This window comes from Dermacentor andersoni, chromosome 2 (genome assembly GCF_023375885.2).
Source record: "Dermacentor andersoni chromosome 2, qqDerAnde1_hic_scaffold, whole genome shotgun sequence".
Taxonomy (NCBI): Eukaryota; Metazoa; Arthropoda; class Arachnida; order Ixodida; family Ixodidae; genus Dermacentor; species Dermacentor andersoni.
In genome coordinates this window covers 146,065,816-146,173,201 of record NC_092815.1, presented here as the reverse complement: position 1 = coordinate 146,173,201, position 107,386 = coordinate 146,065,816, and the positions used below count along the sequence as shown (strand labels likewise).

The window sequence follows — 107,386 nt, the reverse complement described above, 5'->3', positions numbered from 1 at the left end:
ACCAAGATATCCAGAATCGGTAGTCCAGTGGATGTCCAGAGGAGTTCACATGCCCATTGGGTAAGTGGGATCAAGAAACTGTCAGTCTCTCTAAATTTGTTCTATATTTGCTGGGATATCGAACTGTACTGCTTATCGCTGGTCCTGTACAGCTCTGTGGGAGTTTACAAAAGAAGCTGCCCAACAAGCAAGGCAAACACTACAAGCATCATCAAAAGTGTGTTCATTTGTGCCTTGTACTTGTACCCACCATGGCGCCCAACCTTGCGGCCACATATTTTATTGCCTATAGGCGGCCAGTGGCACTCGTGGAAGACTATGCGGTGTCACTTCACCGTGTGGAATAATGTTGGGATAACAAGAAACACTGGTCGTAGCACATTGGTGGTGTTCCATCCTACAATGGCACATTCATGCACCAAAAGTGTGCAATGTTCTGCTGTGAGCTTATTCGTGCTTAGGGAAAGAAAAAGTGTGGTGACAGAACAGTCACTGGGAATGACGGGGCCTCTGCGCTCTTGTGGTGTATGCTTCTTTTGTGTGTCCTCGCTTTTTCGCGCAGTTAAAGGAAACTTCTAGACATTTGCGTCATCATCAGTTCGTTTTGTGTCCACTCAGCACGAAGGCCTCTCCCTGCGATCTCAGATTACCCCTGTCCTGCACCAACTGATCCCAATTAGCGCCTGTGAATTTCTTAATTCCATCACCCCACCTAGTCTTCTGCCGTCCTCGACTGCGCTTCCCTTCTCTTGGCACCCATTGTGTAATGCTAATGGTCCACCAGTTATTTAACCTATGCATTACATGACCTGCCCAGCTCCATTTCGTTCCCTTCTTTTCGCACCCATTCTGTAACCCTGATTGTCCACTGGCTATCTAACCTACCTATTACGTGACCTGCACGGCTCCATTTTTTTTATATTAATGTCAATTAGAATATTGGCTACTTCTGTTTGCTCTCTGATCCACACTGCTCTCTTCCCGTCTCCTAACGCTATGCCTAACATTCTTCGTTCCATCGCTCGTTGCACGGTCCTTAAGTTGTTTTCGAGCTTCTTTGTCAGTCTCCAAGTTTCTGCCCCATATGTCAGCACCGGTAGAATGCATTGATTGTAAACCTTTCTTTTTAGTGATAATGGTAAGCTTCCAGTCAGGATATGACAATGTCTGCCGAATGTGCTCCAACCCATTTTTATTCTTCTGTAAATTTCCTTCTCATGATCAGGGTCCCTTGTGAGTAATTAACCTAGGTAAACTTGCTCCTTCACAGACTCTAGAGGCTGACTGGTGATCCTGAACTCTCGTTCCCTTGCCCGGCTATTGGTCATTATCTTTGTAAACACACATTATAAGCACACAGCAAATTAAAAAAGTCGCGTAAAGCAAAACCAAATAGAAAGTACATACTCAAAACAAAGAAGCATAGGCATTCACAACAATGTTCAAAGTTCGCTTTAACTAAGAAGAAATAATTATGTGATCCTTTGCTCTGTAAGAATAGATGCTATGCGAAGAATTTTTCAGCTATGGCTATTCAGCATCGTTTGGCATTCTGCAATACGTTACCAGAACAGACAAACACATTTACACAAGGTAAGCAATCGTGTGTCTGTGGCAAGCGATTGACTGCAGCAAGACAACTATGATGATATGAGAAAAATTGCATGATGACTGATATTTTTGTACTCTAGTGAACAACGGTTCCAACTTGCCCCATTAGGACCTCGGCCGGTTTTGAAGGTGGTACAATGTTGACCATGTCTCTGCAGTGCTAGTTGCTGCGAGGAAAGGAGTGGGGAATGTGGGCCGATCCAGAAGGGGGTGCAGTCTAAGAAAGCGACTGAAATCACTAGCTGCCATGAGGGTTTAATGCATAAACTGGCATGCCCCCACTTTTTATAAGCAACTTGTTGCTATGCGATGTGATGCGTGCAAAGGACAGTGCAAAGTTCGTGACCGAATGGAGACTGGCATGCATGGACAGGCCTCTCACTTGGACTGTGTGGTCTGATGCGTGCACCGATTGTCTCAAAATATTCAGTTGTTGACACGAAAGATGTATGTGCACGATTATGGCCTAATAATGGTCGGACTGTTGGACTGTTGTGTGCAACACTGTTGTCAAGTGTTGTGCAGGGGGCCCCCCTGTACTGAGCTTTTATTCCAACGCGCGCGAAATGCGAAAACGCTTGTATACTTAGATTTAAGTGCACGTTAAAGAACCCTAGGTGGTCGAAATGTCTGGAGTACTCCACTACAGCGTGCCTCATAATCAGAAAGTGGTTTTGGCACGTAAAACCCCGTAATTTTATTTTAATTTTATTTCACCATCAGATACTTAAATTTCTTTGTTATTGGGGAAGCCCAAAATGATGCGAGACGGGAACCTAACTACCTTTCTGCAAAGGGCCTGAGCGAAAGAATGCTTCACATGAAAAGTTTCACTAGGCTAGCAAGCTCTCAAAAGAGTCATATCCGAAGCATTGAAGATGTGGTTCGGAACATGGTATATGAGAATATCAGCCAATAGCGTATCCCGAGTTCCTTGCAGGCTTCCTTTACGCTGAAGTTCCATACTTTATACATTTAAAGATGCCTTACAGGCCCCTGGAGGCGTTGTGTAAGGGGGAGAGTATACTCAAAGATTATACAATAATTAGAACACATATGTCAATACATATACAAAAAATACAGCGTAAGAAATGCGCTAACATGCTGTAATGTGGTGTTAAAAAATTGTACAAAGGACAAACCGAATGCTTTTGAATGCGAGCGGTCAGTGAACAAGAAATTTTCACAAAGTAAAATATAACCAATAGAATTGCAAAGCTAGTGGAACAATATTTGGCTATAATAAAACAGTATTAAGGGGTAGTAGAACAATAATAACGGAAACTCAAGAAAAAAATAACAGATTAGGGTATGTAGAGGTTGAAAAATGCGTCGCTAGAAGATGCAGGAATTTTTCCTGGTCACTCTCATAAGCGATGGCGTTAGGAAGATTGTTCCAAAGGCGAATGGCTCTTGGAAGAGCGGAGTAGTGCATTGAATTAGTCTTTGAATTAGTCGGAGTAGTACATCGAAGTGCCCCATAGGTGGCCTTCAAACTGCTCCACACGTAAAGTACACTTCGTGGGAGTGCCTATCCTTGGTCGCCCAGAGGCAGCCTGCTCTCCAGGGACTGTCCTTCCGTGGTGCAGATGATGAGGTCTATAAAAAATGGTGCACATCCAACATCAAGCCCGTCTACATGAGCCTTTTAAGTTTTATAAAGAGGAACAACGTTTGTAAGTTCATTTAGCCTGGGCCCTGAGGCTGCATAAATGTTTGTTTTTTTTGTTTTTAGTAAAGACGTTCCATCACTCGCACACATTTATTCTCAAGTGCAGGATTGTCTCTTCTGTCCTCGGGGAATGCACAGACTGATTCTTTCCATCCTCGCCCAACCATGCCTGCAGCTTAGCTTTCATCGCATGCACTGATTTTTTTTTAGGCTGGCTGTTCTCACATGCAAGCTCTGCTAGCCCTGCATGTATTGCATGGTGATCGTTGTCTCTGTAGAGGTATCCACTTTATCACACTTTCTGCTGCTGCATGCATTTCCACACCTGTCAATTGGTGAACATTAAAATTTGTAAAAGTTCCGTGCACTTGGCTGTGGAAGGGGGGGTGTAAGAAAAGAGGTTCTATATATGCTGCCTGCTAGAAGGCAAAGAATACAATGGAAAGGTGTTGGGGCTATGCTTCGTGCCCATTTCATTTAGTCCCCGCATTGTCTGGTGCCCACATTTACTGGTGCCAAAAACCAGTGTGCAGGCTTGTCCTACTCTTCCCCACATTGAACCGACGGACTCGACTCCGCCACTTCGCACTGTGGATGGCGGGGACTCTTGTCGATATGGATGTGAACATTGGTGTGGGCTAAAGGGCTAAAGAAAATGAATCTACTGTACGTTGACCCAAGGGCAAGAAGTCTGCATGGTGGTTGCAGAACACAAAGCTCCTCCAGGAAGCACAAGCGTTGCTGGATGTGACAACCTTCAATGTTGTGAAGCTTTCTGGTATTTAAGTATGTCTTACCGGTAGCAATGATGAACTTTCGAAGTTCGAGGAGCACAGTCCCACTGATGCGCTCAAAACGGAGTACACGACAGCAGCCAATTATAATGATCAAGACATAAGCATGCTGGCCGAAACTTACGGCTGCATCGCTGACTTCGACAAAAAACAAAGCAACTCCACGCAAGTGCCTGAATGTCTCGCAGCTGGAAACAAAACCTCGACCAGGTTAGCAGAATTCGGACTACCACAATTGGAATTACTGATTCTTAAGGGTGACCTCTATCTGCAGAAATGATATTGGCAGCAATCTGAACAAACTGTGCACCTAAATAACACTCTGATCTTTTCCACCAAGTTATTTTCTATGAAGTTCCCTGGCTGGAAAAGTAGTGGGAGCGATGGCGGTGTCATTATCGGAGGTTTGCTATGATGATGCTGCAGTGGAAGAAAACAAGTACTACATGGGGACTGCACAAGAATTGTGCATTACCATATGATGGCACTTTGCAACCTTCCCAGCATTAAGGAAGTATAATTGACATACGAGGTGTGCGCAAGCTCTAAGACATCGCAGTTAAATAACCGCTGTCTAAGTGCCCAGAACATTTCAGTGTTAACATGCTCTGCTATGCGAACTGATATCTTGGAGCAGGCGTTACCTTAAGATATTGTGCTCGGGTACACAGGAAAAACGAAGCTATGTCTTGGGGCCACGGTCCTCTCGAAGCATGCTTCAAGAAAAGTGTATAGCAGTTCCACCAGCAGCTTTGTCGGATGCCAAACTGGATGATCTACTCCGTTTTATAAGAGTCACGGTGGAGAGTCATGAAGGATGTGCAACACCCCATCAAAGACCCACTATTGAGGGGCCCAGTGGCACACACAAACACTAACAGCAGCTATGCTTCATGCTACGACTAAGAACAAGGCTAAATGTTTCTTTGCCTCGCAGCTAAGCATGGGACATGACTCTGTGATGTAGACATCTCTATCCTAAAGAAAAAGGAATTGTTGGGAAGAGACCGCAAATGTTTTCACTGCAGGTCAAGAGGACACCGGGCTAAGGAGTGCCGCGTCAAGTTAACTTGCTCATTATGCCACAGGAAATGCACATAGAGTATGTGTGATCCTGTGTAGAAGGAATGTAACACATCAAAAGAGAAACTATCAGGAAACACCACTGTCTGCGTTACACAATCATCCATACACCAGTACACCTCGTCAAGTACACGATCATCCAGTACACGATCATCAACCGAAGAGGCCTTGTCCTAGTCAGTCATCAAAGGAAAGAAAATATGTTGTGTCTTCAAACCTTTCACTAATAAATTGCTAACAATGATTGCAGAAGATGAATCTGTAAGATTCTGAATGACGGAAACCAAAGGTATCTTATTCAAGAGGACCTCGCTTTGAAGCTTCACTTTAAAGTTGAATGAGAAACGCAACTGTAGGTGAATCAGTCTAGATTCACCTATAGTGAGCCTATGTACAGTAGCCTATGACCCAGTACAGTGACCCATGTTGCCGTTATAGAAGTTCATTGAAGAGTGGAACGCATGTACACATTGTCACATACTCAAGTGACCCAAGTTAGTCCGATGGTTGGTGTCAAACCCTGTTACCTCAGCACAGCTGCCTGATGTGCTATCAATTCTACCACTGGCTACCCAGTGACCCAGGTAGGTGGGAAAATGGTTAGATACAAACATGCGTAGATAGATAGATAGAAAGTACACCTGTACATTAAGAGTGCCAACGCATTAATTCACTAATGAATAATTATTTGCTTTATGGCACATATTGCAATTTACGAATTGTAGCCGATGAGTTTTCAAGCCATATTCAAAGTTCAAATTGAAAAACTTGAAAGGATTGCACAGATTTAGAAATATTCGCCATGAAACTCGCAGTAAAAATGAGCTTTTGTTCCACCTACTTTCTTTACGAACTACCGTTTTATGCATTGGAGCACAAAAGACCTAATGCCCATGTATTTTCTTGCACACTTTGGGAATAAAGATATTGAAACTGGTGTCCTCCTGAAAATATGTTCTGAGTGAAAACACCTGGCAAGATCATTGGCTACAAACAGTAAATTGCAATATGTGCCATAAAGCAATTAAATTAAAAAAATAATTAGTGGATTTTTGTTAGTTGACTAAGCATTCCAATTTCTCGTGCAAGTAAAATCTGCCTAGATGTCCTATTGACCTTGATCTGCATGTCTCAAGTGAGCACCTCTTAAGAGGTCACTTATGTCCAGCTGCGATATCCTTGCATTACATATCATGGGTAATCTAAATCTCATCCAGATGATGCTGCTGTATTTCTAATGTTTGGACAAATCTAGAATATCTATAGGATGTGCACAATGTTTAAAACATCGTGTTCCATGGACATTTATGGAACGTAAATGGTTATCTAGGCGTCAATAAAAAAGCTGATGTTCACAAAATTGAACGAGTTCAGAACAAATCCCTCCGATTCATTTATCGCGCCTATAGCAGGCATGTGTCCATAACAGAACTTCACAGTTGTTCTGGACTACGGACACTGTAATTTCACCCTAGGATGCACCGGCTCAAAATGCTTCACAACATAGTGAACAATAAGATAAAACTTCACTCCACTGATTACATGTCATTCGACAGTGATAGACCAATTTGTGAAAAATGCAACAGGACCATAGTAGCTCCATATTGCAGGACTGTTTCTGACCAGTCTTCTATTTTTCCACCCGAAATCCATCTTGGATTGGAATAAACTGCCACACGATGTTGCCCGTCTTCTGTAAGTCTTTCATGGCAGCTGTGTCGTCAATCTAACGCACATCAGTTGATGTGTTGCTCTTCGTTAAGTGCTTACTCTTGTGCATCCATTCTTTGCGCTACTTTCCTCCCTTACACTTGCACATCACTTATCCTTCATTTAGTTGTGCATTTTACTTGTGTATAATGACGCAGATTAATTTTCTTTTTTCTTTTCTAATTTTCTTTTTCCACGCACATTGGCAGTTGCTTTCTTTCTATTTCGAATTTTGTATCATCGTATTGCGACCCATCCATTATTTGCTTGTGCATTTTATTTAGTTGTGTATAATGAGCCAGATAATGTGTTCGTTTTCTTTTTCTTGATGTACATTTGTCAGTTGCTTCATTCTTATTCGTTCTGTTTCAACGTCTTGTGGCTCCTCCCTGCTTTGGCAGCCAAAAGGCCCCCCCCCCCCAGCTGGCAGTATTATTTAAATAAATAAATAAATAAAAATTTGGCACACCTTAAAAAAACATGTTGTATAAATGTGATACAGAAGTTTACAGTTTGAGTGAAATTGTTACAATGCTTGTGAAGGTCCTCCAGAAGTCCTACTCGCAAATCAGTGGTATATAACGGAGCAGTGTATATAATACATCAGTTTTGTCCGCTTCAGATGTCTCAATACACATTTCATTGACGACTGCGACCACAAGATATACATAGTATGCTTGTCTGTTTGCAGCGAGGGTCCTATGCATTGTGAGCATGAATGAAGAAAAACCGTTGAAGGCAGCCTGCTCCTGTGAAAGTTTCAACCAAACAGTATACACTACGTTCCAATTTTATATAGAACATCCAGCTGCTATTTGGCTACCGATTCAGCTGAACTATAGCATGAGGCCATACACTTTCTTTTAGCTGAATAGACGTCATCCTAGCGTGTCGTTTTAGCCAACTTTGGTTATTTATTTATATATTTGTTTACAAATAGGAGTATTATGTGAGGGGGACGAGACAATAGCTGAAGATTGATGGAGATGCCACTCATATCATAAAGGCTTCTTGCAGTCAAGGCAGCACTATAGTAAACTAGAATACATCCTACTGGCGAGAACGGCTCATTTTCGCATGGATGCCACATGATGGTGCCATGCAATTATACCTACTGCTATGGCACAGTGACCTATGGTTTCCGGGGCTTTTCCGCTCACGATAATTGCACATTCCGAAGTTATCAGTGCCGCTATCTAAACAGACTCGTTTTGCACGTGTGATTACTCGTGATTGGGCAATGAATGACCGATTCTGCAAAACTTGCGCCTGTGCAGGCCCAGCCATCCGCACCGCAGTGTGAAAGGGAGCGGCTTTCCAGAGTGTAACGGGACACTGCAAAGCCAGGTGCACCCTTTCGGTCATGCCACTATAATATATTGTAGTTCACCGTAGCAGCACTGAACGGTATATAGTGCTGCCATTAAATGCTGTTGTGGAATGCCGCAGGCGTTGTTTTCCATCACATTGTGTGTGCTTAAGGTGACCTTGCGCAATCGTAGACTTGAATGCGATTACAAAGGCCCAAGTTCTCCTTGTGGCACCCATTTTTCACAGCTGTTCAAGCATAGGCACGATCAAGACAGTGTCAATAGTTAATCTTGCTGTCGTTCGATGTAGCTTACAAGGTCTAAAATGTCTAAGCGGTTTGCTGTAGCAAAAGCAGCCCTTCAATTTTGCTTGCTCCGATTCACACTGAGTGTGTAGTAAGCAAATTATGCAGTTTTACCTTACATTTGTATGCTGCAAGCTCTTGTGTGCCCTTGCAGTGTGCACACCGTGTGCTGTTTTAGTGAAGAAAGACGTCTTGTCCTGCTAAGCTGCTATGCCTGAAAAAAGAAAGCGCCCTCTGGTAAAATGTAACTGTACTAATAACTATGTAAGAGACACTGGAATGGGTAGAGACTGCTGTCCAACTGTGTAATTGATCCTCGAATGTGTTACTACATTACCTTGTCAAAATTCAGGCACAAGAAACGAACTGTGCAACAATGAGCTTTTATTGAAAAGTGAGAACAGACAAAAAATACGCTCTGCAACAATTAGTTTTTATTGAAAAGTGAGAAAGAAATATGGCATTAGAAGAACAAAAACAGCTATTGGCTTGCAACAGTGGGGAAAAAAACACTGCCACACAGACGTTTACTCCCTCCAGATTAAAAAAAAAATTGAAAGAACAGAGGTGGGGAGGGACAATGGAGTGTCCTAGAGAATAATGAATGCTGTCAGAATGGATGGGAGCAGATGATGCAGCAGGAATGAAGCCGCTTGACAGCCGTGCGGGAGCCAGAGCCAAATGTCGGCCAGAGCGCTCCCTGTCGCTCAACGCCGAAGGGGCTTCCGCTGGCCGCGGGCAACGGGGTTGCTTTCTGCGGTCAGCTTCATTGGGGCGTCGGGGACCAGGAGACTCTGGCATGGCACCTGGCTCGGCTGCAGCTCGGCAGCAAAGCCAGCCTCTGATCTGTGTGCATGGTTGGTAGACAAGGCACCGGTTGCTGGCATCACAACTTCAGCATTTTTAGTAACAAAAGAAAAAGAGTTTTTTTTGTTGGGATGTAAAGCAGACTACACATGTGAGTACGCATACGTCTACAGCAGCTGCACGAATGACAGTTCAGCTAGCATAGGAATAATGCTCACTATCATAGCATTAGAATAAAACTAAGCTATCAATTTGAACTGTGGCATCGCAAATCTGCACATTTAAAGGGCAAATCCAGGGATTTTTTGATGTCCGTTGATCTTAATAAAATTTTGAATATACATTCTTTTCTACACTCAGGTTATCTGCGCCATACATTATGGCTGCAAATCATATAGTTTTCCTGAAAATGAATTTTAAAAATTGGTTGCGTTCCCAACTCGTGACTTTTTACTGGCCACCCTGTGTTTGTGACGTCAGAGACTGCACCGCTACTGCCCCTGATATCCTCATTGTCTAATTAGGAGAATCTGTAAAAGCTCCCTGTGTTATAAGGAGACATCATCAGCTTCGCTTCTTTGGCGTTAGCACCACATGTACTGCGTGTTTAGCACATGGGCTGCACGCTTACATTATGGTAGTGTAGGATCTGTCGTCATCGACTCATCGTGATATCACACAAAGCAGTCACCCGTTTTGGTTTCGGGATCTCGTTTATTAATTATTGAAAATTACTGATGAATTTCTAAGCAAATTGAACCACTCTACTGGTGACAGGACTGTCAACGCCATTTGAAAGTTACAATATCCCAATATGGCAAAAAAAAAAAAAAAAAAAAGTCGGAGTTACCCTTTAAAGTAAACTAACAGAGAGTAACATCTATCATGCAATGATAACAACAACCAGCCTCTCTAAAACATTCATTAGCTTGTGTGGATAATCGTGTGTAGACACAAGGTAATGAATATTTTAGAGAGGCTGACTGTTATGCCAATATTGATATTGCCCTGTACTATACATACTGCACAAGTTTACTGGCTTGAAACAGCTCAACCAAAATCAACGTACAAGAAGAAAAGGACAACCACAGCACTGTGACGCTTTTTTCTCCTTCCATGTCGTGCTAATGCTGGTTTACGCCACTCAACACAATGGGCTTGCGACCAGCAGAAAGAGCAATTTTGCCTGTGTTATTAAGATGCCCAGCAGCCAAGGATTGCCATTTACCAAAATACACTTCCTGCTTCAGCAACTGCAATGGAACTAAATACTTACCTGGCGGGTATGCTGCACAACCATATACACTAAACATAGTATGCACAGACAACTACAAATTTGCGTCTATTTATGCACGCTGCTGCCAACAAAGATAAAAAAGCGATACTAAAGTAACTACTAATACGGACAATGACCAATTTTTCAGACATTCCCAATAATTCAGACACCTTTGCGGTACCGCCAGGTACCCTGTAGTCAATCTATAAGAATGTATGAAATTTTGAATGCAAAAACCCTTCACCGTCCGATTTTCCAGACTTTTGCCGTGATCACAGGTCCGAAACAGCATTAATCGAAGCCACCACCGCCTCCATTTTGATTATCTTGCCACCTCAAACCGGCGCTCCTGTACGTAGATCCACTGGCAGCTGTAGCCTACACTGCGGTAATGCTAGGCCTAGCTGCTTCGACGGTTGCAACCAAGGTTCTTGCAGTTCAGTGCTGTGTTTTTCATTGAAATATTTGGTGCTGTTAGCAATGACGCCGATTCTGCCTTAGTAACCCTCGCCATTGGCTTCGAAGCTCGGAAAGCATAGTGCATTGCATAATGCCGGTTCCCAAAAGTAAACTCCGCCTCAACACAGCAATGTTACACCCTGAAACATACGTGAAGTATTGCGGTGAAGCATACCAAGAGTGGGAAGAGGCAATGGTCAAGGGACACAATCGGTACTCCTTAATTATACACGTGTGCACCCGCTCTCTCCTAACACAGTACGAGCATCAAAATGCCTAATAAGTGTACCGACAGGCCTTTAGAGCTATTTCGGGCATGCCCGTGGCGATATGAGCCCTTGGGGGCAGTAAAGGGCATGCATTCATTGTTTCGGACTGTCCAATTCTTCAGGCGTTTTCGTGGCCCTTAGGGAGTCCAAGAAATCTGATGACTGTATACTATATACACTGCTCTTTTCCTTTCTTTATTCAAGTTGGTGCGATAGAGTACAGGCACTACCAAGCAGGCTTTTAAAACTTTGGTAGGCGAGCAGAGTGGACGATGAACTGACTCTAAGCTCTCCACAATGCATGGTTGTAAGTGTGTAAATTCTGGTATTACATGTGCTAAAACTGCGATCTGATTATAAGGCACATCGTGGTAGGAAACTGATTTCGACTGGCTGAGGTTCCTTAACGTGCGTCTAAACTTAAGTACGTAAGTGTTCTTGCATTTCACTCTCACCAAAATGCAGCTGCTGGGGCCAGGATCGAACTCGAGCTCAGCAGTGCAACAGCAGGGTCACTGAGATACCTCAGCGTGTCTGTGTGTATTTGTACAACAATCTACTAAATGAGAACCAGCGGCATGTCTTTGAAAAACTCAGCACCTCCTGCAGGGTGGTGCTGATCATCCCATGAAATTTGTGTGCGTGTCTCATACTAAGCACACAGTCCTTTTGCCAGGATGCTTGCTGTATGCCGTTTGTGGGAGTGTCTATCTCCGCACCTGTGCTGCTTCTCGCTGGGCACGCTGTGCCCGAAAGTGGTGAAGACTGTGCTGCCAACAGAGAGTACGCTTCCAACGCCACTACGCAATCTGCCACGTGTGCTCCCAGAAAGATAAGTGAAGATGCTTATTGTGATAAGGTTGCTCGCTACATGTCGTACAGGCATGCCCATTGGTAGCTACGTTGTTTGCTGAAGCCGCAACCATAATTCCCATGCATTTCATATGCTTATCTTTATAGTCATCACCGCAGCCGCACAGAAGCCACAATCATTGGTGGACCGATCTCTGCACTTTCTGAAAAGGCGGAAGATCTAGCACAGTGTAGTGTCATCCACAACTGCGAGTGAAGAAAGTGCAGTTGACGTTTGTGGGACAAAAATTGATTGTGGTATGCACGAACAGGAAGGCATATGATGAGCCACCATGGTCAGGAAATACATAAGGCTCTATGGAGACTGAGTTGGAGATTCAGTGCAACTACATTTTAACTGTTGGTATGTTTTAAAGGGAAACTACAGCAATTTTTCGATGTCAACGAATGTCAATGAAATTCACTGGGTATGTTCCACTGCACATTTCCATCATGTACTCGAGAAAGCAGTTATGAGAGTTGCGCAGATTTTTTTTTTTTACAAATTTCGTTATTTCGTTTGAACCACCTGCCTTGCCTGTTTCTCCCCTACTGGCCACGTTGTGTTGTGTTACGATGTAAACGGTGGCATATACAAAGCATGCTCCGAACAAATGGCAGACGACAGCGTCGAGGAGCCGGCAATTGTGAGTTAGTGTTTGGTGTGAGAAGTTGCTGTTCTGAGAATTTACGTTCTGTGCGGACGGGCAAGTGATGGGAGGCAAGTGGGGTGGCATTGTGGGCTTAGCCACGCACACAGTTTGAGTCACAGTCACCGAATTTGTGCGTCTATACTACCGACAGAGCTGAGCAACTGACTTGAAGCTAATTAAGCCATCAGGATGAAGTGCTTTTTTCAGTTTCAAATCCACGGATTTGAAGTGAACTGTTCATTTACAGCGCACACAAAATAAAATTGCAGCAAGACCCATCTCATCATGACTGTCGTTGGTAATGAATACAAGGACACAATGTATTGTCAACATCGAAACGAGTTATGTACGATGTGTGTACTGCAATGGGACTCCTCTTTTGTGCTTCCTTAAGGACACTCAGCGCGATCTAGCCTCACCACCGCGAAGCCTGCATGTGGCCTCTGAAATGCGTGGTGTGCTGGTGTGTGCAAACTCAGAAACGCGTCCCGCAGCAACAAAGCTCCCCTCTTGCGCTTCTTTCTGGACACACTGTGCCACCTAGTGGCACTGCCGAGAAGTCCGTGCGTGGTCTGTGAGGCGAGAAGCGTGACGTGACGGTGCCTGCAAACGCTGAGAATTGCTCCCTTGCTTGCCACACACTCGGTGACACGTACTGAGTGACTCAAGTTGGCAAGAGGTTCATCGAAGAGTCGCACATACCCAGTGCATTTGTGGTGCAGCTCGCTAATGTGCCACATGGCTGTCCTCGGGGGAACCTTGTGACATGGGTTCGATTCCGCTTAGCCTCAGAGAAGTTTAAGGTATCTTTTTCATCGTTGTAACGCAGCACATTCCCAGTGACACATACCTAGTAACCGAAGTTAGTAACTGTCGAAGGCGTTCACTGAAGAGTGGCATGTATGTTCACACTGCCACATACTCAGTGACCCAAATTGTTCCAATGGTTGGTTACGATTTTGAACCGTGCTGCCTCAGCACAGCGGCTCAATGCGCTAGCCATTCGACGACGGACTACCCATTGACCCAGGTAGGCGGGAAAACGGCTAGCTACATGCATAGATACATAGCTAAAGAAGTACATACATAGCCCCCGGAAAGTGTGTAAAGCACCCTAAAGATGCTAACGCATTATTAAGTGAGCATCAACATTGGTATGTTGCCATTCTTGAAGGGTGCCAGCCATGCTGGCCAGCACTTCCCTAAATTAAACGTGACTATGCACACAAGTGTAATTTTACATATTGTTATGCTGACTCATTATTTAGCTTCCGAAGTTCACTGTTTGCCTCTTATCCCACACAGACAACAAGCGAAGGCCCCTTCAATACAGCAGCTTAAGCAACCGCCTCAGTCAGCTGTTGATGGTGTCAGGGCTGGCATCGGCATTTCCGCAAGAAGACTACATGTCCTCTAAACGAACAATCATATGCGCAAAGTCTCAATCAATGTATACTATATGGAACAGATGAATTGTGTGTGTGAAAACAGTACGGAGAATGATAAGTAGGCAGCATAACAATGCATACTACGGTCTCCCACTCACTGTTGTTGAAAGTGCCCAATCACTCATACCGTGCGACACAGAGTGATGCGACAGTGCTTATGTGCACAAAATCTGTGTGTTTTGCTACGTTCTGGCATGATTTGATGTCACTGATGCATAGCTTGCACTATATTTTAAGCGAACGACGAGCAGTCACTGTACCATGCTGATGTAAGCAAGTGCACCGGTCAGCGTTGGATGGTCAGTGACTTTCTCCCAGGGAAATTGAGTGCTCTAAAATGTCTTATAGGGAGTATGCGAAAAGCTGCCTTGAGAAGGAGTAAAATACCTAAAATAGCAAGCAGCATGTATCAAATCAGTGGCTAGGGCTACCCCTTGTTTTTATGCTCTTATGGTGGCGGGTCAAGTACAAATGGCAACCAATGGCTGCCGAATTCATCGCATCGAATTTGTCAAACAAGTTTGACAAATTTGAAGAGCTGGTGCAACTGACATTGGCACCTGAAGACGCTGTGCCAATGGTGCGGCACAGTCACGAATCAGCTGAGCATCTTCTCTACACTGCCTTCCGTGCCTTCCCTGCCGGTGTGCTCCTCGGGACGTCACATGAAGACGTTTGCTAGGCTGCTAGGTCAAGTTTTGGTTTTGTTCTTGCACTTCTATTGCTTATTCAAAAGTATTTTCGAGTTTGTGGAACAGGTCTACTATCAGACGCGTGGAAGGGGGGTCTCGGGGACCTAAATATGACATTAGCTTGCCACGGTAAAAATATTGCCCTTTAAATGGGTAAGTATTAACAAGATTTTACACTGTGTTACTTGTTGTATCACGTGGGAACCCACGTGGCAGACCAACCTTTGTTGACGGGATGCATTAGACCCAGGGCAGGCAGCTAGCTATCGCCGAGCCCCAGAGTGGAGGACTTGAGGAACACCTGGTTGTCGATGATTTGGAACAGCTCGGGAGGTGATGGAATGCGGCCAGTCTCAATCTTGGACCACACCCGCACATCTGCATGCACATATTGAAGCACACGTCAAGCGCAGTGTGTGAAGTCCAGAGCCCACTACGGAGGCTGAGAGTGGAACACCTTCGTAATACACACAGTACTACAGTTAAACCTTGATTTAAGCGAGTAAAATGGGCAATTTGATTCGCCATATCAAAATGTCATTATATTGAAATTACACCCTTTACGCAAATAAGAACAGACACCGACAAATTTTTACATGGAAGGGGCCCCAAAATTTCCTCAATTATTGGGTAATCGGGAAAGGCAAACTTGAATGAGAAAAAAAACTTTTTTTTTGTTGAATCTGAGAGTAGGCAACGAAAGATATGGTTTCATGCCGTGTCAACGATATCTTCACATCAGCAGTACGAAGCGAAGCCAGCCACGATTTCGCATTGACTCCGCACCCGTGGCCGATTGTGTCACCTGCAGTGGGACAACGCTTTCGTGAAAAACGCCTGCAGTGCTTTGTCTGCCTTCTGCTTCGATGCATCTCTGAAACTTGAAATTACGCAACCTCCAGCACTGAATGTGCAGGCAGACAGCACACGTAATGCCATGCTATCCCAGCACACGCACTCTTTGCACACGTGGCAGATTGCCTCAAATACTGGGTGTGCAGGCTGCGTATGGGCTCGGCCGCGCTAGAAAAGGAAACACACGCCAGAGACAAAGCTGCACGTGTTGGCAGCTGTGTCATGTTCTGAAACGCACAATCTGGCTTTGTTGCTGCTAGCTTAGCATGTAAAACAGAGACTCTCAAATTGGATTCAGCGAAGGGTATCCAGGATTCAGGAGCGGTCAGAATGAATTCAACCCCACCTCGATTTTCCTTGTTCACTTCCACAATTTGTTGATTTAGAGATGAAATTTTGTGTTATGGAGTAGAACTTCGTTCCTACATTTTGGAAAAAACTGCGAGAGAAACGAACTAACCGGGAAAACATACGATCTGAATTAACTAAAAAATTTAACAGACTCAGCTATTGTTGACATCTATGTAATGCGAGGCGTCGCGTGGATCGTTGCCGCATGAGACACCGACGCTCATTGAGCTGGTGGTGCTCCGGCCATCTGAGGCGCATTTTGTTGTTTTCCTATTGCGTGGTGTTTTAAGAGGGCAACAGGTAACCAAAACATGATGCCCACATCACGTCGCCTGCAGCAGGGAAAAAATGCGTATTTGGATCATCGCTTGCTAAAAGCGTGCAGTACGCTACCAATGGCACTACCCATTACGTGCAGTGAAACAGATAGGTGAAGATGCTTATTGCAATACATTTGGTGGCGATAGCTGTGAATGCGGCGTGCAACGACCTGGCAGAGATTTGCTGGTACCGGAATAAGAAACTGCGCGCCTTCGTTATCACGTAAGACGGGCAGTTATATACTGTTCTCGATGATATGTGCCTCGCGCCTTTTCTTGTTCACATGGGATCTACAGGCCGGAATATGTATATGACTAAAGTCTGCAGCAGGGAATGGCGGCGTGTTTCGGTTATTGCCTATTAAAAGCATGCACTACACTTACGATGGCACCATGCGCTGTGAAACAGATAGGCGAAGATGCTTATCGCAATAGGATTGGCAGTGATAGCTGTGAATGCCGCATGTGACGACCCCGGAGAAGATTAGCTGATATTGAAATGAGAAACTGAGTGCGTGCCGGCGTTTTCACTCGAGACAGGCGGGCGAGCATTGTGGTGAAGCTGCCGCAGCGGACAGCTATGCACTGTTCGCTTGCGCCTCGCGAATTTTCTCGTTTACGTGGGATCTAGAGGCCGGAAAATGTATCATATGATTGCAGTCTGGCGACGTACTGAACGTTGGTGCTGAAAAATAGTGTTTTCTGGGAACGAATGTTCTCAATTGTGAACGCTGGTGCCAGGAAAATGTACACAACGAGAACGTATCGACGAGGTTCTACTGCATTTTGGATTGAATGAGCCCACTGCACTGCACTTCCGTACTCTGTGAGCAACGAGAACCCGATGAAGGAGTGGCTCACAACACTCGTCACTGTGCGGCTTGCGGGCCAACAGTGGCCGGCCTGAGCTCGTGAGATCAGTTTGTAACACGTAAGTGAAAATCAACTTGGAAGTTGTACAAGAGCTACCTGTCTGCCTGGTCAACTCTGGTTGCCGACAGATGATCAAATTGGCCATTTAAATGGCACACAGAAAAACCTTGTTAATTCAAATTTCGCAAGACGAAAAAAAAAAAAAAAAGGAAGTCCGAATCAACTGAATGTTGAATTATCGAGAGTAATAAGAAAACAATGAACGAATGATTACAATGTCAACACAATTTTACTTACCGAATGAATGAGCAAATCCTGTTTGTATTTTGCACAAGAGCAGTGTGGAAGCTACAATTCTCATCATCTCGTGACTGATTGGCTTTCGGAGGTGCAAAGGTCTCGCGACTTCTTTCGCAGCGTGCATGTGGTGCGCGTGCCTTCATCTGAGACATGCTTTTCACTACTGCGTGCATATTCCGGTGATTTTTTTCCCCAGTGAGCTGGTCGGCAACAGATTGTCCATCCATCGTGATGTGGCCGGTGCTCTTCATCCTCGACAGCTTTGCATCGAGTCGAAACGAAACAGCTGTTTGCCGCAACAGATAGTGAGATCTACATATAGCTGACTTCCATTAGTTCAACCCTCACGGTACCAACGAAATTGGCCGAATTATCTAGAAGGTCAAGACGCAGAAGAAAACCAACCCCTCTGATGATTCATTTCGTAGAACTTGCCCCGATTCTAACATGTAATCACTTTTTATGGTTTCAAAGTAGCAAGATAACAAAGATGACACTAGAGCACCTAAACACAGCATAAATCAAACGTGCAAAAAAAGAATGTTTAAAAGAAAAAAAGGAAAGCACCGAATCAGTGAACTTCTTGAGAGAATGGAACTTTATTTACTTAATATCCATAGCGATCACTTCAATGCTGTCTATGAGGAGCTACATCTCGTCGTCCTTATGGTCAACAACGCATTTGATATTCCACATTTATGAAATGCCTCCGCAAGAATCGCAAACAAAGGGGGTCACCTACGCCTAGACTTAGCTACCTTGTCTTGCGACACATGCGATTCTCCGGAACGTCAAGATCGTTGCTGACTTGTTACTCCTGGCTTAACACGTAGAATACAGTTGAAACTTGATTTAGGAAAGTGATGACCTGACTCAAATTATTTTGTTAAATTGGGAATTTCTTAAAATCGAGAAAGGATTTTTTTTTGCTCCTTTGAAATCTAAAAGTGTAATGATGCCACATGCAAAAGCTACCGCGGCATTGTATTTGCCGCTAACCCAGCCATCTGTCGCATAAACTATAAAATAACGAGAGCAACCACCGCCGCTCCTACCGAAGCGTTGTTGAGTCTGCTGTTCCATGCATGGGTGCGGTGTGCAGCCTCGTCAAAATAAAGCCAGGGCCGTCACTAGGGCACCTAGATGGTTCAACGCAATAGCTTTAGAGCACACGCTTGAAGAAAAGCCCATCTGTGTCAATATTAGAAAGAGATCACCACTTTTTTTACTAATTTATTTCACGAATAACATCGTTAAATCGAGTTTGGCCAAGTTAGTTTCGTTAATTCGGGTTGATGACAACACTGAACCCTATGGGTGCCTGACGGGGAATGGAAATTTCTTTGTTATAGATTGGGAACTTCATAAAATCTGGCTTCATCTTATCATGTGAATGCGCTTTCATAATCAGACTGAAAGTGGGGTGTCATCACAGTCGCGCTATATGTGAACTTGCCCTGTTGCTACCCGTGGCTGCCACCTTGTGATGACAATGGCGATGACGTTGGCTATGCTGGCTCTGATGGTAGGCTGTTGTGAACGCAGTTGTGGTTTTGCCAGTCTCTAGTTTCGCATCATAGTGGACCGCCCAAGCAATTTTCAGATAAATTTTATTTGAAGAAAAAAAAAGGGCGTACATTAGGAGTGAATAAACGCTGTAATAATTGATTGCGAACTGCTGTTTGCACTCCCAAGATCTTCCAGAAGCAAGCAAAAAGAGGCAGCTTTGAAGGGAGGTGACACGTGTTTGACGCATCCCCCGTACCCAGAGCACCACTGCGATGGATGCTGCCCCTATTGGCGTCACCACTGTGGTCACTCACCATACCGGGCGTTAGGTGCTAGTGTGATGAGCAGAGAAGCCTGAGCTATGCGGTAAGGCTAATTTCAGGATTGACATAAAGAAAGCGTGGTCCCATAGAAAGGTATGGGCTCGGGCCAGGAGCTTCAGATGAGGTAGAATTCACCAAAAGATCGAATAAACTGGAGTCGAAATAACGGGAGTCTACCGTACACGGGCGACAGCATTCCTGGTACTGTGCGAAGATAGAAAGAGCGGTGCAATGCTAGGAAAGCTACGCTGTCTGTATATGCGGACATGTCCGGTACTGAGTCAAGCAAATTCTTGCAAAAGTGATTGCATCTCCTAAATTAATTGCTTGAGAACTTTGCCTCTGCATTAGCCACGCGTTTTAGGTGTTACGTACCATTGAAGTAAATCTCGAATGCTCCGGTAGAGACCAGCTTGCTCTCAATGGCTCCACAGACAAAGAACAACATGAGACAGGAATACAGCTGCAAAGAGAAGAAAATCAATTATATATATATATACATAACTTTATGTCCTCGTATTGACACTGAAACCTGAAGACAGATCTAGAACTCAATGAATGGAAAAACACAGCAACATACAACATATGAAGAGAGCTATTAGATTATTCACTCTTGAACAAAGCATATAATTTATATTCAGTCCAACATACCGTATTTAGTCGATTGTAAAGCGAGGGCGCCAGTTGGAGGATCCAATAAAAAATAACTTCTGTGTGCATACTATTATGAAGAGACTTTAGAGACTTGGCACGTAGACTTTATATCTAATATCGTAGACTTTAGAGACTTGGCACGCGAGCACAACTTTGGCAAAATTCCTCGAAACCCGGAAGTAGAAAGCAGAAGTAATGACGTTACTAATGACATCACACACAAGAAGGTGGCATGATGTTTAACCGACTAATTAATGGAAAACGGTTGCCTCCGAGTTCGGTCCGTGCATTGTGTTCGCCTAAAGTTAACTGAAAAAACACCAACGCTGAGGTGCGAGTGCCATTAAGAGACACCTAAGTCAAAGATTACGGTCGTCTACTATTTTTTTTTTTTGCACATCAAGAATAGCTTGAATAAAACAGCCAAAAACTAAGTGGTACTTCTAAAAAGAATGTAAGCTTTGGGCTTATTAGTACGCCATATTAGTCTACTAGTGTACAAAAAACGCAAGGACAGTACTATAGAGGCTGCAGGAACTGCGGGTGTGAGCCATCATAGAAGCGACAGATGTCGGCAGTCTGGGGGAACTCGAGCATTAATTAATGGTCTGCTCTTCAAGAAAGTCGCTTCATCTTAACCACATGTGGAGAGTGGCTCAGCGAGGATGGCAGCGTCAACACAAATTGTCATACTTTTGACACTTTCTAAGCCTGTGTTTGGCGTGCTTATTTGTCTTTCTCACACACTTTATTCTTGCTTGTTCATGGGCCTTCTTTCTCAAGTTGCACAAGCGAGTGTGCTTGTGCAAGCTGCTACTCTGTCTACTATACATATATGTGAGGTCTGTGAAAATAAACCAGTGTTGAAAGTGAGCTCTCTGTCTGCGTCTTTTGTACTGTCCTTGTGTATTTTTGTGCGCTAGTAGGCTAATACATACAGTAGTTCTAGCTAAGCGTGCGCAGAATGTACAATGCCAACGCTTATCACAGGAAGCACCACGGAGCTAGCCAGACAGGATGTAACCTCGCGAGTGCAACTCACAGAGCTGCAACAGCTGTGCCGTGGAAAGTGTGACGCGTCGAGGGGGGGACAGGTGTCAGCTGTGTGAACCGCAGCCAACACGTCGTCCAATGCTGCTGACTTTTTGCCTAGCTAAGTGGCCGAACTTTGCTTCGAGAGTTGAGACCAAGAAGTCTGCAATGTATCTGTTGACTAACAGGAAAAAGTTAACAAGGAATGGTGGTTCTAGATGTTTTTTTTCTCTTTTTTTTATGAGACTCAGAAAATTTGAAAGGTGGGAAACAATGGTAAGATATTACAATGCGATGCTGAAGATTTTTTCGAAATGTTAAACCTGGCATCATCGGCATTGTTGTGATGTTGTTGCGCACCAAAATTTCCAGACGTCATGCAGCAATAAGGCCATTATCATGTTGCTTATAGAATGTAAACAAGAGTGTCGCACATGCTCCAGCTGGATGTGCTCGTGTGCGCAGCGACCGCAAGAACGGAGTAAGCCAGTGTATAATGATGTCGTGACGCATCAACCGCCGGGGTACCAAAATCAAAACTGGTTCGTAAAAACAAGCATTGTATAGAGAATTATTTTGGACACTCTATATTTTTTCTAATGCTGAGAAAGCTTGAACATTCATCCACCACAAAAAAATAACAAGGTAAAAGAATAATGTGTTGTTACTTCTTTAAAACAGGCCACTGCGTGTGCAGTGAGCTTGACAGCTTGGCGCTTTTTCTTGAGAGCAGAAAAATAAAAAGGAACTGGATACTTTCATTTTTGACCAACATAAACGATCCTGTTCGTTAAAAGAAAATTAAGTACTGGACTTGATATAGTGTTCCCAAATGACTGTTATGTGTGCGTGTGTGCTCTATGCTCCAACATGAAAGACAATATCGAATTGGTGTTCACCTGATGGTCTCTTTCTCATACTATTTTTGTTCTACCACTATGCTTCCAATTTATGTCCTAGTGAAATGAAAATGTTGTTAAAAAAAACAAGACAATGATGCAAAAGATACGTTCTCGTTTAATTGTTGCCATATATTTTGCAATTTTTAGTTTCGTTTATTCCCAACAAGACATGTGTTCGTATTCACTGATTTCTTTACCTACTGGCATTTTTTTTACTTCTTACATTGTTGCCTTTTGCTACAGTTACAAACCTTTCTCTCGGCAATTACCACGATTTGATTACGAGGCACACCATAGCGAGGGACTTGGGTTCTTACATGTGCACCCAATGCATAGTACATGGGCGTTTTTGCATTTTGCTCCCATTGAAATGTGGCTGCGGTAGCTGGGATTTGATGCCGCGCCTTTGGGCTTAGCAGCGCAACACCAATACCACTACACCACCATGGCAGGTGCATCAAAGGTTTAAGAATATATGTATCTTAAATATGTGTTTTTCTATCTTTCATGGTATTAATTTGTAGAAGATACACGCATGAAATAGACACACAGCAGCCAAAACAGGCATAGCCATGTTTCTAAACACAAAATGAACACTGCAGAGGGCTATTAATTATGCAATCACTCTATCAACAGAGGTTAATGGTCCAATTGGAATTTGCTCTGACAATGTCTTTCCACTGCGGAAACACTCTAACTGCACAACCAAGAATCTAAAGAACGACCACTAAGAAGCAACTGCAATGTCCTCTCACAAGCAAAGCTAATCCTTCCTCCTGAACATTTCTTCTTTCCTTTCCCAGTCATCCCTGTTAAGGCTTGCCTCTGTGATGAACATGTGTGTCAAGTAACAAAAAGGGATGCTAAATGCTTCAAACTATTTCTCGCACAACAAAGACATTTTGAACGGTTAAATGCACTGAAAGCCACGCATCCCTAGTGAGCGTGAAACACAAACGAGAGTGCCCACATTTGTCGGCATCTGCACATGAACCTTCTCCCTTTCTCTCTGTGTGAGAAATCAGCCCTGCTATGATGCCTTAAATAGTATACACTACTGATTTATAACCAGGTCAGTAAGAGTGAGCTTTGTTTACTTTTGAACTCCTAAAATCTTGTCTGAAGAAATGCACAAAATATCCCACATTTTCTTTTACTTTCAAAAAGTTTTGCACATAGCGTGCTCATTGAAAGAAATACTATATGTGTGATTTATTCCTTGCACTGAATGAAAATATTCAATAGCAAACATTATTTTAAGGTTCAATGCATGACAGCTCAACAAATGTAAACTGTAAAATAACATGCACGAATGCCCAATCTCAGCAGTAGGTGGTGGGATGAGCAGTCGCAGGTGGCTCATTCATGGCAATTAAAGCAATTGAAACTGCAGTACTGACAAGCGGGGCTTGTACTTGGTGATATTGGTACGAACTGGTAGGACGAGTGCAGCTCAGGCTTACAGGGTTAAGGTGCACCTTGAAAGGTGACTGAGGGTCGCTTGTGGAGGAACCTCACCTTGTTGCTGACCATCCAGGTGAAGAAGGCGGGTGTCTGGGCACCCATAAAGGGAAAGGGGTTGATGCCAAGCAGCACCAGCATAATGAGGGCCAGCTTGAGCAGCGACAGGGCATGGGCCAGCTGCATGCGGGGCGGTGGCGGGGGGTACGCATCCCCCTCCACTAGCAGCGATGGGTACTTCTCCATCAGCAGCCCCGCATATTGCTCAAAGGCCCGCCGGTAGCCTCACGAGTAACTGCAAGTTGACAGGGCGGACAGAGAGTATTATTGAGTGCAACGTATGTTCTGGGCTCTTCCCCCAATGCTCAAAGAAAGGATGTGTCCCAACACCAGGCCTGACAATCAAGTTTGCTGTCACTTTGAACAAGTGCACTTTGCTTCAGCATCAACAATCCCACATTTCCGCCATTTGATAGGAACCAAATCCACTCTATGCCTGTAGATTTCCCTAACATTACCCCACCCCCTAATCTTCTGCCATTCTCCACTACATTCCCCTTTACTTAACAACTATTCTGTCACTCTTACGAGCCCCTAAGCAACTGTCAGCTGGAAGCTGAGCGAGCCCCTCACCAGGTTCGCACACTGCAAACAGACAAATGCAGTGAATAGGTTAAACACTAACGATCATGTCTGCAAAGTATCAAACCGCTGCATGAAGCAAGAACACTTGAAATTTCCAACAAAAATCCTGCGCTGTTTATCTCAAGGGAGCCCCGATTCCTGCCAGAGAACCAAGGTCACTCACATAAGAGCCTCCATACAAGAAGCATCACCTGAAATATCACTGGTCATGACATGTGACTTTGGTAAATCATCCAATGCAGCAAAATGCCCACAATTACCACTGGAAGTGTGCTGCACAGCAAAAACAAAAGAGAAGACAAAAGGGAGGCAGAGCTCTTGACACAGATGTGAGGCCATCTCTTGGCTCCAATATGGGAGAAGACAGGAAAGTGATGCTGCTTGCAGATGCCAGTTTATACAAAGGGAGAGTGTCTATGTTGGCAGTGAATATCTCCTCCTGGCAGCACATCGATATGACATTTCAATTTCTTTTATCTTCTCCAATAATGAACCAATTCAGCTAAAAAAAATGCTTCCTGATGGCACCTTACAACATTTAGTGTATAACCGAAATTTCAAATAGGGCGTTGTGAGGGGCCCTTTAATGTCTCTGCTGCGTAGCAGTACATTACAGTTTGCTTTTTCAATATCTGGTGACATAACTGTGACTGTCATGGTGTGCCAGGTACAATCAGCTGTCATTTGTTTCTCACTTGGGAGGTCCTTAGTTGACCGAAATTCCAGTTATGAACAGCATTAAATGTATGAAATAATATAACTAAGCTTTTTTTTCTTTTTACCTGTCATACTCTGTGCCGCTCTCATATTTAACTTTGTTTAGAAATAAGAAAATATGCATTATTCAGTTTGATACTTGAGGATCATCTTTCTTGACTATTTGTATTAGCTTCAATTAGGAAATTTCACTGTTCGGACTGCCCTACTTAATTCCAAATGGCGGACTTCAAGTTATTTCACAGCTCCAGATGCTGTTAGCATGTAGTGACTAAGATTGTTGAATCACCAGTTGCATCTAAAACACTTTTCTCCACATCAGCGACACTGCGATAACCAGTCTACTACTGCACTAACCACTTTCCAGCCACAAACAGACATAATGAGAGTGACTACAGTGCCGAGAGAGAGAAGGGACTAATAAAGGGGACAGATACAAGCATTTGGCCACACTGGCTCAGGCATTTGACAAAACAGACAAACTCACTTTGGATGTGCTTTTTCTTCGAAGACACATAAATGTGACAAGCCTTATAGGGTAATTTTGGAGGAACATTGGATAAATCCATAACCTCGGTTCTGCTAGAGAAGTTAAAGCAGTGCTTGTGTCTGCACCTATCATTTGTCTATTGTCTGTTTCTGCGCTGTAGTCGCTTCTATTATGGATTACCAACTATTCTATTCTCATGCCTTTTTACAGACAGGCAAGCAAGAAACACAAACCATGGCTTTCTGCCCATTTTTTTCTCTCTTTCCAAAACATGCCACAATGGTTGCACAGGCAGCAGGATATTCATGTGCCCCTCACTTTGTTATAATTTCAGAACGAAACATAGATGCAAAGGCACTAAGCTGTTCACAGGTGGGACCCGCAGTGACGACAGCTGTCTGTATGTGGGCTCATTAAGTGCACGCTCTGCTCCAATTATGACTTGCCAGATGTGGCCTGCTATACAAACACGGCATAAGCTGTCTGTTTTCTGCTTGCAGGTGGGAACTTTCAATTCTGAAACAAGCCAAAGCTATATACGAAATGATCCGAATGAGCCAGGGCTCTATTTAACCCTTTAATTCGATAGCCATAGCATGGCTGGATAAGTTCGTTATTTTCATACAAATGTTTCTAAAAAATTAATTTTAATTTTTGGGGTTTTACGTGCCAAAACCACAATCTGATTATAAGGCACAGAGCAGTGGAGACTCTATCCGGGGTTCTTGCAACATTCACATAAACCTAAGAACACAAGGTTCTTTTTTTTATTTCACCCCCACTGAAATGCAGCTGCTGCTAGTTCTAGCGTGCAACAAAATCTTTGCTGAGCAGCAAAATTTTCTACAACACTGACGGCTTCTAGCTCAAGGCTGAATGCCTGTGTGGTCATCGCATGCATTTGCTGTGCACTGGACTTCCCCTGCCGTGCTTAACCGAAACCTGCCAGAATGGCGCTGGTGAGATTGTGCACCAGTGGTACATGTATCTGTAGGAAGGGTCCCTTGTCTTAAAAGATACCACAATGAATCTATTTTTTTGGCTCGCAGCCATTCCATGTTGTCCACGGTGAACATAATCCTACCAAAGCAAGCCTGCTTTGGTAGGGTTGTGTGGGTCTAAGGGCTACAGGGTCAATCACCTAGGCAGGTGTCCTGTTAACAGAAAAAAAGGAATTGGTGTAAAGAGCACAAGCGCTTTGACACTGCCGACAAACTATGGCCATTTTACAAAACCCACGAGATGGCGCACTATGCAACAGTGATCTTCCCTGTCGCAAACCCATTGTGAAGTCTCCAACGGTGTTTTCCTGCACAGCTGCGAGTCCCTTTGCAACGGACATGGCACTGCAATAATTGAGACTCAAGTTTGGACCAAGAACTGCAATCAAATATTTTTTTTCAATCTAAAAATTCAGTCGTTATCAAAGCATGAAGCACCAATGGTAAAGTTGGTTGCTCAATTGCACAACCAGTGGTGGAAGGGAAGACTTCTTAACTTTAAGTAGGAAACTCAGCAATGCTATATGGCCACACCGAAACGTGTTTAAGCGCAACTGTAGTCAAAGAACATGTTAAATGCAAATAAAGTGAAACTAAAATAAAAGTAGAGGTCTTCCATGCGGTGCTAAGGAGTATACTAACGAAGTACGCATTGCCGACGGTCAGCTAGTGATGTGCGCACGTTAACAAAAAAAAAAAAAAAAAAAAAAAATCGCAAGCTAGACCAAAGCGGTTCCAACACCGTTGAACAGTTCAAAGGTGGCAGTGGTTGCTGTGGGCAGGGTGCGGGCGCAGTCGTAGTCCCGCTCAGAGAGGCCGCCTAAACTATTTCGCAGCAGAGGAAAACTATTTCGCCAAAGCATTCCTCCAGAGTTTTCCTTTTATATAACGACTGAACAGGTCCAAGGCTGCTTTGCCACGGAGATCGAACAAGCAGCAGCGCATTCAGCCTGGCATGGACGTGTCGGCGGGAGGCTTTAACATGACGAAATCCGCTTGTTCGCCGCATCTCTCTCTCTTAACCTGCACTACACGTACAGGCTTCGCAAGAGGTCACGCGCCTGCCTGTGACAGGCCTCCAACTAATGAAGCGAACAATACAGAGCCCATACCACGCGATCTAAAGCGAGCACACACGATATCAACGGATCACCCAGAACGCCAATCACAAGACCGAAACCAAACAAGGAAGGGTCGATGCACTCAAGGCATTGCGCCCACCAGATTTTAAGAAAAAAAAAAAAGCAAAAAGAAATTTACGAAAAAGAAATCACTCATATGAAGTAGCGCGTGCTAAATAAATGTCAGAACTTAAATGAAAATGTGCAGTGAGACCAACGCCTATAATCAAGGAATCTGCGCCGCGCGATCTCAGTTTAACCGGCGTCGAACGTGCCGCAAGGCCCGATATCGCCGTGGGCGATAAACCGATAGCACACGGCAGATGAGGATAACGCAGAATCAAGCAAATGGAAAGAAGGTCAAAGGCCGCTCAGGGCCAAATGTGCTCGTAGGACGTGCGCAGCACGCGGATATTTTCCGTGTGTAGATTGGTGGCGGAGGCCGGGGCCATGCACTCGCACCGGAACCTACTCACCAGTACAGGAATTTTAACTTCGGGTTCGCGAAGTCAGTCTTGAAGCTGGTCTTCGGAATTTCCTTCATCTGTGTCGCGTTCTGTTCCCCACTGAAGAAAAAATCCTGGAGGCTATACGCGAGAAACAGTAAAAACACGCCGCCGTAGAATAGCTTAGAATTATCGGCCATCTCCGACCGCTGACGAACCAACTCTGGATTGGATTAGCTTGGCGCGAATCGGTAAGGCTTCACAACAGCTTCACTCGCCCGTCGCAAAGCGTTAGTATCGTATTATCCTCCTCAAAAATTTGTAACCATTGAATATACCAAAATTTAGCTCACACAAAGATTATTCCATATCCTGTACGTTTTGCATTATTTATGCGCTTTATAATTCTTTAGTTAACAAATTTAGTTGTTTGTTTACGTGAGCGACAACACGTGTTCCCTTCGCCGATCCGTGTCCAGATTTAAGAGCCCGCAAACGCTTGTAAGCAGGTTCTGGGTTCCCTGTCAAGACTTTGTTGAATTTAATTCGGTACTAGAGACCGTTGAATGCAGGTTTCACTCTTAACCTGAGACACTTGCGTAGCGGGGCTTTTGATTGAGAATCTACTTCGCTCGCATTCGTTGATCCCGCCCCATTGACGTAGCTCCAAGGTATGCGGAGCCTTAAAACAGCTCGATATTGTTCTTGGCAGGTGCTAGTTTAGGATGGGTAAAGCACGCAAGCACCTGTTCCGCTTCACGATTACACGGCGTGATGTAGGACTGAACCGAAACGTCTTTCTATACACTCGTAGGCCGGTGCAGACGTGAGCCGGGGCATGCCTCCCAAAGGAAAAGGCGGCGACTCCAAGGGAGGATCCAAGAAAGGCAAAGGCGCAGGAGAAGCAGCGGAAGCTTCGGACTCGAAAGGCGGCAAGCAGGCTAAAGGTGGAACCGCCGTTAAGGTGGAGTGCTTCAGACCATGTGCAATGCAACCGCCGCGGCGCCGAGCAGCTGGTCTCTGCTAAATTACAGGATCGTCGGAAAACGAGGCAGAATCAAAATCGTAAAGCACGCTCGTGGTAGAAGGTGAATTTGTTACTGTTACTGGAATGGAAGAGATGCCTAGGGAACTGACGGCCTTGCGCATTATTCTGTAGCCAGTTCTGTTAATGCTGTCAGCAAGGCATGTAGTGCAATGCGTCCACGCTGCTGTCTAGGGTGTTCGACCGGTCTGCTGCAGAGCAAATCAAGTGGTGTCTCAGCCTATAGCTGCTAGGTTCAGGAGACAGTGCTTTGTGCACATGATCCAAGCAGCAGAGAAACTTTGAGCTTGGTGGTCTCTGACATAATATGCAAATTGTTTCATCTGCGGCACGTTACTGGAGCGGTGCAGACAGCAGTGTGGATGACTGCACCAGAGCGGCCAGTGCTGCCAGCAAGTACAGTAGCTAGCTCAGTTGTCTAATACGGGTGTTACACGGCGCGCATTCGATCACGATTAAACCGAATTCGGATCGAATTTCTCTGTCGCGATTGGCTCCTTTGCGGAAGCTGCGGGACGGAGCCAGTCGCGGTGTGTGAAACGCTTGCTGTCGTGCAAGTGTTTTCGAAACCTGCATGTGGTCCCTGGGGATTTTGAAAAAAGCTTGAAGGGGACTGTGGGAGCCGCACTGGTAAAAAGGCACAGGCGAGGCTTTTGCTGAAACCCGCTTGTGTGAGCTTTGATTATCTGAATTGATTTATAACGACTCAATTTGCACCCGCATAAACAGACATGGTATTTGATAAAAATGCCCGCTTTTGTACATTAAGTTCTTTATAAAGTTTTTCTGTGTGATGTATATTACTCAAAATATTAATAATCACCTCGTCATAGATGAGTGTTGCTGACTGCCACGTGTATATACAGAGGTGTGGGCAGCAAAGCTTCACCAAGGCCTTTAGTCCATAGTCCTCAACATAGTTGATGTTGAAATAAAGATAATTAATTGAAATTGACTTCACTTTCACTAAACGTTGGTAGCTTTGTTCCGTTGCAAACCACTGGCTACATGTGGACTGTGAGTGGCAGATAGATAATCACTTTGTGTCGAGCGGAATAAGGGTGGAAATAAATAATGTGGACAAAGCAGATGCTTTGTCCTGTCCATATTGTTTCTTTCTGCCCTTGTTCCTCTCAATGACGCAACATGATGCACCAACTAGCCCAGCATTCAATGCTTCTACATAATCATAGTTGGGCACATGCGAGCATATAATAAATAAGTTGTTGCATGTGTCACTTCTTGTTTGCTATGCATGGTACTGCCTAGAAAAAAAAAATATGTGCTTGAGGGCATTTCTCTATTACCTGTCTGTATTCGCATCAAGGAGTCTGCAGTGGCCTTGTGTTTGAGAACCATCAGTCTAGAGCGGACATGTAGTGTGAAGGAGAGCAGTGCCAAATCGCTGCTCTTCGTTTGATATTCATTGAGAAGCCAACAATGACACCGAGGAAGACATAGGGGAAATTACTTGTGCTTACTAATTGAATTAAAGAAATGATAAATTAATGGCAATGAAAGTGGATGAAAAAAACAATTTGTTGCGGGTGGGGAACGATCCCACATCTTTGCATTATGCGTGCAATGCTCTAACCAATTGAGCTTCCGCGGCGCGGTTTCCCCATCCACTTTTTTGGGTATTTATGTGTTCTCCTAGAACTAACCTTGGGAGTGTTAGCCAGCGCCACCACTCACAAACCTTGGCGGCGGATGTGGAACATCCATTAGAGGTTTGGTGCTTGGACCTGTGTAGCTTCTACATTCTCTGAATTGGAGACACTATGTACCTAACCAGAGATGACTCTGGAATGTCTGTTTGGTCTCCTGTTGCATCTGCATTACTCAAAAGCCTTGGAGTGGGAATTGAAACCTTGCCCTCGCTCCTGGACCTGACTTTCTCTGGGATCTTAGTAAGCCAAAATGACACAACCAGGACTAAACAGCGCTCATATTCCTAGTGGCATTGTTTCTTTTGATGGAGGTTGTATATCCACGTGGTGCACTTGTGCACAAGCATTGCCTCTAAAACGCACAGGCTTCAGCCATGTATAGATTTCTTTTGCTAACACTGATCATGTGCTCTGGACAAGTGTGCCAAGTTGTGTGTTACAATGCTTGACTGAATGTAAAATGTGTTAGGCTCATATGAAGGGCAACGTCTTTCTATGACATCACTCTTCTTTTTGGTGATGTTATGTTGTTTACAAAGCCGATGCTCCTGCAAAAGCTTGTTTGTGACTGGAATTTCCTCTTGCCAGAGAAAATTGTAACAATCTGAGGCTAGCAATCTCAGAGCATGCTTCAGGTTGTGCTGCTAGCCTCCTGCTCAGATGGCAGAGAGACTGCCATGGAAAGGCATTGTTCCCCGGTTTAGTCCCCAGACCAGAATAAATTTCCTTTTTCAGCGACGAAGCTTAACGAAAAACTGGCATTTTTTTTTTTTTGCTTTGTGCTACTTTATGTCAGTTTTTCCTTTTCATCTTGCTGTAGCTCTCTGTGATGCCATGTGTTTGCCACTATAATTTGCCACTTCTCACCGAATATAGCTTTTCAAACAGTGATGTGCTGTCTGGGATTATTTAAAGGATTACCAACACATCATTTTTTAACTTGTCTGTCTTTCATTACCTGAATGTTGAAACTCTGTAAACCCTGGACAAAATACTGGCATGCGTGGGGGCACCATAAATAATTCAGTTTTTTTTTTTTTCCAAAGCAGTTTTGGTTCTGGTACCCAGTAGGTGGATGAGTCATGACATCTGGAATCCTCAACAAATCACACCGGTGTGCGCTGGGACACCCTAGTATGGTATGGTATGATGAACCTAGTGCTCCATTTTATTTATTCGTCATCGCCCCAGTGCACACCGATGTGATTTGTCGAGGATGCCAATCGCGCTACACTGGATCGCTTTGCTCATGCAATCACTGTGGTTGCCACACATAAGCGCAGCCAGAGGAAACACGAGCAGCACTGCCGTTTGCTCTTTCATGAGCAGTGATCATGCCTAGCCTTGTCGCTACGTGATTTCAGCAAATTTTACCTCTACGTCATAATGTCATGACAATGATGCCATGTATTCCATTTCGAGACTAACGTAAGTTTTAGTGTTAGGTTAAAATACAAGTGTTTCTCAACCCTCGTACCTGCCGAGTGTCGTCCTTTCATGCGTGTGAAGCTTATGCTGGAGCTCCTAGAGCTTTGTAACTGTGTGTCAGTACTCCTTCAATGTTTCTGTCGAGTGAAAACATATTACTGTGCCCATGGCCGGACAGAATACATATATAATGAAGCAAGCCATCAGGGCACCCTCAGAATTTTCAATTAACACAGGCCTAGATTCGAGACTGTGAGTATACCCTTTGGACATAAACGTATGTGTTCCAATCACATTCTACTGTACCTATCCTCATCACCCCTCTTTTTCTCCCCTTCCCCTCCCTTCTGAGAAGTGTAGCAGGCTAGAGGCTATAACCTCGGGCCAACTTCTCTGCATTTCCTCGATACTCCTTTCTCTCTTTCCCTCTGCAGTGTGCTTTCAAGCTAGCAGCAGTCTTGAATAGGATGTAAGCTTGAGCTAGTTGGTTTGACATTGGGAATGGTATAAAGCAGCACAAAGATGAGGACCAAAGGAAGACGTGAGGTGCATAAAGGCACTGTCTCGTGTGTGTTTCTTTACAGGTAAACCCTTACAGGATGCACAGCACCCGTGTGTCTTCTGTCTTCAGTTTGTCCACGTCCTTTGTGCTGCTCTGCCATTCCTAAGGCAGTCTTGAGTCCTCGACAGTGTGTAACAATTCTGTTGTGTGTGCGCATTGTGTAGGTTCGGCACATCCTGTGTGAGAAGCAATCTAAAGCCCTGGAAGCACTCGAGAAGATCAAGGGAGGCATGAAATTCAATGAGGTGGCCGCCACCTACAGTGAGGACAAAGCTCGCCAGGGGGTAAGCATCCTTGCTACATCGGCAGTAGTGTCTTTTATCCTAGCATTCTCAATGCCATATGGCATGAAATTGTGGATTAGTTGCCATATTCTTTATTGCAATAGCAATTATATTGACACTCCAGGTGCATTTGTGCCGTTGACGTCGCTGTGAGGTTCCGTATAAAGCCCAAGGGCGATAAAATCGCCGCCGCACACCGTATGCTGTATGTGCAAGTGAAAATGTGCGAGGGTGAGCCTCTGATTGCGGCTCAATCTCACACATGCAGCGGACGAAAGCAGGGAGGAAGTGTGTCGCCTTCCATACCGCGCAAGGCTTCGAGGAGAGGGTAGGAACTGGGGGTGTGTTCTACTCTGGGCGACCCGACTGGGCTGCTGTGTCTTGAAAGATATCTGCAGAAGTACAGAGTCAGCGCTGCATTGTGTTTTTGCGACTTAGTTCGCATTGATGCGAGCGGCTGCAGGAAGGTCACTTCGCTCGCTGCTGCTGCTGCATTTCCTTGCTGCAGCATTTCGACAATGAGTTTCCATGGTCATCGAGTGAGATGTGTTCATGTTTGCTTGTGCGCGTGTGACACCGTGCTTGTTAATTTAGTTAGTATGCCTATGTTTACAAGTTTATATGGCTGATAAAACTACTATCCTTACTTCATATAGCTGTCCGCTAATTTGCTATCACAATCGATGCGTCGCCTTTTGGGTGCAACTGCGTCTCTTTTTTTACATCTCCTCAGGGGAACCGCTATCCCTCAAAATGATAAACTTTCTGTGGAAGTTTGTGCGTGAGGGTGGGTTTACTGGCTCAGTCTATGAGTGTGTTCTTTATTTATGGCTTGAACATGGCTTTAACAGATGTGTGAAATCCTTTCCTCATGTTGCGATTAGCACATTAAAACTAACACGCATATGCCCATATTTTAAAATCTGGAAGACGCTTCGGTAATCTCCTGAATGTGTTCTGTACTTTCTAGATAAAGCTTTCAGTTAAATGTAGTGCACGTGTCACAACCTGGTTTCTCCATCTTTTTGCACTAAATATAAAGCCAGTGATGTTCTTGTGTCAAAAACCTTTGACTCTCCCTGCCACCTGGGTCAGTAACCCAGATTATGGCTACTTGCTCCCTTTGCAGCAATGGTGGCTCGGTGTGGTGAGCCTTGCGAATGAAATCGGTCTGTTCATTGCGGTAGGGTGCCCCACATCAAGTCAAAAAGCAGCACACTGCAGCCTGCCAAGTCATATCCAAATTCCACTGCTGTGGCTCAGTGCACTGAGTACAAGGTCACAGGTTTGATTCCCAGTCAAGCTGGCTGTGTTTCATAGGGGACAGAATGCACAAATGTTCTTGGACCGCGCACTGAGTGTGTGTCAAGGAAACCGAGGTGGTCAAAATGAGCCCAGAGCCCTACGGTACAGCAACCTGTGTTGCTTCAGCACACTCTCAATCATGCCACATTCAGACCTGAGACGCCTTTTCTTAAAACTGACCAACATGTTGGGATGTTTTTGAAGCAGTACTATATGCCCGAGGAAGTTTTCGAAAAAAAAAAGACCGAATTTGAACGGAGACACAGTAGGTGCTGTGTTTACTTTCCCTATCCCTCCTCAATTTGTCAGCTCCTGTCAACTGGGGCAGCACTGGTACCAGTGTCTTGCCTATCGCTCCATTCAGCGTTTGTCATTCCGTGTTGTGCTTATGGTAACTCATCAATGGTGGTGTCTCACAAAGGCACCCAAGGAGGCGGCAAAGGACCAGTGATAAGATGAGTGGGATCCATTAAGAAATGCTGCTTCCTCGTTTCCTGGAAAACCGCATGCATGTGCCCAAAGGCTGACATCTATGGGCCATCACACTTCACGGAATTTCATCACTGATGTTGCTTAAGGAAAAAAAAAAAGACGATGACTGCCAATGTTAGCGATTAGCCTAACGCTTCTAGAAAGCTGTATTCACTTTTCTAAAGAAATGGTGTGTTTGAAGGCACATGTTTGTTGCAGTGAGGATATTTTAGTTGTTTATTATACCTTAAAGGGGCCCTGAACCACCTCTCGGATTTGGAGAAAAGACATAGTCCGCAGATGGCATACGCTGCTGTGAATATCTCAGCCAAGTTTTGCAGTTGTGCGCGGTACTTGGAGCTTGCAAGTGGAGCACGAAGTCACCTTTCTCTCGAACGCTCTCATTTCCACACAAGCCTGCTTTTCGCTCTCTTCTGGACGCTTTATTTCGTCGTATAGCGGATTACCATACGCGGTTGCTATTTTGACGAAGTTCAATAAACAAGCTGAAGTAGGCAAAAATGTGCTTTCAAATTTCAATAATAATGATGTACTTCTGGAAGAAGCTGACTACTGTCTGCTCATGCTCAGCCACAGCAGCCTGCGTAGCAAATTAACTTTAGCCACCCTGCTTATTGGTGTTGTAACCATCGGGTCTCGCCAATTTCGACTAGTTTTGAACGCTCAACTAGGCTTGATCCACATGAAACTTAAGGTCAGACCATACTCACGCTTCCCAGCGTTCGCTCGCTCTTGGTCACTCCGGGTAGATGCCTTGGCAGGCTAATTGATAGCGCTTCAAAAATGTGCAAGTTGGATATGGCTACTCTCTGTCAGTCAAGCTGGTAAAGGACAAAGCCGGTCCGCACCTTGTAGCATGGTCAGACTGCTGCCTATGAGGGCGGGCACTCACTCAAGCCATGTCGTGCACAATGCAAACGTTGCGCGTACGTACTACTATTGCATGCAGCTGCACTCTGCTACATAGCATAGATACTGTGGCCGCTGTGGAGTGCCGCGACGAGTCCACTGGCTAAGCACACTCCGGCTCGCTGAGGACAACCGCGCTTGGATTACGTTTGGCACGTCATAGGCACCAAAATTGGAAGCGCATTTTTCGTTGACATCCAAAACCAAATTTGAACTGCGCGCCACGATGACATTTTTGAAGGCAGAGTGTTGTGGACACACCCCACTCCACCATAGCCTTCGCAGTGCAAGGCATTGAAGGAGTGGAAGCACCATGGAGGCTGTGTTTGATTGCCAATAACTCTGCTTCTGCTGAATGCATTGAAGTACTTTTTGCAGAAAAGTATTTCTGAAATAGCCTATTTTCACTTCACATTTCTTTCTCCACTTCAATAAATAGTGGTTCAGGGTCCCTTTAAGGGTCTTGATGCGAGTCGTTACATGAGGGTAGTATGGTGGCATTTGTTGTTTGTTCACGTAGTTTCAAATAGAACAGAGCCATTAACTAACACATCTGTAGTGGTAGTATAGGTGGCTAAACATGTAAGCCAATTCATCATATGAGGGTTGTCTCCAGCAGCACGAGCGTCAGCATCGAAGGCAAATGCCATCTTCCTCTCCCGCTGCTGCCACTAGGGGTGAGGGCAGTGAGAGAAGAGGAGAGCTGGCCTCCCCGAGTGTTCCACCATTGCATGTAAACTTCAGATGCCAAAAAGTTCTCATGCAACAGCACATGCATCTCGGAGAGCTATAATAGATGGTGTACGGCCCCGATGCCTGACGAATGCAACTCTCGAAAGTGCATGCCCTTTGCATCAGCACTATTGTATCTGTAGCAAAAGTCCGATTACCAACTACCAACCACGAAGACAGCCGAAAGAGCCAAAGATTCGCTTTGAAAAGAGTGGGCACTTCAATATCTCCCAGAGAGAGCGATGGTCGGGTACGTTGTTCAAAAAGTGTTTGTCTGCATTTAGTGGGCCGCAGTATGTTCCCGCTTTGTGCACGCAGGGCGACTTGGGCTGGATGACGCGTGGATCGATGGTCGGCCCCTTCCAGGATGCGGCCTTTGCGCTGCCTGTAAGTAGCCTGGGCAATCCTGTCTACACAGACCCGCCCGTCAAGACCAAGTTTGGCTACCACATCATTATGGTCGAGGGAAAGAAGTAGACTCATACACACAGTATGTGCTGATCTCACTGCGCTGTCCATGTTGGCCCTTCTTGTATAATAAATAAACAGGTGTCACTTTGCAGATTTCCTGTTGCACGTGCTTCTTGTTTTTTGCCGGTAGCTGCTATTTGAGCTTGTTCCTGCGCTCAAAAGTGGCAACACTGTTTGGGAGCCAACAGTGCTAACGTGGAACACAGAACAAGACAACACAGGACACTGTGCTGTAAGGAAAGAGCTTCATGTAAAAGAAATCAACTGCAATAACGAAACTAGGCGAGTTTTGTTTCCATTGTTAATGCTATTTGCTCCCAAGTATGTACCCACTTAAGTTTACAGAATGGGTGCCAAGAGAAGAGAAGTGTACTCACGGATAGCAGGGAATTAGGTGATGTGATGAAATGACAAAATTCGCAGTCGTAAGATGGGTTCAGTATGGGTAATTGGAGATAGCTGGGAGAGGCCCTCTTCCTGCAGTGGACGTGTAGATAGGCTGACGATCATGATGTAACCACTAGCTCATCTAGTTGCATTAACAAAGTTGACGTTGTTGCACGTGTATGTAATTGTTATCGCCGAAGCCTTAAAAAAAGTGCACCTCTCTGGCACCAACCTTGGTGTGCAGATGTCGCAAGGTTAACAAAAATTTGTAATAAGGTTTGTAATAAGGTCATGACAGGTTTGTACACCAAATGCGTAAGTGTATGAAGTGGTTGGTAAATATAGGAGCATCAGGCTTACATGACTCTTCTAACTAAGCCATTGGGTGATTTCTGCTAAGTTTTGAACAGAAGCAGCATTTTGCAGCTACTTGCCTATTTAATTCACAAAAAAGCCAAAGTGTATGACATCTGCGGCAATGTCACTAAAAGAAATGTGGATTTTGTTGCAATGGAATGGTGGTTGCTATCTGTCATCGCAACATACCACAAGGGCTGCCTGAAAAGTTGGCGACTATGCTTTCAGAAGAGAAGAAGCGTTGCCTGGTGTTTTCGTTGTCCTAATCCCCTTTCAAAGCACAGTTCCCTCATGCCTCCACACATCAACTCCCGTGGTCCTTCCACTTCTCAAAACAGTCCTCAAACCCCTCCTCGTGAAGTGCTGCTAGGGCAGCCATTACAGTGCACTTGACGTCCTCTCAGGTTTGGAAGTGTTTGCTTCACATGTCTTTCGATTTTAGAAACAAGCAAAAGTCGCATGGGGCCATGTACGGTAAGTAAGAAGCTTTACAGACCGCCGAAATATTGTGCCGAGCCAGCCAAAGAAGGTGGAATCATGTGAGCTGCACAAACATGGGAACAATCTTCCGTGCAGTTTCCAGGACGGCCATTATGTGAGTGTGCACCAAGTGGACTGTCCGTTTTAGTGCACACTGAATGGCTAGAGCTTGAGAGCCGACAGTGATGATTGGTGCCTGCCCTACCAGCTCCAAGTTCCATTCAATCAATCAGTGCACATTTAAAGTACTTAGACAGGTAGAAGTAAGGTCAGCACTGTGTCATCTCTACTTTGTCCTGTCTAAAGCACTGTTCAATTCCCTTCACATGATTGGTATTTGTAAAGGTAAAGCCAAGGCTACCAACATCAGGAGTGAAGGAGTGAGTATTAATTTATTCAAACTAATCGCTTTCCTCTTCGCTCTCGTCGCTTTCTTCTTCGGCTTCCTGCAGCCACTGTACGAATTTGGCACCCTAGGTTGGAAAGAGGGGAAACACACACAAAAGTTAAACCTGGCTGCACTGCCTATACGGCAGAGGGGGCAGCGTATAGTATGGTCCAATGTTAAAGAGAACACCAGATTTAACATTTCAGAAACAATTACAACTCACTTTTGATGTGAATGCCCCAGCACCACGCGAAACACTTTTGAACTTATGAAGTTGACAATACGTTCACTAAGTTGTGTCGGTTTGCATGCTAATTAGGTGTTCCATTTAAATATGGACCGTACATGTATGTGCACAGTATGTATATATGACACAAAATGCCACACCAGTACATGTGATTTAATGATTTGTATGGTGTTAGCTGCTGTTTGTCTGTACAAGGTGCACAAAGATGTCACATGTGCGCTGCATACTGTCCATACATGAACGTTTTGCATAGCAGATGCATACTATTACACAAAGTAGATTGTCATGTAGTAGATGCCCAGGCAGCAGTACAAGGCAGTTAAGGAAGGTTTAATAAGGACGAAAAAGAAGACTATGGAGATGTATAAATCTTAATGTAACGAAAAATGCGACGCGTAAATGTAATGTAACGAAAAATGTATGGCGCGCCTAATTGAGAAGAAGCAAATCATAGAATCATGACAACGGTGTACCGTTGTCACTTAATCACATTACATGGAACCACTTTTACTTCTACATCGTATATCCAAGGCACATGTGATGTTCAAGTAATCTAATTCTTTATCGGTGCTTTCTGTGCCGTTTCTTGTCTCTGTCTGCATTAGGCTCACACTTTAAGCATATTTAGATTGACTCACCCAACTATCCCAAACTTCTACCTTGCAGACTGAGCATTTCACTTTCACATTGGATGACTATGTACAAGCTGTACAAAACACCTACATACCAAGTTATTCGAAAAGACTTCACGTCATCTGAAGTTGCCCCCATAAGGTTAAAGAAGCCAACACAATTGGAAACGTCCAAAACCTATGACAAAGGAATGCATGAACATACTGCCTTCCTGACCAGCCCAGCTGGACCAGGGGTGCTAGGACTGTGCTCCTGGAACCAATGGACGATGGCCTCCTCAGACAGCAGCTCCTGGTCGTACATCCACTTGAGGATGCCTCCGACAGCGGCAGAGTACTGTTCATGCAATGCAACAAACTCCTGCAAAGTCAAGAAGAAGAAGAAAAAAAAGTCACAGACCTGCGCAACACACGTAGCACAGTCACAGTGTAAGCTAGAGAAGCAACTCGATGGGAGCGTTATTTTTGGCACCACGCTCTACAGGGTCTTCGCGGCGAAGTCTCATCGCTTCTTTTTTTTCGCAACAAGGTTCTGAACAATCCCGGCCAGCATCGACCGCAAGCTGTGACTTGAGCTGTGGCTTGTCCTGCTCTCTGCACAGCGGTCTGCTGAGCCCGATGCTGCGTGGTTGCAGCTGCGCACGTAGCACTACGATTCACTTCTTCAGCAGCGGTTTGTACTTTACGAGGAGGCGCCTTAACGTGTACCGAAGAGTAAACACAGGTATAGAGATTATGTGGCGCACATGTCACATCCCTTGACACGTGGCACGGTACGTTGCTGTTATCGATGATGATGATGACTTGTTTGGCAACCCCTTCGAAACAGGATGGTGACAAATGGTCATCTAGCCTACTTGAGTTTACCAGGTCCAGCTAAATGCAACGTGCAACTGCTATATGGAACTGTTACATGTTGGAACACCTGGAGGAATATAACGGAACTGCAATGCAAAGTTTGTCAAATAGACGCTATGCGGCCTGCACGTCAAATGGCACGATGCAAGGGTAGTGATGATGATGACTTAACTGCATTTCCTTTGAAACTGGACGGTGAAAAACAGTCACTTGGCCTGCTTGAATTAATCAGGTACGCCATACGTGCTTTTCATTTCATTAAGATTTATACATCTCTATAATCTTCTTTTTCCTCCTTAAACCTTCTTTAACTGCGTTGTACTGCTACCTGTGCATCTGCTACATGGCGTTCTACCTGGTGTAATAATATGCGACTGCAATGCAAAACGTGCATGTATTGATGCCACGCGGCGTGCACATCACATCGCATGTCTCCTTGAGCGCTAGGTCGCGTTTATAGTGCATTCTTCCGCTGCATGTTAGCAAGCGCTGGCGTGGCGCAGTGGTAGAGTAGCTGATTACCACGCAGCGAGCCCTGGTTCAATCCCGGTGGCAACTGGGCATTCTTTATCTCATTTCCGGTGATAACTGCTACAGACACCGAACACTGGCGGCGGACACAATCACCACCCGAAACGGCTGATGGAATGAGCCCATAACAGGTTACGCTGTAAAAAGCAGAAACAATGCTCTGAAAAGTTCTGCACACAAGGCCTAAGAAGCAGTGGATACCATGGCTGGTGTTCTGCACAGGAATTTTAAGTATTGACAAAGTCAGCCTCAAAGTGAATTCTAGTCACTGATCTGAAGCAGCAGGTTTTCTACTCCACAATGGCAAGTTTCTCATTCGCTGGTCAGTTCACAGTGGGTCTGCATATTCCACTGGTCATTTCAAATTATAAATTTGAAGTGCTAGAGCATGTCGGGTCACTTCTGCCGGCATTTTGTATTGACTTCTGCCGAGATCCAGTAAGTAGTAGTTTTTACTTCTCGAAAATTTCGGAATCTGAGTAGCATCCATAATCTTGTTCAAGGATTCTGTCAGCTCTTTGAAAATTACCCAGTGGTGGAACCGCCATTTTACCTTTTGACGCACATCCTAGCACAGGCAAAAGGCTGATGTGGTGCAGTGAAAAGCACTTTCGGCGCAGTGGTGAGTGTACATCTATGTGTACACCAGATAGCCTCAATTTCAAGTGAAATAGTCAATAACTATATTGGAGCTGGCTGTAGGCTCATCAATACCGCATTTGAAATAAACATTACCATACTAGTTTCTATAATATGTAATTCAGTTATCACGCGCAAGCGGTCCAAATTACAGCCATGAAATGTGATCTTCCAATCGTGGAGGGTTGGAAGAAAAGTCCCCTTAATATGCAAATTATGTGTCAGTGCTTAAGTACGTGTATTACAAGGTAAGTATAAAGTGGCACTGTGTCAACTACGCTAAACAATGTGCGACTGGATATTATCCGATGCTTCTTTTTGATCTGGCAGCCTCCTTGAGCGAGCTCCGTGCCACATAGTACGAAGAGCGTATAACTGCGACACAAGCGGAACGAATAGCAAAAGCGCAGTGCCAGTACATAGAAACCATTGCCGGGTGAAGCGAAATACAGCAAAAGAGCGGAAACTTGCAAAAACAGCAAATGGCGTGTACGAACAGAAGGCCCACAAGCAATTGCGATTTAATAAACAGATGACTGTGTTGATCTGCGGGTACCATCGTCGAGCCTATATGCCTGATGGTGCTAGTCCAGTCTCTTCTTTCACTGCGGGGCTCCATGAGTACTGTCCACTACATGGCTTCCCTCCTAGCGATGAAGGCACAGCCGTTGAGCGGTTAAGTTGTGGATATGGCTCTGCCAGAGTCCAGATGAGCTGGCTTCAGGCGGTCGATGGAAATTGTCTCTTCGCATCTGTTGACAAGAAGTGGGGAAAACTTGGTGTTACACTTGAGGACATTGAAGGGACCGTTGTAAGGAGCTCAAAGAGGAGCACAAGTAGCGTCGTGACGGATTAATACGTGACTGCTATGAAGTAAAGGTGGGCTCATGTAAACATTTCTGCGGTCGTTACGAAGTTGCAGTGGCATAACAGTGGCCATTGTAATGCGAAGGCGGTGGGCGTAGGATTGTAGGCCAGTAGATGACGGTTCCGCGGCGAAGAACTCACCGGGTACGCAAAGTGTCGTGCCAAAAACGAGTTCTGCTGAGCAACACTGTGCATCTGCTTTCAGAGCTGTGCGAAGACCTAGTAGAACCAAATGCAGGCGCTCTGTCCATGGAATCATGGAGTCATGGGCACGAAGTGCTGCTTTTAGTTGACGATGAAAGCGTTTTACCATGCCATTGAAACTTCAGTGATAAGCTGTCATTCGTCTGTGCATTACACCCAGAAGATGGGAGACAGCCTTCCTCTTCTGTTGTCATGGTGTGTGGTATACTGTAACGAGAAATCCTGTGCATATCACTGTGATGTTGCAGCCAGGCAGTAAGATATCTTCGAAGTGCAGAGAATCGTTGTCAGTCCAGAGTGTTTGAAGTTCATGGTCTGTGCGTTAAGCGGTAGCGAGGCAGACAAAGTCAATGCCGGAACGATTTACTTGGCTTGCATTTATATGAATCCATGGCAGAGCCTCAGTGACGGGATGATCGGCACCACTGATATGCCGAATATCAGTAGTGAATTCGGAGATATATGCAAGCTGGGGAATTTCGCATTCACTGAAGTGAATGTGTGACAATGTTTAATTATAAATAAATAAATAAATAAGTAAACAAATAAATAAATAAATAAATAAGTTATACGTACTGCAGCCCTATATTGCAGCTACAGCAGGAGTGGGAAAGAGCACATGTAACAACAAAATCAGTAAAAAAATGAAGGCACACACAGATGCAACTGACATAGGCAACTGAACACAAGCAAAGAAAACATTAATACAGGTAGACCAACTTAATTATTTGAAGAGTGCTCAATTACAGTGACTAAAGGCTCACTTAAATGGCATGAAAAAAACAGTACCAATAGTGAATTTGAAAGCTCTATTGTTACACAGAAAAAAAAGGACTGCATTTTATGTGTTAGTATGCACTAAAGAGACAGCAATACGTTCAAAGCAATTGTGCTATGGCTACAGTCATAGAAGACAGTCAGCCGAACGTTCATAAACACAAAGAGACAAAGCACCAGAAGCAAAGGATGTGCAGCAATGTGCTTGTTGATAAGGAACAGCAGTTTGCGAAGCGTCCGCCACCTTACCTCAAGCCCAAGCAGGCAGTCTGCCATGGACTCTGGATCTCGGACGTAGTTCAGCAGCAGGGCACGGAACTGAGCGAGGCACTTGCGCAGCTTGCTGCCGTACTCTGCCGCGCTCGGCTGGGTCGCCGCCTCCCCGCCACCGCCTGCCGGGCTCGTAAGCAGCAGGGGCATCTCCAGCACCACCCGTGTCACGACTGCTATCACCCCGCGCATGGCAATGTTGTATGCGTACCTGCAGGTCCGACAGCACAGGCAGCCAGTTAAGTTTCACGGTATAGGTACAGCACGCACTGTAGTCAGCACTGTATCTCAGCATCTCACAGGAAACGTACAGCAAGCATTGGAGCTGTGCGAAGAAAACGCCCTAGACTAACACAGAAATGGCATTAAAGCTCCTAAACAAAGTATAAATCTAATGCACACTCAATTTAGGGGCAAGAAAAATGGGCAAGGGTCTAATGAGCATTGCACAAATGGCGGCCGATTTCCTATGAAGTCAATGTGATTGGCTAGTACATAGTCTAGTGGGTAGCACATTTGGCTGTTCTGTTGGGGGAACACGCAAGTCAGATTTGCTGCACATTTTTTTTTTAACCCTTTGAGGGTCAATGACGTAAATATACGGCGCCGCGAACAAAGTCCGAAATGGTCAATGCCGTATATTTACGGCGCCGTCTGTATGTTTAAAAAGGGCGCCAATTTCCTAACTTTTTCTTTCATGTGCTGCCACTATGTGGGACTACAGGGAATTTTTATTGCACGCCTCCCTCTCTTGGTTTTCGTTGCATGGTTTGTTTTAGCGCTAGTTCGCTCCCGCGCGTCTATATAATACCGCTCGCGCATCGGCGCGCATGCGGGCGGGTGGCGGTTTGGGCTTTGTTCCGCGGGCGGCTTCGGCTTCTTGCACTTGCAAAACTGATGACCATCGCGTTACTAATCGCTCAAAGGGGGACCGATTGTTTCTAGCTCGTTTAGTGCTCACAGGGGTGCGCATAGGAACGATGCCGCCGTGCATGTGTTTCTGTTGCTTTTTCTCTTTTTTTTTGAGACTCGCAAAAACTAATTGCCTCTGGTTGGCGATAAGATGAAGATTAGTGGAAGTATGTCACACGTTTTGCTTTTTTGACGGGCACACAACCACACAGTTTTCTTGAGTGCGCGCACTTATGCAGTTCAATTACGCTATGGATGTACATAGTATTAGTGTAAGAGCAGGAACATTCGAGTCTTGCGAAATATTCTCGTGCATGCATTTTCAAAGCCTTGAACTATAATAATGCATCAAATTTTCAATTCTTATAAATTTATTTCCTTTTTTACTGTTATTCATGAATGAAGAGTACATATATACCAACGCAAAATATTTTTTCTCAATTTATGGTCACCCTAGAAAAATTACGGTAAATTTTTTTCGAAATAATTCCCTAAGAATTGGAATGTACAATAAAAAAAATCGACTCTGGGCGGTCGCATATGGCAAAAAAAATCAACCCTCAAAGGGTCGATTTTGTCGCTTTGTCGCAGTACAGTACAGCTTTGTCGCAGTACAGTCGAGTTATGTGGTGAAGCATATGAACGCCGTGAAGGCGGTTTTGGTTTCATATCTGGTTGCACCCATCGACAATTCTCCGCCCAATTTTGTGGAAAAGAAAAGGCACACTTTGGGTAAATACCGTAACCCGGCATTGTGAACTACTGTTTTTTGCTTGAATATCTTCCTAGGGCAGGCCGAAAATAGGTGTTTTCAACGGGAGATGACATGTGTTCAATGCATTCGTTGTCCCCTAAGCTCCACCGAGACGTTACCACTAAAGGGGTGTCGGTTGGGGCCACCATAACGCTCATGCGCATGCGTGCTCACCGGTCAAGTTCGAATTATCTAGTGAAGGCCAATTTTGGGAATGCAACAACAAAAGTTTGGGCTTACAGAAATGCATGGGTGCCAACCGGGACTTTGGATCGGCATCGAATTAACCAAAAGATCGAACTAACTGGAGTTGAATTAACGTAAGTCTACTGTACTTATTTCCGCGAACTAGTTTTGATTTTGGTACCCAGGAGACGCACCTGTCATGACGTCACGATCAAATGGCTTGCTGCGCTCCTGCGATTGCTGTGGCTGATACATGCGACCACAGCCCGAAAAAATGCACAGCACGCTTGTTCATTTTTTTTATTAGCAGTGTCATTGTACTTAGCCTTATTGCTACATGTCAGAAAATCTTAACCGGTCTCACGAGGCTGCGATAGTGTTGATAATGCCAGATCCGGCATGTTAAGAACAACTCTAGTATCTCATCGAATGTCGTAACTGTTTCCCAATTCTTATACTTGCTACGCATTACTCATATACATGTGAAAAAGCATGCTGTAGAGTTTCCACAACTTCGAAAATATGTGTTAGCACTTCTTAAACCTTTACCTCCCTAGGTTGCTAGGCACGTCCACATGTTTCGTACACAATCTATCATGGACGAGCTGGGCTAGTCCACGGTAAAAAGTGTCAATTTGTCACCAAAGACAATTTGAACGTGTCCGTGTGTCTAGATTTTTTTTTTTTATTGTTGTTCACAGATGGCATTGCAAATAATTTGAAATCTTGCCAGAACCATCTTTAACGTCGTCAACAAAAAAAATGGCATCACCGTTGTGGGCTGGCCCTGCGAGGCCACACATTAGCGAGACTTTCCTACATGACTAAATTTGACCCCACATGGCAGGTGGCTACATTACAACTCACACAGGCCACTTTTTTCCCCCCTTTATTGGCGTCGAAAAAGCCAACTTCAAGCAGCGCTGTGATGAAGGCAACTTTCTTTAGCATTGAAACATCCTTTTTTATATGTGTTCTCCAAATAAAGGTATTGTTCTGAATGTATTTCTGGCACTTATTTAATGCGCTGATTCCATCAAGCGTTTAAAAAATAGTTGGCAATTTGGGAATGTGTCTTTCAAAAATAATCTGGCTTAACTTGTCTTTCGGTGACCAAAGAGCCAGGCTCAGTTGTGCACTCACCTCGAAGAGTTGATCTCGAGGATGAGGTTGTCGCACTTGACGTTCTCCTCGACACCACGCTGCAGGCTCTCCACAACCTCGTTGTAGAACACTGCATGGATAGGCGAGCATCTTGCACTGCGACACATCTTGTAATCAACCTCTTTACGACAGGTCAGAAGTGCCACACGAGTAAGAGACATACTTTGCACTAAAGCTACCTACTCCAGTTTCTCTGGTGTTTCTATCAATAAAAGCTTTTGCATTGCCATAAATTTCCAGAATTATGGTTCCAACTCAATTTAACAAAGTTGATCAGGCACTTGAGAATTTAAATGAAGAGCTTCATTGATTTGAAAATGCTTAATATACTCGGACAAACAACGCGATATTTACTAAACATCAAAAACAGATAGTATATTGTCCACATGCGTAGTTTATCTCACTCATTGCGGACGCTGAGCCCACTGAGTTGCACAGCGCGATCCTTCGTGATAGCAGTAAACCTTAACAGGTCAATGGCATCCACAACTCGAAGTGAAAGCCAGCATATACCCACATTCCCCTCGACTGTTATATAGGGCAAGACATTGAGTTCACATTGAACGTAATCAGCATGAAACAATCACTATGTTGAGTTCACTTCACTGCTTCAACATTTTCAACCTATTTAGGCTCTGTGAATATGTGTCGGAGAATTTAAAGCATTACGTTAAAATGAGTACTGTTAAATTTACATTTGGCTGTGTGTATCCTTTTCCTGGTATATTCTGCCCAAAATCCTCAGTGCTACAAAATAACAAGCAGTTACCTTAATATGTATATGCACTGTATTGCCATCATTACATCTGCATCACTTAATTGGTTCATTATTTATTTTCGAAAATATTCTATATTTGCCACCACTTATTTTCAAACACTACTCGCATTTGAATAAAAAAACAGTGATACTCAAAAATTCCTAGCTCAGACTGTTAAGGTTATCCCTTCAAAACTTTTTTTTTTAATTTGAAGGTACTAACAGTTGAGTGTTAGACCTAGATAAGAGCGATGAATAAAATAATGAATCAATACATTAGTATATCTATACTATCAGATTTTGGCACGTTAGTACAATAAAAACAATGCAACTGTTATTGCTACAGGCAATATGGTTTTCTATGGTGAAAAAAAATAAATAAACAAATACACTATAACAATAAACCAAATAAAAGTCAAACTTCTTGTACTCAAATTTCATGCCGAAACCGCAGTGTTGGTGGCCTCAGTATGCTGATGTGGATTACACACTATTTACATACTTCAGGTGCCAATTAATTCTGTCCACTGATAATTTACTTTCGTGAAATTTTTTGCATCATCACGCAATGATGAAAAGCAAACAGGTGCAGACTGAACTGAGAATTTTCACGTCCTCAGTGAGTTTTGTCAAATTTAAAGAATGCAGATTCTACGCAAGAACTCTACACACAAATTGAGACGCACCTATTCAGCCAGTTGAAAAAAATGCCTGAAGCAAAACGTTGTGAAGAACAATGAAGCAAGTAAATCTGCTACTTGATGACCTCTACCTAACTGTATACTTTCCACTGCATTTTACTAAAACAATCTGCATATAACATTCAAACTTCCAGCACAGGTCCAATGAGAAATATTTGAAGATTTATACAAGACATTTTAATATTATTTTCATCGGCACTTCTGCTTTTGATGCACTATTTTCACATGCTCAATTCTGCTTGCCTGAAGCGGATACTATTTGGTGTGTTTAACCAAAAAAGTCAGCAAAAGTTGCCAGTTTGACTTTGTTGAGTCTTTGGTTACCTTCAAGCACAATCTAAGCATTTTTAATTGACAAACAGCCACTGTCTAAATCCATAATATTATGCGGAGCTGTCGCTGGAATCTTAAGACACTGTGTGGTTGCCCATTTTCTGTTCTTGTTCATTATCTTTCATATTTTGCCGCTCACCAAGGCTTCATTCGCCGTTAAATATTGTATGGCATCCCAATTTAGACATAGATCTTGTTACTCTAGATTAGCCTAAGTTTATTCAGAACAATCATTTCAGAGCTCCAGAACAACCATTTGTTTTAAAAAGGTGTTTTTTAATCATGATCACGAGAATCTTTCATTTTAAAGGCTTTTTGCACTGATGAACAATAGCATTCTTGTTTTATTGCACTCTGCAAGAGTTTACTTGTATACGGTATATCTAAAAAAGAATTACAGCACTATCAATGGTAAAACTACAGGTATCCTCAAAAAGTGAGAGATCAACAAAACTGAGGTTATTAGAAAAAATTACATTTGCACCCAGGTCTAATGTGCACTCAGTTTCTTTTCTTGTTCTTTTAAATGTAGCATGCTTCTGATTCTGGCAATCAGAAAAGGATAAAACCTGCAGAGTTTACTTTCACAAAATGGCCATTTATTACACTTAATCGAGCCTTTGCAACTGCTCTCAGATAGCTTTTTATGCAACAGGCCATTGTCCACAGTGTTTGGTATTCCTCATTTGCGGAACGACTCCCCGAACTACTACAAATGGGATAGCGGCCCACGAGTATACAGTTAAACCAAGATATAACGGACTTCAATATAATGAAATTCTCGATATACAGAAGTATTTAACTTTTTGTAATCTCTTGTCCATAAAACACCATGTAATTAGAACCTCAATATAAAGAAGTGCGTCTGCACGTGATTTCAATATAATGAAATTTCGCTTCCGCAACAAAGGAATGCCAAGCCAATAAATGGAAACTTCCACGGATGCAGAAGGTCAAATGATTGAATTACAAGTGGCTGCTTGCAAACGCACCTCTCAAATCGCATGGGGTGTGACAAGAACGACCCCTGAAGTGAAGCCGCATCATATTCTTTATGAAGTCCAAGTGCGATATGATCCTGTTGCATCCCACGCACGTTGTGCTTTAGGTAGAAGTGAAAGTGTGCGATGGTGAGAAAGATGGTAGCTTCACGCACGAGTGCCACCTCCTCGAGCGAGCAAAGGGAGAGAGAGGAGGGGTGCGAGCTTGCGGTAACACGATCAAGTGTGCGCGAGGGGACGGGCGGGATGGGCGAGGAGGTAAGTTGATGTGTGTTGCAATTTCTGGCGTGCGTTTCGGCTGTAGCTGTGCATTGCTGTAAAAACGTGCCCGAGTGCATACGCAGCTGCGCACTCTGCTTTAGGGGCGATCTGCCGCATGTGCAAAGAATGGGCATGCCGAGACGGCGTGGCATCACGTAAGCTGTCTTCCTGCACGTTTAGTAATGACAGTTGTATAATCTGGAGTTTCGGTGACCTGCTGGAGCTATCAGCCATGGGGGCAGAGTGCATGCGAAAGCGTGACTGGCTCTGCTTAATTCGTGCCACCTATGTGAAGATCTCTTCGATGTGGCATGAAACCGTATCATTTGTCCCCAACTCTCAAATTTATCCAAATGAATTGTTTTCTCATATAAATTAGCTTTTTGATTTGATTGCCTGATAATTCGGAAAATTTTGCGGCCCTTTTCCATGAAAGAAAAATCAATTGACGACTGCACTTATTTGCATAAAAGGTCAAATTTCAATACAATGAAATTTCGGTATAACGAAGCAAATTGCCGATCTTACCTACTTTGTTATATTAAGGTTTAACTGCACTAACCACTTTGCCATGTGATGCAAGGCTGATATGCCAAAAAACATGCGATGTGGCTCCATTGGTGCTAATTTTGACGATGAAGAGCCACATACTTGGCGCTGGCGGCTGCCAACCTAGGCACAAACTTGTTTGATCGCCATCATGCGACGATTATGATGCTGGCTCAAGCAGTGGACAGTTGCAAATGCCACAAACATGGTTACAGTTTCATATCTGACTGTAACACGCAAGCAAAGTTCAGACCCGTTTTTTGGAAAGAAAGAAACAAATGTCTGTGTTACAATCAAGTAAATATGATAATCATTAATTGCAAACTACCGTTTTCACTTAAAGCTCTGCCAACAACAGGCTGATAATCAGTGCTTTTGGTGAGATATGACATGCCTTCGACACACTCAACACTAAGACATCTGCCGCAGCCAATGGGGGTCACCTTCAGGCCAGATGTATGTGCTAAGTTCAACCAGCTCAGTTCGAATTATCGGGCGAGGAACAATTTCAGAATAAAAATAACCCAAGTCTAGGCAAACAAGATGTATGAGTTCTGGCCTGGATTTTTGGTCAGGATTGGACTAACAGAACCGTACCATATTAAAAAAAGAAGAAAAAAAAGAAATGCCATACAAACATGGCACATCAAAATATTTAAGTGCTAATTTCACCAGAATTTATTCACATGTAGAAAAAAAAGTTTCTAGAGCAGGATCTAACCCCTTTGGCAAAATCTGCACTCAACATGTGAGAAGCACACTGACACTTCGTGTCGTCGACAGGTGATGCGGAGCCATCTGAAGAGAGGTCGTCCTCCTCGGGACCACTGTCCTCGTCCTCCGAGGGAGGCGGTGGCCTTCCCCAAACGTCCTCGGGCAGAGCCTCGTTGTCGTCATCATCATCATCTTCCTCCTCTGGACGACAGAGGAAGCCGCGCCCTTCCTTGCCGACCAGGGTAGGGTTGCACTCTGCGCAAAGCAGACACAGGGAAAGCAAGAGTTTTGATTCAAATACCAACACTGCGAGACAATGTGCAAGATAGGCAGGGCATGCCGATGTCTTAGTTCACATTTGTAAATTGGGATTCAGTTTTCTGCCCTCCACTTTGCCTGTTGCTACACCACACTTGAGAAAACTGCACATAGTTGTAGTTATTGTTTTAAGGCCCTAGAAGTGCCTTTCAAAAAAATAGAGGGAAAATAAAAAGTGCTCAGGAAATGCGGTTCTGTTTCTATTGCCTGCCCAAAGAGAAAACTGACTGCAGATTCAACATACAATGTGCACGGTGCAGGAATATTAAATTCACAACGTTTGTGCGAAAACAGCAAGTTCCTTATGTAGCTCCATGGGCAGTGGCAAACACAAATGGGATTTTGTATAGCAATGGCAATGGGCTGGTTCAACCGCCGTGTTAGAAGCAAGAACGTTAGTTTGAAATGCACAGAATAACTGGCTTTTAGCAATGCCATTGCTGTTTGCCTCGTAAATGAAGCCTCAAATGACACATTACCTCGGCCACATTTTTTGCATATTGGCTTGTTGTTTTGACAGTGTGATTGGATGGGAGACATGCCTTCAACGTGTCCTGGCTCGTCCTCAAAGCCGTCTGTATCGGGTGTGGACTGGAGCAAAGTGCCTTCCTTTAACTTGATGTTGGGTCCCACCACCACCTGAGAGGGGCACCATTAGCAGGAATATGTATCAAATCGCATATACTAGAAGGTGCGGCAACAAACGAGAGTAATGGTGAGCTGATAAATGTGCATACAGGAAGCATGGCATGAAACACAAGATGAAGGATTGATGGTTATATTGCGCTCAGTTTTACAAACACGACATTAAGGAAGGACAGGACGTGGACGGATGTAGCGCAAACTACTAACTGTTTAATACTGGTAAAGAACGCGCTTATATACAAGGAGATATGGAGCGGGGGGGGGGGGGGGGAGAAGGGTTACATATAAGATATGACAAGGTGACGACGTGTGATCATAGTTCGGATCAGGCATACATTGTTCACATGCACCCGTTCGCCCTGGCAAACTCGACCTCAGCTTTGATAAGCGCGATGGACGGAGTGCTTACGCACATCTCTTTTTCTTTAGCTATCGCAAGCGCCTCCCATATTTCTCGCTCCGTTTTTGTTTTTGATGTTCCAATGACTGTGGTGCTTTCTATTAGCGGGGAGCATTTGCATTGTTTGCAATGTGCGGCCAAGTTGCTAGGTGCTGTCAGAAGCTGACAGGTGTATTTGTGCTCCCGTAACCTATCATTTAGACAACGTCCAGTTTGCCCAATGTATACTTTCCCGCAATCTAGTGGGATTTGGTAAACAACTGAAGTAGCGCATTCCACGTACTTTTTCGTGTGCTTAGTCTGACAGACCGTAGCACTAGGGTTGGCCTCTTTGGATCCTGCGTTCACCCTCTTGCACATGCCTTTTAGTTTTTGCGGGGCGGAGAACAGAACTTGAACATCATGGCGTTGGGCTGTCTTTTTTATCCGATGTGACAAGCCATGGATGTAAGGCAACAGCACGCGTTTTTTCAATTTTTGCTGTGTTTTCTGCCTTTTCCTGTTGGCTCTGATTTCGGGCAACAAGTTTTCACAGATTTGCACCACCATGCTGTTCGGGTACCCACTGTTTCTTAAGCGGCTTACTTGCAAATCGATGCTCTCCCTCACAGCATGGTGGCATGAATACACGTGTCAGCTTCTGACAGCACCTAGCAACTTGGCCGCACATTGCAAACAATGCAAATGCTCCCCGCTAATAGAAAGCACCACAGTCATTGGAACATCAAAAACAAAAACGGAGCGAGAAATATGGGAGGCGCTTGCGATAGCTAAAGAAAAAGAGATGTGCGTAAGCACTCCGTCCATCGCGCTTATCAAAGCTGAGGTCGAGTTTGCCAGCGCGAACGGGTGCATGTGAACAATGTATGCCTGATCTGAACTATGATCACACGTCGTCACCTTGTCATATCTTATATGTAACCCCCCCCCCCCCGCTCCATATCTCCTTGTATATAAGCGCGTTCTTTACCAGTATTAAACAGTTGGTAGTTTGCGCTACATCCGTCCACATCCTGTCCTTCCTTAATATCGTGTTTGTAAAACTGAGCGCAATATAACCATGAACGTTCACCAACTAGCCCCCTTCATTGCTTTACTAAATGAAGGATTGAGCATGACAATCACATGAACTTAACAGAAGGACACCACAGGCACTCAATTATCAACGTCCAAAAGGCACTCAATATAGACTCTCGAACTTTCGTGGGTCACCTCTCACAAGCCACTATGTTCATACCTTTCTGAAGTTAACGATATTTAAACTCTTTCCATAGGGATGGAAAGCTCAGTTCATCACGCATTTACTTGGTACGAAAGTGTGTGTGCACATGCATGTTTGTAGTGAAGTTTGCATTTTCTTACTGCAATATCAAATATAAGTAATGACTAGGTGGTAGCAATAGCCCGAAGGTGGTCAAACTAGTAATACAGTCGCTGACCGATAATTCGGACTTGAGGAGGCCACCAAGAAGCCTGGATAATTGGGAGTGTGAAATACCAGATTCGCTCGAAAACGAGACCATATTCCACAAGTGGCCCAAGAAAGGTGTACAGTAAAACCTCGTTAATTCGACCCTCATGAAATCAGAAAAACGGATAATGCAGACTCATCCTCTGGTCCCTGCAGGCATATGCATTATCTAATGGAATCAAACTCTCATTAATTCGGACGTATTTTGCCACACACCTGTTCATTCGGACAACTCTCTGAGCTTGGCGAGCACAGAGTGCTGCAAATGTGTGTCGCAAAAAGCAAAAGCGGCACTAGCGTTCAATTGAAACGGAGCAGTGCAGTCCGCATCGCCATAGTCATCAGCGGAAATTGGATGTGAATGATCAAAACTCCAAAACACTTCATGCCTATTTGTGCCTTTATAGCCTTTATTTGAAAGTACACGTTGGCTGCGTACTTTCATAACTGCATAGTTGCCAACCACGATCGATAGCGAACATGGTTTCGTCTGCAGCGGTTGCGGCAAAGAGTAGTTTCGCTTTGATTCGGTGCGTGTGTCGGCTGCTTACCTACAGAATTGCATGGTAACCATCCATCATCACGTTGATAGGTTTTGTCCGCAGCCGCTGCGGCAAATGCCAGTTTCCTTTCGACTCACTGAAACGACGAAGCTGTCAAGGATGAAGAGCGCCAGCTACATTGTGATGGACGGATGATCTGCTGGCAGCCAGCTTACTGGCAAAAAGCAGTTGGAATGTGCGCTTGAGTGAAAAGTGTTTCGGATGAAGATGCACGCTGCAGCCTCACTGTGTATAAGTCGTCAGGGTTTTGCTGCTGCAAGTGCTAACCAGTCATGAGACGACAAGAATTGCAGCTTCCGCACTGCTTTTTGGGCAATAGTATAGAAACAGGATCTGCCGATTAATTCAATAAAGAAAGCGTTGACGTAGTAAGCATTTGCTTGTTGTTTACTTGATACATTCAATAATTTGAGACTCAGTTATTTCGGACATTTCTTTCGGTCCCGTGAAATTTGAATTATGAAGGTTTTACCGTACTGCGACCTTGGAGATACCATCAAGTTCTGAGACATCTTCAATTTCGCGGGATTAGCGCAAGACATGTCAACACCTACGAGCGATGGCATTCTTAATGGCTGACAGCATTCTTGGCATAGTGCCAAGCAAGCTATCCTATCACAGTGCAGAAATGCCACTGCCTGTCAACTTGTCCAGTGCTAGTCAGGATATATTTGAAAAGTGATCATCCAAGAATACGACCCAAGTTTGTCGACGCATTGCTGTGCAGATACGTGCTTGCCTTTAGCTTACTTAGACATACCGTGGCTGCAAATTTTCCGCAATGCTTTTTATGCTATTTCTTTTCGTGATTTTCACGCTTCATCACTGGCCGGAGCAATGCTCTGGATGTCGAGGGGATCACCTGGCCACGACCAGCACACAATGAAAGTGGAATAGAATCAAGCAGAAGGCATTGCTACAATATCACGGCTCATATCTCGACCATTGTCACACTGTTGCTACAAACAGACGAAACTACCGTATTTACTTGATTTTAACTCGAGCTTTTCCTTATTTTCATTTCTTGAACTCGACCCTCGCATTGCATTCAAATAACGGCAAAACTGACCATTATAAACCAAATATTTTAAATCCCTCGTTTTTTTTTTGTTATGTTGGAAACCTGTACCTTTACATCTCTATCCAGCCCATAGACAAGTCAACTGAAATCAATAAATTTTTTTTTTTAGATCGATGCCATTATCACTGTTCTTGTGACTGGTGTTTAGGTTACAATGCTGCAGCCTTCAAGCTTCAACTCAATTCATTTGCAACGTTATGGCCAAGCAGCATGTTCAGTGTGACGCCTGCTTCAAGAGACATTCAATTTTTATCGTTGAGGAGTGTGGAAACTCTGACGTGGCTAGGCGGCTCGACATCAACGAGTCGACGATTTGCAGGTTGCGGGATTAGCAGGAGGTCCTCTTCAAATGCGAGGCAGATCAGAAGGGCTCTGTGGGCTTTGCAGTGGCCTGATACTACCCCCGAATTATTGGTTGTGCAGCCTTTTAACCCTTTGAAGGTTTTTGCCATATATGTATGGCGGCGGTTTTCTGTCCCACAAGGTCTTTGCCATATGGGTACGGTTTGAACCCTCCATTTGAAATTTCGCGCCATAATGATGATGCGTGCTCACTGGGAGGTGCTGCCACCTCTTAGGACTTACAAGAAGCATTTGAAATTTGTGCCACCTTCTTGCAGAGATAAACAGAACTGATTTCTAGCTTCAGCGCGTTGCGCAGACTGCGGCAACAGTCTGCGACAGAGAATATGTCATGTGTGCACCAACACAACTCGTCGCTCCAAGAGGAGAACAGTCACGTGTTTTAGGTGTGCAGACTGTGATATGGCACTGTGCGTAGACCCGTGTTTCAAAAGGAGTACCACACTCTGAAATACTACTGAACATTTTGCAGTTCTGAGTGATGCCGACACCAAAATACTGTTCCTAATTTTTTTTTACTATTTATTCCCGACTTTATACATTCTGTACATTAAAGATCCGCAATAAAGTAATTTGACCACATGGGAAAGTTTTTTTCAAAATAATTCGACCCTCAAAGGGTTAAGAAGTGCTTACTCTCAAAGGAGCTTGGCAGCACTGAAGATGACTTGATTCTCTGGCAATTATTTTTGGAAATACAGTTAAACCTCGATATAAGAAAGTGTGTTTGTATGCCATTTACCTTACATTAGAGCAGCGGTTGTATTTTTCTTATTTGGCGTGAGTGAAAAACTGACCGCTGCATTACAACTGCAGTCACATGAAATTCAAGCAAATGTGCTACGGCAAGTGCATGCACTAAATTCTCATCAGCGACTACTACACATCGAGCAGGCTTGGATAATTCCAGTTTTGAGGAGGTGCCGGTAACATGGCCAACAACCACGCCAGCGACATATCAAAATGAAAATATCGCTACATCTGCTCGACTACGTGGACAAATTAGCTCACAGTCGCGCAGTGGAAATCCAAATTATCGCACGCCGTGCTGTGAGGCGTCTGAAATTAGGTCGTCCTTCTAGATTAGGTCTACGAGGCTAGTGGCAGGGCCAAGGAGCTGTCTGAATAATCAAGCATGTCCGAATCATAGGTCAGTGACCGTAACCCCATAAGCTGGCAGTAACCTCAGGTCGCCAAACTTAATCCGAAGCACTCCACTGATGTGCCTCTCAAAGCCCCAGTGTTGCTACTGAGAAAAAAAAAAAGAAAAAACTGCAATCAATCTTATTAAGGCATTAGAGCTATGGTGGCAACACGAATTCACACTGGATATTCTGTCGCCAGGGCCATGCACTCACTCCGAAGGAAAGCACGCATCCGGGTGTCACGGTGACGTTGTGCTTTACGACCACACCACTGGCCAGCAGGCATTGTTGCAGGCGGCAGTCATCCTCCACGACCACGTCGTCCCACAGGTAGGCATTTCGCAGCTGCACATTGCGACCTGTGGCCACAGCGTAATGCAACGTCATTGACATTACCAGGGTGAGTGAAATACTATGAGCACTCAGAGTATATTAAAGCTACCGCTGGCCACAATGTTTTAAAAGCATTTTTCATGTACAGACCCTCTCCCTTCAGTAATTAACACACCGGTAATTAATGTGCAACGCCAGTTCAGTTGGGGATGCTGTGAGAAAAAAGGAAAATTGCAGTTCCACCCATAATGGACTGAAGTGAAGCGACGGGACTGAAGTGAAGCGGCACTCTACTGTAGCATTGGGAGAGTAGCCAACAGGTAAAACCTCTTAACTGCCACTCTGTGGGACCAGAGTTGAAATCCCCTCAGGCTACTGCACATTTAAAATTTTTTTAAAATAGTAAACTTCTTGCAGAGTGCTTTGGGATTCCTGAGATGGACACCAGTGGACGCCGGCGCCAGTGGCAGACATCAAAACAGCTAGGGTAGTAGGCCCATAACAGCTACCACTGCTACCAAGTGACTGCCCCATTTGTGATCCACAAGAAAGGACACAGCGCGTTGCAGTTAGTTTTCCGATTTTATGTCACGTCTGCCCCGCGTATTCATAGAATATTTTGGGCCTAGTAGGGAGGTTGTTTCCGGTTGCTAAGAAATATGTGTGAATATGAGTGTTTATGTTTGTCAAGGGAATTGACTGACTGAATATCTCCTGTGGCGGATGGTACGATTCTGTCATATCAGCTAGACTGCTTGACGAGGCAGACATTATTTGTACGATATGTAGTGCCATTTGGTGGTAGCTCATTAACAAAAGTTTGTGAACTGCTCTGTAATTACACTCACTTTAGGGTACTTGTTTCAACTGTGGACTTGAAGTTGAGTGGTAATAAACCACGTCCACTTGGCAGATATTCCGCGCCTAGTGGCAGTTTTAAGAAACATGTCCTTAAAATCTGTGTTGATATGTATCACTGGTTCGATTAGCACTTATCAGCACTGTATTTTACCACAGCACTGATTCGCGAGTGTCCACAAGTCAGTATGCACATTTCATTTTATTAGTTTGCTCTTTTGTGCTTCGGCACGTGCATAAGACTACTGCATGTTTGGTGCCTTTCTCATAAGATTGATTGATTGATTGATTGAATAAATGCTTCATTAATTGGATGGCTCTTTGGTCTTCAATGCGCCAGCACTCCTTCAAGGCTGTTCACAGTTGCTTCGCAGTAAAGCGCACGCACTGTTCTGCCACCAGTCGGGATTGAACAGAACACTGCCTCCCCTCACCAATGGTGCAGTTCCGGCCAATCACAGAGTTCGCCACTACGGTGTTGTCCCCAATCCTGGTGCCAGAGCCGACAAACGTGCTGGGCTCCAAGACACAGCTCCTGCAGGTCAAGATTTCAAACATGAAAAGTGCTCACAGATTCCGACCAAGCAGCCTCCCACAGAACACTTGCCAGAAGCAATTTACAAGAGGCCGCACACTCATCAGCATTTGATGAATGTCGACTGGCTCCCTGGCTAGCTACGTATACAGTTAAACCTGGATATAACGAAATTGACAAATACTCGTTACAAAGAGGTTTTCATCATATGCAGTTTCAGCATGAAGACCCAAAAAATAAACACAAATTAAACAAAGGGGGAAGTGGAGGTAGGCCTCACCCAAAACACATTTATTTAGTGGCAAACAACTGTGTTATTTTGTTCTGTTGCTTGTTCGTGAGGGACAGCAACACTGAATGCACGTAAGATATCAAGGAGCACAATGCTGCTCCATCGTCGTCTAGCGAGCCCACGACGCGGTGTAAAATGTCAATGGCATCCAGCAGGCAAAGCTGTAAATCGTGGCAGGCAAAGCACGTGACGAATCGACCTATCAATATCCGTCGTCGTCACTACGATACCGGACACTTTCCATCAGCACCTCATCCAACGTCTGTTCGGTAGTGACAGCGCAGCCGTCCGCTACAAAAAAAATAGCAAAGCTGCACGTCGCCCGGGGCTGCTCCATTCGTGCGCAGGTAAACCCAAGCTTCGGCATTCAGGCTGCTCCGTAGAGGCACTTATCCTTGGAATGATACACCAAAGTGACTAGATGTGTGGGCACAGGAGCCGACTTGCAGGCATGTACGGAGTCAAAAAGGATGGGTGAAGGACATGATGACGAAGATGAGAAGCAGAGACACCAAAACTCACGAGTGACGAGACAGGGAAAGCCACAGTTCCTTTTCTTCTAGTAGCGTCACCTGGTGTCAGGTTAACAAAGCGAAGTGCAGAGACTTCTGTAGGAACCAAACAGTGGTGCCGCTGGCTCGCCAGTGGGAGCCCGCCAGCGACAGAAACGTTACTTAGAACGAGCGGCAGGACGAGGTTTGACGGGAGGAGGAGAGAAGGACACGGTGGCAAGTATCGCGTTGCTGGCCTTGTTGGTTCGAGGGATGCAGGGGGTGCCTCAGTGCCTGTGCAGACCCTCGTAGACCATCGTTGTCTGTGTCGTCCCTCCCAGCTCTCTGTGCCAATGGCACTATCCGCACTCCGTCGTCGGTGGGGCAACTGCAGCAGATGCATGCGGCTGCTGCTCGCGCTAAAATAACAAAATTTGGGGCAAAATGACTAGGTGGCTTGTGGGGAGAATTCATTATTTTAAGGGTGTAGTCTCCCGCTGCCGCTTTGTTACATAGAGACCACAAATACATGTGCTTCTATGGAGTAACAACGGGGAATAGAAAAACTTCGGAATATAGAGGAATTCGTTGCATGGAGGTTTGTTATAGGCAGGTTTAACTGTACTGAGTTTACTGTGTTCACCCACTTACAGAAAGAAGAAATAGAAAGGAAGCATACCTTGAGAGTTGCAGTCCTGCAGTGGGTTTGTAGATATTGTGCCGGTGATAGACACATGCCGGGCCGCTCTCCTTGGCAAACTGGTCGGGCACAAGCGGATGGCTCCACCTCTGCAGCACGTCCTGGCTGCAAAGGAGGAAGGTTATTCTGCCGTGCATAGAGAATTCAGGGATAAGGCACCAGAAGAGTTGACGCATTGAGTGCAGGACATCACTGCAAAGCACCTTCGTGCATGTTGCTTATCTTGGCCCTGCAAGTATGGCGACTTCAAGCGCACGTTAGGGGTGAGGGGATAGGAGGAAGGTAAGCATGCGTCTCCTCTCCTAATCCAGCTGTGGCTATGCCTGGCTGTCAGCGGGGCTGAGTCATGTGCAGCTTGCACATGACTAGGTAACCTGTAGTGGGTGCAAAGACTGGGCGACAAAGATGGCGGAGGCTTCATGTGCGCTGTCTTCCTTCGCGTTTGGTGCTGGAGGTCGCGAAGTCTCGAGTTTCGAAGACACGCTGAACTGAGAGGCAGACGTAGCATTTGCACCTCTCTGCCTGCGCTCTTCACGATAGCGTCATCCCACTATGGGCAACACTATCAGGTGCCATGGCTGGGTGCACACAAAAGCTTCACAGGCTTCGCTTTGGGCCTCCAATGTGAATATATTGTCGACGCAGCATACCTTTGGTGACTCACTGTCAAATTCAACAATATCTTTTTTTGTCTCGTTGCAATTCATTGTTTATGATCGCCCGATAATTTGGAAAATTTTATAGTCCCTTTCAAGTAAGAAACATCTGGTGGCAACTGTACTAATTTTCAAGAAAGTAGAATTTAAATATAATGTAGTAATGTGCATGTTTTACTGATTTTGTTGCATATAGTATTGAGGTTTAACTCTAGAACAATCTAGAAAACCTGGAATGCTTACAGAGGAATCTAGAGTCCTTTGAAGAGGAGAAGTGAAAACTGAGAACTGAAGACTAGAAGTGGCCACGGCGTAAGGGCAGTATGTGCATCCACAAGGCTCATTCACTCCCCATAGTTGTATAAAAATGAGAAAGACACTAGTTTCAAAGAGATACAATGTGCATAAAATATGATACAATAAGAACAGAATGTACAACGTCATTATTATATAGCAAGCAGCACACAGTCTTCAACAAAGCTTAACACTTACATGAAACAGTTCTGGTAGAAATCATTGGCAATGTATTGAAGTCAGCGACAGCCTTCTGGAATTTGGCTGCATTGCCATGGCATTATCTGGTGGGAAAAGAAACTGTCATGGTAATGTGGAGAAATCCAGAAAGCCATGGCCAACTTTGTTTTATGTATCTTTTGAGGCCTTCTCATTACATGCTTTTCCAAATTTATCTAGCGACCTTGCACTTTTAGAAAGACTGCAATGCTTTTGGTGATGCCATGAATAAATTTTATTACCTTCAAGTTGTTCTTCAAAGATGCCAAACAGCATTTTGATGAGTTAAACGTTCCAGGTGGAAATCTTCCATGAGTAACGTCACGCACCGTATGAAATGAAGACCTCACTTTAACTTCTGGTAAGATTTGGCCATTTTTGGCGCATTGAGAAGTCTTGAAAAAAAAAAGGAAAACTTAACAGGAGGTATTGCTGAAACCGGCCTCCAGTGTTCGGCGCACTTCAGCAATCAATGCGAAATTTGCGCTTTGGCTGGCTCGGCCACATTGTAAAATCTTAAGATGACAGCAGCAGTGAAGAGACAGAAGCTTCCGCCGGGTTGTCTAACTTTCTGCTCTAACATTTACACTGCCTTAATGTTGCCTCAAACACGGGCACATGCACAGCAATACATGTTGTTTTTATTAGTGTGTTCAACTAATATCAAGTGCAACTTGTTATATTTTTTCCCCCAAAGTGGGTTGCTTTTATCCTTTAGCATATTGACAGCATATGTACAACCTCTAGTGAGAAATGCTTCTCATTTTGTGGAGTTCTCACTCGCACAAGAGCATGCAGTTGATTGACTTTCCACAGAAGCTTGACTAGCAGTCTGATCTCTTCATTCTTCGACACCATCTCTGCAAATGCCCTTATTCATTACTGTACAATAATGAATGTGCATGGCTAAGCCAGCTTGCTTACAGACAGTAGCTGATTGAGCGTAATCGAATGTGAGGATGTGGATGCTCCCCAAGCCGAGAAACACTGGTTCGAAGCCTGCAGAGCGCAGAAGGAAACGAACCAGGCACCTGCTGAAAGGGGCCAAAATAAGTTCTCCCTGCATAATAGCCATGTATCCCTTTTCAAATCTGCAAAGGCACAGCTTTCGTGCATGGCATCACTATGGCTGATATTCATGCCACCAAATTTGCATATTATTTTTTCTGGGTGCTCTAGAAGTCATAATGCAATAAATAGCTGGTGACATTGCAACTCACCTGACGGCATCATACATGACGAGGTTGCATGCTGAAGCCGCATAGCAGGTGTCGGTGATGTGCACGTAAATTGAATTGCCCATAATCTGGATGATCACAATGTGAAGAAAGAGAAAGTGAAAGACATGTGAGCCATGATAAGTGGTTCAGCCTCCTCTTCACTTAATGGGGGGAGGGAACATGTGAAACTATATAAGACATACGCATTTCTTGGGTTTCAGTGCTGCAAGACCTTGTTGAGCTTTCCGGTCATTATGCCATAGAAGTGTGCTTGTGCAAAACATTTGTCGCACACAGTGTTGTATGCACAAAGGTGACAGACAATGCACTTCGTCTGAGGCAAACTTGTGCGTAACAGAGTGCCAAAATGGGTGCCAAGGTGCACTGTTACCACGGCTGGTTACTCTGTGCATAACACATGGAGTAACAGCAGCGCAAGAGAATGGGTGCCACGGGAAGTGAAGCACAATTGAGGATGTCCAAAGATTAGGTAACATGATTTGTAGGCATAGGATAGAATCAGCTGAAGCAAGAGAGAGGAGATTGCTGGGAGAGGCCTTCGTGCTGAAGTGAGCATTGAAGTGAGGGTTGATGATGTTGTACCCCGTAAAGAAAATAGACAGCTGCTCAGCGAGAAGCATGCCTGTCATAGACGGCGTTCATTGTAATAAAATGGAAGGCTCTCGACCATGTTGTGCCACTAGCCAGGGTTCTCCCCAGAAATGTTTGAGGGGTGGACATATTGCGACCAGGGGGGGTGTCTTCTTTCAATACGAACAGAAATATGACCCATTTAAAATTTTAAATTTACTATAACGGAACGGACAACTGGACTAGTTGGTTTACTTGCATTTTGAAAATTTACTAATTTTGCATTTTGAACACATTAATGAAACTAATGTGAGCCAGCGATGCATCCTACCACAATTTCTTCTAAGCTTTGCCAAGTCAAAGAAATGCACAGCTCGCCACCTCAAAATGTGTGCGCAAAACACGTGCTAGCAATTCAAATCTGTGTCAGCCAATAGGAGCACTTCCCGAGTCTGCGTGGCAGGAGTAACAAATCACGACACTAGTTCTTTCATTTTTCGTTCGCTTATTTTGGTGTTATTTCTGCGTGGCAAAATATAAAGCTGTGGCTATCTTAAGTTAAGATGTCTCCTCTTTATGATGGTTCCAAAATGGTGGTGTTACGCCAACAGAGAGTTGCGTGCTCCGTGATATGATGGCACCTACTGATGGCAGATTTTCTACCCAATTTTTGTAAAGGCCGATTTTCCCAACTTCTAGGTCGCTTTTCTTCCTAATATTTCCTCATGTAATGAAAGAAAACTTGAGCAAGAAAAAAATTTTAGAAATTCACACAAAAACTTCTCTGGAAGTTGTCCAAGTATGCGTAAGCATTGTGCCACTTGCTCATCTCCATGCAGCCCGGTGTCATCATCAATGTTAGGAAACTTGATCCGGCCGGTACAAACAAACGACAGCGCTGCGGCGACATAAGAGCTGGTGCTGACGGCGGTGCAAGGTGCACTGATAACACAAGCAAAGTACTGTGCCGATGTGCCACATCATCAGCACCAGGTGCATTGATGACATTTCGATCATTATAAGCCGCCATCGGTCTTTAGCACCTTATCCATGGGTGTCGAACCATTATGAATCGTGACCAAACATACTCCGCTGGTGGCTGCATATGATATGGCTGAGTGGATCGTATCTTGAAAGCGTTTCGCGATGCGGACAGAGAGTGCCGACTGCTGAAAGCTTGTCACACACTTTTCTCACTGCTTGCGCAGCGTTGAAGAGAGATGCGCGGGCCTGTATCTTGAAAGCGATCTGCAGAACGGGCAGCAAGCAGCGTGTGCTGAGAGCTCCGTGAACCCTGTGTTCTTGCCACTTTGTTCGTGTTGAAGTGACAGGCAGCACAAAGGTAAAGTTGCTCGCTGCTGCGGGCCCTATTTTGACAGGGATCATCTTACATGACGGATGGACATACAGTTTTTTCATTGGATAAGCACAGAAATGCTTACACATTTAAACAGAGAGATAAAAAGAATTGAAAATTTTGGCCGGTCAACAGGAGTGGTGGGCGGCATTTCCATTGATGCCCACCGTGGCGAGAACCCTGAGCCAGCATGTACTAAAGGGCAGCTTGAAATGTGCTACCGCTCACTTATGACAACCGCAACCTTGATAAGAGAGGCCTGCCTAATGCTAGAGTGGCTACCCGCTGTTACGAATTATTGCAACACAAAGAAATCCATAGCACAAGTGCATCTTGCACAGCAAAATAATAAGATAGCAGTAATTATGTGGCAGGCAGCATGTATAAATGTTTATGCGAGTAGAAACACGCATGCCAATGTGTTCCTGCTCAATAAGTTGTCCCATGCTGCTTCTACAAGTAACGCTGCAATTCTGATGCAAAAACTAACAAATAAGAGCTTACTCTATCCTTTAGCCTCATGTTCAGATCATTCTTGAACCACAAGAGTGTCTGACAGAATGGCCAAGCACGTGAACGGCCTGTTGTGCAACCTTTCTTAACGTGATCCTTTTCTCATAGCAAGCAAACTAAACACTGAAGGTAAAGGACCTTACGCTTTCTTTCACATTCTCTAAACGGTAATTTATTTAAAGCACTGGCATTTTTAAAAATATTCTATTAAATATTTTTTCCCAAGCGTCCAAGGGCACTGGCAAAAGACATGAAGACATGACAGGTTTTGAAACAAGCCAGTGTCAATGCTCGCCTAGGTGCTCTCGTGGCCAAAGGACCGACCGTCCAAGGAGAAATGCCAGGCAATTGTTTACAAAGCATTGTGCTCTAAGTGCCTGCCACTTACATTGGTGAAACCAAGAGCTTTTCTGACAGAATCTGCCAGCACAAGAACGATGTACAGAAACTTGAAGCCCAGTGCAGCGCTCTCGCTGAACAGTGCGAGAAGCATGACCATGCGATTGATTTCGACGGTGCCTCTGTGGTTGACACCCGAGACCAACCCAGTGAGAAGACTCTTGCTCGAGTCGTGGCACTTTAAAATGCTCACAGCGACACCAGTCGGTCGTTGAGGACGCATTCGCCTGTGTACGCACACTGCCTTCGTGATGCTACAGAGGGCAGGAATCTCAACACAAAGAAGACGAGAGTTCAAAGGGCGATGTTTCTTTGGCCGCTTCAATCACCCTCTGAAGAAGGGACCAAGCCAGTCCCGAAAATGGGGAACTTCTTGATTTCGGCTGGAGCAGCTTTTGCTTCTAAATTTTCTCAAGTGTGCCACAAATAATTATAATTACAGCACCTTTTATACCACCAATTCAATATGTCCGTCAGGCACCGCTTCAGATATGAAAAAGGAGACTCGTCACGTCACCGAAAGTGGAGGTGAAGGTCATGCGGTATCCCAAACAACTCAAGAGCGCGTGAGTCATCCCGGTGTGGTGATTGCAGGCCGTACGACTGTGTTGACAAAAGCTGCCAAATCGGACCTTCCGTCTGTTCGCTTCTCATGGAAATGCAGGGGGGAGACACTTTCCCCTCCTGTCCCGTTGAGTGCTGAATGGACTTGGCTTCTGGAACCATGGCCATAGTGTGTACGTGGCCGTCAGTAGCATCTGGTACCACGAGAACCCAAAACAGCTTTCAGTGACGTGATGAGTTTCCTTTATCGCATGCAAAACCACGCTGCGCTCAGTATTCATCTTGAACTGGTCGCATAGAAAGGTACGTAATTATTTGTTGAGCCTTTGATGAATTGAGCCTCCATAGTGTCGACAGCTACCCATTACTACCCAGCTACCGAGTCGACAGCTACCCAATAAAGGAATAAAGACAGGGCAAATATTTTCCCTCTGTACTCCTTTAATGTGACCCAATTCCAAGCCCACGAGTGCTTCTGCATTTCACCTCCAATTGAATCACAGCTGTTATTCAATCCTACAACTTTGTGCTCAGCGGTACAATTCTATGCCCACCGAGCTTCGTCCATGTGGATGCTTGAGATGACATTTGTTCAGTTCTGCTAAACTTCCTTGCACCAATCGACCAACAGAGTGGCGAGCCACAACACCTCGACTGACCTCTTCGTGCTCGAGGATGCCACGTACGAAGTCGAGGCGGGTCTGGTAGTCAAAGTTGTCGGCGAAGATGGGCGGCACATGTGGCGAGCACACAGCCACGTGGCAGTCCTGCAGGTCATAGTGAAGGGACACCCGTGACTGCTCCTGGAATATGCTCTGCAGGAGAGATTAGAAGACATGACATACTGTTATGACAGTTACTCGTGTAAGACCCAAATACACCACATTGGAGGCCACAGATTCGAAAAAGAAGCTTCAGCAAAGATTGCATTTTGAATGCATGGAATTCGGGATCAGTTGACACTGTTAAACCTACTGGAATACCTAGCAGCGTGGTCGGTACGAAGAATGACCACCTCTTTGGGTGCGCCAATGGGTAATAAGCCCCATCATGCCCGGCGATAGCGATGAGGAATGAAGCAGAACTTGATCACTGGTGCAGAACATCAAATGTGCGTAAATGTGAATGTGCAATAAACGTGCGTGTACCATGTAGCCAGTGTTTGCACTATTCTATACATCATTTATAATATTGTTTGCAGTCTTAGCAGGTAGCCGCATGCCTGATTTTCACAAGAGCAGCAGCCTGGCAAGATGCTTAATAAGAAAGGTGAAGATTTTACATGAGTGAACATGATTACTACAGTGATCCTTGCTGAACAGCTGCGAACAGCATGGCTAAATATTTCAGAATTAACAACACTCTGGTGCTGTACAATAATAAGTTTTCCAGGACCAGACTGAATGCCCAAATTATTTCTGAAATATTAGAACTACCTGACTTTTCCGAGTTACCAAAGGTGAAATTAGTGATTTCTTAATGTAGCTCCCTACCGTAGCTCTTACTGCAAAAATATTTGCTACGCTTCACTGAACAAGCTTTATTTATGCTGGCTTTGCATTTTTAACAAAATTATGGGACAAATTGTCTGTGATTCTACCTGCCATTAGCAAGATGAGTGAAAACAACCTTGAATTATACTGCTGCATGTGGAAGGTCTCCAGGCATGTTCAAACAGTTTCTTGTGTCCTGCCAAATTGTTTATTAGCATTTCAAATAAAACCTTTAATGACTGATTACCTTTACTCAAAGTATTTAAGAATAATGCCCTTGTCACACTGAAAATGGTTCCATTCAAAATAATGAGCCACTTCGTATTTTGTTAACCCATCCAACTTTAACGTAGCCAACACCAAAGTCGAATCAAACTGACCTGCAGAGGCTCACTAGAGCCAGTGGTACACCAGCCTGCAGACTTAAGTTTTTAGAGTCAGTTCAACTTCCAATCGATTTAATTTTTCCTGCAGGTAGTTTATTTATCTGCTTCCATTAAAAAATATTCCAGTGACATCACTGCACGTACATCATGGCTGATGGTGTCATCACTGTGCCTTCTCAAAGTAGGGAATATGAATTATTTTTGCAGAAGTGATGATCAAATAAGGTGAAGTGATGACAGTGCCAACCATGAACTTGCATATGGCAAGAGATGGTGACTCAGAGAGAGAAAAGGCAAGGTCGCACTCTATGTGCCTGAGAGCTTCAAGGTTGTGTTCACATCAAATGTGCTTTTAGGGATGCCAACTGTTTTTCAACAGAAGAAAGATTCTTCCACAGCGACAGTAAAGACATGTGTCACACTCTTGTCACTCATTCTTGAGTGTGAATATTCTTATTCCACCTGTAGTACGGTTGTGCATGCCATGCCCTACACACTATGCAAGAAATCAACAGATCCAACATATTTCAGTTATGCTTCTGGCTGCGAACTCATTTATTGCAACAGCAGCGGGCTGTCACGATGGACATTGCCATTTTCTCAGAAACACCTTCTTCTTTGCAACGCACGCAATTTCATCCTCATTCGCTTTGATATTGCACAGTCTCTGAAATGCACGTACAGATGGAACCATTCTCAGAGTCTGTGTGGGGGCACAAAACCCAGGACAAATTGGCAAGCCCCAAAGATGTGTGATAGCTCAATGGTTAGTGCGTCCAGCTCAACTGCACATCATTGCAGGGGTGTGAGTTCGAATCCCAATGGTGGCGGCGAACAATGTTGTACTTTTTTTTAAAGGCCAACTGCAATGAAATTTTGGGCCACGTAGAAGACCTAGCTTAAGATAGTGCAGGTACAGAGCAGCTTCTGTGCAAAATTTTACATTTTCAGTATGAACAGATGCATAACGAAAGACTCACAAAAGTTTCAGGTACCGAAACCGAACAAAACACCTTCATTAATATTTGCTGGAAGTAATGCATAACTCAGAACACCGGGTTGCTCGGCATGACCTCTGGCCCTTAGTATGCTGAAAAATATTGGAGGCATCGGACTGAGACTTTCATCATATCTGCTAACCAGCAGGTCTGCGGGTTGTCAGCTTAGGTGCTATTTCCAGGTGCTAATATGAAAATTAGAGAATTAGCGGCCCAGCAACTTTGCCCAAATTGCTTCAGTAGGATACACCAACTACTGATTTATAGACAATTTAGCCAAAGTGGAATTCAGTAGCAGTTGGCGAGGGTGAAGCCTATGGTAAGGGCGAAGCCAAGAATGGGGAGGTGGCCTGCCGACAACAACATAACCACAATTGTGATGACGTAATGGAAAGGACAGACAAACAGATTGACCCAGCAAGACAAGTTTTGAGCTCCTAATCACTGCTGCAGTTAAAACATGAGGTACAAAGGGCCCAATCTACAGGCACAATTCCTGACAGTGAATGGCAGTGAAATTATTTTTTGTCATTTCAAAGAAACGCTAGATACTGACCAGGGGAAAGTCACACTTGTTGGTGGTGCTGGTCTTGATGTGGTGCAGGAGCTTGCCTGTCTCCGGATTGAGGGCCACCGCACTGTCATCCTCACGACACCGACGTCGGTGCCATGGGGGCAGCCGCCGATGCACCAATGTCATTAGGGCACCCTTGTCCCTCGCAACTGTTTTTCTGCAAGGGCACAGGATGCAAGCATGCATTAAGGGTGACCTCCAAGGGGAGCTAGCATCCTGCAATAACTGTCCCTCAACACCATCGTGAGCTACCTTTGAGTTACGAGAGTAGTACAGGTGACTGGGCACTATCAGGCAAATCAGCACCCCATTCAACAGACTCGAGGTGAAATACTTACCCCTGTATTCTACTAGAATGTTCCTGCAGTCAGCACTCCACACCTCGACTCAAGGAAGTGGATGGCAGCATCGAGCCTTGACAGAAGTGATCAGTATGCTTTGTTGACACTCCGTGACAATTCCCGAGAAGCACAGTGTCTTCAGTCAAGGGATGGCACTGTGCTCGAACCGGTGTAGCGGAGGAAAAGGTTCAAGTCGAGGATCATGTGAGAATAGAGGGTTTAATGTCGCATTCACCTGGCAACATGTTCCCTTAACCCGGCCACGGTGGCCGCATTTCGATGGGGGCGAAATGCGAAAACACCCGTTACTTAGATTTAGGTGTGCCTTAAAGAACCCTGGGTGGTCGAAATTTCTGGAGTTCTCCACTATGGCGTGCCTCATAATCAGAAAGTGGTTTTGGCACGTAAAACCCCATAATTTAATTTTAATCTTTCCATAATGTAATGATGCTGCTGTTTCACAGTTTGGTTGACTTAAATCCGATCAGAACAAAAGAAGTGCCCATCATCAAATTGACTGTTACACACTAAAGTGTTAGAACAGATGCTGTAAAGTATGGTGGCTCAATGAGCTTTGTAAATTCCAAAATTAGGGTAGACAAGAAACATGAGTAATTGAATATAGCATGCCACGATCATGCTTTGAGCCTTGTGCATGCAGCATCACTATGGCTAAGAGAGAGCGCATTTCGTCATTGAAAGCGCAATGTGGTTTGTCAATGCTTACATTGGGTCAGCAGGTTGCAACCCTCTCTCTATTCCGCAAATTTTACAAGCCCACATGGCCTTACATAGCCAACATACTTAGCCTGCATAGCGTTTTACATAGCCTACATAACCATGTGTTGCCTACAAATGCTACGAGTTGCTCACGAATCTGCTCTCATAAGGTGTATGGTGAGGGTCACTGCTTTGACAAGTGCTGCAATGTTTTTTTACACAAAATTGCTGCGGCAAGTTTCGGTTGGCTTGCATGCATTTCTACATGCTACATTTAGAAAATAGCATGCCTGCCACAAATGTTTCTTTTTATTCACAATAAACATTTTACAAAATTTTACAAAAATATATTGCATTGGTGCATATGAATAGGATAGGAGGCTTTCATTTAAGTGTAGGTAGAGAAAAGAGCACATGTCACATTGGAAAACAATAAGCCTACAAAATTTTCACAACAATCCAAAGCAATCTTATGGCAAAGTGAGTAAAGCAATGTTTATATTACTTAATGTTACTGGAGTCCTCCACTATGGCGTGCCTCATAATCAGAAAGTGGTTTTGGCACATAAAACCCCATAATTTAATTTTAATCTTTCCATAATGTAATGATGCTGCTGTTTCACAGTTTGGTTGACTTAAATTCGATCAATTGCTCACGAACATTTCCATGTTTCCATGTTTAAACATTGTTAGTGTGGCCAGGACGTGGTCATCCAACTATTCTGAGTTTATCATTGTAACTGAGTGTAGAGGACCAAATTTGGTTATATACAGAAAAAACTTGGCTCTCAGCGCACTTTAACTCGAAATTTCAATTTGTAGTCGCTGCCTCTAAGCCCACTCCACTCACAGCGACAGCCATGCTGGTCAGGACTGTATGACGTCAGAAAATGAGGGGCTACTGCTGTGTTGTCTGCTCAGAAACAGTTCCAAATCACATAGGACATTTTGCTCCGTACGCTCAAGGACCTAACGACACAGCAAGGGCGTCACCGTTGAATTGTACACACCATTCCTTCACTCGTGTGATAAAAAGTAGCAGTAAACTGCCAAGATGGACATTCAAAAACAAAAGAAGGCATGGCAGCCATGACATATTTCCAGCTTCTGCAGTACACAGATGCATGGCCTTTGAGATTGCCTTTTGTTACCTGAGGAAGCCATTCGTGGAAATGCCAATTAATTTTGTCACTACTCAGGGTTGCCAAACTGCTGTGCAGTTTAACTGCAACGTAAAAAAATTTATATCTGGTTTCCTACAGCACCGAATGCACTCAAATTTTGCCTGTTTGCTGTGGGACATGTACGGTTTAACATAAGATGCATAATTAAAAACAAGAACATTTGTGGCATGGCCCATTTAAGCACTCACCTGTGCTCCTCAACGATTGGTCGCAGCGGCACATTGGCCACAGTAGCCCCATCCAGCAGGATGAAATCCGAGCGAATAAGAGCCTTGGCATCCAGGTCACGGATCATGTCGCCCACTGACAGGTAGTCCTCTGAGGACAACACGCTCACGCTCATCTTGCTGTCGGCATCGGACCACTTCGACTCCCTGACCAAGGACAAAAAGTATGCATGTGAGGTGCACAATGCCACTTCCAGACAGCAAACATTAATCTGATGCTCCAAGAGTTGACAAGTTTACACTCTTGCAAATTTAAAACATAAGACTGTGCAAGCATCAACCGTACTGCATTCGAACGCCTTATAACGGTGAGAAGTGACGAGATCGGTGATCTAGTGTGTGCTCGTGCGTCATCTGCTACGCTGTTCACTTCAGGAGGACACAACCCTTGCCAGGGCTGTTTGAGTGGTCCTGTCTATAAAAAGGCAGCGTGAAGCAGAACCTGTGCACAATTAAGATGCGTCACCTGTAATGTGCTTTCCATTTTTTTTCATATTACTAAACTTGTGCATGTGCCGTGAGATCAAGATGAGGAAAAAAAATTATCAGCACATATGAGGTATTGTTTGTGGACAATGGGCACCGCGGAAAGCAAAGGCAGGGGGCAAGCACTCCTGAAGTGACTATCATAGCAGAGGAAGCTCACATTGGGAAGTGCTTTGTGTGCTTCGCGCACTTTAGCAGACCTCACCAATTCTCACCATTACAGGGTGCTAACATGCTGCACAGTTGATGCTTGCGCAATGTTATTAAAATATCGCAAGGGTGAACAGTGCCTTGTCAGGCACATTCAAAACATAACACTAGCACTTTTTCTGTATACCAGTGAAGTATAATTTAATTGGTGCAGTTCATGTCCTGAGGCTGCACCAGAGCTAAGAAAGAGAGCGCAGAGGAGGGCTCTGGATGAACTTTGGTTGCCTGGGGTTTTTGCTGTACTATCACGTCAAGATGAGACATATTACGACACACATCAACTCACGATGACTGTCGATGGTAACGTGGATAGCAATCCAGCAATGTAGAGATATATCATATTCCTGAAGTCACCTTTATTTACATGTGTAGTGCTAATTCTGAGACTTTCGTTGCTTCGAGCATATATGATGCACTCCGATATCATCCCACTTTGCTATGGCATTTGCTTGCCAAGGTCACCCATGACAACAGTATAACATTGATGCAGTGATGGTGGAATGATTAAGAAGGAATGACCGATCAAATGACAAAAGCGTATAATGACGACAGCATGAGGACAAAGAGATGTCAGTTCTTAAATTATGATGATGGTATAATGCAACATGACAGCGATGACATAAGCAGCAAGAATGATGATGGCACGACCAAGGCGGCATGATGATGATGGCATGACAACAGATACTGATAGCATCAGTTTCACAATGTCACAATGACGATGATGGAATGACGACAGCATAACCATGACTGAATCATGGCAGTGTAATTACGACAGAATGACAAACAAGGAATGATGCTAACAGATCGATGAAGCTGTTGTGACGACAACGGCGCGACGACAATGGCACAACAAGTCGGAGGTCAAAGTTACAATGATGACAATAGAATGACCACAATGGCATCCTATCGTATGACAACGAATGTAGGACAACTGTATGACGACGATGGCATGACAATGGGATCACCACTAGTGCATGATGACAATGGCGTAAGAACGTATCACGAAACCTATATGATGACGACAATGGTGTGACGACGATGGCATGACAAGAGTCGAATGACGACAGTCTGACAATGGAGGTGTGAAAGTGACTATCTGACAATGACCGGAAGACAAGAGCGGTATAATCATGTGTGCATGGTGACAGTATGATTTCAACAAAATGACAAAGAAAGGCTGACGTTGATGGAGTGACAAAGGCAGTATGACGACGATGCCATGATGACACTGGGGTTATGTTAACAAAGCAATGGCAATGATAAATCCTTAGGGTTGAGGATTAGGTGAGTTGGTATTGCATTCTAGAACTGGTACAGCACAACATACAAAGGAAGAAACAAGTCAGATACAGAGTCAGTCAGAAACAGATAAAAGAACAGAGCGCTGCCAACAGCGTTGACTTCCATTGGAAGTCAGCGCTTTGTTCCTTTATCTGGCCGGCTCGGCTTGTTTCTTCCTTTGTATGTTGTGCTGTACCAGTTCTAGAATGATAAATCAAAGGTGATGATGGTGGCGTGAGGAGAGTCAGATGACAAGGCTGCATTGACGACGATGAAATGGCCACAATGACATCACGGCCGCTAACACATACCTAGGGGCCCAAACTATTAGCCTGGATCGGAGTTCAAGGCATGACGACAGCCTGATGCGAGTCAGATCACGAAGCTGAAATGATGACAAATGAACGACCATGACTGCATGACTATGGTGGTGTGAAAAGAAATGCATAACGACTGTATGACGAAGATGCCGTGACGCCGACAGCGTGACAAGTGTCGGATAACAAAGCTGGAATCACGATGATGCAACGACCATGACGGCAACATGACCACAACTCATACCTAGTGGCCCAAGCTATTAGACTAATTGGGCCGCTGCGTAGGGGTAGAAGGCAAGACAACGATGGCATGACGAGAGCAAAATATTATGTAGCTGGAATGATGATGATGCAATGACCACAGTGGCAACACTCAGCCAGCAGCATGCATATGCACCATCATGTGATAAGAGCCTCATGCCCAGATACATACACCAGGCATAACGCCCTGTCACGGGCCAGTCTCGCTGCAGCCGACCTTGTTCATCCATAACATGGATCCATAATGCATCATCATCATCGTCCATCATCAACATCATCCATAATAACAGTGTGCAAGTGCCCCGTCACATGGTATTTTTTCATATTTTGCCGGCTTTCCTGGGAATGCAGAAAAAAGAACCATGGGAGATATATTGAGTTGGAAACAATTTATTGAAAGGCTTCTCAAGGTGCTCTACAACTTTGCGGATCACACTTGGGGTCTGCAGCCAATACTTAAAAAGTTTATTGATTAAGCATAACTAATCCATTAGTTAAGGGGAAAATAAAAAATAGCCTGAGTAACTCTAGACCAATGCCAACATTATGCATTCGGTTCAACTCGCGTGCGGGTGTGCCTTTCATTTTTAAAACTTTGGCTCAAGTTATGTGGGACAACCTGTATATCGCGTGCACACTGATCACTCTAGCGCCTTAGTATTTTGCATTTGTCAAACAATGCACAACAACCACACTGGGAGCTATGCACAACTAGATGGTTGCTAATACACCCCTTCATTAACTTGGAATGTCCTCTGAGGTGGTCATTTACACAACGGCCAGTTTGGCCGATGTAGCATCGACTGCATGAGAGGGGAATCTCATACACTATGTTGTGGCAGCAATCGACAAACTTTATTGTGTGTTTCTTATCACACATGCAAGGCTGGGTATTCCCTATTCACTTTTTGGCACATACTGGAGAATTGGTTTTTTGCCGAAAAAACAACTCTGATAAGGCAGCACATAAGGCAGGTATCAGAGTTGTTTTTCCAAAAAACAAGAAAATTGCCATGTGCGCAATAAAAGATTAGTTTAAAGTCAGCGTTTTGTCTGCCTCAGTCACATCCCATTGTTTGCACTGTTACTTCTTCTCTTGTAGATACAGGTACTAACACCTTTGTATTTAACACTGACTGCAACCGACGATCATACCCGACCTGTGGAATGAAAGAAAAGCTGAGAAAGCAGTCGCCAAAAGCAATGCAATGCTTAGTACTAAACGAGCCTCAATGGCAAGGTGTGACTCTGTGTAGCATTTAACGCACGCACAGGTCGGCGACCAAGGAAGTAAGGTTTTCAGAAAACTGAAATAATTGTGAGCTTGTACTATGTGCTTGGTGCCCGCGATCACTTACTTGATGTATTCTCTGATCTTGTCCGCATGTGAGCAGCAAAAAACGAAGGTCTCCTGGACACCTTCGTTGCTGAGGTATTGTAGCGTGTAGTCGATGAGCGGGCGATGGACCAATGGCATAAGTACCTGGCGAGATCAACAGTAATAAACGACAAGTCAGGCGTCTCGACGTTCATACCACCACGTCTGAATGTCAGCGCACCAAACAAAAAATTTGAACAGCTACGGCTAGCTGCGCGAAATCTATATGCGATGTGTAAGAAGAAATGCTCCAAAGGAAACCCGTGCGTAACCTACCGGTTACATAGTGACCTCGTTAAGTGGATGTCATTCATCGCGAAACGTCGGAATGAAAACAAACAGGCAAGCTACATGTAGATTCAGAGCAAACACGCAGCCAGTGGCTAGAAATCCGGCGGTCATAACTTCCGTTCTACACGCGTCTGTCACACTTTAACAGGTGTGCACAATTCACAAACATGGCTTGTTGTGAACATATGGCATTCGACGTTTCGGCCGCACGAGCCGTGATTATATCGCGGCATCTTTAGGCATCGAGTTGAAAAAAAGAAATGCGATCTTAAGGGGCCAATTTAAAGAGACACTTCAATAGTTAGAACGCAGCGGACGAAAGTTTGATACTGCGGTTCGTGAGGTACTAAACTGATGCAAGCGGCGTAGGGTATGATACGAACGATGCTCATAGGACGATCAGAACGCATAGAACACAACAAAACTTTACCCATGGATGATCCTTGGTGATAGGCGCGAACCTGTCACTGAAGTTATCGGCAGTCACGACAGCTTGGATTATTTCTTCTTGTTTCAAGTCGCTCTTGCCGACTTTCTTGCCCGTGGCGGCCACCATGTTTATCTTATGGTGTCAATGCCGATTCCTCGTCCACGCGGACGAGAAACGTTTCGTTCTTGTTTCCGTTTAGCTTTAAAATCTACGAAGCCAAGAGAACAAAAAAGTGGTTACAGAGCCATTGATGCGAGCTTCTTAAAGAACGCTGTGATATCGAAATAAAAAATATACCTCAGTGTCTGAAATGTGCCCGCCAAACCGTCACCAATGGCCACCATGTCGTAATTGGTCTGGTAAGCTGTAACTGGTGGTTTTTCGTCGGCAATTGGACTATTTGGCTCTTTCCCCATCACTACTATGAAGTAAACAGCAGCAGAACAGATTCAGCTCTCTCTTCTCCTTCTTTTTTTTTTTTTTTAGAACTTGTGGGCAGCGCGCATGAACGGCGACCAGATGCACGCAAAAATCATCTTCGAAATTACTTGGTGCCACGCCCAGCATGAGTGGAACGCCGTAATCCACGTGTGTACTCTTAACAAAACTTTTGGAGGTTGGTCAGCGCCTTGTGGCTTATTTCAGTGTTCAATTCTCGGCACAATCCAGTTATGTAGCGAAAGTGGCGGCTGTTTCAGTGTTCAGTTCAACAGAAATTATTGTAATTTCGGCGCTATTGCTTCGCCATATGTAAAATATCTACAAAATTTACGACTGGGAGAGCCTCAAAGCACTGTGAGAAACATTTACAGTCGAATTTGTCGGAATACTGTGTCTGGCCATTACTACGCGTTTTGAGCTGCTCGTGAGGCATGTAGCAGAGTGGCGCAGTGGAAGCGTGCTGGGCCCATAACCCAGAGGTCCGTGGATCGAAACCACGCTCTGCTAACTTTTTTTTTTAGTGAATATTGTTTTCTTTTTTTTAAAGAATGACAGGAGACCACAAAGAAGCGAAGATTTTGCTGAACAGGAATGATGTCCAGTTGATATTTGAGAGTGCAGACTGTCTGTGACGAACCTGAGCGTCATACGAGGTACGTTCTATCGGAGCGTTCGCAATTGACGAACGGGTTTACGAAAGTAAAGGATAAATATTACAAAAATATTTCACGAGTAAAATACATATTTCGAATGCAAAGTTGATATCCTATCCTACAACTTCGTTCTTTGTAGCATATGTCCAGAGGGTTGGCGACGTTGGTTATATTCATCAAAAACATTTCTGCGGACGGCCAGGGACAGAATACGACGACGAGTCGTTTACTGAGGACACTTTTCGCTCGTGCACATAAGTAGACTGATACCGGTTTCCTGCAAATCAATGCGCGGGGAACGTTCACCGATTTTTGTCGGTTTGTTCTGCATGTCGACTTCCGCCTAGTACGTGTGAGCATGTGTTAAAGAATTCTTTCTTTCTATCTCTTTTTTTGTATGCTTTTGGTGACATATGGCACCATATTAATTCATGTCATACAAGTACACGGCAAAACAAAACAGACCCCGGCCAAGGTGAACACTTGTTTTAAAACGACTTTTTGGGCCTCCACACGGGGTGTCGGGGCCGAAACGTCGTGTATTAATATATAATTTTTCACCTCGGTCTAGGATTGTTTTTGTTTTTCGCCAGGATTAATCCTGACCAGAAGAGATTTCATCAGATTTTCGACTCTATATAAGTACAGTGCTCACGGAATGAAACGCGACACTGAACATTTATTTATAGTAGACCCCTGCATACGTGCAAAGTACTCGAGAGCACCATGTCATGTCGCAAGGAATTTGGTCACTAAAGGTGACGAGGACTCCGATGCAAGTGTACGCGCCAAAACTACGTCGATGTGACACGAACATGCAGCCGGTGGTAACGAAAGTATGCGCATTACTTATGGCGTTTTTCACTGGTCGATTCGGAGCAGGATTTCATGCTCCGCGGCAACGAATCCGAATTTCACTGGTCGATCTGGAGCGGGTTCGCGCGTTCCACTGGTCGTTTCGGATCAACTCGCTCCGCGCCGGATCGCGTAAACCCCCGTCTGCGACTGTATCGAGCCGCGTCTGCGAACACTGCGTCCTTGTCGCTGCCGAATTTCTTCTGTATTTGCTTCGCTCTGTTCTTTCTTCTGTCCTTATTGTGTTCTGGGTGCATGTTCTTTGGTAAGGGAGGTATTACCAATCTTTCCTTCGTATCTCTCGGGATGTCCACCTTGACACCATGCTGTGTGTGGTAACGTATGTCCAATCTCTCTAGGATGTGTCTGCCTGCTCTAGTCTCAGAGAGGCGTTCATATTGTGCCGTACGTTGCGCTTCAATGAGCTCGTCTATAGTGTTGTGTAGGCCTAATTGCAGCAACTTGTCCGTGCTGGTGCTGATCGGTAGTCCTATGGCTAGTTTGTATATTTTCCGAATGAGGCATTCTAGTTTGATCTTTTCCGCGACCTGCCATTTTAAGTACGGCGTTACGTACACTATTCTACTTATTACGAAGGCCTGTATTAACCTGATCGTGTTTTCCTCTTTCATCCCGCTATGTTTATTTGTTATCCTTCTGATTAGCCTCATGATTTGCGCTACAGTTCCCTCCGGTCTTCTGAGGGTTTCTCCGTTGTTGCCCTTGGCTTCAATGAGGAGCCCCAATACCCTGATCCTATCGACCTTGGGTATGGGTTTCCCATCGGCCGTCTTTAACTGTATCTCCTCTCTATGGGTGAGCTCTTCCCTGTAGCTGCCTGGTTTGCGACCTCTGCGAGTCGGTCTGTACAGTAACAGCTCCGATTTCTCTGCCGAGCATGTTAGCCCTGTCCCCTCTAGATATTTTTCGATTGTTTCCACCGCTGTTTGAAGCGTTTGTTCTATCTGCCCGTCACTTCCGTTTCTCACCCATAGGGTGATATCGTCTGCGTATAAGGTATGATTTAGACCCTCGATTTCTTGCAGCTTGACTGGCAGCCCGATTAGGGCCAGATTGAATAGCATCGGTGATAAGACCGAGCCCTGTGGCGTACCTGCGCTGCCTATCTCGATATCCTCCGAAACTAGGTCCGCTATCGTGATCTTTGCCTTTCTACCAGTTAAAAAATTGCGTACATAATCGTACGTGCGTTTTCCCAGTCCTAATTCGCCTACTCTATCTAGTATCGTTGCATGTGTTACGTTATCGAAGGCCTTTTTTAGGTCCAACCCGAGAATTGCCTTTGTCGATCTGCCCGAATCGTCTATGATCTGATGTTTTAGTTGTAACAGAGCGTCCTGCGCTGAGAGGTTTCTCCTGAATCCTATCATCGTGGGCGGGAGCGCGTCGCAGTCTTCGAGGTAGGTGGTTATCCTCGCTAGGACCACGTGCTCCATGAGTTTCCCCACGCAAGAAGTGAGAGATATGGGTCTCAAGTTCTCAATTTGCAGTCGCTTGCCCGGTTTAGGTATTAACACGATTTGTGCAGTCTTCCATTGCTGCGGAATCTGCCCTGCCTCCCAGCATTCGTTAATATATTCGGTTAACTTAGCTATAGACTCATCGTCCAAGTTCCTTAGCGTTTTATTCGTTACACCGTCTAGTCCGGGTGCCGACTTGGTATTGAGTTTCTGCAGGGCTAACCTGACCTCTGACTCGCCGATTTTGCTGTCTAATTCGTCATTTACCTGCCCTGTGTAGTCAGGGTGCATGACAGGCAGCGCTTGCGAGATGTACCTTTTCTCGATTTCCTTGAGGAAGTCCTGCTCTGTCCCTCGGTACGTTTGTATTAGCCGATTTATATTTTGCTTATGTGCCGACTTTGTTCCGTCCGGGTCTAACAAATATCGAAGGATGTTCCACGTTTTTGCCATTCCTATCTGACTGTCCATGTTGTTGCATTTTTCCTCCCACTGTTGTTTGCATAGCTGCTGGGCGTACTTTTCTATGTCCCTGTTCAATTTGGCTATCTTTCTACGAAGCGTCCGGTTGTGTTTTTGTTTTTTCCATCTCCGTTGCAACCCTGCCTTAGCTTCCCACATGTGTAGAAGTTTACTGTCTACGTTCTCTAGATGCGCCTCCGGCGGGACCGTTTTCGTAGCTGCCGCCACATCTTCCTTTAGTTTTTCGGTCCATTCCTCAATACCTTGTGTCATGTCATCGGCCTCCTCCCTTATTTTCCTGAATTTGTTCCAGTCGACAATCTTAAGTGGTCTACCCTTTGTCTTGCGCGGTCCTGCCCTTACCGTTATTTCTAGTATATTGTGATCGCTCCCAAAGTCGTGTTGCGTATTTGTCCACCGCGCGTCCCGTATGTTCTTGGTGAATGTTAAATCTGGCGTAGTATCCGCGCAAACGCTGGTACCTATTCTCGTGGGAACCGATGGGTCGGTCACGAGGGTCAGGCCTTCCTGTTGCGCGTCTAGCCATAGGTTCCTGCCTTTTTGAGTTTCGATCTTGTAACCCCATGCCGCGTGTTGGGCGTTAAAATCGCCTCCGATCACTACGGCTCGGTTGTCCGCTATGGCTAGGGCTTTTTTAAAGAGCGATCGAAATTTATGATGTCTGCACTTTGGACTGCTATAAATATTTAATACAAAGAGGCTGTCCTTCGTTTTCCGCATGGGTATGAGTTCTAAAAGAATGTGATCGATTGACTTTACTTCCGTGTCGTGTTGAACGACCGAGTGATTTCGCTTTACCAACGTCGTTAGCGCCTTCGTCTCCCCTTCGGCACTCCCAAAGGACGTGCAACCCGACAATTTTGCCAGCCCATTTGTTTCCTGCATCATTATAATATCCGGGTTTTCTTTGTCTTTAAGGTGTTGTTGCAAAATGTATCGTTCTCGATCGTATCCTCTACAATTCCATTGCCAAATCGTGTATCTAATTCGTCTGTCCATGGCGGCGTTACAGGTTCTCCAATCCCTCGGCGGGTACGGGGAGCCTAGTGTACGGCTTAATGGCCGTTGTTGGGAATCTCACCGCTGGCACGAGTTGTTGGAACCTCAGTGCTGACGCCCGTTATTGCAAATGGGTCGCAAGCCCCAAGGGTAGCGTTGGCCTGGCGCCCTGGGGCACTGGAAGCATCCGAAGGTCCCGGCAAAGCATGAGTCGACTGGTAACAGAACAACTGGTTTATTCTAACATCGCAAAAGAGCGCGCGGTCAGGTCGACCGAAGTGGAGAGACAGGAGAGCACGTAACTCAACAGAAGAAATCGGAGCCTCTCTCCTGGCGTCCGGGGGCAGCTGCTCTTATACTCTCGGCGTCGCGGGCAAGAAGGAAGGTCACGGGTTGAGACCACGTGACGGCGGAGCACGGACGAGCTGAGAGACATGTTGAGACGAGTGTAGTGACGCATCCGCCGGCCGGGCGCCGGACAGACCTCCTCGCTTCACACTTGGGGAGCTCCTCTCCCCGGCTTCCGCGCTTTGACAAGCGTGGGCACACACACACACACGCACACACGAAGACACGTGGCACTGAAACACGCCTGGACGCGCTTGGCGGGGAGGCTTTGCGGGAGCTCCGAACGGGCCAAAATGTCCGCCGCTTTGAACGAAGCCCCGGCGTCCGTTGCATCCGCGCCGGCTATACCGCGCGTCGTAGGCGAAACGTAACAGACCGCCCCGCCGGGGGAAGGAGATCCCGATGGTCAGGGGACTGCATCCGCTGTCCGGAGGGATGTCGCTTGATGATGCTCATAACCGAAGTCCGTCGTCCTTCGGCGTTTCTTGAGCGCAGCGCACAGAGAAGGCCTCGTTCTCTCGTTCAGGTTCACACAGGACACTGCAAAGTGACTTCGGGAGAGTTGACATTTTTGTTCTCGTTCCCGGCAAGCGTTAGAACTACGCCGAAACTCAACCGCTCAGTCAGCAAGCACGGCACAACCCTCACTAAGCCCTGCCAGGCTCTTTCCCCTTTTATACTACTGCCTAGTTCCTTACAGTAGTTTAGCAGCACTCAGAACGCGTCCACAAATCGGAAAATTGCACTAGAAAGCACATCATCACTTTGAAACACTACACAAAAGCAATATGTTAAAAATCCTGCCTCAGGAAGAAAAACATCAGTAACAAACAATTTTGAGGCTGATTCCCACGTTAGGGGCTTCGACTTAAGCCATCGGCGTTGCCGTTGAGACTCCCCTTTTTGTAACGCACCTCAAAGGAATATTGTTGCAAAGCGAGGCTCCAGCGCAGGAGGCGGCCATTTTTGGGAGAGATGGTCTGCAGCCATTGGAGAGGGCAGTGATCCGTCTCAATGATAAACCTCGAGCCGGCTAGGTAGCATGACAATTTCTGAACGGCCCACACGATACACGCACACTCTTTCTCGGTGGCGCTGTACGCCTGCTCACGACTCGTCAGCTTACGACTAGCATACAGGACGGGGTGTTCTACTTCTCCATTTTCCCGTTGGCACAGTACAACGCCCATGCCTCGCTCACTAGCATCGCACTGAACAACGAACCCTTTTGTGTAGTCGGGCGATCGTAGCACAGGCTGGCTTGTTAGGGCGCTCTTTAGGGCGCTAAAAGCTCTTTCCTTTGTCTCGTCCCAGACGACTGTTTGCGGCTCTGTCTTTCTTAGAGCAGCCGTCAGGGGAGCCGCGATATCAGAGTACCTGAGGATGTACCTCTGATAGTAGCCGGCGACACCTAAGAACGACCGAATATCGGTCTTCGTGCGCGGTTGCGGGAAGTCTCGCACAGCGGCCACCTTTATTTCAGAGGGGCGGCGACGACCCCGACCAATCACGTGACCGAGGTAGACAACCTCGGCCTGTGCTAACTGGCACTGGGGAGCCTTGACTGTCAAGCCCGCATCGCGCAGGCGGGTTAGCACTGCCCGCAAGTGGGCCATATGCTCAGGCCAGGATGCGGAGAATATCGCTACGTCGTCTAGATACGGTAAAGCGAATTCTTGCTGTCCCCGCAACACTTTATCCATGAGGCTTGAAAAGCAGTATGGCGCGTTCTTCAAACCAAAACTCAAAACTTTAGGACGGAATGTCCCCATTGGTGAAATGAACGCCGCATACCTACTAGCCTCTTCTGTAAGTGGAACCTGCCAATAACCCCTGACAAGATCTAGGGTGGAAATAAACTGAGCGCTACTCACTCTCTCAAGGCGCTCCTCGATGTTAGGGATCGGATAAATTTGATCCTTAGTGATGGAATTAAGCCTGCGGTAGTCGACGCAAGGACGAGGTTCCTTGCCCGGTACCTCAACTAAAATCAAAGGGGAGGTATAATCACTCTCACCCGCCTCAATAACACCGAGCTGTAGCATTTTCTTTACCTCAGCCTCCATAATATCGCTCTGGCGGGGTGACACCCGGTACGCCTTGGATCGTACTGGCTCTGGGGAGGTAAGTTCTATGTCATGAGTAAGGACAGAAGTCCTACCAGGCCTCTCAGAGAACAGACCTTGAAACTCTTGTAAGAGCTGGTGTAGTTCGGTTTTCTGCTCAGGCGACAGCGATGCTTTACTGATTAAGTCACTAATGACTTGATCGGTGTCTTTCCTGTTCGTCACTGAGCCTAGTCCCGGAAGCTCGACCGGAAGCTCTTCGGGAGCGTTTACCATCATGCACACCACTGCTTCCCGTTGTTTATAGGGTTTGAGCAGGTTACAGTGGTAAACTTGCTGTGCTTTCCGTTTTCCTGGCAGACTGACCACGTAGTTAACGTCCGACAGTTTTTGAACAATCCGTGCTGGGCCCTCCCACTGCACGTCGAGTTTGTTCTTTAGCGATGTGCGCAATATCATGACCTCATCGCCCACCTCAAAACGACGGGCCCTGGCTGTCCGATCATAATAAACCTTGGCCCTCTGCTGGGCCTTTGCCATTGCTTCACCTGACAACTCCTGTGCCCTTCTTAAGCGTTCGAGGAGCTTAAGCACGTACTCCACCACGACTGGGTCGTCGCCCCTGCCTTCCCACGATTCTCGAAGCATGCGAAGGGGAGATCGCAGCGAGCGACCGTACACTAGCTCAGCTGGCGAAAACGCTGTAGTCGCATGCGGCGCGGTCCGTAATGCAAACATCACCCCAGGTAGGGACAGCTCCCAGTCAGTTTGATGTTCAAAACACAATGCTCTCAACACGCGCTTCATGACGGAGTGGAGCTTCTCAACGGAATTCGACTGTGGGTGGTACACTGAGCTGTGTAACAGCTTTACCCCGCACCTTTCGAGAAAGGCTGTCGTCAAAGCGCTCGTAAACACCGTGCCCTGATCTGACTGGATTTCCGCAGGAAAACCAACTCTCGCAAATATGGACAGTAGTGCATTGACTATCTCAACTGAGCTGAGTTCTTTAAGCGGCACTGCTTCAGGGAACTTTGTCGCTGGGCAGATCACAGTCAAAATGTGTCTGTGCCCCGTGGCTGTTACCGGCAGAGGTCCCACTGTATCAATAACGAGCCGTCTAAAAGGCTCCGTAATGATAGGTACCAACTTCAACGGCGCCCTCGATTTGTCCCCTGGTTTGCCCACCCGCTGACAGGTGTCACATGTCTTCACAAAGTGGTCTGCGTCCCGAAAACACCCTGGCCAATAGTACTCTTGCAAGAGACGGTCCTTGGTTTTCTTAACTCCTAGGTGTCCGGACCACGAACCCCCATGCGACAAGCGCAACAGATCCTGACGATAGCATTGAGGCACGATCAGCTGATCGAACTCCACTCCCCTGCGGTCTAGATACTTCCGGTACAGGACCCCACCTCTTTCCACAAAGCGAGCATTTTTCTTGGTGATACCTTCCTCGACAATGCAGCGTATGTTTTCTAGGCTGCCATCCTTCTTTTGCTCGGCTATCAAAGCCGACCGGCTGACTTTTAGCAACCTATTAAGTCCGTCTGACGTAGGCGCGTTGAGCAAATCTGCAGATAGCTCTTCTAACTTTCCCGTGTCGGGCATTTCCTCTCCAGTATCTGGTGCCTTTAACGCTACAGGCTCAATTTTATTCAGTTCGGGCGTGCTCTGAATATCAGCTTGCTGGGCCTCTGACCCTTTCTCATCGTTCGACAACGTCGGCCCCGCAACTACCGCCTTTGCAGCGAGCTCCCGAACCTTCGATCTGGTTAAGGCCTGAACGCTAGCCTCACCAAACAAAAGCCCCTTATCGCGCAGGAGGTGATCGGACCTGTTCGAAAATAGGTACGGGTACTGGGGGGGCAGCATAGATGACACTGCGGCCTCCGTCTCAAGTGCTCCGAAAGGTCCTTCAATAAGCACTTTTGCTACCGGCAGACACACGCTATGAGCTTCCACTGCTTGCTTGATCCATGCGCACTCGCCCGTGAACATATCGGGTTCTACGTAAGAGGGGTGAACTACATCCATCGTAGCTGCGGAATCGCGAAGCACTCGGCACTCTTTCCCGTTCACGAGGAGGTCTCGCATGTAAGGCTCGAGAAGCTTCATGTTCTCGTCAGTGCTGCATAATGACAAAAACACGACTTTTGTTTTTGTTTCTGGACACTGCGCCGAAAAGTGACCCGGCTTCTGACACGTATAACACACGCGCACTTGCCTCGTCTCGAACCGCTTCCTGCGTTCGGCTTCGGCTGCCGCCGTCTCCTTACGTTCGGTCGGACTGCTTTCACTCGCATCCGCACTACGTCTGTCCCCCTTTTCTCTCATGGGCGTGAACTTCGGCCTCTCAAACTTGGAGCCAAATTCACCCTTTTGACCGTCCTTAGCTCCGCGAGCCCGACGCGTCACAAACTCCTCGGCTAGCTCAGCGGCTTTAGCAACCGTACTAACGTCTGGCCTATCCAAGACCCAGTACCGCACGTTCTCAGGTAACCGACTATAAGACTGTTCCAGCCCGAAACACTGCAGAACTTTCTCGTGGTCACCAAACGCTTTCTCTTCTTTGAGCCACTCCTGCATGTTTGACATTAGCCTGTAGGCAAACTCTGTATATGACTCACTTCTGCCTTTCTCATTTTCCCGAAACTTCCGACGGAACGCCTCCGCTGACAGCCTGTACTTTTTTAGCAGACTCGACTTCACTTTGTCGAAATCCTCTGCCTCCTCTCTATTCAAGCGAGCGACTACGTCGGCCGCCTCGCCGGGTAACAAAGTGAGCAAGCGCTGTGGCCACGTTTCCCGAGAGAACCCCTGCTTCTCGCACGTTCGCTCAAAGTTAACCAGGAACAAACCAATGTCCTCTCCAAGCTTAAACGGCCGCATCAGGTCAGTCATCTTGAACAATATTCGTTCTCCTGCACCGTGTGCCTGACTTCCATTACGAGCGCGTTCCATCTCTACCTCGAGACGCTTCATTTCCAAAGCGTGGCCGCGCTCTTCTTTTTCTTTCTCTTTTTGTTCTTTTCGTTCGCGCTCCTGTCTTTTTCTTTCTGTTCTTTTCGTTCACGCTCATCTTTCTCTTTCTGTTCTTTAAGTTCACGCTCCTGTCTTTTTGCCTTCTCCTCAATGGTCTCAAGGCATTCCAACAGCTCGTCATCCTCAGCTTCTAACTCAAGAATAGCCCTTAGCAGTTCTGGTTTTCTGAGTTTGTCTGAGACATCCAGACCCAACTCTCTTGCAAGCTCCAGCAATTTCGGTTTGCGCAACGACTTCAAATCCATGGCTGCTCTGAATGCTGCTTTCTCTACTGCCTACTATTGTCTTGCCACAAACTAACCCGGCAGCAACGACAACCACAATTACCAGCTCTGTTTCTGACACTAACAAAAGCCTGGCAAAACTCAGTAGAAGAAAGTCCCGCACTCACCAAACCTCGCAGCCAAGAATTCAGCGCAGTCGTTCCGCTGCAGGCAACCAGTCATCACACAGGGCTCGTTGCACTGCTCCCGGATGGTCGTTGTGCTGCTCAGCATACAGTCGACCGCATCTCTTCGCTGCTGGCCTCCGTTGTCGCGATCTCACCGCTGGCAACCAGTTGTTGTAATCGCAGCGCTGACGCCCGTTGTTGCATATAGGTCGCAAGCCCCAAGGGTAGCGTTGGCCTGGCGGCCTGTGGCACAACTGGAAGCATCCGAAGGTCCCGGCAAAGCATGAGTAGACTGGTAACAGAACAACTTGTTTATTCTAACATCGCAAAAGAGCGGGCGGTCAGGTCGACCGAAGTGGAGAGACGGGAGAGCACGTAACTCAACAGAAGAAATCGGAGCCTCTCTCCTGGCGTCCGGGGGCAGCTGCTCTTATACTCTCGGCGTCGCGGGCAAGAAGGAAGGTCACGGGTTGAGACCACGTGACGGCGGAGCACGGACGAGCTGAGAGACATGTTGAGACGAGTGTAGTGACGCATCCGCCGGCCGGGCGCCGGACAGACCTCCTCGCTTCACACTTGGGGAGCTCCTCTCCCCGGCTGCCGCGCTTTGACAAGCGTGGGCACACACACACACACGCACACACGAAGACACGTGGCACTGAAACACGCCTGGACGCGCTTGGCGGGGAGGCTTTGCGGGAGCTCCGAACGGGCCAAAATGTCCGCCGCTTTGAACGAAGCCCCGGCGTCCGTTGCATCCGCGCCGGCTATACCGCGCGTCGTAGGCGAAACGTGACACCGTCTTAACCGGTCCTCCCCTACTTGTTTGCGGTCCCCATATTGCTAGTTTGGCTTCGAAGTCAGCCATCATTTGTTGCACTTGCTGTAGTATTGCCTTTCCTAGCGCCTCCATCTTTGCCTCTATCTTCGCCTCAAGCCTCACTTCCAGTTGTTCTAGTTTAGTTTCAAATTTTGTTTCGTTCTGTTTGATGCTGGTTTCGATTTTCTGTTCAAATTCCTCTTGTCTTCCTTGGAGCGTCGTGGCTGGCTTGGGTTTCTTTAATCCGGTTTCAATCGGAGCGCTCTCGGTTTTACGTTTAATGGCGGTGAGGGCTACGTCCTCTTCCATTGCTGTCTCTTTTTCCTCCCTTATAACTCTCGAGCTTTCCTCGTTGCGTGGCACTTTCCCGCTCCTCAAACGGTCGTTCTCTTGCCTGAGTTTTTTAATTTCATCCATAAACGCAACATTGGTCTGCCTGATTTGCGCCAATTCTTTCTCTAGCGTCTTAACTCTATTATGAAAAGCAGCCTCTGGCTCCTCACGCGCCCCGGAAGCCGCGTCCGCCCAGCTCACCTGTAAGGGTCCCGCGGCGCCGTTGACGTTGCTCTTTCCTTTTGGGCTCTGAGATCTTCCTCCCCCCTGTGCTCTGAGAGATTCGGTATTACTGGTCTTGGGTCTGGATCTCGATCTGGACCGCGATCTCGATCTGGTTCTGTTCGACGTCGAGCGGCCCCTTTCCCTTGCCTGGAGCTTGGGGAAATCTTCTAGTCCAGATCCGTCCCTTGTCCGATGTTCCGACCGCTGTCTCCAGTCTTCCCGTCCTGGCCTGTACAGTCTTTCAGCTTCCCTTTCGTGGTACATTGTTTCTTCTTCCTCTCGTCTGACTCGCTCCCAGCGGCGCCTCTTTACCAAATACGGTAACTTGTATCTGGCATTACATCGGCGATCCGCCGTAGGGTGGTCTTTGCCGCAGAGCTGGCACTTCGCTTCGCACTCGTGGTCCTGTGGCGGGTTCTCCATGCCGCAGCCTCTGCATATCCTGCTGTTCGGGTTCGGGCAGACATCGGCTCTGTGTCCGAGGCGTCCGCACTGGTAGCATATGTCTATTTGCTTCCGGTATAGTGAGCACTTGACCAGTGCCCTTCCGTATCTCACGTAGTTTGGGACGTGATGCCCGTCGAAAAGGATGATGACGTTCGTGGTGTTTCCCATCCTTTTGGCCATGAGGACCGTCGGATTCCTTGGTGTTACAAGCATCTCCACTATTTCTCTAGGAGACACCTCGTGCGTTACTCCTCTTATCACTCCCTTAGATGTATCCTCCGGAGCCGACTCGTACGCGTTGGCTTCGAACTCCTTGTCTCCCATCCTCAGTCGAGTGATAGTCCTGTATTTTTGGGCACGCTCCTCCGATGGCGTGCTGATCACTAGAATGTTCTGTTTGTAGTTGGCACACACCGTGTCATCTTCCGATTCCTTCCTGGGGATTCCCGCGGCGTTGGCGACGCAGCATTCTAGGCGATTGATCCCATAGTCGGTGACCTTGAAGCTGTCACGTGGGCGCACTATTATCTTGTACTCCGCCTTCGGCAAACTGGGCATCCTGCTTGCCGCCATGATTTGTCTTGCTTTTTGTCCCTTGTTCCACCTATTATTGAATGCGTTCTCGCTGGAGAAGCGCGCTGCCTGATCCTTGGTTCCGTGAGATTTTGTCCGCTCATTGGGACATCCTCCTCTCTTCACAACACGCCAACCTGCTTCGTCCTCATACTCTTCTCTCGTTATATCATCCCCTTCGACGCTCACCGCTGCCATCTTATAGCTCTAACCCGAAAAGAGGCGGGGCTCCAGCCACCGGAGCTCCAGCCACCAGCTTCGTTGGGTCAGGCTTAGCGGCCGTGTCGGCGTGGCGCTATATAAAGTGGTCGATGTGCCGAAAATAAATGGTCCACCTACTTGAGAATGATATCAGGGTGGTCCGTGGAACTTGCACTTCCTTCTCGATAATAAGGCGTCGGTGAATTCTTCGGTGTACGCCGAGAATCATTCAAAATCTGCGGAGCCGACGCGACACACATCCGCACTTTGCGTCTTCTTCTTCTTCCTCCCTAATGGATGGATGGAAAAACTTTATTGAGATCTATCGGAACGTGTACTAGCACGTAGCGGGCCGCTCCCACGTCGGGACAGAAAGACCTAGCCGATCTCCGCCATAAAGATAAGAAAAAAAAAGCAATAGTTATGCCCTCAGAGGAAATTGATCGTTACCGACTAGATTACATCCAATGATTAGCTCATGATAGCTTGAATAATGTTTTCGTTTAGCTAACAACATAAGGAGATAAAAATTCAAAATTTAGGTCCTCATGGGAATTGGAATAAATGGATTACATTAAACAATTAGCTGAGCTATCGCTCTATAAATATCCTTCAATGAATGAGCTACGACAAATATCCCGAATGAAATAATATCAGGCTGAAATAAATGTATTTTCCAGGACAATGCGCATCGCGAAAAAACGCCGCCAGTGGACAGTAATTGCTTCATTGATTCATAGCGGGTAGCGTGTATAGGCTTCCAAGGGTGGAACTATACGTTTTTCTTTTGTTTTCTATAATGTGCACATTTGGAGTTGCACTGCAAGAGTGATGACCTTGGTTCGGTGGACGTTATAAGAAGTAAGTTTGGATTTGGCAAATCAGTTCTGCAGGAATCCCGCAAGGTGTAGGAAGTACCACGACAGGGAAAAGTTGTCATCCACTCGAACGTAGCTCAAAGATGCAAAGAAAACCTATGCGGGTTTCTCAGAAATGGCGCTTCGCACTTGAGGAAAAATTCGTCCTGGTCTGGCATTCGAACCCGGATCCAACGCCTTTCCGGGGCGGTCACTCTGTCATATGAGCTAACCAGGAGTCTATCAGATCCTCTAGAATAGCAGCTTGGGCTTGTTGGTTTTCCATCCTGCTAGTAACAGCGCAAAATGTAGACAAGGGACGAGACAAGAAGACACCACAAGCGCTGTTTTTTTTTTTTTTTTTTGCTAGTTTCGATGCTACGCACAAGGCGGTCGTGGTGTCTTCTTGTCTCGTCCCTTGTCTACATCTTGCGCTGTTACTAGCAGTATCAGATCCTGACGCGAGGCCGAATAACGAATAACTCGAAGTACAGGGACACAGAATATGACAAATCCGTTTTTTCCCACAGATGCAAAGGCAACCCATACGGGTTTCTCAGAAATGACGCTTAGCAGTGGAGGAAGAATTCGTCCTGGTACGGGATTCGAACCCGGGACCAACGCCTTTCCGCGGCGGTCGCTCTGCCATTTGGTGGTTCAATCAAGTTTGATCGTCAAGCCCCGCCCGAGGATCCCAAGAACAACAACGCCTCATCTTACTACTAAATTCTCAAACGCACTCCCAAACGTGAACAACATCTTCAGTAAATACTGCCCAATTCTCACCAGCAACCAGAAACTTCATAAGATTTTTCCTGACCCGCCCAGAGTAACCTAGAGGCGCAACAATAATTTTAAAGATATTCTTGTGCATGCAAAACTAAGGACAAAGACGAAGTTGGGAACCGGTACCTGTGGCCGCCCCAGGTGCTCTACATGCAAACATATTCAATCTACTACTACAGTAAAAAGTACAGCGTCGAATAACTCATACAAGGTAACTTCGGGTTTCACCTGCACATCAAGCAACGTAGTCTACTGTTTAGAATGTGCCGCTTGTAGCAAACAATACATAGGTGAGACTGGGCAACAAATTCACACAAGACTCAACGGTCACTGCGCGGACACAAAACGCAATTTACCTAAAGCAGTAGCCAGCCACTTCAATGAACATGGTCATATAGTCGACAAAGCAAGGCTCTATATATTACAAACAAATTTCCGCTCACCTCGCGAAAGGAAATATACGGAATCGTACCTCATACACAAGTTTAATTGCCTACATCCGACGAGAATTAATTTGGCACGTGGCAACTGAGATCTTTAAAAGCGGTAGCTTAAATCTGAAATTCTCATATCATCAACCAAGGCACAAAACACATTATGCCACCAGCTAACCTTAATTCCCTTCACCTCACCAATTCCTCCATTTCGAAAGAATTTTTTCCTGCCTACTACTCAATTTAATATACTCTTTCATATTTTTATGTTTATATCAACTGTACGACCCCCTTTTCCCGAGAACACCTGCCCCCGCCCGCTTTTGCGCACGTCAACCTCCTATTTGTTATTCCGGTTTTGGTTTCCCCTTTTTTTGTCTGTTTTTTATTATATATTTTTTTGAAACGCCCTCACCAACACATTCTAAAGTCCCAGACGCCAGGATACCTTTCTCAGAGCCTCAGCCACACAAGGTATCGCCATTTCTGTATACCGCCGTAACGACACCTATGTTAAGCTCCTGGGGCTAACGTCCCTTGAAGGACCATGCCGCTGCCTTCCAGTTACCTCATGCATTTCACACCAGACTCCTTGTCGCGATCTTAACTCCTTCAAAATTACTCGATGCATTGCTGCTACGCTACTAAAGTCACTCTGTCAACTGATGTCTTTTTGGGTCTTTTTTGTTACTCGCGCACTGACCGCCTGACCAGCTCTTCTAAAGCCACAAAAAACATGCCGCCTACGAATACCCTGAATGCTCCCTAATCTTTCGCTTCCCCAACATCCTCCATCCCCTATATTTCTTTTCTCGCTCTTTTTTCCCTCTTGATGTCCCCCCTTTTTTTCTCTCCTTTTCTTTCTTTTTTTTCTCCCCGCCTTCCCACTCTCCCGCTCTTGTCCCCTCGTCTTGGGAACCACGATCACAAACGTCAGGCGACAACGCTCATTCTCTTTGAAGTCTCTCCCTTTACAACCAGCCGTCTCCGACAACAACCGCACGTGACGTCACTGTACTAACCCTTTAAAACTAACATGCCGAGGATGACGAGGCCGCCTTTGCCGAAGATAGGTCCTCCTATCGAAACGTTGGCGAGTCTTTCTGAGGCACCTTATCCCTGTTTATAACCTTTACACAACACATCGCACAAGGAACAGCTATTGGCTATTTCCACGAGTTCTGTGTGGCGACCAAATTATGCAGCGTAACGACAACGCCAACTCCTCTGCCAGGAACCTGCAGTGTTGACAGATTAATTGCCGTCAACCCGACGCTTCTGGAAGCCCAAAAGGAGCAGATATATGCCCTGATAAAGGATAAAGGTAAAAAGTGAAGGTCGTACAGGTCTACAAGCGTATACATCTAGCTATGATGACCAGCAAGTCGAAAGCTTCTATGAAGACGTGGAATCGGCGATGGGTAGAGTGAAAACAAAATACAGTATACTGATAGGCGACTTCAATGCCAAGGTAGGCAAGAAGCAGGCTGGAGAGAAGTCACTGGGGGAATATATCATAGGTTCTAGGAATAGCAGGGGATAGTTATTAGTAGAGTTTGCAGAACGAAATAATTTGCGGTTAATTAATACCCTCTTCCGCAAGCGGGATAGCCGAAAGTGGACGTGGAGGAGCCCCAATGGCGAGACTATAAATGAAATATACTTCATACTCTGCGCTAACCTTGGCATCATACGAGATGTGGACGTGCTCGGCAAGGTGTGCTGCAGTTATCATAGGATGGTAAGATTTCGAATTAGCCTAGACTTGAGGAGGGAACGGAAGAAAGTGGTATATAAGAAGCCGATCAATGAGTTAGTGGTAAGAGGGAAAAAAGAGGAATTCCGGATCAAGCTACAGAACAGGTATTCGGCTTTAGCTGAGGAAGATGATCTTAGTGTTGAAGCAATGAACGACAATCTTATCGGCATCATTAAGGAGTGTGCAATAGAAGCCGGTGGTAACTTTGTTAGACAGGATGCCGGTAAGCTATCGCAGGAGACGAACGATCTGATAAAGAAACGTCAATGTATGGAAGCCTCTAACCCTACAGCTAGAGTAGAACTGTCAGAACTTTCGAAGTTCATCAATAAGCGTAAGACAGCTGACATAAGGAAGTATAATATGGATAGAATTGAACATGCTCTCAGAAACGGAGGAAGCCTAAAAGCAGTGAAAAAGAAACTAGGAATAAGTAAGAATCAGATGTATGTGTTAAGGCACAAAGCCGGCAATATCATCACTAATATGGATAAGATAGTTCAAGTGGCTGAGGAGTTCTGTAGATGTTTATACAGTACCACTGGCACCCACGACAATAATGGAAGAGGGAATAGTGTAGAGGAATTCGAAATACCAGAAGTAACGCAGGAAGAAGTAAAGAAAGTCTTGGGGAGATATGCAAAGGGGGAAGGCAGGTGGGGAGGATCAGGTAACAGCAGATTTGTTGAAGGATGGTGGGCAGATTGTTCTAGAAAAACTGGCTACCCTCTATACGCAATGCCTCATGACCTCAAGCGTACCGGAATCTTGGAAGAACAACAACATAATCCTAATCCATAAGAAAGGGGACGCCAAAGACATGAAAAATTATAGACGGATCAGCCTACTGTCCGTTGCTTACAAACTATTTACTGAGGTAATCGCAAATAGAATCAGGAACACCTTAGACTTCTGTCAAGCAAAGGACCAGGCAGGATTCCGTAAAGGCTGCTCAACAGTAGACCATATTCACACTGTCAATCAGGTGATAGAGAAATATGTGGAATATAACCAACCCTTATATATAGCTTTCATTGATTACGAGAAAGCGTTTGATTCAGTCGAAACCTCAGCAGTCATGGAGGCGTTACGGAATCAGGGTGTTGACGAGCCGTATATAAAAATACTGAAAGATATCCATAGCGGCTCCACAGCCACCGTAGTCCTCCATAAAGAAAACAACAAAATTCCAATAAAGAAAGGCGTCAGGCAGGCAGATACGATCTCTCCAATGCTATTCACAGCGTGTTTACAGGAGGTATTTGGAGACCTGGAGTGGGAAGAATTGGAGTTAAGAGTTAATGGAGAATACCTTAGTAACTTGCTATTCACTGATGATATTGCCTTGCTTAGTAACTCAGCGGAGCAATTGCAATGCATGCTCACTGGCCTGGAGAGGCAAAGCAGAAGTGTGAGTCTAAAAATTAATCTGAAGAAAACTAAAGTAATGTTTAACAGTCTCGGAAGAGAACAGCAGTTTACGATAGGTAGCGAGGCACTGGAAGTGGTAAGGGAATACATCTACTTAGGACAGGTAGTGACCGCGGATCCGGATCATGTGACGGAAATGATCAGAAGAATAAGAATGGGCTGGGGTGCGTTTGGCAGGCATTCTCGATCAGATTATGAACAGCAGGTTGCCATTATCCCTCAAGAGAAAAGTGTATAATAGCTGTGTCTTACCAGTACTCACCTACGGGGCAGAAACCTGGAGGCTTACGAAAAGGGTTCTGCTTAAATTGAGGACGACGCAACGAGCTATGGAAAGAAGATTGATGGGTGTAACGTTAAGGGATAAGAAAAGAGCAGATTGGGTGAGGGAACAAACGCGAGTTAATGACATCTTATTTGAAATTAAGAAAAAGAAATGGGCATGGGCAGGACATGTAATGATGAGAGAAGATAACCGATAGTCATTAAGGGTTACGGACGGGATTCCAAGGGAAGGGAAGCGTAGCAGGGGGCGGCAGAAAGTTAGGTGGGCGGATGAGATTAAGAAGTTTGCAGGGACGACATGGCCACAATTAGTACATGACTGGGGTAGTTGGAGAAGTATGGGAGAGGCCTTTGCCCTGCAGTGGGCGTAACCAGGCTGATGATGATGATGATGATGAAGCTCCCGAAAGCAGACGCAAACAACTCGGCAACCTAGAAAAAGTGTCTTGCAGTCATTTGGGCAGTATGTAAATTTTGACCCTACTTCTATGCTAAATCATTCAGAGCTGACAGTGATCACTAGTCGCTTTGCTGGCTGGCGAATCTCAAGGATCCATCAGAACGCCTAGCAAGATGGAGCCTTAGGCTTCAACAGTATGATATTACTGTCGAATACAGATCCGAGAGGAAACACACCGATGTCGACTGTTTGTCGCGCGCACCAGTCGATACAACTGTGTCAGAAGAAGGCTTCCCGTTCGTTGGCATCGTTGACGCGTCACAAATTGCTCAACAACAATGGGATGACCCGGAATTGCTGCCACTTATACAGCGCCTGGAGGGACTCAACGATCAACTCCCGCGTATTTTCTCCAGAGGACTCTCCTTGTTCTGTTTGCGTGGAAGCGTCTTTTACAAGAGAAATTTCGAAAACAGCGAGGTAAAGTTTTTACTTGTCGTACCCACAGCTATGCGAGGAAAAAATTTGCATGGAAGCCACGATGAACCGACATCTAGACACACAGGCGTAAGCGGTACATTCGGCATGATTCGTCTAAAATGCTAATGGCCTATGTTATTAACATAAGTGCAGCACTATGCCAAGACTTGTTGCGAATGCTAAAGGTGCAAGACTCCACCTATAAATCCCGCAGGCTCTCTCCAGCCAATAGATCCACCAAAAGCCCCATTCCAACAAGTTAGTATATGAACCTCCTTGGACCATTTCCGACATCATCTTTGGGCAAAAAGTGGAGAAGTGCTGCCACGGACTATCTGACCCGTTTTCGCAGAAACTGATTCCCTGTACAGTGAAACGGCTGTCGAAGTTGCAAAATTATTTGTCAACAATATGGTGCTCGGGTATGGCGCCCCTACCGTCATTATTACTGATCGTGGAACAGCTGTTATTGCGGACCTAATGCAATGCTTGATGCGAATGACTCATACTGATCATAGAAGAACTACGCCGTACCACCCTCAGACACACGGTTTAACTGGACGCCTCAACAGAACACTAGCTGACATGCCTTCAACGTATGTCGATGTTCAACATAGGCTGTGGGATGAAATTTTGCCGTATATCACTTTTCCATAAATACGGTCGTTCAAGAAACAACGCGAATCGCACCGTTTGAACTTGTATTTGGCCGAACATAACCACAGCTTTGGATGCCTTGTTACTGTTAGATGAAGAAAGAAAACAACCCAGCCGACCTAGGTGATTTCCTGCAAAGAGCCGAGGAAGCACGACAGATGACAAGGTGCCGAATACGCTGCCAACATCGCGCCAACTCCTGCCGGTACAATCAGCGTCGTAGTGAAGTTCATTATCAGCCTGGAGACAAAGTGAGGATATGTACTCCAGTGCGACGCCATGGACTCTCTGGAAAGCTTCCTTGCCGATACGGCTCATACGAAATACTCCGTCCTATAAGCGACGTCACATACGAAGTGAAATCCCGTAGACACGAGAGCCCAAGACGCCTCAACTACGCGGAAGGTGTAAGTACATGTTGTGCGCATGGAACCCTACCACGAGAGGTCATGAAAAAAAAAAGACCCACATGGATGGATGGATGGCGGCTATACCCTTTGTAACGGGCGGCGGCTGGCGCCACCTAGCCTTCTGCTCCCCCTCCTATTTTTTTCTTTATATTCCCTTCTCCTTAAATTAGTTTTCACTCCCCTCCTCCCCCCAAAATAAATATCTAAAATAGTATAGAAAACATTAGCTCCCCGATTTGTGGTATTATCTCTCCCTTGATTTCCTCCACCAATCCTCTATCCTCCCCTTCATTACTGCCACTCTTTTCTCGTCTATTTGCCCTCGTTCCCCAGGAAAACCTAATGTCCCTTCCATATCTGTCACTGTTCCCTCAGCCAGAGTCGGACGAAGGTCTCTGCATCTTAGCAGTATATGCTCTGTGGTCTCAATTTCGGCTCCGCAAGCTGTGCATAATAGGTCCACGTCTTCAAATTTAGCCCTGTACGTTTTCGTTCTCAAAACCCCCGTCCTAGCTTCGAATAATAGTGACCTGCCCCGCGAGTTATCAAATAAGAGCTTTCTCTTTATCTCCTGTTTTTGTGTCCTATACATAGCTAGCGCTGGCTTTCCGAGCATTCTTTCTTCCAACCTTTTTCTTTCCGTATCCTTCACCTCCTTTCCCACACTAGAACTACGTTGGACCCCATCCCTCGGCTGTGGGTATCTAATCCTCAGCTTCCTAGTTCTGAGTGTCCACTTTGTGTTCAAACTTTTCATGTATAGATATTTGTACACTTTTCCCGCCCACCTTTTTTCCCCCAGTGCTGCGAGTCTCTGTTCATATTTTAGCTTACTTATTGCCTCTTTACCTTTGAATGACGTCCATCCCATGTCCTTCTGCACTCCCTCATTAGGGGTGTTCCCGTGCGCTCCTAAGGCCAACCTGCCTACACTTCTCTGTCTTTTTTCCATGCATGCCTGAACTTCCGATTTCATGCACAGTACTGAATTTCCAAATGTGAGGCCAGGTACCATAACCCCTTTCCATACCCCTCTAACCACCTCGTACCTATTATAGTTCCATAGTGCCTTGTGTTTCATTGCAGCTGAGTTCCTTTTCACTTTTTCAATCATAATTTTTTCATGTTCTTCCAAGTACTTTTCGCCCTCGTTTAGCCATATGCCCAAATACATGTATTTTTCAACATAATCAATCTTAGTGCCTTGTATTTCCAATGGTTTCCCCCTTTCTTCATTGTATACTATTATCCCAGACTTCTCTCTACTGAATTGCAGTCCCAATTTTTCTTCCTCCTCTCCACATATCCTCATTAGTTCCTGTAGCCCTACTCAGGTGTCAGAAAGCAGCACAATATCATCTGCATACATCAGTCCGGCTAGTACTTGAGCTAGCTTCTGCCCTTCCAGCATATAGCTTATGTCGGTTCCTATTGTGCTCTGTTCTAGCCTATTTTCCATTTGGCTCATGTAAATCATAAAAAGCAGTGGCGACAATGGACAGCCCTGCCTGAGACCACTCCTTATTTTAGCTGGCTTTGTAGTTTTCCCCTCCCATGTTATCTCTACCTCATTATCTGTATAAACTTGTAGGAATCCAACCAACTTTCTATCTAGACCATATTCCTTCAACTGGCTCCGCAACTCCACAGGAACCCCTACCTTCTCTCACGCATCGGGCCGAAGCGTTAAAGAGGGGCATAATGTCACGACAACTTGGCTGCATTCAAGTGCGCGCCCATCGCCCTCCGTATTGGACCCTGTGAGCCCCGTACCGTGGTGTAGTTCAGTGATAACAGGCATCGATCATCGTGGCACGAGTAGCCGGTTGGACCAAAGCCACCATTCTTTTCTAGGTGGCTTTGGTTGGACCCCGCTCGCATGCACCACGCGCACGAGGGATCACGCGAGGAGAAAGAAGACTGATGGACGCCGGTTCGGAACGCGACGGACGGGCGTTTTCACCGCAGTAGTGACTTTCAGTTTTGGGCACAGGTTCGCCCTTAATAAATATCGTTGCTTTATGAACCTGTGTTCCTCAACAGCGCTACAATATATATATATATATATATATATATATATATATATATATATATATATATATATATATATATATATATATATATATATATATATATATATATATATAGAGAGAGAGAGAGAGAGAGAGAGAGAGTCGGATGGTTTGCGGGGTCTTCCCTGCCGCCCACCTCCAGCCCCTACTCGAGAAACAGTTCGTACGCCCCTGACCATGACTGCAGCTCTATGGCATTGATTTCTCATAACAAATGCAAAGTAGATGCTGTTCTGCCCAGTGCCCAAGCGCGCGAAATGTGAGCGGAGTCGACCGTAAGCGACGCTCAGCTAGAACTCGCTCGTTAGCTTTGAATGAGCTTCGGAAAAAAAGGCTCGCGTGTTGTAGTATACACGCATCGCCGTGGTCTCGAAAATGCCATCGCGGGACTACGACTGCCCCGAGTGCTCCGTTTCGCTTCCGCAGCGACAGCTGTCTGCGGCGGGGTGCTCGCTCCGAAGCCGAGCTAGCGTCACGGAGGCCGACCGCGCGGCCGACTTCGACGACGACGGCGACACACGCACGTGCATTCCGGACCGCCGGTGGGGCGCCGTGAGCGCTTGCGGTTTACAGCGTCGTCGACACGCTCCGGCGATCTCGCGAGGATGCGCGTGAGCATTTATCCGCACCGGAGCGAACGCGCAACGGTGCGCGCGTGCTGCGAATGCGCTCGCAGGGCGCGTATACCGTGCTTGTTCGCGCACAACTGGCCCAGTTGTTTTACAGTGACGTCATTTGTGGATTATCGGGCAAACAGACCCCGAAGGCTGCACTTGCACTGAGCTGGACATGGCGTGAATTTCTTGGCTCGCGGAGTGCACCGCGTGGCGTATTGCGGGCAACGAAAGTGTGCGTGTTTTCGAAACATGACGGCGCTTTGCGGCATCTTGTCGAAAGCATTAGCGACAGTCTGCGTGCCCGTGGGTGTATGTGCCGCCTCTCTCTGCGTGTATTTTGTGACCGCGTGTGTCGTGCGTTTAACGCGACACCTGGAGCAGAATGCAGGCCCACAGGACAGGCAAGCATACACAGGTTTTTGTTATAGACAGCATCCGCATCTTTCTCTGTCTTTCTCTCGGGGCCCCTGGACGTCATGACCTTCCGTACGCATGCAAGGCTGAGAGTTGGGCTTTTTGGTATGCGTCCATACGTGAGAATAAAACAGTGCGGGAAACACGGAGACGAAGAAAAAAAATATAGTACCCAAGCGCATGAACTTGCAACTCGGTTTGCGCTGTAACCACACACACACACACACACACACACACACACACACACACACACACACACACACACACACACACACACACACACACACACACACACATTTAAAAAAATTAAATTACGGGGTTTTACGTGCCAAAACCACTTTCTGATTATGAGGCACGCCGTAGTGGAGGACTCCGGAAATTTCGACCACCTGGCGTTCTTTAACGTGCACCTAAATCTAAGTACACGGGTGTTTTCGCATTTCGCCCCCATCGAAATACGGCCGCCGTGGCCGGGATTCGATCCCGCGATCTCGTGCTCAGCAGCTAAACACCATAGCCACTGAGCAACCACGGCGGGTATATATCTATTTATATATATGCTCATGAAAATTGACATAACAAAACGCAAAATGAGCCTGCGCATGTCTAATGGGAAGATCGGCGTTTACAAGTTCGTTGTGCAATATGCACAAACACGTGTGCGGCCGTAACAGGCATCAATCCCTATACAACCCAGAATATTAGGAATTCCTTTTTCTGTTAATAAGGCTACGGAGGTTTGGCTAACACACTTGTGCTTTTCATGGCAACAAATTATGCGCTCCATAATTTTTCTTGTCAATTGTGAGTACGTTGTACCGTTACTTAATCTGTGTCTGACTAAAATATGGGCCGATATGGCTGAATATACCATACGCCACGGAATATATAAATGAATATCTAGCCCGACGAGACGCCAGCGGTAACATAAAAATGAAGTTACCAATGCACGTGGCAACGATAAAGTGGAATGTTAATGTCGAGGAGGCATCGCCGAATCAGAAATTTTCATTTTCCCACGGAGCTCACTATCGTTGAGCCTATACTGGTGCTGTTTTGAGTGTAAGTTTACGCTTGTGCCTTTCACTTCATGTGTGGTTTGTGTCCTCTATTTGAGCGCCAAAAGCAGTCGATATTGACATGCAATACCAATTCGCTGTCTATTAAAGCGAAAGCCTCATATGCCCCGTGAAGTGAAAAATCCGGCGTCCGGCGTTAACATCGGATGGCAACAAAACGCACGTGCCCATGTGATGACGTCACGTTCCCGGCTCTGGACCTGCTGCGGCTCGCACTGCGGAATCCCACGGTGAAGAACAGCCATGGTGTTGGCCGGACCCCGCGGCTTGAAGAAAAAACCGACCCGGCCCACTTCGAAAATCGCATTAGGGTGGATAAAGGTGGACTAAGGCTGATTAAGGTTAAGTACACCTAAGCGACCGTCAACTTTTATCAACGCGCGTTAACACGTAATCTTCCTTTCTGCACTTTGAGGGCAGCTGCCGAAGGCCTGCCTTTCGTTGCGTTTGTTTCGATTCCTTGCCGCAAAAGCCGAGTGTCGGCGCGCATTAGACTGGGTCATGTTATACGCGAATAAATACGGCATTCTTGCGCGTTATTTTCTCCTCTCGTCGTTTCCTCGCTTTTGACGCCGGCCTTTAGGAATCTCCCCTTCCCCCTTTAGCTTCCACTTTTTTCGCTGTTTCGGAGAGTTTTCAGAGCACACAAACCAGGTTAATATGTTCGCCGCTCTCTTCGGGGGCTTAAGATAACATTGTGGAGAGCTCGCCGCGATGCGAGAACACGCATTCAGCTCTCCGTGCCTCCGTCTTTTTTTTTTTTCTTCTTCTCCTTTTCTTTGTTTGTCCGTATGTTTGAGTCGGGTTAAAGAATGCGCGTTCCCTTATTTCTCACATCCTTCATATGGCTTGAGCGCGTCCGCTGTTATGAGGATTCAGCTGGAGCGGTTGTGTCTCATGCCTGAAGGAACGCTGAATCCGCGAGGTAATCTATAGGTGGCCTTGCAAACCGCTGACAAAAAAAAAAAAAAAAAAAAAAAACAAGACTCAGAGACAAATGGCACACGCAGACTCAAGCAGGACACGGACAGAAACGAAAAGCAAGGTTGTCGGTCTCGACGCTCTTCGTGGTTCGAGGGTTAACCGTGGTTATCTTGCTTGCGTTACTGATTTACTTGCAACATTATCTTACCAAGGAAACCTGGTGTCTCCGTCTATGGCAGTATCCCTTTCTATATCGACGCGAATACGCCGTGACGAAGCAGCTCGTCGACCTGTTCATTAATGACGCGGAGCTCTGGAGCTGATACGTGACATGGTCTTTGGCGCAGTGGATGCTTGTATCGATGTGGTGCTTCACAGTGGGCGGGCATCCCAAAGAAGGCTGATCAAAGTCGACGGATGAGCGGAAGTGATGCAGTACGCGGAGAAGCTGAGTTCTTTGTTCAGGCGTGAGGTCGTCAGTGACGGAAGGAGTGGATGCTTCGTCAGACTTGCCAGGGGTCTAAAGCGCTGTGAGGGAACTCACATCGACGTCTGACAAACAATGAAATTAGTTGGGGACACGGCGCCCTTAACGCCAACGTTGTTGTTGGCTTTTATGCCACGCTCCCACCATCCCGTGTACGAAAGAGACAAAATTCTACTTCGGCGGCTGCTGTATACGGCGCGGCTGCGCGGCTGCGCGGCCGCTCTATCTTGCGATCTGCGAAGTGGACAAGGCGCACCGAGTGCTGGTAGGTTCCTATGCGCTGTGCTTTCGACGATTACTTCGCGATGAAGCGAGAGGCAGCACGAAGGTTAATTCGCTCGCTGCTGCTGCCGCGCTTCCGCACTCCAGCGTTTCGATAGCGAGTTTCTGTGGTCATCGAGCGAGATGTGTTCATGTTTACCTGTGTGCGCTTGACATCGTGCTTGTACATTTAGTTAGCAAGCGAATATTTACAAGTTTATACGGCCGATAAAATTACTATCCTTGCTTCGTACAGTTGTTTACTAATTTTCCATCGCAATTGAGGCTTCGCCTATTGGACGAAAGTGCGACTTTTTTTTTTTTTTTTTTTTTACGGAAGCGCAAAGCGCAGCGTCCATAACTGAAACTGCAGCGCCTATGCTTACAAGAGCAAGACTAGCGACATCGTCATATAAACTCATCTACCACATTAGCAGAGGAGACAGAGGAGTTCAGAAGTTCGAAGAAAGCGCAGGTCTCGCCTCTGGAAGAGCGGCGAGAACTGCCCTTTCCTCAGATTCGATAGGTGAGAGTGACGACGTGGAGACGGCAAGCGGTGCGCGGTAAATACCGGATGACTTGTCGCGAAGAAACTTGGCGGGACATCGGCTTAGCGGGGTGCTTGCTGGACGACATAGTGCGGCGCCCGTTGTAAATTAGCAGGTGTTGGTCCGCGACGACGACAGAAACGCACGATGTGCCCAGAAATGCAACATGCAAAGCATATTGGGCGGTTCGATGTGCACCAGGGACTTGTGGCGACAGTATTCGACCAGGAGCGGCTTGCAAGAACATTTAATACCGAAAATAATAACGAATTTAAGAACGCGTTATTAAATGCTCCCTAGACAACGCCTAGTGCGCGCAAGAACGCGTTCTTAAATTCGTTATTATTTTCGGTATTAAATGTTCGTGCAAGCCGCCCCAAGGCACAGCGGGACCTGGAGCTTGCATTAGACTTGGGAATTAGGGGTATAGCTGTGCTGTCGAAATCGAGGTCTGGAAACTGCTTCCGCGTACGGGAGTGGAGCGGCCGCGATGTGATGTTGATGCGACACCGGCAAGGCTTCGGCGACATGCTCTGCGATAATGGGGCGGAGTGTCGACTGAAGCTAACAAGTTGACTCTTGCGTAAGTGGTAGCATAGATAGTTTGCGCGCAACTTCCTCGCGTACAAAGGCAATGATCTCTATCAGCATCGACGAGCGATCGGGGATGGTCCCGAGAGTGGCTAGCCGTGTGCAGGTGGGCCATGAGTCAAATTTCACTGCTTCCGCAGCTCGTCAAAGCTCTGGCAAAGATTGATAACATCAGCTCCCGTGCTCTGGATTTTCGCGAGGAGTATCTGGAACGCATAGTTGTCTATTCCTTTTATAATGTGGCTTATTTTGTCAACTTTGGGACACCGACGTTCACACGCTTGCACAAGTCAACAATGTCTTCAAAGTAGCTTGTAAACGTTTCGCCTCCGCGTTGTGCGCGTTCATGTAAGCGTTGTTTGGCACAAATGTTACGAACAGGGGGCGACCGAGCACTTCCGTAAAACTGGTTTTGAAAGCGATCAATGTTTGGACGTCAGCGTCATTGTTTCTGTACCACAGGTTGCCAAGTCCCGAAATGTAAAGTGTCACGTTGGTTAGCTTCGTCGCGTTGTGCCATTTGTTGTGACGACTCACCCGGTCGAACGATCTGAGCCAATCTTCTACGTCGGTCTTGTCCGTTCCACTGAACCTGGCAGGGTCGCGCTGGCGGGGCACACCGCGGCAGATGACGGCTTGCGGTGATGGTGCCTGGCCACAGTCTCCTGGCATGCATGGTTGGCTGTAGCGTGCGCGTTCGGAGCTCCAGGAGACACAGGTCATGGATAACCCGCACCTCCACCAAATAAAGAGAGGTTTATTGGCACGAAGGATTCACCGGTGAACTGTGCTGCGAAAAATTTAGAGGACGCTTAAGCTTTGCCTTTAAGAGTGGAACACGACAGCACTGAAATATCCCCGACTGCTTATCACGCTTCCCGGTAACTGCAGCTCATGTAACTGTAATGTTTACCCGGAAACGCTGGTGGCGAACGTTATGCACGAGGGCGAGCTTTCATGCTTGAAACGTGGCCTCTTGCGTGGGCCTATCCCTGAGGTTGTGCACAGCCGCGGCCAAAAAATTGCATAATTTTCAGGTGTCTTTTATTGTTTCGCGCTTTTAATATTTAAGTCTGAGAATATTTAACGTAACAGGCACGCGCTGTCGGTGTTTTGTTCGATGACATTTGTTTGTAGGCTGTCATTCTCGAAATTCCGAGTAATAACTTTGGGGGTTAACCGAGGGGCCCGATTTTTACTAATCATATATTGAGAAGCCAACAAACAAACACACCAAGGAAAACATAGGGGAAATTACTTGTACATACTAATTGAATTAATGAAATGATAAATTAATGCCAATGAAAGTGGATGAAGAAACAACTTGCCGCAGGTGAGGAACGATCGCACGTCTTCGTCTTGAGTGGTGGCGCTGACTAACACTCCTAAGGTTTGTTCTAGTTGCAATATATAAATACCCAAGAAAGTGGATGGGGAAACCCATCTGTCTTTTCATCCACTTTCATTGCCATTATTTATCATTTCTTTAATTCAATTAGTATGCACAAGTAATTTCCCTTTCGTTTTCCTTGGTGTCCTTGTTTGTTGGCTTCTCATTATTTGTCAAGAGTGTAGAGACAAGGTATGAGCAACTTTAGTGATAGAATGGTGTATGTCAATATAACCCACATATACCGCATGTCATATAGCAAGGCGTTGTATATACTTATACCCAAATATGCATACGAAAATTTTCGCTCATGGACAACTCCGCCGACGCCGACACCGAATTTTCGGCGACACGGGACCCTTAACGCTATCGCGTTAATATGTTCCGCTGGCGCTGTGCTCGAGCATTTCTTCCACGTGAGCCAGTGACAATGGTACTGGCGCGGAAGCTGTGCTTCTTCTTCTTCTTCTTCTTCTTCTTCATAAGATGTCTTAGTTGCGGCATAATGTACCATTCATTAATACTTACGCACTTACGCTACAAGTGAGTATAAATAAGTGATTCAAACGCATGCTCTGAGAGTCAAGATCTTTCGTTCCGTCCCACTTAAGCGACCTGCCAATACAATGCTGCATACATTTGATATAACTACACCGGAAGGGTCATCACCAGAGATATGTGTCTACCAGACAAACACAAGGGATTTCTTCAATTTGGCTCGAAGTTCTGTTCAGAACTTAACCTGAGTCGTCTAAAGATTCTCACCCAGGCAAGTAAGATCGCACAGCGTGCCCCGGAATCAAATCGCGCCAGCTGCGTTTGCATAAAGGCAAGGTATGCGGTAAAGACCGTTTCACACTAAGCCGGTAGTAAATTTTCTGACTAGTTGAGAACAGGTTAAAGTTGCGGACCGCTGACAAAGGGTGCTTCGTTGTGTTGCCAAAAGACGTATTTTCTGAAAAGGCTCTTGTCGCAAAACTTCAGGAACGTGGAGTAAAAACGAACTGCTTTAATAAAAAAAGGCAAAGGAAATGCTACGGGTACAGTTTAGAAAACATGCCACTGGAAGTTAACAATGCCAGTGCCTTGTTGTTATGGTTTTTCTTTTTCACAGCAAAGACACCATAAAGGCAGACGAACTCCCGTACTACGTTGACCCTTTTCGAGCGTAAACACGGGAACGAGTGGCTTCCAGTACTACGAGCTCAGCCTCGAAATTACTGAGTGAATGTATGGTGAGGGTAGCCTCCCTTCGAGCGCACTACGCCATCAAGGTGCTCGAATGTCGCTTTTATTTCCTTCAGTGGGGCACGCAGTTAGTTTATCAGTTACACTAAGCAACTGCACGATCAAACGGTGCGCTCCTAAAACGTGGTGTCTGGGCTCATGGGCTCTGGGACCATGGAGTATCGTTCTCATTGTCATTTTTGTCCACATTTATATTAATACCGCAATTTAAGTAAACAAAGAGAGAGAGAAACATGTAAGCTGCGTGAAGGTATAGCCACAGAACATTTCTTGACTGACTTCATGCTTGACCAAATATGTTAAGCACAATTACAAATTTATTAGCTCCCGGCTGCGATTAACCACTGCTTGTATCGGGATAGTTGCCGTGTTCACATTCAAAAAGATGGTACATTTTCGGGCACTCGAAATACATCTTGACTTGAAGCCCGTGCTTGATGTACTACTTGATCTAAATGACGCCTGGCGTAGCCATGCCTAGGACGCTCATCGTGTTTCCTTC

The 107,386-nt window shown here is 45.7% G+C and overlaps 3 protein-coding genes and 1 non-coding gene across 5 annotated transcripts; 2 read left to right on the top strand and 2 right to left on the bottom strand.

Annotated features, from left to right (window-relative positions):
• Positions 1–8,852: 8,852 nt before the first annotated feature.
• On the bottom strand, positions 8,853–28,179 carry SelT (selenoprotein T). The gene is made up of 5 exons (XM_050187466.3): positions 27,972–28,179; positions 23,579–23,816; positions 19,848–19,935; positions 15,164–15,319; positions 8,853–9,331 (listed from the first exon to the last, which is right to left on the bottom strand). Exons 2-4 carry the CDS (start codon positions 23,765–23,767, stop codon positions 15,201–15,203), a joined length of 396 nt encoding a protein of 131 aa, XP_050043423.1. The 5' UTR covers positions 23,768–23,816; positions 27,972–28,179; the 3' UTR covers positions 8,853–9,331; positions 15,164–15,200.
• A 171-nt stretch (positions 28,180–28,350) lies between these two features.
• Positions 28,351–36,932, top strand: LOC126540625 (peptidyl-prolyl cis-trans isomerase NIMA-interacting 4). Of its 2 annotated transcripts, none has more exons than XM_050187467.2 (4): positions 28,351–28,442; positions 28,756–28,905; positions 32,811–32,930; positions 36,687–36,932. In XM_050187467.2, the coding sequence occupies exons 2-4, from the start codon at positions 28,780–28,782 to the stop codon at positions 36,843–36,845; spliced, it is 405 nt and encodes a 134-aa protein (XP_050043424.1). In that variant the 5' UTR covers positions 28,351–28,442; positions 28,756–28,779; the 3' UTR covers positions 36,846–36,932. The 2 variants fall into 2 exon arrangements, with proteins under 2 accessions (XP_050043424.1, XP_054932132.1); XM_055076157.2 differs by lacking the exon at positions 28,351–28,442 and adding an exon at positions 28,457–28,612.
• A 1,504-nt stretch (positions 36,933–38,436) lies between these two features.
• On the bottom strand, positions 38,437–76,535 carry eIF2Bepsilon (eukaryotic translation initiation factor 2B subunit epsilon). Its single transcript, XM_050187468.3, has 15 exons — positions 76,394–76,535; positions 75,653–75,777; positions 71,701–71,886; positions 69,250–69,424; positions 66,476–66,631; positions 62,393–62,478; positions 59,983–60,108; positions 58,420–58,520; positions 57,008–57,153; positions 51,669–51,765; positions 50,860–51,063; positions 46,472–46,562; positions 43,456–43,687; positions 39,536–39,691; positions 38,437–38,536 (listed from the first exon to the last, which is right to left on the bottom strand). Exons 1-15 carry the CDS (start codon positions 76,517–76,519, stop codon positions 38,465–38,467), a joined length of 2,079 nt encoding a protein of 692 aa, XP_050043425.1. The 5' UTR covers positions 76,520–76,535; the 3' UTR covers positions 38,437–38,464.
• A 734-nt stretch (positions 76,536–77,269) lies between these two features.
• TRNAM-CAU (transfer RNA methionine (anticodon CAU)) lies at positions 77,270–77,341 on the top strand. The gene has a single exon. It is a non-coding gene; the product is annotated as a tRNA-Met (tRNA).
• Positions 77,342–107,386: the final 30,045 nt, after the last annotated feature.

Coding starts and splice junctions, on each gene's coding strand:
- SelT (XM_050187466.3), bottom strand. CDS start 23,767: ATGGAGAAGTACCCATCGCTGCTAGTGGAGGGGGATGCGTACCCCCCG. Junction 19,936..23,578: donor CCTGGATGGTCAGCAACAAG/GTGAGGTTCCTC, acceptor TTCTCTTTGCAG/CTGTATTCCTGTCTCATGTT. Junction 15,320..19,847: donor ATTCGAGATTTACTTCAATG/GTACGTAACACC, acceptor ATGTGCATGCAG/ATGTGCGGGTGTGGTCCAAG.
- LOC126540625 (XM_050187467.2), top strand. CDS start 28,780: ATGCCTCCCAAAGGAAAAGGCGGCGACTCCAAGGGAGGATCCAAGAAA. Junction 28,906..32,810: donor AAGGTGGAACCGCCGTTAAG/GTGGAGTGCTTC, acceptor CGCATTGTGTAG/GTTCGGCACATCCTGTGTGA. Junction 32,931..36,686: donor AGGACAAAGCTCGCCAGGGG/GTAAGCATCCTT, acceptor TTGTGCACGCAG/GGCGACTTGGGCTGGATGAC.
- eIF2Bepsilon (XM_050187468.3), bottom strand. CDS start 76,519: ATGGTGGCCGCCACGGGCAAGAAAGTCGGCAAGAGCGACTTGAAACAA. Junction 75,778..76,393: donor TCACCAAGGATCATCCATGG/GTAAAGTTTTGT, acceptor TGATCTCGCCAG/GTACTTATGCCATTGGTCCA. Junction 60,109..62,392: donor GTCATGTATGATGCCGTCAG/GTGAGTTGCAAT, acceptor CCTCCTTTGCAG/CCAGGACGTGCTGCAGAGGT.